At 41.5% G+C, this 143,422-nt stretch overlaps 1 protein-coding gene and 4 long non-coding RNA genes across 7 annotated transcripts; 3 read left to right on the forward strand and 2 right to left on the reverse strand.

Annotated features, from left to right (window-relative positions):
* Positions 1-264: 264 nt before the first annotated feature.
* Positions 265-119,878, reverse strand: rab3gap1 (RAB3 GTPase activating protein subunit 1). Of its 3 annotated transcripts, XM_031323992.2 has the most exons (25): positions 119,806-119,878; positions 119,632-119,687; positions 112,442-112,520; positions 112,203-112,335; positions 111,637-111,715; positions 108,555-108,674; positions 103,023-103,188; positions 88,814-88,913; positions 83,394-83,475; positions 82,656-82,724; positions 79,401-79,474; positions 75,655-75,747; positions 74,855-75,027; positions 74,104-74,211; positions 72,878-73,050; positions 72,421-72,475; positions 60,515-60,883; positions 58,774-58,911; positions 49,830-50,057; positions 47,630-47,726; positions 44,165-44,268; positions 41,359-41,474; positions 24,086-24,188; positions 17,149-17,172; positions 265-838 (listed from the first exon to the last, which is right to left on the reverse strand). In XM_031323992.2, the coding sequence occupies exons 1-25, from the start codon at positions 119,866-119,868 to the stop codon at positions 605-607; spliced, it is 3,036 nt and encodes a 1,011-aa protein (XP_031179852.1). In that variant the 5' UTR covers positions 119,869-119,878; the 3' UTR covers positions 265-604. The 3 variants fall into 3 exon arrangements, with proteins under 3 accessions (XP_031179852.1, XP_031179853.1, XP_031179854.1); XM_031323993.2 differs by lacking the exon at positions 17,149-17,172; XM_031323994.2 differs by lacking the exons at positions 111,637-111,715; positions 112,203-112,335; positions 112,442-112,520.
* LOC118494998 lies at positions 37,952-51,036 on the forward strand. The gene is made up of 3 exons (XR_004897288.1): positions 37,952-37,965; positions 45,448-45,557; positions 51,024-51,036. It is a non-coding gene; the product is annotated as an uncharacterized LOC118494998 (long non-coding RNA).
* Positions 43,111-43,451, forward strand: LOC116067540. The gene is made up of 2 exons (XR_004109245.1): positions 43,111-43,153; positions 43,312-43,451. It is a non-coding gene; the product is annotated as an uncharacterized LOC116067540 (long non-coding RNA).
* On the reverse strand, positions 53,138-58,245 carry LOC116067545. The gene is made up of 2 exons (XR_004109250.2): positions 58,180-58,245; positions 53,138-53,464 (listed from the first exon to the last, which is right to left on the reverse strand). It is a non-coding gene; the product is annotated as an uncharacterized LOC116067545 (long non-coding RNA).
* Positions 56,905-75,217, forward strand: LOC116067538. The gene is made up of 3 exons (XR_004109243.2): positions 56,905-56,915; positions 59,866-59,874; positions 75,144-75,217. It is a non-coding gene; the product is annotated as an uncharacterized LOC116067538 (long non-coding RNA).
* Positions 119,879-143,422: the final 23,544 nt, after the last annotated feature.

Consider the following 143,422-nt stretch of genomic DNA (forward strand, 5'->3'; position numbering starts at 1 on the left):
TTATCACACCCCATCACTGATGCTGAGTGTGACCAGTGGTACAAAATGCCTGATGATGCACATGACCAAGCCAGAGTTACTGATTTAGACAATCAGAACAGTGTTTTCTTTTTAGAGGACTTTTAGGACAAACATTAACATGTTTTTAACATTAACATTAAAAAAAACATCAGTTGAATTACAAGAAGAAGAAGTATAAAATGGTGATATAATTACAGCTCCTAAATTCTACTTAACAGTAATTCCTGCTGCTGCACTGAGGTCCTCAATGAAATCACAATTTTATACTGCAAAGAACATAAACATTAATACAGATCAATGACAACATCTATTCTGTGATGCTCCTTCCATGCAGCACCGTAATGTAGTCTAACTAAGTCCCAGGGGATTTTTTTTTTTTTTTTTATCTTGTCGCACAAGAGACAAGACAAATATGTATATATTGTATACCATTTTATATACGTCTACCATCTCAGAACTTTCCAAAAACAACAACACTTCCAAAACATGTCATTCATTGCTATTCCAGTTCTGGCTATATAGTGTAAATCATCATTGGACAATGGAACATGGTTTTCAGATGAAAAATGTAAGGCGTTTGGACTTAGAAGAAGGAAGTGTCTGAAGAGAAGGCCCCTGCCAGCCTGAACTCCTCATTCATCAACACACAGAATAGCCGCTGTGGTAGAGCTTTGGAGTACGGTGCTGGCCGAGGGACACATGTACGCAACAGAATTTCACGCCCTGCCGGAGAAGGGAAGTCAGATATTTTATTGCTTCCTCCAGTCGGCTTCCTGTCAAGCCCGAAGTCTTCGTCCAGTGGTGCCAGATGGGCAGCCTGAGGGTGAAGAAAAGGTGAAATGTTACTAACCAGTATTTTGAAAAGGTAGGCAGAGAAGATACTAAAGATGTATGTAGTTTGAAAACTGTAGCCTGACACACTAGTTACAGGTTAAAAAAAATATGTAAGTTAGTTCAAATGTACATTTTCACAAATAACAAATTTAAAGGTTTCTTATTCAACAATAATTGCTGACTACCCTCACCTATTTGTGGCACTCAGCCCCAAGACCATTGCTGGTTACTGCAGTTTTAGAAAATGTGACCGAAAAGGTGAACTTAGTGCAATGTTTTTTTATTTAGACCTAATTTTGACTTTTTCCTAAACATTTAGAGCTCTAGTATTTACTAAAGCAGGACAGTGTATTTATTGAGTCCAGGGACGTCACTAGGATTGAAAGACAGTGGGGCTTAGCCCCCAGGCTATGCAAAACTTTCCCTTGCAAAATCTTACTATCAAACGTTACTCTAATGTTAGCTTTTAGATACATAAAGGCTATGACTTAAATGATATCTATCTGCTCGTGTAAATGTGTGGTAAAGTAATACCATATCCAATTCCTCTATTAGATAAGTTGTCAAAATAAGACTATTTAATAGGGATGAGCGAGTACAGCATTATCTGTATCTGTATCTGTTAACCATATGAATTATCTGTATCTGTACTCGGACTGGGCGGGGCCTAACCCGGAAGTGGGTGGGATTTAACCCGGACGTGGGCCAGGTTGTCTTGAAATGGGCGGGGCTTTAAACGGTATGTTATTTTAAGCATGCAAGTGAGTGAGTAACAGAGAGACAGAGAGAGAGAGAGAAAGAGAGAGAGGGGGGCGGGGGGACTGTGTTCTACGGATCAAATAGTCCGACGCTGTTTTTCAGATCTGTTTAGAGCCAGCTGACGGTTTAAAAAAGAAAAAAAATCTCCGACAGGCAGAGACGCAACGCGAGTCGCATTCTACCAAGCTCCACGTCTGAACAAACCCCACGTTTACCAGAACTCTACTGGTTAATAAGAAAGTACTACAAACCGAAGTAAAAAACAAACCTGAAGCTGGAAAAACCCTAAACGTTAACGGAAAAGACCCGCGAACCTGAGTGACTGAGGGAGAGACAGAGAGAGAGAGAGAGAGCTGTTCTGTGTGAGTGAGCGGGACACAGCAACACAATACATCTGTATGTGTGTAGGGGAGGGGCGCTGTGACGACTAGCCTATCACAGAACGCAGACAGAGTCAACTACCCAATGAAGATTTTTATTCAACCCGAGCACAGATATTGACTCGTATTACTCGTATAATACTCGTACTCGGCAAAAGTGCTTTATCCGTACCGGATACTCGTTTCAGCCGAGTATCCGGCTCAACTCTACTATTTAATTACACTAATTACTGTTACTGCATGGTAGATTGGTTGAATCAGTGTCATGTCAACATTCAAAATGTCATGTCCAGCACATATCAGTAAAACAGACAAACAGAGGTCAGTGTACAATGACAAATATAACACTCACAGAAAGAATAAAATAATAAATAGCCATTGTTGCATACTTTATCATGTAAGCTGTTGATGTGGATCCTATTTAAAGTAGCTACTGTCTGAATATAATAACCTGATGGCTGGAGGTATAAAAGTTTTGATGATTACTATATGTATGTATGTATGCTCATGTATAGCCTAGCCTACTTTAGGCAACATCTACATACTTTTTAAATGTATTACAGCAAATGAATGCAGAAAGTTAAGTTGGTCAGAATATAGCATATATAATAAATATGAAATACTTTAGTTTAGGCTATGCCTTAGTGCCTAGACCTGCCAACAAAAGCCTGTTAAGAAAACAAAACACCCCACACTTTTTAGCCCTGTAGACCAGTGACTCTCAAAGTTTTTGACATCACTAGACCACGGACCCCCACCCCACTTGATTAGATTTTGTCCTAAGGTTCCCATCTGATAGGATTTTGGCTTTTAGATGTTTTATTACAGAAATTATATGAAAGCCAAGACCAAAATCATCATACATTCTGTCATTGTGTTAATTATAGATGGAATTAAAGTGAAACCAAGTTATTTCACTTTTTGCTGGGGACCCACTGGAACCCCCTCCCGGACCCCACTTTGAAAACCATTGCTGTTGACCACTAACGTTACTGACCTCAATCTTCTGATCCCTCAGAATCAGCTGCCCTGCCAAACTCCTGCTTCTCTCTCTCTCCATAAATATCTTCAAGTATCCATCTTCTCAATGAATTGAAGGATATACTGGTACTACAGCATTAACAGGGACACTATGACATTTAGTTTTCAGTGACAACATTTTATGGGGACTGATGTTTTTAAGAGATAGAGATAGCAGGCACATTAATGGCAAAGAATAGAGAACTGTGGATAGCTAACTAGGTTAGTTATTTCTTGTATTTCACTCATTGTTTTCCATAGCCAACTAAAATATTCCTTTATCTTTACCTCAAGTAAACATAGCTAAAGTTAAGCAAGTAAAAGTAATTAACAATTACACTTACAATTTCACTCTGTGTGTTGTGTGTGCAGTAGCAAGTTCAGACCAACGATTTGCGACGAGATGAGATGAAACCTGCACACTACTTGCAACACACCGTTCTGAAAGCTGCCAGTTTAAACCAATCTTCATAGCTATCGACTCTTTGTACTTCTGTCTAACTTTCGACTTTCCGGCTTTTTTGTTGCTGGATATATCATTTGCTGTTTGTGTGGATAAGATTAGTGCTAGTAAGATGCTTGCTACAGTTGCATTTTGAGTGATAAAACACAATGTGGCCAAAACAATGTTTTATTTCTCTGATTTACTGCTTTGTTTTAATGCCGCCTGGCGCTCTCTCTTTTTAGTCACTCTCCACCTCACTCATTCCTATACCGTTAAGTGCATGCTCTGCTTTTTCCACTAGCTGACAGTTTGTAAACATATGAATAAAACAGACTGCAGTGCACGACAACACAAACAGATGAATGGTAAAGGAAGAGTGATTCAACGTAGTGAGTGATACAAAAAATACAGTATATATAAAAAAATATTAAATGTCATTATTTTTCTTATTATTATTTAGGGGGCTTAAGAACATTTTGGGGTAGCTTCAGCCCCCCTAAAATAGGCCTAACGACGTCCCTGATTGAGTCAAAATAAAATACAGTGTCTGTGTTGACTTGTAATGTGTTCAATATTTAGTATACTCGCTTTATGCAAATAAACTAAATATTACAAACCCGTGTCATTAAATGCAATACAATTCAATCGCACCACAAACTACATTGTTCAAAATGAACAAAGTTGAATCAACACCTCACAAACTGTTTCAGCGTGTCTTCAGTTAGGACTGCACGATATTTTTTTCATCATCTACATCGTGATGTGCGCATGTGCGATAGTCAATGTTAACATCGCAGGACGTGCGATGTTAACGCTACAACTTTTTTGCTGCTTGATAGAAAAGTAAACTTTCACTGTCTGCTTTTATATGATTGTTACCAGCCGACCCTTCCCGTTTAAGAAAGGTGGCCATGTGGGCAACGTGTGTATGTGATGTAACGTTAGTCTGACGGGGTTTGTTATGGGAAGTGAGGTTCTCCCGTATAGAATATTTGTGCTGCAGTGAGGTCACTTGAATGTAAAAAAGGTTGTGGGACCATAAAGACAAATAAATAAATAAAACGGAAATTGAATCTCACAGATATGTATTGATATCACACACACAGCAATAAAAGCTAAGCCAATCTGCTGTCTAAAAGAGTTCTCATGTCTTGGGAGTCAAACTGTGAAAAAATAGACATTATAACTAATATATAATAAAATATCTACATTTTTTCCAAAAAAGTCCAGACGGGGACTTCCGGTGGCGCTCGACAACTTAGAAAGCTTAGAAACAGAGCTCCGGTACCATTTAGTGGGGTACCTTTAAATCCCACTAATTCATGTGTTTTGCTCATCCAAATGGATACACATAGACATAAAAATGAATGGGGATAAAGGTAAGAAAGGCGGATATGGGTTACGGAATAATGCTGATCGACAAATTGAGAAAGAAGTTATGGCTAGCGAAATTTTAACAGGACAAGATGGCAGCCCCAGAGAAAGCGATACTTTGGATTCGATCCCTGAAGTTGTGGGTGAAGTTATGTCAGCGGGCATGGCAGCTTTTCACACCGAACTGAGAAAAGACCTCTCTGATTGCCACGCCGGTTTTCAGGAGCATATTAAAAAACAAATGGAGGATGCTTTAAAACCTCCGCTGTAGAGACTTCCGCTGACGGTAGAAAAGCATGGCGGCTTAAAAACTGTGCTCCCTTAAGCCAATACAATAAACTCCGCCGAAACTCAAAAATTAAACACAGAGAGACACAGGACTGTTGACAATGAGTGGAAGGTTAACTAAAGCAAAGAACAAAAAAATCCCGGATAGACAAGGTAAAGAAATAAATCGCGCTGAAAAGAGAAAAGACGAGCTAACAGAAGCTATGGCTACATCGCAAGCTAGCTTAGATAGCATTAGCAAACAAATCCAATCATGCAAAACAAACTGAAAATGGACTTGAAAACGTTTAAAGAGGACATCGCTACCCAAATGAAAAATGAGCTGACATAATTCAAGGAGGACATTAACCAGAAACTGGCAAAAATAAACACAGACGTAGGAGAGAGACTATCGGCGATCCTCGTCGAGATCCAGACGGAACAACCTGCGAGTATACAGATGTGTGTTCTGTAAGCGATTTAACCATAAACATTTTTTGTATAGTATACATTTATACATACACCCAAAAAATAATAATAAAAAAGAAGTCAGCTGCTCTCCCTGCAGACTGTTAAGGTCTGATTTGACAAGAAAATCAAGGTAAATAGTTGGCTAAATTAATTCAAATAAAAAGGTGCATTTGGAGCACACTGTCAGTACTCATATTTTCGGTAAGAAGATTATGTAGTTTGTCATGTAAGTCAGTTGAGTGCAATGAGGGGAAGCCTCATTCTATGCATCATTCAGCCCAACTGCAACATCAAGGCTCAAGAAAATACCGATGAATGCGTTAGCACTAGCCCCGCTGCTAGCCCCGAGAAACAGCCGGAGGGAGACACTACTACTGCCAGGGAAGAGTCCGGTACCTCTTTGACAACAATACTGGCAGCTATTAACACCATGAAGACTGAGGTCTCGTCCAAATTCGATGACATCATGTCCGCAATTGAAAATGTAAAGAGAGACATTACAGACTGCTCGGAAAGACTCACACAGGCGGAGATGAGAATCTCAATAACAGAAGACGATGTGACTGCGCTCCAAGAGAAGGTGAAAAATCTAGAGGGGAAAAATAAAGACTTGGAAGAGAAAGTGCTGGATCTGGAAACTCGTTCACGTCGCTCCAATGTACGGCTGATTAATCTACCTGAGGGCGCGGAAGGTGAAGACACCTGTGGATTCCTGGAGAGCTGGATACCGGAGGTGCTGGAGCTAGCGCCGCTCCGGGGGAAAATTACGGTGGAAAGAGCACACAGGCTTGGACCAAGAAGACATCATAAGACTGGCTCCGCACCCAGAACCCTCATAATGAAGTTTCTGAATTACAAAGACAAAGAAGCGGTGATGAGAGCGGTGCGGGCGAAAAGGCAGGTCCTCTACAAGAATCAACCGGTGAGGTTCTACCAAGACATGATGGCGGAGACGCATAAGAAGCTAAAAGAGTTTGAGGAGGTGAGGCGACAACTCCGTTCACTGGGGCTCCGGTACGGTACGATCCCTCCTGCCCGGCTTATTGTTACCTACAAGGAGTGCTCACACATCTTCAACAGCGCCGACGAAGCCCAACGGTTCGTTAAGAAGATCCAGTCGGATAAACATCCGGACGGAGGTATTGATGAACAGATAACACCGTCGGAAACGTAATCTAAAACCATTGATGGAACATTGTTCTGATATTTTGATACAGTGTGGACGGGAGTGGAGAGTACAGTGAAGTCTTTGTTGTAGTTTTTGATCGCTCTCCATCCCCGGTCTATGATAAGGAACAATTCTCTGGTTTAATGTGCTCTGTTTAATTAAGCAAATGTGGAAATGTTTTTCGTTGCTGGGTTGCTTTTAAAAAAAAAATCTTAATCGTAGTAGCAGAGTAGTTACGCTTATTTTGTTTTTGTTTTGATTTTTACATCAGCACAGCTATACTGATCCTCACGCTCTGTGGACCAGCTCTTTGCTTTCTGGAGGTCCAATATATGAAGGTGGGGAACACCCGACTGGGTAATATTTAGGCGGATTAATGATGGCCGAGGGGAATAATTTAGTTTTTTGCCCTTTTTGTTCTTTGTTTGGTCTGAAATTACTGAAAGTGTTGGGAAGATTCAAAACAGTTGGTCCATATGTCTGTTGATCTTAAGGTTAGAATAACATCCTGGAACTGCAGAGGGCTACAAAAAACAAAAAAGGTCAAGCAAGTTATGAACAGGATTAAAACATTGCAATCTAATACAGTATTCCTTCAAGAAACCCATCTAACACATGAGGATGAGCTTAAAGTGAAGAGGTGGTGGAAGGGTATAATTCTGTCAGCTCCCTTTACCTCTCAAGCAAGGGGTGTCATGACTTTGATCCATGACTCTATTCCACTACAAATTCATAACGTTATCAAAGATAAGGTAGGGCGATACTTGATTATTCAGGGGAGGATTCTCAGGGAACAATTAATTCTGATAAATGTATATGCTCCAAACGCAGACGAACCCAAATTTTTCCAAAACCTATTTCTTACTATTGCTTCTTTATCTGGTGCTGGTATTATGGCAGTTGATTTTAATTGCACCTTAGATCCACGGAAGGACAAAAGTTCGGGAGTGGACCAGTCACATCCGAGAAGCAGGCGTGTAATCCATTATTTCATGAAAGAAATGAGTCTAATTGATGTCTGGAGGGAAGATAATCCCACTGGGAAACAATATTCATGTTTTTCCGGTACACACCAGTCGTATTCTTGCATAGATTTCTTTCTGGTTTCAACACTACTAAAATGTAAAATAAAGGAGGTTTTCTATGACGCCATACTCCTGTCAGACCATGCCCCAAACTCCTTAGTCTATTTTGATCCCAATTTGTCTAGTGATAGTCCCAAATGGAGATTTAAAACAAAATGGTTGGCAGATACTGGCTTTGCTACTTTCTTAGATGAACAGATTAAATACTATTTTGAAACAAATACGATAGAAAATTCAGGGAGTATCAGATGGGAAGTGTTTAAGGCCTTTATTAGGGGACAAATAATTAACATATAACAATACAAGAAGACAAAGAAGAGAGAAAGATATAACTTTAGTTGAACTGTCTATGGCTATTGACAGTATCAAAGGAGGGAAAACCCCTGGGCCAGATGGGATACACACTGAGGTTTATAAAACGTTCAAGCATAGCCTGATGCCAGCATTATTAGAAATGTTTAAGGAATCTTTTCTCAATGGAATCCTTCCAACATCTTTAAGGGGAGCCAACAACAAAAACCAGGCAAACCGAACAACAAATGTGAAAACTTTAGGCCAATTAGTCTTCTAAATGTTGATTTAAAAATTTTGAGTAAAATAATAGCCAGAAGACAGGAGAAAATAATTTCGAATATTATTGACAAAGATCAAAATGGCTTTGTACAAGGTAGGCAAGGCTTCCATAATGTTAGGAGAATTCTAAATATATTATTTGAGGAAAGAGGAGCAGCAGATACAGCATTACTGTCACTAGACGCTGAATAAGCTTTCGACAGAGTGGAATGGCTTTATTTATTTGAAATCCTCACACGTTTTGGCTTTGGAGATAAATTTAATAAATGGATAAAACTACTTCTACTACTACACAGAACCATATGCTGAAATCATGACTAACCGTAATATATCCAAAACTATTAAGATACGAAGAGGATGTAGACAAGGGGATCCCCTATCCCCCCTGCTGTTCATTATGGCTATAGAACCACTGGCAATAGCAGTAAGAACACACCAAAATATAACAGGCATATCAATTGGACAACAAGACCATCGTCTGGCTCTATTTGCGGATGACGTAATAATATTTCTTAAAAAGATGGAAAAAAACATTCCTGAATTATTAGAACTTCATGATGTATTTGGAAAAATCTCAGGATATAAATTAAACAATCAATAATGTCAATAATGTTCTTAAATCAATTGGAAAGTAAAAGTCCTCCTAAAATAGCCACACAGTTTAAAATGGTGGATTGCTTTACGTATCTAGGCATTCAAATTGTCCCACAACTTAAATATATTGTAGCCAGTAATTATGAACCATTACTGCAAGAAATTTCAAAGCTACCGGAAAGGTGGACACCCATACCAATGTCACTAATAGGGAAAATAAACGTCCTCAAGATGAATATACTGCCCAAACTACTGTATCTGTTTCAAAATCTTCCACTTCCTCCTCCAAGTAACCTGTTCACTCAACTTAAAAGATTGTTTGTTAGATTTTTGTGGAATAACAGACGTCCCCGGACACAGCTGTCACTATTGTACTTACCTTATGACAGAGGGGGACTCAAATGTCCCAACCCTCTCTGGTGCTATTGGGCAGCTCAATTAAGAACACACTTGTTTTATTTCACAGAAAGAGATGCTCCTCCCTGGAAGGAAATGGAGGAACTCCAGCTAAGTTTGCCCCTCCCAGTATACCTGTACTCCGCAAGAACAAAAATCCTTAAAAAGAATACAAAAAACCCTATTGTGAAAAATATGATTATAGTTTGGCATCAAGTTAAAAAATATCTGAGAGAAATGCCCTCTCTCTCTGTCTTCAGCCTGATATGGGGAAATGACTCCTTCCCTCCAGGTAAAACAGACGGGGGATTTAAATCTTGGGCTACTAAGGGGTTGGGAAAAATAGGAGACCTTTACAACACTTAAAAAGTGCTGATGACATTTGGAGAAATGGTTGATAAATTTAACATACACCGTAATCATTTTTTTTAAATACCTACAGTTGAGAAATTTCATTAGAACACACCGAAATCAAACATTATGCATCCCCGAAATGTCTACCATAGAACAATTAATGAACGTGAATTGTTTAGGGAGGTTTAATATCCAAAATCTACAGATGCCTAGTAGATGGAAGTACAGTGCCTGACAAAAGTCTTGTCGCTTATCTAAGTTGTAGGAACAACAAATAATAACTTGACTTGTAGTTGATCAATTGGAATCAGAAATGGCTTATATGAAAGGCAAAGGCTTCTGGATTAAGCTTATTATACCAAAATAAAGTTTTGTATCATTCATTGAGTTTTATCATTGAATTAGGACAGAAAGGTCAGATTTGGCTTGGACAAAAGTCTTGTCGCATACAAAAATACCGTAATGTACGGTAGAAATTATACTTTATTGTGAATACACAAACATGCTACAATAACATCAGAGCATACTTAAAGTCATGGTGCCTTGGGAAAAAGAAAATGAGCTTGAAGGACTACATCCATACGTCTCGGCAATGACTCAAATAACATATTGATGAAGTCATCTGGAATAGCAAAGAAAGCAGTCTTGCAGGACTCCCAGAGTTCATCAAGATTCGTTGGTTTCATCTTCCAAGCCTCCTCCTTTATCTTAACCCAGACATGCTCAATAATGTTCATGTCTGGTGACTGGGCTGGCCAATCCTGGAGCACCTTGACCTTCTTCGCTTTCAGGAACTTTGATGTGGAGGCTGAAGTATGACAAGGAGCGCCATCCTGCTGAAGAATTTGCCCTCTCTTGTGGTTTGGAATGTAATGGGCAGCAATAATTTGTTGATACTTCAGGCTGTTGATGTTGCCATCCACTCTGCAGATCTCTCGCACACCCCCATACTGCATGTAACCCCAAACCATGATTTTTCCTCCACCAAACTTGACTGTTTTCTGGGTGAATCTTGGGTCCATGCGGGTTCCAACAGGTCTTCTGCAGTATTTGCAGCAATTGGGATGCAGTTCAATGGATGATTCATCAGAAAAATCAACCTTCTGCCACTTTTCCACTGTCCATCCTTTCACCAAGCTGTGGGCCTTTGCAAATGCAACACACTTTTTTAGTTGTCTTCTGTTTAATGCTGGTTTGTGAGCACTAATTCGGCCATGGAGACCACTGCGTGAGAGAATTCGACAAACTGTTATAGATACAGGGGTTTCTGGTGGCCAGCCCAGAAAAAGGGCTGGCCCTGGACTGTCGAAGCAACAAACGGTCCTCTCGAACAGTTGTCTTACCGGGTCTGCCTGACCTGGACTCGTCGTGAACTTCACCAGTTTCTTCAAATCTTTTTCTTATCCTTTCCACTTGACGTTTGGATACATTGAAGATGTCTGCCACCTCAGCAGCAGACTTGGTCTTCAGGCTCTTGATGATCAGCACTTTGGTCTGTGGTTGAATCTTTGGCATGTTGTGAGAGGTCAGGTTGCACTTCACATGAAGGTCTGGTGTGCTGGAGTTCTTTTTATACACACCCAGGAATGTGTTAATTACAGTATTTGTCACAGGTGAAACTCTAATCTGTGATTGGTTGAATCATATAAAGACACAACAAGACTTTTGTCCAAGCCATATCTGACCTTTCTGTCCTAATTCAATGATAAAACTCAATGAATGATACAAAACTTTATTTTGGTATAATAAGCATAATCCAGAAGCCTTTGCCTTTCATATAAGCCATTTCTGATTCCAATTGATCAACTACAAGTCAAGTTATTATTTGTTGTTCCTACAACTTAGATAAGCGACAAGACTTTTGTCAGGCACTGTACAGAAACATCCGCAGGACAGCTGGAGGCATGGAAAGAGGAAAAGTGGTAGGAGGCATGCTCTAAAGCACAATCGAGAACTACTAACACTCGCCTGAAATTACTACAATACAACTGGTTGATGCGAACATATATCACTCCAGAAAAACTTAACAGATATAACAGTGCTATACCTGATGTTTGTATTAAGTGTGAGAAGGAAAAAGGCACATGTTTTCATTGTATTTGGCAATGTACAGAAATACAAAAATTCTGGCAAGAAATAAAACTATGTATTCAAAATATTTTACAGATTCAAATACCCTTAGCCCACAGTTGTTTATATTGGGTCTATACCCAGATAATTTGAAGATTAAGAAATATCAACGAACATTTGTAGACTTAAGTGTGTTAATGGCAAAGAGAGTAGTAGCCCTCTCATGGAAAAACACCAGAAGTCCAAGTGTAAGCAGGTGGTTGTCTGAACTATCTACAACTCTCCCCTTGGAGAAAATTACATATACAATAAATCATCAACAACATAATTTTCACCAGATCTGGAACCCCTTAATTTGCTATGTATTGAGAACAGATTTGTCACATGTGATGGAAGAGCCTGGAGACATGTAAACAGTGGCACTTTACAGTACCTAAGATTACAGAAAGATATTTGTTTTATTCTTTTTTCTATATAATGCACCAGAATGGACTAATTCATTGACCTGATTCCCAACCAAGATTTGGAACCACTTGAGAGGGTTGGGGTGGGGGGGAGTAGACATGTTTGTTTAAGACATGTAATTGCATTTCTTTGTATCTCTCTGTTATGTTGTGAAAACAATAAAAAGAATATTGGTAAAAAAAAATTACACATCGAGCAAGTGTTACTTAAAGTTAACTTTGGAATCAACAATTTATATCGAGCTCGGAATTGCTTTACACACGTTTGTATAAAACTTGCCTCTCAACTTATACTTCCAATTCTTGACTATTGTGATGTTGTATATCAAAATGCATTTAACTCAGACCTTGTTCCACTTAACACAGTATATAATATACTTTGCAGATTTGTCCTTGGATGTCCTTATCTCACTCATCACTGTATGATGTATAGTGCACTTAATTGGCCATCTCTAAGTAGTAGAAAACACACTCACTGGCTTCAACTTATATTTAAATGTATTTATTTCAATTATCCTCCTTATTTAAAACAGTATCTTGTACCTCAAACTATGAAGTTTGGCACTCTACTCTTCTACTACTACTTCTACTACTTCTCTGTCCTGCGAGTTAAAAAAAACAATTGGCAAAAGAGCTTTTAAGTTTAAGGCTCCAGCAGATTGGAATAATTTATCTGTGGAAATAAGATAAATACTTGGTTTGTTTAAACATGCCCTGTCTACTCACTTTAAGATGAACTGCCATTGTTATTAAAGATGCAGGCAATCCTTATGCCTACTGTCTATACCTAATGTTCATAATTGACTGTAGTTGGAAATCCACTCACACTCTACTGTTACGATTAAAGCGTAACTCTCGCCAAAATGCAACCTAGGGTCTTTTTGTGAATGTACCCGAGTCAAACTTTCATTTAAAATCATATTTAGGACGGAATCGCCAATTTTAAGATTTACCGTATTTTCGGTCAAATGGCCTTTTGAATGGGAGTGCTAGGGGCACTTTTATGCTAGCCTCAAAATAGCTATTTTTAAAACACTAAGAAGGCTCGACACAACATGAAACTTTGCTCTAAGTATCACCAGGGGCTCTACACCTTAACGAAAGCATTGAGAACATTGTTTTTGTACCCAGAGTTTACTAAAAAGAAAGGTTTTGAACAACTCACCGTAGGTCTTGTTGTTTCCGGCCGCTACCACCTCGGCAGTCAAAGCGAGGTGATATCCGAATGTGAATGAACGAACTCCATATGAGGCTCCTTTTTCAACTACGAGGTCAATATTGTTTTTCAATAACGACAAAACAAGAAATAATCCGTGCATTTTATGGAACTAAGCTTTAGGAGCTTTCCATCTTTACTCTCCTCCCTGTTATGTTGCATTCGGAAATCGATTGTTTTTGACTGATAAAATGGCTGCGGACCTACGGTGAGTTGTTCAAAACCTTTTTTAGTAAACTCTGGGTACACAAACAATGTTGTCAACACTTTCGTTAAGGTGCAGAGCCCCTGGTGATACTTTGAGCAAAGTTTCAAGTTGTGTCGAGCGTTCTTAGTGTAAAATAGCTATTTTGAGGCTAGCATAAAAGTGCCCCTAGCACTCCCATTCAAAAGGCCATTTGACCGAAAAAAGAAAATTCGGTAAATCTTAAAAGTGGCGATTCCATCCTAAATATGCTTTTAAACTAGTTGAAAAGTTTAAATGCATATATATATATATATATATATATATATATATATATATATATATATATAGGTACATTTACAAAAAGACCCTAGGTTGCATTTTGGCGAGAGTTACGCTTTAATTCAATAAATTATTATTTTTTGTCTTAAATTCACCAGCCATTTCCATATTACACCAACATTTGCAGCATCCTGAGCCTTTTTGGTAAGGTTACTAGGAAAACTCAGCCCAGAGTAATTTTATTCTCCCCGAAACAAGTTTCATTTTTTTTTTTTAAAGAACTATACCAAAAAAAATCTCAACTTTTTTTTTGCAATTTTTACTGTCTCTTGCAACTTCACTGTAACAAAAATACAAAAGACATTGCAACTTTTATCAAATTTTTTTACAAAAGCTCCCGCAAAATCAGGCATTTTGGACTGCAACAATCTTAAAGGCAGTGAAATCCTGGAGGGACTGTTTATACATATGTTTATTTGGTTTATGGTTTGTTGTCTATTTTGTTACTATTTTGTTAGTCTCACTTTGCCAGACCTTCCTCTACAGCACTACGGAGGAGGGTCTGGCTAGTCCACACAGCTGCTAACTTCACGTTTCTCAGTATGGAGCTCCCAATAACCAGAGTTGGCTTCTCAGCGGGTGTGTCACTGAGTGGGTAGAAACTGTTAGAAACGCGAAGAGGTTGGTGCTTAGCCACGGGCTCTGGTATAGAGCGAACGGCGCCATATGCACTCCCTGGTTTAGAGCTACGCTTCCTTCGGCCAGTCACCCACTCGCCCGGCTGCTCGGAGGCTGCAAGGGGACTGCTAGCAGAAGCTTCAGTATGTTGGCCCTTATTATCACTAAAGGAGGCAGAGGAATAGCTAAACATACCGAGCACACCGAGCAAGAGAGAGCAGAAGGGGGAGAGGAATAAGCCATTGCTAATGGCTAAGCTAAAGTAGCTAACAGTGTGTAAACAACTGTAAGATTAGTGAGGCAGTCGCTGTAAGAGAAGTGAACTATGAGTGCTTGAGTAATACTAGTGTAGTTTAAATGTAATCCGTCAATTAGCCGCTAAATTAAACAAAAAACAGTTGAATAAGTTTTGCTGGAGCAGCAAACTAGTGTCCGTGACACGGAAGCACCGAAAATGAGACAATACGCTTACCGCAAATGTCAGCACGTACCCTTAGTTAAATCAACTGCTTGAACAAAGTGACACAGCAGGTTATTGTGTGATGTAGTAAATACATGTGAATAATCAGGAGGCAAACCCTAGCCAGGTAAAACAACTATTGGATATGTTTTGCTTTACTTTAAGACTGATATTCCTAAAATTATACTTAATAAAACCCTTGAATATTTCATTGAGTTCTGGTGATGGTTAATGCATTTAGATTCTTTTATGACACACCTATTTACTGAAGTTAAGTTACACAGATGCAGGTGGCATAAAACTGGTTGAAACTGGCTTTAGTTTGCTTCCCCATTAGGAGCTGTGGCCATATTTATGACTCTGATTACTATTTACCATTGACCTTAATTGTACATTTTATAGCATGCAGCTGCTGTTGGAGCTATAGGGAATCAAAGAGCAGCTTTCTTTAAGTGCGACACAAGAGCAACAAGACTACCACAGTTATATTTGTTTTGCTGTGCAAACCTCCATGTCACCAAGATGTTTTTAAAGCAGGTCACATTAGAGGAAAATGAGAGGAAATGAAGATAAAATACATTTGATAGCAAGAGGTTTACTTGTGCTTTAGAAATGTCTTTAGGTTTCATTTGTTCTAAGTGCTGTCATTTATGGAACTGATTGAAGCTTTGGAGGAGAAAGTGGCTGTGTGTGAGTCTGTGTTTGCAAAAAAACTGCAGGGGATGGACTCGCTGAGGATTTATAGGAATGAATGTGTGTTATGCAGTATAAATATTCACTATTTTCATGTTTGTGTGTTTAATAAACATTAGGGTCCTACACTCTGTGTCTGAACTTGTGTATTTCTGTGTGTGGGTTTGCTGTTGGAATGGTACTTAAAGCTCCATTGTGTAATTTTTTTAGTTGATTCTTAGCAAAAACCCTTGTTCTTTCACAAATATGTGCTCATTCATGTGTAATTACTTCCACCAACTAATCAAAGTATTCTCGTACGCGTAGAATCTGCCATTCAGAATCAGTCAGAATACATCCGAGCAACTCGCTGGAATGACGGCCGCCATGTAGCGCCTCCATCTTTAAAATACATTAGCCAAAGAGGGACATATATCCGCCTTTCGCACTTTTAAACTCAGTGGCACCATGATGAATGCCAGGGAGGGGGAGAAGACAACGGAGTCGCCAAGGAAGTTAAAAAGAGAATTAAAACGACAACGCGACAGGCAAAGCAACAAGACCAAAGTTAATATTGGAGTGGCTTTTCCAAGATGGAAAGAGCTCATAAGGAGCAATGATTTTAAAAAGGGACACCAAAGTTGCCTGCTTTCTTCTCAAAAGGTAATTCTGCCTATTTGTGTAAATTCAAAGTTTTATAGTTGCTTGACTAACTACAGCATGGTTGTGCATAACGCTAGAACGACATCTAGCATACTTTTCCTCGCGTCAATGATGAAAAAGGATTGTCTACCTTGTAACATAAACGTAATCATATGTGTTGTGATTTCCCTGGCAGACAACTCACGTAATGTAACACAGACTAGCTACAGCTAGAACAGCTGCGTTTAAACGATGAAGATACTAAGAGCTAATTTCGGTTTCATTGACATGATTGTTCATACTGCTCAGAGAAATATATTAAAAGCAAAAACCTCCGTTGCTTCTTTCCTACGCTGTAAACATTGCCTTAACTATTAATCTCGTACAATATACAGAATAACGATAGCACTGATACTTTACTAACATTAGCTTGCATATGTTTGGGAACCTGATAGCTGATTATAGCAATGAAATGGTACCAAAATAACGTAAAACTATTATTACACTGGAAGGAACACTCATGGATGAAGTTGTACTTCTTGGAATACCAATACGGCCACCGTAGGAGTTAAAATGTGCTCAGAATGGGGGGGGGGGCTAGAAAGTAATATTCAGTTGGTTATCATATACAATTTCACCACTAGATGGGAGAAATTCTTACACAATGTAGCTTTAAGGCCTATTTAGGGATAGAGGTATACTGGTATTTAGGAGGAAAAGTCTCATTGCTTGTGTTTACCTCGTCACTGGTGAAGTCAGCCAACTTGACGTAAGCAGCATGGGAAGAAACACAAAAACACAGTCGAATGAAGGAAATGTACAACAAAAAAGAAAAAGCACATATGTGTTTCTAGAGGGTCTGAGAACTGTTTGACTGCCCATTACCTCACAAGCATACATTAGGGATGTCACAATAGCAAAAATCTAGTAGACAGTACTGTATCACCAAAAGTACATGATACCAAAGTCAATACCACAGTGTGTGTAAAAAAAATATATATACTTAAACATTAATTCCTTTATTTAAAAATTTGAAAATTATAACAAAAAAACTACGGATAGCATGATACTAGAAATTTAGTCATCAATACCAATGCCAGTGAAATTTCATGATTCCAATTCAATACCAAGGTAAAAAACAAAAATAAAACAATGAATCCCATGTCCTTTATAAGGTGTATTTTAGGATAACACTTGGGGGTGTTGGGACAGTATCATGTCACTCTTTTTTCATTGTCAGGTTGTTTTTTTTTGTCTCAACTTACTCTTGTGGAGTGGATTGAATGGAAAGGGCAAGGAGAGTGTGATTTACATGTAATTAGGAGAAAACGTCAGTCTTCACAGACGGCTGCTCCAAAGCCTGGCATCACCACGCAGCCAGTGTACGGTAAAGTCTTCCATGAGTTCACCCCAAACTCCCAGACAGCAAGCCAGTTTAGTTTAGTGTTTGCCGTAGTTGTTTTTCACATAGAACCAAACTGGTTAAAGTTAACTTAACTGACATTATAGCAGGGTTTTTCCTGGCTCAGAATGGGCCTTTGGGGGGGACAGATAATAAGCGGCGGGTCTGTGGGTCCTCCCCCAAGAAATGTTTTGTGTCAAAGACTTAATTTCCTGCATTCTGATACATTTATAGGCACCAATTTATGGTGAAAATGTCTTTATTTATGTCATTCTATTGATTGTCAGCGATGTTGAATATACAGTAGTGTAACGGACCGCCCCTACTGTCAGACTCGGCATGCGTGTGAACAGCAGATTAATTGCAAAGTTTAACCATTATAGTGTGAAATACAATTTAACTAAACTGCCGCGGTTACGTGAACGGGGCTTAGCAGAGTCTCTCAGCAGCGGGACGACGACGCCTCTCTTTGCTGCAGTGGTCGAAACTGTGGTTTTCATCCGTAGCCTAATCCCGTAAGGCTCGCATCAGATGTTAAAATCAACTGGAGCACCGTGCTTCTCGCTGCACCGCCGGTCGCCAGAGCAGCATGCTCACAGGGAGAGTCCAGTACAGCCTGACCCTCGCAAACGGAGATCCCATTAGCGCTAGCTAAACAGCAGAGTGTTCAGGTTAGCGCCAGCCGCGTGCATAAAATATAGTGGCTGTGGATGAGAGGGAGGCTGGGTTCATGAAAGTCAGACATTTTGGCGCTGGTGATTTTCCATTGGTGCTGGCTTAAACCTCTTTCGGGGGGGGAGAAAACTTTCTCTTTGCCTATTATAGAGGTCCACTAAAACAAGCGCTAAAGTTTGCTAATGTCAATGGTTATCATAACTAGCGTTAGGCTGTCACAGGCAACGGTAGAGAGAATAAGACTAACATTCTGTTTGGGAGCTCTAGGTGAAGTTGTGAAAGCTGTTGCTGTAGATTAAGGAAAAGCCAGAGGCTGACTGCAGTCAAGCTGTCAGTGAGCACTGTGCACAGAGATGAGGCGCTCTGTTTTTCTGCGCTGGTCGCTGTTCTTCTCGGCAGACTAGAACGCCTGTAGGCGTTTACTGCCTCTATCAGGTCCGGGAGAATTGCATCTCCCTGTATCTAAGGTACAGTAGAAAAACGAGTACCGTCACGTTTTCAGAATTTTGGTACCAGGGTGACTTCTAGCTCACCCAGTAGAGTTTGCGCCCCATGTAGGCATAGTCCTTGGCAGCGGCCCGGGTTTGAATCCGACCCACGGCCCTTTGCTGCAGGTCAACTCCCTCTCTCTCCCCTTTTCTGTCTTCAAGCTATACTGTCAATTAAAGGCCATAAAAGCCCCCCAAAAAAATAATCTTTAGAATTTTGGTGCTGACTACGTACCGAAGCAACGATTCTCATGACATCCCTAATACACATACATATATTGTAATGCTAAGGAGCAGTACAGTTTCACAACAGATAGTAGATAAATAGCTGCATCACAATATCACAGCTCTTCTCAGAGAAGACTTCTTTCCCCTCTGTTTGTTGTGTTTGACTGTTTGTGGCAACCCAAATCTGCAGAAAATAAAGCAGGATTTGCTTCCAACATATTTGGTTTCTTTTTTTGCTATGCTAAATATGCCAAGAATGAGAAAAAAAATTGATAAGAGCTAGAATTAAAAAGAAGCGGGCCTAGGAAATTGAGTAGCATTTTGTTCCCAAAGCAAAAGCATTCCTAATTGTTTCAGTTTCAATAACACAACATCAATTGAAAACCAGTGTTCTACACATCTAATAAAAAATCGAGGAACCTCTGTATTTATATCCATCTTCAAACGATGCCACCTGCGACCATTCTGTGTCGTGCCAAAAAGTGATCATCCACCAACAACTGATTGATGTCTACCCTACATGCAGATGATAAAATGATTCGTACACAAACACGTCAGTTGAATGCCCAGGCTCTTGGGCTTTCCAGCACATTGTTTTGTTGCCAGCGTATGTTATGTCCTTAGTAATGACTATGTAGCAACAGGCTGTAACCTGACACCACAGTGGAGCCAGTTCAAGAGCTATCGAGCATGCATAGGTAACTAAGCAACAGTGGGCTCTTGAACTTTTGACCTGCTGCAGCTGGTTGCTCTGCTCTGCTGGCTCAGCTGTGGTGTCAGGTTACAGCCTGTTGCTACAGAGTCATTACTAAGGACATAACAACGGCAAATCGTTTTTTTGTGGAAAAAATACATTTTGGAATATTGGATTGTATGAGTTTGACAATCGACTAGTGTAGACTTCACCGGAAAACAGGAAATAAACAGAGGTATGGATTAACACAACTTTTATGCCTTTCTGTCACATCTACTGCAGATTCGCTGTGTTCCCTCGGAAGGAATCACTGCACATGGGTAGGCACTTGTAATGACATTTCAAACATGTTTAGAGGCTAAAAACACGTTTAAAACTTGCCCTGTTTAAGCCTGTTGGGTGCTAACTCTAGCAGGGGGATAACACGGTGTAGGCAACACCGATTATTTTCGTTTTTCTCGCTACTGACAACACTCCAAATTTACAAACAACAGAGCTACGTGTTGAAATCGACCGGAATTCTCCTTTAACTGCCATATTACATTGTTTTTATAGAATTTTTTTTCCGAAATGCAATAACAACCTCAAACTAAGGCATACATTAAACATACATAATCATTACCTTAAGGTGTGCAACTTAACTTTCAGAACTACAAGTTTCAACCTGAGACTGATCTGTATATAGGCCTATAGTATATATAAGTTATACCTAACCTATTTTCATTTATATATTTGATTACAATGTCACAATGTTATACTTATGCTAGTGGATCATTGATCAGCTGTTTCTCCGTGAAGAGAGAGAGTGAGAGAAAATGGTGCGCAACAATCAGCTGTTTTTCCGAAGTAGGGTGACCAGATGTCCCGAAAAATTCGGGACAGTCCCGAAAGCCAAGCAGTTGTCCCGAATCCCAAATCCTGCCCTGATTGTCCCGAAAATTAGAGCAAAGTCTCAAGAGCAGACTCTCGAGTAGATATAGTTTGACAGAACATTAGGCGTGAATTTTTATAACACGTATTGCTATTTTTCATTCATTCATGTTGAAATGGAGGCTGAGGCTGGTGTCCCGGGACCCGATGAACACGTAGTAAAAAGCAAAAACGTCTCTAAAGGTACTGGGAGGACTGGGTAGGGAAGTTTGGTATTTCACACGGGGGGAGTCAGACGTCAGGCTGAATGCTAGCAGCAAACTACAAATAACTATAACAGCACAACTGTAAAGACAAACACTGTTTGTTTTATGCGTTTCATAATAATACTTGAGTTCATGATTTTTTATTTGTATTTTCAGGTTTACATGACTGACACAATAAAAATAATAAATCATTTTGGTGCGGAGTTTTGAAATTCATTCATGCATAATTAAAAGAGAATTCCGGCCAATTTTTACATTAATCTTGATCGCTATAGCTATGCGAGTACTTTCGATAGAAAAAAACCCAACCTGGATTGGTCCTAGCAAACTGGAGTAGCTGCAGCTACATGTACAAGCTTCCACTGAGCTAAAACGGCAGTTGTCAGGGCAAGTTTTAGAGTGCCTTTGTGCCTCTTAACAGACACAAAATGCAATTAATATGTCTGTGCCACATGAACAGGGCCCTAACGTGACAACAAGATGCGTTTTCAACTCAGACATTGTTTAAATTAACCTACCCTGTCTTGATCCTGCCGGTGGTTAGCTTTGCCTGTTAGCTGTTAGCTTCTAGCTGTTAGCTGCCGTCCGTGATAAGTGTGTTCAGCCAGGCTTTTGTGAAAATCATCACGCAGCAGCAAGGTTATTATAGTTTTGCATTTTTCATTAGGTTTTATTTTTATTTTGTTTTGACTTTTTGTTTTCAAATTCCGTTTAGTTTTAATTCGTTTTTAAAGCGGGTTTGCTAGTTTAGTTTAGTTTTAATTTTTTGAAAATGCTTAGTCTTTTTTTTATATATATATATCGGAATATCAGATTTTTAAATCACCAAATATTTGTATTGATATCGGCCTTAAAAATCCTTTATCGGTCGGGCTCTAGTACAGACCAATAAGTGTTTTAAAAATAGATTATAAACTGTATACAGCCATTATAGCTACGAAATTAAACATACATAATAATACCATCCTAGATGAGGACCAGACAGGTTTTATAAGTAACAGGTAACCATACGACATAATAAGGAGAGCCCTTATTGATCACATCTCTAAAGGAACATCAAGCGCATTTGATTTTGTAGGATGGGATTTCTTATTTCAAGTTATGAAAAGATTTGATATCAGTGATACATTTATACAATGCATAAAATTGCTCTATTCCTCTCCAACATCAAGGATAAACGTTAATAGAAGCCTTTCAAATCAAATAGTGCTACGAGGATGTAAGCAAGGTTGCCCGTTAAGCCCACTTCTTTTCAATTTTTTATTCGCCACTTGCCCAGGCTATCAGAGAGGAGACTGCTCTGGAGGGTATAACCATGGGAGGCGTCGAAAACAAAAAATGACGACGTCCTTGTAAAAATTTGAAATCCAGAATCTGGTATTCCATTGTTTATGAACATTTTGCCTTTTTATATCTTGGAAAACTTCCTGAAGGTCTTAGTAAAAGAGACGCATACCTCTTGAAGATTTTCATGGATGCAAGCAAAAAAGCAATTGCCAAATGCTGGCTTCAGAGGAATCCTCCCACAATGAGACTCTTAATAAACATTATAAACTCTATCTGCAGTATGGAGAAATTGACTTTTATGCTGTGGCTTCAAAATGAGAGGAATACTGGAAAAAAATGGGATTGCTACAAACACAAAGACTCTTAATTCTACTCCACACCATTTCTGTATGTCAAGATGTACCTGTATGCATTGTGTACTGTACCTGTGCTTATCCTATTTTCATATTTGCACCTACTTATTGTCATGTCATAGCCCTCTTTTGTTCTTTAGTTCTATGGTCATATATAATAAAAAGTGCAAAAAAGAAAATGAATATAGCTCTATTGAACACATTAAACAGTGATATAAAATATATCCTCATATACTTCTACAGTTTCAACGTTTACAGTAATGAGAATGGTGAGCCAGCTTTCAATTCTGAAAAAAAGTTGCTGAAAAGTATCAACTTTTCTAAGGTAGTTATTACTACACGTATACATTTAGTAACCTCCCCTGCACAATGTTTTACCTTTTTTAAGGGAAGGGACAAAGAAAGAAAAGAGACAGTGGAAGAGAAGATTCCATGTTCTCCATTGAGATGTGCACCACAGTCCACAGAGGCTTTGCAACATCATTGCTGCATTTGCACATGCAATACTTTATGCAACATGCAGTACTAATACTGTATAGGCAATGTAAATTGATGTCATTGTATGTTTTGCTGGAGTATGGTCTGGCTGCATGAGTTAACAGTCTGGTAGAAAGGATGAAACTGCTCTGGGTTGTTTGTATTTCTTTAAACGACACTCTTGTAACGACACTGTATATCTGGTAAACCAGACTAGTGTGGAACTGACTGCAATCATTCTTTTATGAGCAAGATAACTTTTTTTTATTATGTTGTTCTAGACAGTTTATAAAATTGAAGTGACAGGGACAACCAAGCAGTATGCGTTTGGTAGCCAATACCTGATTTATTTAATAAGTGTCAGTGCTGATACAGATTCACTGTTTGGATGGTGCATCACTATAGCCAGCCTCAAGTAAATGGGAAATGAATTTGTACTTCAAGTTGGCTGCAAGACATTAGATGCTGTGTGATGCCAGAAAACCCGTCAACAAACAGACATGAAGCAGAGATGATGATCAGTTGAAACAACCTATTTGTGTCACTTGCTTCCAATTCTGCTTCTAATTCCGACCTCAAAATAAAACCTGCGTGTATGAAAAACATACGGGAAAATTTCAATACTGGATCTTGTCACATGTTAAGTAGTCTTGCATTGCCAGACCTATCTCCACAGCGCTATGTCAGCAGTGGGAGTATGGTCTGGCTACACTGCCTATCTATCTGGGATAGGGAAAAAAACAACACACTCTGGCTTGTTTGTATTAAGCGGGGAGGGACATTTGGCGCATCAGGCTTTATCCCAGCAATGTACATCCTTTGAGCCAGACTACATGCTAAGATAGAAGAGGTTACCATCACCATATAATGAGATAACTACCCGTGGTGAACTGTGTGACAGGGAGCAGGAGTGAGACAGAGAGTGAGGCTGCTTACCCTCTGAGCGTTGACAAAGAGCCTGTGGATGATGCTACCAGCCGGCCCCTGGCCGGCTCCAATCACCACAACCTCTGGTTCTTCCAGCAGGGAGCTCACAAACCTAGAGAAAGACATCAAATATTATCCAGTGGCATGGGACAGTTAATTGGTCACAGTAGAGCCCTGTTGCCAGTAGACCAATTCAGCTTCAAATGTCACTGTTAGTCCCTTTTTTATTAAGATATTTTTTTATTGATAATAAGCAGGTAAACTTTCAATAATAGTACAGGCTTAGACTTTTAAAAACATCACAAAACTTTATACCTCACAAATACAAAACAAACATGCCCACCCTCCCCCATCCCATGGCAACCCCCTTACCGACCCCTCCCTGATCTCTTGACCTCCCCAAAAAAAAAAAGGAAACAATACAAACATACAGATATAATACCTAACATGATAAAAATTAGTCAAATACATTTATGCTGCACTCTTTCTTTAACCAAGGTGTAAGCTTCATCCCATACATGTAGAGTTTTCTGACTAGCTCCATGTACCTGAGCCACAGATCTCTCCATCATAACTATGTCTAGAAAAGAGTTGGCCCACTGTTGCCACAACAATGTGTGAAGCGGTTGCCATCGCAAATCCAACATTTCTTTTGCTGCAGTGAGACCAGCCTCTGCTGTAGCTCTCGGTGACACATTGGGACACTCCCAAAACATATGTATAAATGACCCTGAGACATACATAAGTCACAATATCAGGAGATGGGATGATTTTCATAGCATGACGTTTTCTTCTTTATTTTTATATGTATTAATTGGTGATCAGGGTTTTTGGATGTATCCTGTAGATTCTCCCATACTGTGTCCCAGCAAATCTCTTTTATAGAGGATAAATCGCTACACCATACACCTTCTATTGATAAAGACATAAATATAAATATATTTATAAAGATCGGAAACCATCCCTCGTGTTTGTCCTTGTACAGAAAATAATTTATGCAGTGGGTGTGTTAGGAGTGGTACTCCCCAAGGTACACAATATGCCTTCATGGCAGATCTCAACTGCAAGTAAAAGAAAAATGATTTTTCCATACAAATTTAGATATGAGGGAATGCAATTTTTCCCAATACCCCTTTGGGGGTGCAAGGGGAACCATAGAGGAGTACAAGTTTATAAGAGGAAGTGCATCCATTTTTAGGGCCTGAGCGCCGACAGCGGCGAAGGCCCTATTGAAACTGAAGGAATTATTATTTTCTGCAAATTAATCAGCTTTTTGAGGGGCTTAACAAAAACTCACCAAAATTGGCGGTCGCATCAAGTCTGGTGAAAATGTACGTATTTTAAGGGTTTCGGGAACAGACGCACAAAAATGGCTCGCTAGCGCCCCCTACAAAATAAAAAAAATGTAGCCCCTGCAGTACATTTAACGTAGACTCACGAAACTTGGTACACATATGAAACATGTCAAGACGTACAAAAAACCTCATTGGAGCCATACCCTAAACCCAACAGGAAGTCCACCATTTTGAATTGAAAGTTCGAAATTAGTGCGATTCTGGCCATTTCCACGTCGTACTTTAACGAACTCCTCCTAGAGATTTCATCCGATGGACTTCAAATTTGGTATGGGCCATCTTAAGACCTTAAAGATAAAAAGTTATTAAAAGAAAAACTTTTCGTCCAACGTTGTAGTCGTGGCGTGGTGGCCATTTTGATTATTGATCGATGAACGAAGAAGTTGTTGTAAATGTAGTGTACATTGTCCAATTTGGCCGAAATTTCTCACAGTTGACAAAGGTCCAGGCCTGAGGACATTTATATGAAATGTTATGAGTTTTGGTCAGAGCGCCCCCCGCTGGCAACAGGAAATCAGCCTTATATGACAAACATCATCCGATTTACATGAAACTTATGTGTGGTCTACATGTGGTGGTCTATACCTTAACCACGCCCACTTACTCAGGCCACGCCCCCTTTCATAACATTTGAACCGGTAGAGTCTTGTGTGAGGTGTCATTGAACTCAGCAGATAGTTCCTTCTTCATTGGTGATGGTTTGGCACACCCCCTATACTTAAACCACGCCCCCTTTAATAACTGGTGACCCATTTAAGGTAGGATCTTGTGTGAGGTATCATTGAACTCAGCAGAGTTTCTTTTTGATTGGTGATGGTTTGGCCCGCCCCCTAACTGTAGCCACGCCCCTTTGTTTTATAACTTATGACCCGTTTGATGTAGACCCTTGTGTGAGGTATCATTGAACTCAGCAGAGTTCCTTATTCATTGGTGATGTTTGGCCCACCCCCTATGCTTAAGCCACGCCCCCTTTCACAGTTAATGAACTGTATGACGTAGAGTCTTGTGTGAGGTATCATTGAACTCAGCAGGGAGTTCCCTTTTCATTGGTGACGATTTGCAGTGTCTGAGTGCCGCGCAAATGCATGGTCGCAAGGAGCGGTGTCCGCCAGTAACGCTATGAGAGATGTAGAAGGGAATACATATGTCAACACCGTGGTACCTAAACTGGCTTACTATTGGGATGTTAGGGGGCAGGGGCGTGGGCGATAAGGCTGAATTTAAGTGCATTAATGATGATATAGTCCAAATGATCTTATATCCAGAAAAAGAGCTGAATAAATCAAAAGGTGGATAGTAAATATGGTATAGAGGACCCTGCGTCACCAACATATAGTAAGATACCATCGGCATATAATGATGTTCTGTATTCTGTATTGCAAAAAGTAATAGGAAGTACAAAGGGATGCTGTCTAATTTTCTGGGCCAGTGGTTCTAGAGAGAAGGCGAAAAGTAATGGGGACAGGGGACACCCCTGACGGGTGCCCCTTGATATAGGAAACTGGGAGGAGCAAATACTACCTGGGTAGCCATTGCTGAAGGATTGGCATACAAGACCTTGAATTGAGAACCTAGCCCAAAGGTGTCCAGAGCAGCCCAAAGATTGTTACTGTTACACCTAATGTTACTGTTATGCCTAGCAAATACATCAGAGCAACTAATTTGCACATATAGAGATTACACTGGGATTACATTTCACTGGAATTGTGCCTAGGACAGAGCACATAAATTGCACTTGCATTAGCTGACATCAGGTCTTTCATTTACAACTGTGCGGCTCAGCTGACCAATCATATTCACGCAGGTGTATTATAAAAAACAAAACTGTCCTAGTTCCCTCCCCAACACCCTCCTCCAGAGATCTAATGGTCATGTATGTATGGGGGGGATTAGTTTTCTCAGCACAATCCTCTCTTAAATAGCAGAGCCTCTCTGCCAAACTGTATGACCATTTGTTATAAATGGTCAGTTCCTTAATCCATCCTTAAGTCAACCGGGGCAGACTGTCGTCACACTGTGTGTGTGTATTTCAGGCCTGTGTGTAGTGTGATCTAACAAACAGTGTAAAATTGTAATTTCCCCATTGGGGATCAATAAAGAGTATAAGTTATAATTTTATTATTATTATTATTATTATTTTATTTTAATAAATTGTGCTTTTCCTCCCCCTGCACTCCAAACCAAAACAGTAAAAAAAGAACTGAAAAAAAATTGAAAAAAAGGACATGACACTGTCCCACCACTCCCCCGAACATTAACATTCTGAATCCATGCTGCTGCATTTATACAGATTTGGTACCAGTAAGTGTGTTGAAAAACAAGAAGAAACCAATAACCAGACAAATATGAAATAACTACACAGACTCCCCACCAGGGCTGGAAGGAGCCTCTGCAGCGCCCTTGAGCATTCATTCCGCCCCTGGGCCTGCAACAAGCCACCATCAAATTCATCTTCTGAGTGAGAGGGCGGTGGCAGACACGGGCATATGAGCCAACAACAAATAGTGAGACCCGAGCATACCAACCATGTCACCAGATTTGCCGACCCTCAACTGCATTACCACCCCTGTGATCACCAGACCTATGGGCATTCCCCAGGACCTGAACTAGGCCCACAGCTCACTACACCACCCCCAGTACTGCCACCTTACATTAATCAAACCAATGCACCCACCTTTCAAGGCTTTGGAGCTTCAGTGCAGCCTCCCTTGACCAGTTTCAATGTCACCTCAGCCACAGGACCAAGACACCAGACAAACAAACAAACAAAAAAAGATTATGGGCACTGCCCTCCCACCCTAAGCTAATATCCATCCAATGGTTTTGAACCTACCCCCACATGAACAGACCCAAGAGAAAGCATTTGAGGAACTGCAGAGTACAGTGAAGAACAAGGCTCCTTAGATCCACCAGCCGATTTCTATGAGTGCAGCCAAAGGCCAGGAGAGTCTGCTTGCTCTTATGCTATAACACTGGAGGGGGGGAATTGCGAGCTGTGGAAGAGAGTCAAAGAGGGTGCATGCCTTTTCCTGATCGCGACAGTTAACTCACCTGGCAGTTTTTAAGAGGGCTAAATGACAAGGTGTATGCAAGAATTGCACCAATGAAGACCAGGCTCTTAAGCTTTAGAGAGCTGCAAGTTGAGCTACGAAATCTATCAAGGGAAACAACATAATTCAAAGAAGACATATGCTCAGGTACATGTCACACCAGAGCCTAGTGCAAATGTGAAGGCAGAAATAACAATACATGATTCAGAGTTAACAGAGTTGACTGAGATGGTCAAGAGGTTAGCCCTTAAGAGGAACACATGGCAAAGTTGTCTCGCCTTGAATCAACGATCTCTGCTCCACCCCCTGCCCCCCCAATAAGATCCCAGCCTTCTTCAGGAAATATCGTTCAGGCTGCAAGTTGTCACATGCTACCGGTGTGGACAGCATAAACATATAACCCAGGTCTGCAGAGAAGCTTTTCCAAATCCCAACCTGAAAACTCAGCCAGTGACCCCTGCGGAGGGAAGCACGCCTCAATCCTCTCAACATTTAAACGTCTACAGCCCATGGTAACCGGGGAAACCATGGGCATGCAGCAAGGTCCCCTACTGCAGGATAAAAAGGCCAGCGATAGTGAGGACCCTTCCTTAGTGAGTCCCAGGAATGAGGGGAGGTGGAAGTCAACGGAATGAAGTGCAGGGCGCTAATTGACTCTGGCTCTCAAGTAACCAGTATTACCCATAGATACTGGCGTAACCCTCCCAACCTTCAACAGCAAAAGCTACAGCCCTCTAGAATACCCATAGACCCTCTCTGGGGCTGAAGGTCATAAGGTGCCCCACTATGGTGTCCTGTGCATCCAACTGAAAGCACTGGGAAAAGAGTTCCAGAATGTACCAGCTTTTGTTGTTCCTGATTCTGAATATCCCTCCAGAACCTACCTCCAAGTGTCCTTTGGTCAGCAGTTTCTCCACCGGATCAAAGAAAACCATCCAGAATGGTTTGCAGCTCTACAGGAGATTGAAGGCACTGAACAAAGTGAAACAAATTGTGTAACATTAAAGTTGGCCCACAGAGAAAGACTTACACGGTCCTGGTTGAAGGTCACCCCCTGCCTGCAATTCCCTTACAAACCTTTTGGTTGCCAAAGTTATTGCTGATGTTAAGAGAGGTTGTGCTCCTGTCCTGATTAACCTGTCCCAGTGTGCTGTTACCATCACGCCACATACACACCTGGCCAATGCTTTCCTTGTGGACAATGTTGTGGAGTTTTCTGACAAAAGCATTTCTGAGCTTTGATCAAGTGGTGACAGGCTGGAGTGTGGACCTTAGTGAAGCAGCAGCACCTTCAAGAGCTTGTGGAAAAAAATGCAGGCATGAATGCAAGAATGGTTCACAGTGGCAGGATGTCAGAAGGTTGCTGAACCAAGAAAGATGGATCACTAAGGCTATGCATTGACTATAGGAAGCTCAACTCCTGCAGCACAAGAGATGCTTTCCATTTGCCTAGAATAGAAGAGGCACTGGAGGCTCTGGGACAAGCAAAATACTTCTACACTCTCGACCTCACATCTGGTTACTGGCAAGTGGAAGTGACGGAGCACAACAGACACAAGACAGCAATCAGCACTCCCATGGGATTGTTTGAAGCCAACAGAATGCCATTTGGGCTGCAGAACGCTCTGTCCACTTTTCAGAGACTCATGACCTGCTGCTTTGGTGATCTCAACTTTACCGACCTCCTGATTTATCTGGATGACCTCATGGTTTTCTCAAAATCATTTGATGAGCATCTACAGCGACTGCAGATGGTGTCTGAGCAGCTTGAAATTAAAGCCCTCAAAAGGGCCAGCTTGTGAGAAAGGCGGTGCAGTATTTAGGTCACTTGATGTCTGCTGATGGAATTAGGACCCAGAGAAGATCAGCAGACCCACCAATCGTAAAGAAGTGCTGCAGCTCTTCGGATTTGCTGGGTACTACAGGCGGTACCTGCTGGGTTACTCCACCCTAGCTGCTCTCCTATATCGCCTCACCACTGGTAAACCCAGAAAGAAGAGAAAAAACTTGACTGCACATAAACGTGAGTTCCTCACCCTGTAGTGGTCAGTGACAGATACATTCTATGACCATCTTTGCGGGAACAAATGTCTGTCCAGAGACAACTCCCTCAAGTATGTGATGACTTCAGTGAGAGTTCAAGGTTAGACTCAAAGTTTGTTAAACCTTCCTGAAACGGGCCCCAGGGTGCTCCCATTTGGGCTCTCCCTATCTCTGAGGGTGTTCACCAAGTGCATGGCGGCAGCCCTTGCACCTCTGCAGACTCGGGGCATGAAGATCCTGCCATACCTGGACGACTGGCTTATCTGCGCACCATCCCATGCAAGGTAATCCAGGACACATCTTGCCTTCTCTCCCACATGGCTGAGCTGGGCCTAAAGATGAATCTGGAAAAAAGTTGCCTGAATCCCTCTCAGACCTCCACCTTTATTGGTGTAGCCTTGGGCACAACAACCACACACATTGATGTTCTGGAGCTGTGCTGAGCTGAGCGAGTGGTGCACCTAGCTCTCGAGCACTTCCTGCCATACCTGAGATGAATGCATGTGCTTGTACTTTTTCATATCAACCACCAGGGTGGCACAGAGTCTGCATGGCTGCTGCAGGTGTCCTTGGACCTCCTGACGTGGGCAGGCCCTTGTCTGACCAGCCTGCGGGCAGTGGGAGACCGGAACCAGGTGGCAGACTTCCTCTCTCGTTGTAAGCCTCCTCCAGGTGGTGCGTGTCATCTGGAACCTCTTACTTTAGTAATGACATGTTATTACATATGCAATAAGCAGCCGTCTTCTCTCCTTTATGGAGACAGACGCTGTGTGCACGGTGGGAGGGTCTGTGTGTGTCTGTGTATGTGAGCGAGACGCAAGTGACAGAGAGACGGAGGAGAGCAGGGAAAGGAAATGCAGCTGAACGTGTTTTAAATAGTGTTTAAAAAAAAAAAAAAAAAAGAATAATGAAACGCAATGCGCAGCGGCCGGTGTTGATAGTGCGGTGCACCGCCACACATTAGTCTATGTGTGGGAAACACTGGTGAAACAGCATAGAGTCATAGCACATACTCTTTAGTGGCAGCAACACATTAACTTATTCACCAAACATTTGTTAAAGGTCCCATGGCATGAACATTTCACTTAATGAGGTTTTTTAACATTAATATGAGTTCCCCCAGCCTGCCTATGGTCCCCCAGTGGCTAGAAATGGTGATAGGTGTAAACCGAGCCCTGGGTATCCTGCTCTTCCTTTGAGAAAATGAAAGCTCAGATGGGCCGATCTGGAATCTTGCTCGTTAAGAGGTCATAAGGAGCAAGGTTACCTCCACTTTCTCTGCTTTGCCCGCCCACAGAATTTGGCCCACCCTTGAGAGAGAGGCATCTTGGCTTTCAAACGAGCAAAGTGGCAGTTGGTCAAGGCCACACCCCCACTCTCCCACCTTGCCCCCCCCCCGCCCCTGAAGATAGGGCGCTTGGACATGAAAGAGCCATCCGCCATTTACTTCATAGAGACACAATAATATCAGCCAAGTGCGAAGACGTCGAGTCCACGGCAAGACAAAATAATATGCGAATATATGGGGTGAAAGAGGTCGAGGAAAGGAACGATATGATTAACTTTATAACTAACTTGATGCACACTTCATTTGAGCTACCTACGGAGCTGGATCTGTGCGTGGAGAGAGCGCACCGCTCACTGACTATGAAACCCGCGGATTCTGCCCCTCCAAGATCCATCATTGTCAGGTTTTCTGACTACGGAGTCAAAGAAAGTATTCTCCAACAAGCCTGGAAAAAACAAGGACTGACAGGTTTTAGTAAGTCAAATTTAAGACCTTTTTAAGACATTTTAAGACCATTAAGATTGAAATTTAAGACCTAAAAAAATGGGTACTGCTGCAGCAGAAATCACTGTGATCTAGCCATGTCTCGTTAAAAGTACACTTTCCCATTTTCCACACGTAGGCCTAGCTGAACTTTAACAAACTCTGAGGAGATGCAGACGTATTTCGCGGGCAGGTATTGCATTTATCACAGGATTTGTAGTTTTATCACCACGTACGACCAACACCAATATCCCCCAGAAAGAACTACAACACACGAACCAATGGTCTGAGGGCAGTGTTCTGCTGGTTTTGTTACAGAGCAAAGACTAGATGTTATTGAGGGCTAGAATAGGACTGTATTTAAACTTCACTGTAGCCGATTCTGGTTTCCAACTTCGCCCAAGTGTGTCTGTTAAAACATGGATGGAGACAACTTCTCTCTTTTGATGCTTTATTAAGTTCAAGCAACAGTACAAACATGGGCGTGGGTAGCTTTGGTATGCTTGTGTGTGTGTGTGTGGTTTTGCAAAGAAATAAATAACATTGTAAAGGCTACCATACACAATGCACATTATCTTAATGCAGCGTAACTACTTCAGCATGTAAATAATGCATCTAAAATACATTAAAATGTGAGCAAGGGCGTTCAACAATCGCTATTACATCGAAACAGCCACGTGCAATTTGAATTGATGAAAATGAAGAATACAAACAACGAAAATCACCAGTTAATTTAAATTTGCAAGAACTATAGACTAATACAATAACAGACTTAAATGAACCGACAACATAAGTTATACGACTTACAGTTCTCAAGGATGCACACACGTGATCTCAACAGGCTAGTTATCCTCCAGACAGTGTCTCCTTTTTTCTCTCTCTCTTTTGTGAAGCGCATGTCCGCGCTATTCTCCGACATGCACTCACAATCACTGCTGGTCGACGGCCTTTGCTCCGCTTTGTAGGCTATGACTCGATACTTTTTCTTTCTGTGGCCAGCATTTCTGGAAATGAACGAGGGTAAAACCTTTTTTAGACCTGACTAAATGAAATTTAAGACCTCGGGTGAAAATCTGTCAATTTTTAAGACGTTTTAAGGCCTTAAATTTAAAGTTCAGAATTTTAGACTTTTTAAGACCCCATGGGAACCCTGCAGGGACGGAAGGTTTATTTGAGCAGGACTAAACATTGGATGTACAGAAGAAACGCAAACAGGTACGGGAGGTAATAAAACAACTGAAAGTGAAAAATGTGAAAGCCCAATCACCATTCCCTGCCCAGCTCAAAATCCATTTGGAAGATTTTCACGACCCTCGCGGATGCAGCTCCCACTCTTAAAGAGATGGGACTTCATATAAAGGTGGACGATTGGGAGAAAAAAAACTCTAGTCAATAGAAACTGATGAGTTAGATGTTCGTTCAATCAGTTGGGTGTTTGGAAGTCAGTTCTTATTTCTTCCGTTGTATACGTTCTCTCTTTTCATTTGATGTTTGTTTCCATTATTCTAACAGACATGCAGTCATACTGTATGTCAGAACTCAGGTACTTTACAGATACATTATGTTGAAACTGAAGCAGGGGTCGAAAACAATACTGGAGCATTAAAAAGATTGAATCATCCTATTAAAAGGAAAAATATATATATAAAATCAGCTAAAAAAATTAGGATGTTCCATTGTTTTATTTCAGGAAACTCACTTATCAGAAGGAGAACACAAAAAACTAAGAAGGGAATGAATGGGTAAATCAAGTATATAGCTCTTCATTTGGTAAAAAAGGGGTGTAGCAATCTTAATCAATAAGACATTGGCTTTTTCTTCAGAAAAAGCTATCCAGGACAAACTGGGGAGGTTTGTTATGGTAGTAGGCACAATAGGGGAGGTAGAGGTGACAAATATGTCAAATATCATTGACAATAATGCCAAGGGTGTGATAGTAATTGGGGGAGATTTCAATGCTGTACAAGATGGTAAACTAGACAGAACACCAGCGTGGGGAGGACCCCAAACTAAGAAAACCAAAATACATAATGATATGATTTCACAGATAGGACTTGTTGATCCTTGGAGAGCTAAACACCCCCTCAGTTTTTCAGTTCAGAGGCCATCATATCGGTGATCCACAAAGAAGGTAAAGACCAAACATTCTGCGGAGGACACAGACCTATTAGCCTGCTATGTAACAACCAAAAGTTATTGACCAATATCCTGGCAAAAAGGATGCAAAAAATTATATCTAAACTGATTAACCCAGACCAGACAGGCTTTATCCCAGGCAGACAAGGAGCTAATAATATAAGGATAACTTTAAATGTTATAACATGTGCCAAGAAAAGTATGCAAAACTCTGTTATTCAGTTTCGATGCACAGAAAGCATTTGACACAGTGAATTGGCAATTTCTGTATAAAACACTGGCTTCTATGGGATTCCACCCAAGGTTTGTGGACTGGGTAAGGGTTATATACACAAATCCAAAGTCATGTGTTCGAGTGAACGGGTGCTGTTCTGATTTTTTCCACCTTGAGAGGGGGGTCAAACAGGGAGACTGTCTCAGTCCCTTGTTCTTTGCTAAAAATATTGAACCTCTAGCAGCTTTAATCAGGCAAAATGATAATATTAAGGGTATAAAAGATGATGGGCAGACCATGCACAAGATTTCGCTCTATGCGGACGAGATATTGACGTATATCAGTGACCCAGTTTCTTCTGTCCCTGCACTGATAAGGACTCTAAAAGAATATGGAGAACTCTCAGGTTATCAAATTAATCAATCAAAATCTGAGGCATTGATGTTGGTGGGGCAATGGCCTGCCCAACTAACTGGAAGATTTAAATTCCACTGCCCTAACTAAGGGTTTAGATACCTAGGAATTGTCATAACTGCTGACATGCTACATTTGTTCAAGGCCAACTATGGAAAATTGACAATAAAAAATGACAGAAGTGCACCTGGACACGATTCCATTAATGAATCAGGCTACCTGGAGAATAAATAAAAGTAGCAATCAATGGGTAAGAATCACTTTAAAAATATGGTCTATGGTGAGGAAGAAGCTAAGATTACCCATATCCAGTGTTGGGGAGTAACGGAATACATGCGTTACATATTCAGAATACAAATTATGAGTAACTGTATTCCGTTACAGTTACAATTTAAATAGTTGGTATTTAGAATACAGTTACATTGTTGAAATCAATGGATTATATGACGATACTTCTGTTTCATGAGTTTATTCACTCTCTGAATAAATTAAGGCAACTCCATGCATTTCCCAGAATTGTAATATGAAAAAGAAAAAATGAGCTATTTGCGTGATCACTGATAGAGGTAGAGATGGAGCGGGAACCAGCACAACAGAGCCAGGGCAGGAATGCGTTTCTATCTTGGAAATTCAAACAGCATTTCACATTAAAGAAAGAACAGGGAGACCGAAATCTAACTGTGCAGTGCAACCTCTGCTTGCCAGCAACCAACCTCCTTTCAGCGTCCAAATTACTCCACCTCCAACCTGAAGAAGCATCTTAAAGTAAGTTAAAAAATTTTTAATTAGCCAAGGGTAGTCGTCTGCTGTAGTTTTACTGGTCACCTTGCTATTTTATAGTTGACGTGCAACTTTACATTCTCCTATGTGCTGATTTCACTAGCCCCAGAGCCGTTGAAAGACTGACTAGCCCTGTTTGACATGCTAGCTAACGTTAGCTGAAATTAGCTAGTGGCACCTTAGACTGCGGTTAGATTTTTGTAGTATGCAGTTCGGGACTACAAATACAAAAATCTATCTGCTTGTTCAGGTACACATTCAGCCAGTTGGAACAGAAGAACACACCAGAATAGTCCTGTTTAGTAAGCTGTATGTGATAGCTGCATTCCTACACTTATAAAATGCAGTTCAATGTGGAAGTAATCCAAGTATTCAGAATACGTTACTCAGATTGAGTAACGTAACGGAATACGTTACAAATTACATTTTTGGGCATGAATTCTGTATTCTGTAACGGAATACGTTTTGAAAGTATCCTTCGCAACACTGCCCTATCAATATCTAGAGCAACAAAAATTGCACATAATACCGATTTTACTCCATCCAAATTAGGCGTGTGGTTCAAAAAGTGGGGAGAAAAAGGTTTAATCATGCTGGGTCAATTATTTGAAGGAGGAGACATGATGTCCTAACAGCTTCAACATAAAAATGACCTTCCAGCTCATAGCTTTTTTAAATACCTACAGCTTGGGAGACCACATGAACATATTAGACATTATTTACAAAAGCACGATGAATGGGACAAATGATGTACACCAACGTCCAATATAGAACATTTCTTTATGTTGACAATTAAAGGAACTATAAAAAAAAAAAAAAAAGACTATCACATATAAGACATTACAAGAGGACTCAGATAATAATAGTCTGGATATTAAAGAAAAATATGAATTGGAGATGAACACCATTATCTCAGATACAAACTGGGAATTATCATGCAGAGAGGGACATAAAATAACTAATAGTCGGGAATCACGTGACCGACGATCGCAATGGTTGCTCAGAACTGAGGCGCCGCACCCACCTTCGCATTTTCATTAAAAACCAGGTCTATTCTTTCTTATTCGACATCAACCATTTTATTTGTTACCACGGTGACTTATTGGAATGCCTGCAGGAGCAAAAGCCACTCTACGGCTCTATACCAGATTTGGTGATGATCGGCCTTTGGGGGCGCCATAATTGAGGTAGAAGCGCTATAGTCAACGTAGACCAGTTTTGGCCTTTTTACTCAATCAATGTTAATGGGATATTTGCAACGGCAACGTACCGCAGACCTTGCGGCTCACACCTCTTGATATTTCCTGATGTTTGCCTCCCCACCGTTATGCTTTGGGTCCCGCTTTCGCGCGCTGCCTGGGTCGTCCGTCTGATCACTACACATACTCTTCTAGTCGAGCACAGCTAAATGATTTGCTAAGAAGGAGAGCTGAATGCATAATGCACAGAGTGAGGCAACATTACTATTTTAATGGTTGTAAACCAAGCAAATTGCTGGCTCTGAAATTAAAACATGGTTCGCACGGACCGAGGTATCTTAACGAATCCTAAAGATATCAGCTCCACTTTTCAATCCTTTTATTCAAAGTTGCATGAGTCCTCCTGCAACCCAGATCCTAACCAAGTGCCAGGAGTTCCTAAAAGAGCTAAACCTGCCTCTTCTTGACCCAGAGGAGGCAGAAGAACTGGGTCAACCTATAATGTTAGAGGAACTTAAATCAGCATTAAAAACAGTTAAAATAGGGAAAACACCAGGGTTAGAGAAGGAATCCCATCAGAACTTCTTCTACAATACTTTGAAATATTAGGACCTATCATTTTACAAACTTTAACCTCGGCCATAGAGAGGGGCACTTTTCATCAACAAACCAACACTGCACTAATTTCTGTCATACCCAAAAAGGGCAAAAGATCTTACGGAGTGCTCAAACTACAGGCCCATCAGCCTCATTGGGACTGATATTAAGCTCTATTCCAAAGTCTTGGCACTCCGCCCAGAATGCTTCATTGAGAAAATAGTCCACCCCGACCAATCAGGTTTTATACCAAAGCGTCACGCTGCAGACAACGTACGTAGATTGTTTCATGTAATAGAAGAAGCCAAAAACCTTCCAACAACGGCAGCAGTTTTATCAGTGGATGTGGAAAAAGCTTTTGACCGCCTCGAGTGGAACTACTTGTGGCAAGTAATGGAGAGGCTTGGTTTGGGGACCAACTTCATTGACATGGTACGTACTTTATATGCGAATCCCACGGCCATGGTCTCAACCAATGGCTTGCATTCTCAGCCATTCCCCATTGAATGGGGCTCGCGACAGGATGCCCAGTCTCTCCCATGCTATTTGCCATCTCTCTTGAACTGTTAGCCCAAACCATAAGGCAAAATAAAATATGTAATGTCCAGATTAAAGCCAATAACAGCTCAATATCGTTATTTGTAGATGATATTTTGCTGTACATCTCTGACCTTGAGGGCTCTGTTCCAAAACTTCTTAAGATCTTCAACAAATTTGGCTCAATCTCCGGCTATAAAATTAATTGGAATAAATCTAATCTTCTTCTATTGAACAACAGGTGACATCAGCTATTAGTGGCACAATACCAACCCAACCTCCCCAACCTTAAAGTGTATCACAGAGCCTTTCAGCTACGGGCCCTCAGAGTGTGGATGGACCCCTCATCTGCAGTTCCATGGAGAGAAATAGAGCAAAACCTCACTGGAAGTCTAAGACTGCAAGACCTTACCTTTACAGGTGTGTGTCCAAAAAAGTGTATGCTAGCCTATGGCCCTATTATCACCAACACATTGCCCAACTTTAAACACGTCGAGGAGCAACTACGCTACACCAATAAGTGGCATTTGAACACCCCAATTTGGCACAACATACACTTAATGTCTTGTAACAAACCTTTTGTTTATAACCAATGGAGTGACAGAGGTATTTATACTCTAGACCAGCTATTCAATGATGAAGGTATGTTGAGTTTTGAGGACCTGAGAGCTAGTTTTAAAAGGTCCCCAGGACATCTTTCTACCTTTATCGTAGCTTAAGATCAGCCCTAAAATCCTATGGAGTGCCATGGGGAAACAGTCTTGAGGCGCACCCAGTCATTAAATGGTTTGTTGATTTTCCTGTGAGAGAATTGGTGTCCAGGATTTATGCTAAACTGATGCAAGTATCTATATAACTCCCAATAGTAAAGAAATGGGAGCGCGAGCTGAGCCCTGAGGGGAACGCAATTAATTGGGAGACAGTTTAGGACAACATTTTCCACTGTTCCAAGAACCCAAATCACCAGTATATCCATTTCAACATATGCCATAGGATATATTGGACTCCCCAGAAGAGATATGTCTCTAAAGTTATTCCCACTCCCTATTGCACGTTCTGTCAACCTGAACAAACTGGAACTTTCCTGCATATAGTCTGGGAGTGTGAACAGGTGCATGAGTTCTGGGATAAAACAACATCAATAATATCTGATGTGATAGGATGTTGAATTCCTACTGACCCGATTGTTTTGTTACTTAATGACGACTCTAAATTACACATGCTTGGGAGACAGAGGAAAATTTGGCTAGCCGGCTCAACTGCAACTAAGAAAATGATAGCTCAATGCTGGCTCCCCCCCCTATTCACTTTGTATAAAACAGTGGTTGGCGTATTTTCTAGACATAGTAATGCTTGAGCTCTCTACAGCAAGGATTAACAAAGCCAAATCATTGACTATCAACCTATGGAAAAACGCAGCAGCACAGATATCAGACCTAATGACCTCAGCGCCTCAAGAACTAGAGGAGAGTGATTAGGCAAGGTGTGATTTCTGTTTGTTTTGTTTTCCTCGAGACTGCAGTGGGTGGGGGGTGGGAGAGGGTTTGTGTTCCTGTTCAATTTGTGTTTCTTTGTTCTGTATGTTTGAAGTTAAAAAAGCAATACAAAATTTATAAAAAAACAAAACACCAATAGTTCCGTCTGGAAAGAATTCAAATGAAAAATCAAAATGAGATTCTTCAGGACTCTTCTTGTCATATCAAAATTTGGTGGTGCCTCGGATCAGTGCTGGAGGGGCTGTGGCCTGGTGGGAGACCACACGAACATATTTTGGGACTATCCAAAACTATCAGGATATTGGAAAAACATACACAATAAAACTAAAACATGTTTGGAAATAGAACTGCCATTAGAACCATCTTATTTTGTATTGTGATTACTACCAGAAGATGTAGAGGAAAATAGCCAGGCATCATTACTTAGAGTCCTAATTGCTAAAAAGATGATAAAAGTCTCCTGGCTGAGGTCGCAGCCCCCCACGGCAGCACAATGGAGGGAAAAAGTTAAGGAGGTTTACCAAATGGAAAGTAGAACATCAAGGTTACAACTAAAAACAGAAGTTTTTCTGACTAAATGGTGTCCGATTATTACATAATCTTTCAAATGATGTAACCCAGTGGTTCCCAACCTTTTTTCCTTGGCGCCCCCCCTACTTATGTCTAAGAAAAGCTGAGCCCCCCCCCTCCGAAACCAAAGTTGAGGTAACTGTCCCTTACTTTCTTTTTTAATACAGAGGAGTTATCAGCACTTTCACGTCTCTCCGCCATGTTTCGTTCATAAAATAGTGATGCCGTGGCGGCAGGAAAAACGAGGATGATAGCAGCTAGCAGCTAGCAGCTGACCTGATGACAGCAAGGGCCACAGGTTCAGAGGTCCCGGAGGTTTGGCCTACTAAGTAGCCTGCCTACAATTTTAAGCGAGAACAAAAATATATAGTTTTTATACAGACTTTTGTATACATTATATATTCTAGTGTATTATCATAATTTGTTTAACATGTGCAAATATTTTTTTTTTTACCTCAACCTCAAGCCAGATAAAGACTTGCGCCCCCCCTGTGATCTTTGCCGCCCCCCTTAGGGGTCCCCGGACCCCAGGTTGGGAACCACTGATGTAACCCATGTGTTAGTGAAACAATTCATGTGAATGCTTACTTAAAATTGCTTGCGTTTGTCTCTTCTTTGTGTTGCTGGAGAAATGTCGCTCATCCCTGTGAACTATGTGTGGATGTTAAGGTGATGCTGAAATCCATGGACTGACCCCCTAAGACATTTATGCCTGTATCGTGTCTCTGAACAGTTGACTGTACTGTCTGATTGCAAATTTTTTTCTTTTTAGATTGCTGAATTTAATTTAGCTTCGCAGAACTATTTGTTTTTACTGTACGTACTCCGTTAAGGGATGATGAAACCAGCTCCATCTGTGACACAAAACCTGTTGGTCTCAGCCACAATCTTCAACCCAGCCTTCTCTCCGCACCCCCTCACCCCTAACATCTAAAACGACACAACCCCGAGTCCCGCAGCAGTGCCGAAGGGTATCTCCAGGTGGCAGACATGCAGAGGGAGTGTACATGTACTATGTACTCCATCTGTGCGCTGCGCCACCAACACCCCTCAACCCCTCCAAGACAGTTGAAATAGTGGAAATGTGTCTCGGAAAGATATAATGAACTGTGTATCTTACTTCTCTAACTCTTCTGTGTCCTCTCCCTTCGCGCCCTCACAAATGGCAAACTTGGCCTTGAGTGAGCGAGCTCGGGTGATGACTGTCTCCATGGCCATCAACTGGTTTATGAAATCCTACAGGTAGAGAAAGGTTACACATACAATACATGCTGTCAGAACAGAAGCTGGAGGAACTTTACATTAATTATAAGTAGAGTGCAGTCCATACGTGTCAGGATTATTTTAGTTTTTGTCCACTCTGTACTTGATCATGTTGGATTTGAAGTTAAACAATCACTATTAAGTTAAAATGTTTTGGATGGTCCTTTTAATCTAACTATGAAGCAAGGAATCGGTGTGTGTGTGTGTGTGTGTGTATGTGTTTGTGTGTCTGTATCTCGAGAACCGTTCATCCTTTCTACTTCACACCGTTCATCCCATCTACTTCCCACTTGGCTAGTGTATCGTGTATCGTTGTGGACCCAATGATGTGCTTTGTTTGATTTGATGATCAATTTGGCCAGATTATGGCTTTATAACAACATACTTTATGTTTGGGCCTGTAACTTTTGAAGTCTCAATTCTTTTTCTGGGTTTTGTGGGTCAAGACGAACCTATCCAAGAAGCCTACAAATTTTCAGCAATCATTACCAAATTTGGTACAAAACATCTCTGGACCAAGCTAGAAAAAACTATTTATATATAAAGGACCACTTTCACAGTGGTGTTTGTCAGTACAGTTAATCCCATTGGGTGGCACAACATCACAAGCAGCATGCTACTCTAGAGGATCTTTGCTACTTCCAACGTGCTACTGACGTAAGCCTGGCTCTGAGCCTGGCCTGAAGTGAATTGTTGACGCTATGACATGCACTCAGCTGAAGTTCACGAGGGGGGAGAGGCTCGAAGCTGCTGGTCTGTGTGCTATAAAATTACATCGTATGGAAAAAAATGTAATTCGGATTTAACTACCTGGGCGGGTATCAATCTACCTGGCCAGGGAACCCAAGTATAACCTATGTATCGGAAACACTGCTAGATATATAAGTATAAAAGGATTTGTATAGAAATAAGTGTACATACTGTTTTATTTCATTTTGTTCTATTCTAACTTAAATATTTGTATTATGTTCTGTGTATGTAGTGTGAAGGAGATACAACTTAAATTTCATTATGCAACCAGTGTTGTAAAATGACAAATAAATGAGCCAACAGTACCATCATTGAGAAAAGCCTACACTTTATGCTTAACCGCTCTTAACTGACAATGGCCCTCATTTATGAAACGTGCGTACGACCTAAAACAGGCGTAGGATGGGCGTACACCGATTTCTACGCAAAGCAAGGCATTTATCAACTTGAACGTGAACGTATAAATCTCACATCTGGTCTGAACTCGTGTACGCAAGTTTTCGAGTCAGTGTGGACTTGCGGTGCAGCACATAATCAGTTTAACAGGAGAAGGAGAAGTCATCAGTTGATCACTTATCAGCAATGGCAGATCTGGCTCTTATAGAGGACCTCTATGCACCGGTAACAGTGCACACGTACGCGCACGGGCCACGGTGGAGCGCTCCATCGGATTGATTAAGGGCAGATGGCTCTGTCTTGCATCAGCGATATCACCCATACACGGCAGAAAAAGTCTGCAACATAGTTTTAGCCTGTGGGGTTCTGCACAACATTGAGCAGGAAAACAGGGTGCCATAAATGTAGAGATGGAGCCAGATGACCCGATACCCAGAGAACAGTGTCCAGCACAGCCCCCTGGGGCTATATGAAGGAGACAGGATATTATTCCTCGCTTTTAAAAGGTAGTGTTATGTTTGGCAATGATATTCAATACAGGAAACATGACGATGCACATTTTTATTTATTCTTCAGGTTTTCGTTTCTCTTTTAAAGTTTTAATGGCCACAAGTGAACGATTTATTTCTGCCATTGACCAAGTTATTTCGGCTTGTTTTTCCAGCCCCTCTGCTGTCAGAAGACAGGGTCAGGGTGGTGGTCCAGCACGGGGGGGGCGGAGGACACGCGCTCTCCCTCATAGCTGTTGCCTGGTTCTGACTCATGAAAAAAACACGAGAAAAATAAAAGACACTGCATAAACTCCACTACTGTGTGTTTATTTAAATATAGGTACACCATGTATGCCTAAGAGATTGCAATATAAGCCTGTATATTACTATTAGGACTATAGCATAAATGTCAAGGATGTCCTACATTAAATAAACTTCAGCTGGAGTCCGATTTACTACGGCAACACTGCTGAACGCATCAGTGATCTCTCTCTATTCCGCATTCTTTCTACAGCCTTTAATACCAGTTTTCAGGCTGCCAAATAGTACACTTTAGTGCAAATGAACCTGAGATATCAGGGTTTCAATCTCCACCTCTGAAAAGTGCCGCTTCTCAGCCGGATTACGTCTCGCCATGTCGTAAATTGTAGGGGCGAGGCCTCAAAAGTGAGTATATATTGGGGCGTGATATTTAAATTACGATAGTTTCCAGCCGCTGCATTTAACAATGTACGACCATCCTTACGCTCTGATTGGTGTGATACGAACGTTTCATGAATCACACGTGAAGCCTGTCGTAAGATGATTTCTGCGCTCATATCTGCGCTGGTTTCTACATTAGGTTGATAAATGAGGGCCAATATGTCTAATTGTATAGGACAATCAACTTTTGCCAGATACCAGTGCATAGAATTTACAATACACTACACACAATACAGTGCAATGGAACACAAAGTGAGAGATGCTTCATACAGTATGTCTTAAGAATGAGCAGCTTGAGGAGTTATTTTCCTCCCTGTCACTGACCTCTAACTTCTTGTAGTCATGGTTGAGGGGGTGCAGCAGCTTGCTAGCTTGACATGTAGATTGCTGTATGTTTTTTTTTACTGATGGAATGTCTTCTGCTGACTCTGTTAGCAAGAAGATCAAGACAAAAGAGAGAAGTAGAAAGAAAAAACAATGACAAGGTTGCAGGCAATTGATTAAGTAAAGAGAAGATGGAATGATCCCTCCATGTGTTATAGCCCATGGAAAAATATTGTTTCAACATAATATACTATATAATTCCCACACTTCTGGTGATCCACACACACAATTTCTTCCCTAAGTTTCCCACATTTTTAGCATTTAGTCATTCTTCGGGGAAGACAGCCTTTATTACATTTGATTAGATTTACTTCAGTGGCAGATTTCTTACAAAAAGCAAAAACTGTTTAATCACAAACATCAGGTCAAGCAGGATCCTGTCCTAGAGAGGAACTCCACACTAAATTATTATTTTTTGCAATGCACACATAATCACAGATTCTGGTAGCCAAATGATGGTACGGATGATGTTTCCAACAATATTGTGTGTAGAAACTGACATTTCGTCTTCTGCTCAAAATTAACTTGTAGGTGTCTGCTTCCAAAAAAGTTTGGTTCAGCGAAATTATGTGGCCCCTTCCACCGAAAGGCGACATGGTTTGCAGCTATGCATAGTACATCGGAAGGCAACCATTAAATTACATGCTTGGGATACACTTTGGAAAAGTATACTGGCCTTTTACTTGACTTTGACTTTTAATATACTAGTTAAAAACTTTTTTCAAATTGTAAAACTACCTTGCATTAACCTTTGATTAACATACATCTGATCATTTTTGTGTTGTTTTGTTTAGTCACAGCAGCCAATATAGCTGTGTAAAGTATTTGCCAGTTTGCCTGTTTGTAGTGTGTTGGGATCTCCACCAGGTGGCTATATAATAGTGTGAGTCTATAGGCCTATGAATAAGAATCACAAGTCAGTCTTGTTTTCTATAACCATTTTCAACCAAATATCAGTAATGTGTTTCTGAAAACATTTTATGCAAGAAATAGGATATGCACTTGTCTTCAGATAGACAATGATCAGTTTACACACGGTTGGGTTGTCTCTACGGCGTTTAATTGAGCATCATGCGGCGATGACCAGGGTTTCCTGCAGCACTTTGGAGTTAAAGGAATATGCCACCGTTTGTTGAAATAGGGTTATTCACCGTCTCCTCTATATTTATATAGGTGGGCAAACGCATTTTTGTCTCAGTGCATGCATTGTCTTAGTCCGGCAGCGCTGTCGCTAGCTTAGCTTAGCGTAGTACATGGAATCCTATGTTGCCGGTTAGCATGTCGTGAGTAAAAGTGACCCAACAACAACAAAAACAAAACCTAATTACTTCTTGTGTCCTGCGCAGGGCATGAAATTGCCACCCGCCCACCCGCCAAATGCGGGTAACTTTTGTGATTGGCAGTGAGAATTGAGTGATTCAGACAACTAACTATCGGTAAGCAGGGTACGCTGTTGCTTACGGGCCTGGTCCAATCAGGGGCCCGCATCACTGGAAGACATTGATTGACAGCCGGGGCCCCCTATCGCATTTTCAATACTCACACAATCCCAGCAGTCCCATGTGCAGCCACTGACCAAGCGGGAGTGAGAACGGGTAAAGTTCATTTCCTAGTTTCTGATATGAAGACGAGACGTGTGTGTGACTCGAACATCTCACATTTACCAACAAAACGTACAGCGAAAGACCGTGCAAAACATTTCAGACCGTCCTGCCAACATGTATACATTTTAACATAAATGTACGCTGTCACTGAAGCTGCTGCTGTTTCAATACTGTCGGCTCTCTGCAGCGGGCGGGGCTGCTCCGTTTCTCTCGCGACTGATGCGCACACACAATCACACACAAACACAATCACACGCAAACACACGCACAGACACACACACAATCACACAAGGTGGATGCAGATGATACCTACACGATGACATAAATTGAGGACAGCTACACTCGTTATTGTAAGTGTAATGATAAGTTAAAGTCCAATAAGTACTTTATTAAACCGTATGAATGTGTGTCCCAGGCCAGGATAGGAAATTAACTAACAATGTAAAGATTAACAAGCCACTGACAATGACAGATATGTTCATATTTGATTCATTCAATACATTCTTATTTTGTGTCTTAAATCCACCAGCCTTTTTCATATTTTACCAACATTTGCAGCATCCTGAGCCTTTTTGTTGAGGTTCCTAGGAAATCTCAGCCCAGAGTAATGAATTAATAGTAATAAGTATTATTCTCCCCAAAACAAGTTTCCTTTTTATTTATTTTTTTATTTTTAAGAACTATACAAAAAAAATTCTTGTGTTATGGTGCGCATTCACCAGTGTTTTGTTGTTGTTGTGGTGCGCGTAGGCTACTCCTGATTTTGTCAGTCATCTCATCTCTTATATGCAGTGGCGTAACGAGCCAACACCGGTCCCCTATGCAGGATTATCAAGGCGGGCCCCCCTACTACAGCACTTGATGACGGCGCAATGTCCACGAGTAGGCTACCATCAATAGGACAGGATAGGATCACAGAGACACAGCAATTCCTGTTTTTCACCTTTATGACACAAAAAAAGTGGCTGGTAGTCAAAAAAGTTAACTTCATGCACTGGTCCTGCGTATTCACAACAAGTACAAATAGCAATGCAGATTAAGACTAGACGATTTCCTAGGCAGATACTGACTATATTGGGTGGAAGTAGGCTACAGCCGAAGCACTGCTACTTGAGCACAGAGACATCACAGAGATATTCAGTCTTTGAGACACAGCTGTTTTTTTTTTTTTGTTTTTTTTAAATCATCGCAACACACGGTTAGTTAGCATAGTTAAACACTACACACAGTGAAATTACGTGTCCTGTTTTTATTTCACGCATACTATCTGCTTTGCGTGAGTGAAGCTATGGGATGAGCTCTGTTATCTCAGAGCTGTGTGTTTTGGAGAAAAGTTGTCAGGCGAAGTGGAAGAGAGCGTGTCACGGAGGATAATGGGAGCCATGCGAGTAACACTGTTAGAGCACATGTTTTTTAATAATAAAATAATTAATATTTAGTGTTTAATCAGTAGGCTAATTGTTAAATGTAGTACAGAGTCGGTAGTCTATCTACCCCCCTCCCCCCCATTTTTAATGAATTGTTTTCCTATGATTTATAATATGGCTATCAATGGAAAGTCACAGGGGTATATATATGATGCCTTTTGTTCTAGAGCTGTGACTCAGAGAAAGTGTGCCATTTTTGACACAAATGGCATCACTTATGTTTAAGGTTTAATTAGTCATCCATAAAAAGATGGAAATTACCAATGTTGCATTGAATAGTTTCAGATGTTTTCGTCTTGATAATACTGTGGGGGTTTGTCTATATGTTTGACTGTTTAATATAACAAATTTTTGACAAAACAATCTTGACTCACCTTCCTCATTTAACTTCAGAATAGCAGCATGGAGTACGCAGGGCAGGAGATGGCAGGTCAGATCTGCAGGTTTCTGTACTGCCAAATAGTGCAGAACCTAAAAGACAGTCAAAACCCAGGTTTAGTTTACCCTATTCATCCACCTTCGGTCGGCTTCTTGCTGCTCTCTCAGTTACATAAAGTTAGTTAACAGGAAACTGGTCAGGGGTAAAAAAAAAAAAAAAAAGGTGAGATGGATACGGCGGACCCGACCCGTTAGGGGGGTCCGGGGGCAGGCTCCCACGGAAGAATATTTTGTACATTTTAAAGTTAAATGCATCAATCTGGTGCACTTTGAGAGCAAAATTAAGAGGCTAGATCTATGTAGAATCTGTGCTCTTGTAAACAATGTGTTCTTGTAAGTGATTTAACCATAAACATTTTTTTGTATAGCATCCATTTGAGTCATGAAAAGAAATGAAACGAACGGGATTACCTGTGTTGAACTACTTTATTTTCTATTTATTACCGGTAGGCTAGAGGACAGGGTATTGATCAACTTGACAAATAAAAAATGACAATAATGTATTCTGTTCTAACTCTCCCTACATCAAAAGGACAAGCTTTGCACGCTAAATTTGGACATTTAATATTACAGAGACTTATTACATATAGAGCATCCAATCTGTACATTTAATATTCATTTTGTCAAACAAGGACATTAAAGTGCTCATATTATGCTTATTTTCAGGTTCATAATTGTATTTAGAGGTTGTACCAGAATAGGTTTACATGGTTTAATTTTCAAAAAACACCATATTTTTGTTGTACTGCACATTGCTGCAGCTCCTCTTTTCACCCTGTGTGTTGAGCTCTCTGTTTTAGCTACAGAGTGAGGTATCTCACTTCTGTTCCATCTTTGTTGGGAGTCGCACATGCGCAGTACCTAGGTAAGGACAACTAGCCATTAAGAAGCAGAGTATGAGGGCGTGCCACGCTAGCAGCTAGGCGAGCATTATAACGTGTGTTATAAAAGTGACGCACGTTTGTCACGGAAGTAAAGGCTGGACTACAGTAGAGCTGTTTGGAGCGGTTTGTGAACAGTGTTTTCTGTTGGAGATGGTAAGTCCCTTTGGGGTGGAGTTTGGGCTTTTTCACTTTGTAAACCTATAACATGCACAAAAACCATATATAACACAAAGGAAAGGGGAAAAGCCAAAAAGCATAATATGAGCACTTTAAACATTTATTCTTTGAAAAGTAGGCTACACAACAGGTGTCAAAGGATGAAAATCATATTCTGAAGGAAAGCAGAACGGTCTAATAACGTGAGAAGGAAATCCTTCTCACGTTATTAGATCATTCTGTGAGATAGCAAAGGCAAGATGATCTGCAGCTTAAGTCAAAAGCAGACATCATTTTTAAACTCAGTCTATTGATCCAAAGTGCAGCACATCAAATAAGTTACCTATTGAATTAAAATAGTTTCTTACAAATATACTTTACTTGGGCAAAAGATAAAAGGTAATCCATCTCATAGCACCAAAATGGCTCCATGGGAGGTATGCTTTGTGGAGGCTGGCTTACCCCCTTGGGTGGGGGTTTCTTTGTTGGTAGTCTCGTTTTGCCAGACCCTCCTCCAAAGCGCCTGAAGAAGGGTCTGGCTAGGCTACTCCGCATAGCATTCGTAATGGGAGGAAAACGTGCTCTGGTTAAATGGCATTTCTTTAAACCAATCAGAATTGTCATGGGCGGCGCTAAACGCAAAATAGTCGTGCGAGAGAAAACTCAGATTGGACAGATAGTCTGGCTATCTGTCTCATTTTACCCTGCAGAGATCTGAGGAGCAGTCAAAAATAGTCCTCATAAATCTACCGAATTTAAAATTCCAACACAAGAAAGCGGAAGGAAACGGAAAATACATGCATCCGGCGGAATTTCCTGCGGCACCGGAGCAATCCCAGAAGTGGAACGTCAAGGATATAGACTACTTGGTTGGTGTTTATTTGGGGTGGTGTAGGAAGCATTAGCACAGAACACACGAGAGATGTAAAAATATTTCCGGTTCATTATAAAACTGTGGCCAGGCCAGACCCCCCCCTACAATATTTTCTCATCGGATCTGCACAAATCAAGTAGGTGACCCATTTTGTTTTCAAAACTGCCGAAAGGTGAGGAGTTTGCATACCTGAGAGTGAGCCAGCTGTACAAAAAAAATTACCTTTTCAGCCTCCTTAGTGTCGTCAAAAAGTCTTCTCTGGCGGCGTGCAGGTGTAACCCTGGCTGTCTCCCAAGTCTCCACCCACATGTTGCCTGGGATCTTCATCCTGGCACTAAGCTCGCCTTTCACCACTGTGTTGCCCTTCTTATCGATCACCTCCTCTTCCACGTAATCTCTAGGTGAGTACCAGCGCACAAAGTCCTCCAGAACACAGCCTGGGTTTGCTGCCTGTGGAGAGACAGGTCATATCGACAGAGTCATGTCGTCATGTCATGGGATCAAGGACAATTTCTCAAGAGCTCTGTAATGAACCAAGATATATAAAATATAAAAGAAAATATATTCTGTAAATTATACTGAGGCTGGACTGACTTCGTTACTGGAATTATTTCACACAATAAAATGCCAGAGGCTAATGGTTGGAAAACATCTCACAATGACAATACAGCAGGTGTTACACCGTATTCTGGGACTTGACAGATTCTGTGAGCTGATAGGAATTTCAGCTACAGTACATTGCTACTGCAAACCGTTACAACTTTTTCCAGGACCTTAGAAAGAAAAGACAAATTAGAGACAGGTCTAACATTTGACAAAACTGAGCGTTCAAAATGAGGCTTCTTGAGGAGAGGTCTGACCACAGCATGTTTAAAGGCAGCTGGTACAGAGCCTAAACTAAGACAAGAATTAATAAAAGTGAGTAGACTTGACCCAAAAGTGTTAAAGATCTCCTTTCAAAATCTTAGAGGGAACAATGTCTAAGGGACAGTTGGTAGGTTTCATGTGTTGCACCATCTCAGTGAGCAATTGCAGAGAAACTGGCTCAAACTCCTCAAACACCGCAGAATGCGCAGGAGCAGCAGGTACAAACACAAGGCAAGGCAAGGCAAGGCAGTTTTATTTGTATAGCACATTTCAGCAACAGGGCAATTTAAAGTGCTTTACATAAAACATTAAAGAGCAGTTGAAAACAATAAAAAATATAAAAACAGATAAAATATGAGATTTTAGGACGCTATTGTGGGACAATGTATAAGCCGTTGCTCTATACACGTAATCCACCCGCAATCCTTGCCGTTCCCAGAACGGCCGGTCCCACTGGACTTACTTTTTATTTCTCATTATATGCTTTCATAGATTGTCATACAGTTCAAATTTTCAACAATGCAACTTCAATAACAATTAAATTTACAGTGCACTATAACAAGTGAACAATTATTTAAAGAAAGGTAGCATCAAAAAGAAAGGTCTTCAGCCTTGATATAAAAGAACAGAGTTGTGGCAGACCTGCAGTTTTCTTGGAGTTTGTTCCAGATATGTGGAGCATAAAAACGGAACGCTGCTTCCCCTGTTTAGTTCTGACTCTGGGGACAGAAAGCAGACGTGTCCCAGATGACCTGATAGGTCTGGGGGGTTCATAATGTAGCAGCAGATCAGAAATGTATTTTGGCCCCAAGCCATTTAGTGCTTTATAAACCAACAGAAGTATTTTGAAATCAATTATTTGACGGATAGGAAGCCAGTGCAAAGACTTCAGAACTGGAGTGATGTGATCCACTTTCTTGGTCTTAGTGAGGACTCGAGCAGCAGCGTTCTGAATCAGCTGCAGCTGTCTGATTGATTTTTTTTTAGGGAGACCTGTAAAGACACTGTTACAGTACTCAAACACACTAAAATTAACACTGGTGTTTTGCCTGACAGATGCCACTTTATCAATAAAATAACAATAAGAGAAAGTGCTCAATTTCACAACAGAGTTTATTGTGTTAAATAACACTCTAGGTTGATGGCAACTGTTAGATATGACAGAAGATAGATAGTGCGACTTCCGCACCTTCACAGCCTTCTGGTATTTTGCCAGACTGTCCCTTAATGAATCCAGCGACACTTGTAAATTATCCTTATTCCACCTTCGTTCTGCTTGTCTGCAACTTTGCCTGAGGGCCCTGGTGGTGTCATTAAGCCCACTTTAGGTTTGATGGATTTAGATCAAAGAGGGGCAATAGAGTCCAGGATTTCACTGCTTATTGAATGAAATGAAAAAAGAATATTATCTGCGTACAATAGTATTTGGGTATAGATATATGACCATAGGGTCAAATATTTTGATAGCTTGGATACATTTCTGACTTTGTATCCATTAAGCATCCCGTGCTGGATTAACTGGTCTTGAATCAACAGATCAACTTCTGGCATGGAAGAGTGTTAGATAGAACAGTCCCAAGGAATTTAGATATCCAAGCAATGTTGACATAATAACTGTTCTGCTTATTGTATTGTCACACTTAGTGTCCGATGCTCAAACTCTCCCAACAAAAACGCACAGGATACCTCTGCTTCATTTCATGTCTGTCAACATATCAATGTAACATACATAACAGCAACATGTCATCAGGACTTCAGATTCTGGTTATTCACTCAAAGCCACAAGCCGAAACATCTTGGTCTGACAATAAAGTGGTTCTTTATATTACAAGTTTCGCTGGAGTTTTGATCTCTTCCGGTTATTCACTCATTGACACTAATGCCTGCCACTGTCTCAAACCAAGAAGTAAATGAAAGCAAATCAGATAGAGTCTATCCTACCTCTGTTCTCTGAAAGCGATAACAGATATCCACCAGGCCTGGACAACTTTTTGTCTTTCAGAGGCTGTATTAGGTTTTAAAAATAGAGTAAAGATATGCCGTATTAATTTGTTATTTTTCGCCTATTCTAAAATGGGTTGCTGTTAGTGCTCATAGTAGCCATTTAACTGTAGTCAAACAATTTTTTAAAAATGGTATCACTGTATAAAACAACCTACTGTGATCTTTAGGATAATCACAGCCTCATGAATCTTTACAACCACAAACTAGAGCCCTGGAGCATTCAGGGGACGAATGGCTTTCTAGGTATATTGATAATAAGGGGGTTTCTGAGTAGTTTCCAGAAGAGAAGTGCTCCCTATCTAATCGTCAAAAAATGCAGTTTTTGCAGAAATCTCCAAATGTCAAGTTTTTATACCAAATCACAGTATGCGGTTTTCTATGGTCTTCCTCAACGTCTTGGTGTTTTAAAGATAATTTTTTTGGGATTTTAAGCCTTTATTTTTTATAGGACAGCTGAAGACCTGAAAGGGGAGAGAGAGGGGGAATGACATGCAGCAAAGACCCGCAAGTCGGAGCCGAACCCGCGGCCGCTGCGTCGAGGAGTAAACCTCTACTCATGGGTGCGTGCTCCACTAGGTGATCCACCCAGGCGCCCACGTCTTGGTGTTTTAATGTGGTATTTTAGAGGGATTTTTTTTCCATTTCATTTTTCTGATTGGGATTGTAGATAAGTTGCAGTTCTTGTTAGAGGGGTGTAAAAGAGGAAAATATGTTTGGAGGGCACAGTGTGGGCATTACTATAGCCACAAAAGCTGTAGAGTGACATACTGTACATGTTGCAGACACAGTTAATGCCACAGCCTCAGAGGTCAGACCATGGCCCAAATTAAAAAGAAATGGTCCGATATTAAAGTTGATGCAAACATCTAGCGCTACACAGAGAAAGTGTTTCTGCCACGGGACGCCGGAGCTGACCCCTCTTGGGTGGGACAGGTGTCGGTACGACACCGGCACGGCGTGGTTTCTCAGAGTGCTCCTTTGTAAAGCTGGGCCCAAAACAGCACAGAGATCCAACAGGACAGCTCAAGGCAGTCAGAAATGGCTCTGAGGCCACTCGTCCTCGTTTGCCAGCAAGTCGTCTTGCTGTCGGTCTCCATTTGCCACATAGCCATTGTGCGTCATTACGCATGGCATGCCTTTTTATACCTATCAATTCAGGGCTCCAGACTAACTTTTTTTTACTAGGAGCATTGTAGCCCCTAACTAAAATAATGTTAGGGGCACAGGCATAAAATTTAGGGGCGCACAACTTAAATCGACCTGCAACGCAATTTTTCACTTTTACTGATAAATGCTTTGGTAATAAATACAGAAACTACAATGTGGTGTTTTATTTTAGTTCACAGTCACATTTTAATTGAATGGTGCTTAACAAATGCACATTCAGAAATGTATACAAAGTATTATTATTGTCAGTGTACTGTATTATTGCCTCATACAGGCTCTCCCTCTCTCCTCTCTGTCTCTTTTTTTGTTTACACTGAAATAATCATATCTAAGGTGTTTAAACTTCCATGGAACGGGGAGTATCTAGGCTAACTAAGTATCTAACACCCAGTGTGGGAAATATTGAGTAATGAGGGAGCCAGAGAGAGAGGAGCTCACAACACTCACAAAAGCACTAATTGTTTTTACGAGGTAAATAGTTATATATTTAGCATCCTATGTGTATTTTTTTTCATAGAAGCGGTCTCTGCTCTCTGCTGTCACAATTCTACCTCTCTCACCTAGGCTAAGGCTAACTCCTTATCAGCTATTACTACGCAGCATTTTCTTCGCCAATGTACGTCTCAATGTCTTTAGTAAACAAATGGATGATCTTTGGCTGCGGATCACCACTCATAAATGTATTATGGATGGCAACATCATGATTTTCACAGAAACATGGTAAAAAGAGCACTGTGCAATAGCATGTGTGGACGATGAGTGTGACGCCGCAATTGGCAGTGGCGTTGCTTTTTCATTTATTAACATGTCACGGCATACTCTATGCTTGTGGCTAAGATTGTGTTTAACTAGTGTATTGTGTTTAAACTGCGAAGTGCCTGTACTGTCGGCAAACTTTGTGTTCCCCGCAGTTCTGGGGTAGCGACTGCAACATTCGCAGTTCATGGAGTTCATCTCCTTACAGTACCTCAACCAGCTGAATTCTCGCATTCTCGTCTTCCCGAAAATGGTGGGTTCGGGCCTTTTTCGCCACACAAACCTCTGACTCTGAATCATCATCCGACTGTGACACTATAGACTCTGCACTAGCACACTAGCCGCAGGTCGGAAGAACAAGTCAATAGTTTGCTTGCTCATTGTTCAGACGCACGTAGCAGGTTGTGATATCTGTCTCCTTCCCACAGACGTTTACACGCGCTCGATTATCTCTAGGACCCTCCCCCTCCACACATTAGCCATTCCCTATCCTTCTCACACTCATTGGTCTGCCACAGAATCCAAATTTACTGGTCGCACATGTGCGACTGGATGTAAAATTCAGTTGCACACTCTCAAATTTTGGTTGCAAAATGCGACCATTTGGCCCTGCAATTTGATTGTATCTAAAAAGCTAAAGGTGTTAGCCTGGGAAAACCCTGACGAACTTCTGGCAAATTTGAGATTTTCTCTGCAAGTCAGTCTGGCCAAGAGCCCATTCAAGCATCTTTCCAATTTTTCCAAATCGAGGCACCAATCACAACCGTTGACGCGGGCTTTACACCACGATGACGATAGCGCAGCGACGGCGAGCAGCTTTTTGTTTACATTCAACATGACGGCTACCGCTACCGAAGCGCAGCAACCCGTTGATGCCGCTGTAGCTGCTACGTCACCCAGATCGTTGGTCTGATTGGTTGAAGGACTATCCAACGTGCCCAGAGGCGTTTGAGCGGCGTCCGTTGGTGATGCCCCTTTGGAAATGGGCTGCGAATGAACCTTGCCCAGACCCACTCTCAGTTACAACTGAGAAGGGTCTGGTGTCAACCAGGCTATAAAGGTGTCGGAATTAACCTAATTGTAAATGACAAATAGTTCTGCGCAAGGAGCATGTAATTAGTAAAACTTTCTATTGTACCTTTAACAATGGTTAAAACATGCTTTAGACAATAAAACAAACATTTAAAACAAAAATAAAACAATCTAAAGCCATACAAATAAACACTGTATAAAACACTACGATACTGTATATGATGACCATATTAAAACGATGTGCTCCGCCAGACAGAGGCATCGAAAACAGCATCACTGTAAACACTATTTGTCCTGTTTACAGGGGTTAAAGTGAAAAAAAATCCTGAGCCTGAACTTTTTTTGGGGGGTGGGGTGGGAGTTAAACTGCACAGACGGACTTATCTTCAATGTCACCATTTATTTTCAAGTATTATGGCTGTATGTTAAAATTGTAACTGAAATACGTAAATAATGTATTTAAAAAAATAAAATAAAATAAATAAACAAATATTGACGATAACAAAAATACAGTAACAAGACCTTAAAGTGCTTAAACAACTGGTAAACTGAGACTGAGATGGACAGATTCACTTCTCTTCAGTGATTATGCTTTGCACCATTTATTTTAAAGTACTATGTCAACTAAAGTGTTTTCTTCTGAACAATAACAAGTGGTTAAAGTGCTTAAATAGCAAGTACTTAAAGTGCTAAAGAACTGAACTGGTAAACTGAAGATTAGAAGTGAAGTCAAGGCCATTATCACTTATTTTTTCCAGGTTGTAAGCAAAGTCCTGCAAACTCTTCCTTTTTAAGACATTTGGACCAAAGGGGGAGGAGCTGGTCCAGAGGAGGCTGTAGCTGGCCTGAAACCAACAGGCTAGTTAATGCTTTTTTGTCTTCTGCTAGTTTTCTACACAGCGTGACCAGTGGCTGCAAAATAGTGAATGACAAGTCATGTTCCGCAATAAATGTGCACAAACGTATTTTTAAGTCGTAGACACGGTCAGTCATAGACAACGGTGTGTCAGCTGTAACAGTTGCTCCCAGCAACGTCATGGTAAGTTTGAGTGCACAGTCGGCAGCTCTATGACCGGGGTCTAACGCATGACGAGCAAGCACTTTCTTACCGCTGCTGGCATATAGTAGCTTCCTCGAGCAAAACATGCAGAAACAAGCACCAGGCTCTCTCAGTTTCTGGCACCAACTGCCAAAAGGCTCGCCGTCTCTACCTACTTCTTCTATCCACGCCCAGTGCCATTTATTTTTGAGTCCTTAATCTATGGGTATTTTTGATAAAATGATTTGACTATTGAAACCTTGAAACAGCACATTGTAATTTCTGCATCTATTATCAAAGTATTTATTAGTAATGCAGCGGAAATTAGTAGAAATGTGAATATTTGGTTAGCATGTTGATTTACGGTGTGTGCCCCTAAATTTTCTGGTTGCGCCCCTAAAATTTTCAGTTGGGGGCCAGTGTGCTCCTAGTGAAAAAAGTTAGTCTGGAGCCCTGCTATGTTAAATTCCCATAGAGGCAGACAGATTTTTATTTTTAAAGGCCAGTTATTTCATGGATCCAGGATACTATGCATCCTGATAAAGTTCTCTTAGCCTTTGGAATTAAAATAGCCCCACATCATCACATACCCTTCACCATACCTAGAGATTGGCATGGGGTACTTTCCATAAAATCATCGCTCAATGCAAATCAAACCACCTATTAGGCTAACCGACATAAAACCATGCCAATCTCTAGGCAGTCCCACGGTCGCTCTCCGGTTCCTTGCGGCGCGGGAGGGTCTGCGCATCTTCCTCCTCTTGTAATTCCAGCAAGAAAACACCGGGCTCCACAGCTGCGGTGAAGGCGAACTCTCTCCCCCCGCGGGTCGTTCCCAGGGCAGCGCGGCAGATGAACGAGTCCGAGTTGAGTTCAGTGTGCAGTGCCAGCTCGTGTTGTATCTCTTCAGGCAGCCGAAGCCGCTGGATCTTGAGTGTGACGCAGTCAGACTGGTCCGGCTCACATACCATGCTTTCCTGCTTCTCAGGTTCTGCCCCGATGTGTTGCTGCGAGGCATTCATTCCAGCCAGCACTTCCTTCACTGTGCTGTAGATCACCGATTTAAGCACACTTAACTGCTTCTCCAAGACCCGGTCGATTAATTCCTCCATGTTAGAGAACGTGTTCACATTAGCCACCACTCCATTAGCCGTAGACATGCTAGCGAATTTCTCCAAACGATTAGACAGCCCAGACGACAACGAGACTCGCTCTTTCGTGCTTGCAGGCGTTTCACCGAGTCACAGTGACAACAGACAAAACAATTTGGCATCGAAGAAAAAGTAACAGACCTGGTTATTTAATGAAATACGGAGGCGAGTGTAGGAGCTCAGTTTCTCGCAAGCATAGTGGCCGCCGGTCACGTGCTTCTCCCAGAGTTATAGATATTTTGATGAAATTAGGTCTTGGATTTTACCGGACTTTGAGAATAGATGCACGGTCATCCACTGTGTTTGTCTTGATTAAATCATGTGCAAATGACACCGGGATGCTACAAAATAACCACACATACCTCTACACACATTTTAAATAAATAACACAGATAAAAGTAAAACTCACAATGTTAACACATAATCACCCTTAGCAAAAAAAAAAACATTTGCTTAAATTTTCATTGTAGATCATCACCGCTGAAAATCTGCAGATACTGTTCGGGTCTGCAGTATTCTGCTGTTTATTTATCTCATGCCTCTGCAACATCCAAACAACAATACGATTTCATGATGAAGCGTTTTTCCATTTGTTGAGTCATTGTAGTCATGCTTCTGTGTTTAAGACAACGGTTCTATGAGATATCCGCTAAGACTAAGTATGAGATGTCTCCTCCTATATCTGCTCGATCCTCCCTTAAATGCATATGCAATGAGGAGCAAAAACATATATACACTAATGACACGCAAACTGTGACTGACTTGCTGCGACTGTTTGATATGTTTGGGGCAGAATGTGTCACATCTGCTCCTGAAAAACACAAAAGCTGCAGTAAATCTGGCCCAGAGATTACATACTGACAACATTTGAGAGACCCTTTTTAGTTTTTTCTAAATTGTTGTAAGGACAACGTTATTACAACACATTTACATTACATTAATTTAGCAGACACTTCAAAGTGGCATAGATTTGTCCATTCCCATAAACACAAAGCAGGAGCAATTTTGTGTTCTTTGTCTTGCTTAAGGACACTAGAACTTGAGGATAGGAGGAGCCAAGGATTAAAGCTCCAAATTGATGTAAACAAGTATAGACTTGTAAATGTATAGATAAGTATGGATTAAATATGTGTATGTCAGCCTGGTTCACCTTAAAGGACTCCATGTCAGAGAGAAGACAGGCACTCTGCATCCGGGCACGGAGGTGGGTACCTTCAGCTGATGTGCCTAGTTTGGCCAGTACTTCAGACTGCTCCTCTAACAGATCCTCTGTCATGGGAGCAGGTTCCTAAAAATCAAACATACACACAGGAGCATCAATGTATTTCAATTCACAAAAAGCAATGCCTCATTTGCACAAGAGTTTTTCTTCATTTGTGGTTTGAGCACGAAACCCCAATACCTTTTCTAAATGTGGCCTCATGAAAAGTTTCTATGCCTCACATGCCTGAATAAATTTACTTAAATACATATATGTTCAAAGATGAATTATTTTTAAAGTTCTGAGTAGCACTTGACACAGTATGCAAATATTTATTATTTTACTAATGTATGTCTTTCGTTTGGAGATTTTCTCAAGAACAGGTTCACATTTTTTAAGTCTTGAAACAATACTGACATGTCCATTTGAACTTTGATAGAGGTTAGTTGACAGTATTAGTTGCTGTAATTGTTCCTCTTTTCCACAGTGGTTGCAAAGAGATCCCTCACTAAAGCAATTTAAGTGACAAAATCCACAATCCTCGTTCTGTGTAAAAATGCTTTCTTAAGTTCAACTGAGGCTAATGAGGGTCAAGCAGTCTGGAAGGTCAAGCAGTCTGGAATAAGCAAATCAAGTGGGTACCTTCCAGAGTTACAGACTTAGCACAAATTTATTACATAGCGTACACCGCTAGGTGTTGGGCAATAACGATGCTTCTCAGGGATGTTTTGGGAGCACAGTTAGTGTACATAATACAGCAAACAAACAAATATGCATAATTTTCTGATTTTAGACAAATAAAAAAATATATGTAGAAAAGAATAAAATAAAAAAGGGAACATTTATTGAAAATCAGGAAAAAAATTAATACATGAAAAATAAAAAAAATAAAAAATTCTACTAAAGGAAATTTGCTATGAAAAGAAAGACAGGCTAAATATATGTACTCCTATAAACACAAATAAAATGAACAGTAAACATTTAGCTTAAACAAAAAACTAGGGAGAGCAGATGTATGAATTAGATTATCATAAATTAAAGGTCAAATATGTATTACTGACAGCTAGCGTTTAAAATAGTTACTGTAGTCCAAATTTAAAATACTGGAGAGAGTTGTCTCCTCAGGCCCCTCCTCCCCAGACTCGAAGTTCACGGAGGTTGCCAGGTTGTGAACACAGCATCAATGTTGCTAGACACTAGTCTTACATAGCCAGACATTACTCCACAACACAGCGAAGTAAAGTTAGGCTAGATGCTGGCTTCGTGGACAGTCATGAAAGCCTCTGCTCAGGCGGCGCTCTGTACCCGACTGACAACCACCCCATCTCGGCTTAAACAACAACCACTAAAACATCATGACCTCGTCATCCTCTCTACACAACTGGAAAACAAACTTTCTCAGTTTAAAATTACGGCAACAGTCGCTAAAAACACCACTACCTCGCAGTCCTCCCTCCCCGACTGACAGACACTTTCTCAGCTTAAAATTACTGCAACAACCGATAAAACATCATGACCTCGCTGTCCTCTCTACACAACTGATCAATACATATATATATTTGGAATAAAGAACAGTAACATGACAAGACTGAAATAATTAGTGCTACTGTATGTATGTGTATTCATAAATAACTCATGAATATGTGTGTAAGTGAGTGAGTAAAAGAGACAGACCCAGAGAGATCCTTACCTGTGTGACAGGAACATAGAGAGGCTCTGTAGAGTTGAGTAGAGTCATGTTGTTATACGGATGCAGCCTACCCTCTGCTTTACTTTTACTGCCATGCTTTTCTACCTCAGGATGCGGAGTCTCTATCTCCCCCTGGTCACTCAGGCACTCAAAGAACTCATCCTCACTGTCGCTCCATGAGTCCCAGGATTTCCCCGGAGACACCTCTCTTGTTGACGTGGATGCCGTTATTGGTGACGCTGCAGACTGTGGTACAGGGCGGCCATTCTGGCAGCCACCAGACACCTTACGCTCTCTCTCTTTGCTTCCCTCCAGCACCTTGCGAGCTTCATCTCTGGCGCATTTCCTCTCGATGCAGCAGTTCAGCATCTGTGCAGGAAAATACGCCCTATTCAGACATGAAATACCTAACATTGCTGTCCTCATTTCTCTGTTAAAATGATGGCTTGTTGTTGTCTTCAGACTTTAATGTTACTTACAGCTATATTTAGACAGGACACAACAATTACAATAAGAACGAGTGGGAGTGATGCCACTGCTAAAACAAAAAACTATGAGTTGAAAAGTTTCCAGTTTTTGTCATTTGGCACAGAATGTCATTGTACACACAGTTTGCACAGTTGGCCCCTCATTAATTATTTAATTTTCTACACATTATCTAGAGATGTCACGAGAATCAGTACCAAATTGATGCCAAAAACGTGCTGGTACTTGTTTTTCTACAGTACCGCAGGTACTGGGGGATGCAGGGTTAGGGTCAAAGATACGTAACTGTGTTTATTATTGGGATGTAATAATATATACTGCACAATGTGGAATTTAAGTACAAAACACTGTCAGCTGTCCACTAAATATGACGTTTGACGTTCACCCATTTTCAGCATGTAAGGTATTGTCAGGGGATCAACCCGTGTTGACTGGCTTGGTTTAAAATGACAAAAGAAGGGTTGAACCCTGGTCATTAGTGCGAAAGAGGTACAAGCGGTTGTTTTTCACACAGAGCCTATAGCTAATGCTAGCTGACATTAGCGCTTGTTCTAGCCAGAAAACCTTTGCATAACTTCAGTTAAGTTAACTGCCCGGTTCTATAAAGCCTGGTTCTAAACAAACTTAACATAGTAGCTGTTTGGGAGTTCTAGGTGAATTCCTGGAAGGTATTACCATATGCTAGCTGTGTAATGATGCCAGGCTTCAGAGCAGAGGGCTGTGGGTCCAGAATACTGACAATTGTTTTTTAAATATTAGGTTATTTTAAAAAGTATTGCGATAAGAAGCACGTGACCAGCACCCGCTATGGTTGCAAGAGACTGAGCTCCTACACTCGCCTCCGTATTTCATTAAATAACCAGGTCTATTACTTTTTCTTCTACGCCAAATCGTTTTGTCTGTTGTCACGGTGACTCGGTGAAACGCCGGCAGGCACGAAAAAGCGGGTCTCGTTGTCGCCTGGGCTGTCTACTCGTTTGGAGAAATTTGCTAGCATGTCTGTGGCTAATGGACTGGTGGCTAATGTGAACACGTTCTCTAATATGGAGGAATTAATCGACCGGGTCTTGGAGAAGCAGCTAAGTGTGCTTAAATCAGTGATCTACAGCGCAGTGAAGGGACTGCTGGCCGAAATTAATGCCTCGCAGCAACACATTGAGGCAGAACCTGAGATGCAGGAAATCATGGTATGTGAGCTGGACCAATCTGACTGCATCACATTCACAATCCAGCGGCTTCGGATGCCTGAAGGGATACAACACGAGCTGCACGCTGAACGCAACTTGGACTCGTTCATCTGCCGCGCTGCCCTGGGAGCGACCCGTGGGAGGAGAGAGCTCGCCCTCGCTGCAGCCGCGGAGCTGGGTGTTTTCTGGCTGCAATTAGAAGAGGAGGACGCACTACATGCATGGACCGCCCCGCGCAGCATGGAACCGGAGGGCGGTGGTGGGACTTTGCATTCGATGCCGGGGCCGCGACTGGAGGAATAAGGTCCTGTGGACTAACGGTATTTGGGCCACTGTACCGAGTTTGACTGGAGGACGCTGTGTGTAAGTTTTGGAACCAACCGTTGAAGGGACATCTAACCAGACTGTAAGAAATGATGAATGCTGGCTACTCAGTCTACAATCAATATTTTTGAGGACACTCAATCGGACTGGAAAAAAGGGAACATGATGAATCCTGAGGATACGCTATGTAAGTTTCGTAACTGTAACGGTCTGTTCAGCTGATAGTCTGCTTATTGTCATATAGCTTGGTCCAGAAATAGTTTGAAGGTGTTTATAATATTGTTCATGTTTAACATAAGAATTCACTAGACCTGTTTCAATTAACCTGTGACTTAAGACAGGAGGTGCAGTTTTGAGCTGGAGCATCTTAGTAAATAGGGAGGGGGTCTGCGGTCTCAGAGGGTTAGGGGATTTATTTTACTTTTTATGTTTTTGCTACACCTTGCTCAGAGCTAACAGTTCACCCTTTGCTACAGATTTGTCAGCAAAATCCAGTAGGGTACTCAAGACACGTATGCGTGTAAATTTTGAAGATGGCTGAGCTTTCAATCCTTTCAGTCAATATCAGGGGGCTAAATGGGCCGATCAAACGAGCTAAATTCCTGGACTATTTAAGAAGGAAAAACATAGACGTGGCACTTACCAAGAGTCACATTTACGTAAAAGAGATGTAAAAATCGTCTACAAAATAAATACTTTAAGGTTGCTGCCTCATCTAGTGACAACACCAAAACCAAGGGCTCCATCGTGTTGCTGTCGCGGAAATCCGCACTTAGCGTAGACAAAAGCAGTAAAGACTCTTCAGGCAGGATATCTTATACATGTACCACGATAAGGAAAATAGCCTTTGTCTCGGTATATGCACTGGCTACATATGATGAAAGTTTCTTCCCACGCCTAACCAATGAATTGCTCTCTCCCAATGAATATTCACTAATTATAGGGGGAGACATGAATGCAGTACTAGATTTAAATCAGGATAGATCAGGGGTCACGAAAGCCCAAAAACGCATATCGGACATGTTTAAAGCAGTTGTGGAATCCCACCATCTTACAGATATATGGAGGATGCACAATCCTACTAGCAAGGATTACACCTTTTACACACATCACCTCACCCACTCCCGCATTGATTATATTTTGTGCTCCAGTGGGCTTAAGGCAATGTTCCACACGATAGCAATAGAACCAGCAGTTCTGTCGGATCACAATGCGCAGATAACCACATTCCATGGTGATATGTTAGGAGAAAGATCTAGAAGGCGGCAATTTAACAATTCCCTTCTCCAAAACACAGCTTTTGATACAGAGTTTAGAGCCAAGCTGGCGGAGTTTATATCAACCAATACTGACTCAGTTTCGGACCCGGCGTACATTTGGCAAGCCACTAAAGGATTTATTAGAGATTTCACATCTTCCTTTGTGGTCAATTTGAAGAAAAAGAGAGAGGCAAGGATTGCAGAGTTGGAAGAACGTTGTTAATCATTAGAGCAGTCTCTAAAGACGTGTTTTTCTAAATCTACACACACTCTTTTAGTCACAAATCGAGCAGAGCTAAATGATTTGCTAAGTAGGAGAGCTGAATTCATAATGCACAGAGTGAGGGAAAATTACTATTTTAATGGTAAATGACAAACCAAGCAAATTGCTTGCTCTGAAATTAAAACAAAGCGAATCCAGAGCTGCTATCAACAGCATCCGCACAAGCAGAGGTATCTCAACGAATCCTAAAGATATCACTGCCACTTTCTAATCCTTTTATTCAAAGTTGTATGAATCCTTCTGCAATCCGGATCCAACACAGTGCCAAAAGTTCCTGAAAGATCTAAACCTGCCTCTCCTTGACCCAGAGGAGGCAGAAGAACTGGGTCAACCTACAACGTTAGAGGAACTTAAATCAGCGTTAAAAACAGCTAAGAAAGGGAAAACACCGGGGTTGAATGGAATTCCATCAGAACTTCTTCTACAATACTTTGACATATTAGGACCTATCATTTTACAAATTTCAACCTTGGCCATAGAGAGGGGCACCTTTCATCAACACCAACCAACACTGCCCTAATTTCGGTCATACACAAAAAGGGCAAAGGTCCTACGGAGTGCTCAAACTACAGGCCCATCAGCGTCATTGGGACGGATATTAAGCTCTACTCCAAAGTCTTGGCACTACGACTAGAACGCTTTGAGAAGCTAGTCCACTCCGACGAATCAGGGTTTATACCAAAGCGTCACGCTGCAGACAATATACGCAGATTATTCCATGTAATAGAAGAAGCCAAAAACCTTCCAACAACGGCAGCAGTTTTATCATTGGACGCGGAAAAGGCTTTTGACTTCCTAGAGTGGAACTACTTGTGGCAAGTAATGGAGAGGCTTGGTTTGGGAGCCAAATTTATTGACATGGTACGTTCTTTATATGCGAGTCCCACGGCCATAGTCTCAACCAATGGCCTGCATTCACAGCTATTCCCCATCGCACGGGGCTCGCGACAGGGATGCCCGCTATCTCCCATGCTATTTGCGATCTCTCTTGAACCGTTAGCCCAAGTCATAAGGCAAAATAAATTATGTAATGTCCAGATTAAATGCAATAACAACTCAATATCGTTATTTGCAGATGATATTTTGCTGTACATCTCTGACCTTGAGGACTCTGTCCCAAAAATTCTTAAGATCTTTAACGAATTTGGCTTAATCTCCGGCTATAAAATCAATTGGAATACATCTAATCTTCTTCTGTTGAACAACGGACAGGTGACATCAGCTATTAGTGATACAATACCAACCCAAAGCAAAATTACATATTTGGGCATCACCATTCACTCATCGCTACAGCGAGTTGTCCAGGGCAACTATGAAACTATACTAAGTAGTGTTCAAAGAGATCTGGCCAATTGGTCTGTGTTAGGGAAATTTTGATTTACATACTTTCCCTCTTGTTATTATTAAACTGTTTGCATAGAATAATATTATACTTAATACTCTAAACAAGATAACATGGGAGCCATTGCTTGTCCTTGTCTAAGCACATTGTGTTCCTGAGGGCATACATGCCCTCCCAGACCAGATAGGGGAGACGTCATCGACTCTGACAAGATAACAATTGACATCTACTGTGTATCATGATTTATTACATTTATTATAAAAAGCAGCTGTAGAGAGCTTTTCATTAGGTCATTGTCTGTACTATTATGTAGTGCAGAAAATGCCTCCTTGTTATGTTCTCAAGTAAAATGAACTTTAATATATCTTCAGTGGTCTCTGTCTATTCTTGATAATATAACGATTCTAACAGTCTGCGCTGCCGACATCGCTACAGTCCAGGATTGCTGTTGTTAAAATGAACATGGTTCCTTGTGTGAATTTCTTAAGTACAATGATCCCCTTACCCCCACCAATAAATTTCTGGAAGAAACTTGATACCGCAATTCGGCAGTATATTTGGAATGATAAACAACCTAGGCTAAAATACTCTACCCTGCAACGTACCACAAACACGGGAGGCCTGGCCCTCCCCAACCTTAAAGTGTACCACAGAGCCTTTCACCTACGGGCCCTCGGAGTGTGGATGGACCCCTCATCTACAGTACCATGGCAAGAAATAGAGCAAAACCTCACTGGAAGTCTAAGACTGCAAGACCTTGCTTTTGCAAGTGTGTGCCCAAAAAAGCGTATGCTAGCCCATGGCCCTATTATCACCAACACACTGACCAACTTTAAACAGGTCGAGGAGCACCTACGATACACCAATAAGTGGCATTTGAATACCCCAATGTGGCACAATGCACATCTAATGTCTGGTAACAAACCCTTTACTTGTAACCAGTGGAGTGACAGAGGTATTTATACTTTAGACCAGCTATTCAATGATAATGTTATTATGTTAAGTTTTGAAGACCTGAGAGCTAGCTTTGAGGTCCCTAGGACATCCTTCTTCCTTTATCTTCACTTAAGATCAGCCCTAAAATGTTATGGAGTGCCATGGGGGAACAGTCTTGAGACACACCCAATCGTTAAATGGCTTGTTGATTCTCCTGTGAGAGGATTAGTGTCCAAGATTTATGCTAAACTGATGCAAGTATCCGTAGGAGAACTCCCAATAGTAAAGAAATGGGAGCGAGAGCTGAGCCCTGAGGGGAATGAAATTAATTGGGAGACAGTTTGGGACAACATTTCCCACTGTTCCAAGAACCCAAATCACCAGCAGATCCTCTTCAACATATGCCATAGGACATATTGGACTCCTCAGAAGAGATACGTCTCTAAAGTCATTCCTACTCCCTATTGCATGTTCTGTCAACCTGAACAAAACTGCAACTTTCCTACACATGGTTTGGGAGTGTGAACAGATGCATGAGTTTTGGAATAAAACAACATCAGTAATATCTGATGTGATAGGATGTCGAATTCCTACTGACCCGATTGTTTTGTTACTTAATGAAGACTCTAAATTACATCTGCTTGGGAGACAGAAGAAAATTTGGCTAGCCGGCTCAACCGCAACCAAGAAAATGATAGCTCAACGCTGGCCCCCCCCTCCCCCACTCGCTTTGTATAAAACAGTGGTTGGCGTACTTCCTAGACATAATTATGCTGGAGCTCTCTACAGCAAGGACTAACAAAGCCAAGTCATCGACTATAGACCTATGGAAAAACGCAGCTGCACAAGTATCAGTCCTAATGACCTCAACATCACAAGAATTAGAGGAGAGCGACTAGGCAAGGTGTGATTTTTGTTTTGTTTTGTTTTCTTGTATATTGGTTTGTTTTGTTTTCTCCGAGACCGCAGAGGTTGGGGGGTGGGAGAGGGTTTTGGTTCTTTTTTGATTGTAGTTGTTTGTTCTGTATGTTCTATGTTCAAAAATATCAAAATAAAAAAATTATCATAAAAAAATAAATGTATATTGCACATTTTTGTATAGTCATTTGTTCTTATGCTCGTTTAACTTTGTAAGTTCAAGTTAAAAAATATACAAGGAACAAGTCTATCAAAATAAACAAAAACAGTCCAATATTTTCTTTTCTGAATTAAAAGATGCAAGTGTGTTTCATCTAAAATCTCCGCTTCATGATATCAATGCAGGGTGACAAAATTCAATGCAGAGGGACTTCCGGTTGAGTGGGCATGGTGGCAGCACGCTAGTCAATCAGCTCCCCCATTCCTTTTTCTAAAGCCCCTGTTACATGGCCAGTTAACATTAACGTTACATAAATTAGTCGTAGGGTCATATAACACGCCTAGGATCCAGCAGAAAAAGCCGAAACAAGGTATTGACGTTAGACAGGATTCTGAGAGTGAGAAGCCTCAGGCGGAGGACAGCAATGCTAGCATTAGCATTAGCCAGTCGGCTAAGGAGAGGCTAGACAACAACGAAAGTATGGCAAACTCGGAAGTGATTCTACAAGAACTGAGGGATTTTCGCAGAGAGGATAGTAACACGCTGAAGGACATTAAGGAAGAAATAAACAGAACTAACAGTAGAAACGACAAGGCAGGAGCGAATAGCCGAGGCGGAGGGGAGAATACGGGGAGTGGAGGGTGCACTACTGGAGATGCTGAAGCGTCAGACTCACCTAGAAGTAAGGCTAACCGACTACGAAGGTCGATCCAGGACAGATAACATTAGGATTCACTGTATCAGCGAAGGGGCGCAAGGAAATTCAACATCTATGATATCCTTTGTGGAAATGCTGCTGAACGAAAACCTAGGCCTCCTGCCCTCCGCTGACCTGAATATTGAGAGGACGCGCCGCAGAGGTTGATAATTGTCAAGTTCGCCAACCACCGCACCAAGAGGACATCGTGAAGACAGCTTGGCAGAAACGTGGTTTTGAGTTCAAAGAGAGAAGAGTGAACATAGACCATGACTATGCCCCGGAGGTGCTGAAAAATCACAAGGAATATGCAGAGGCAAAACAAGTGCTGAGGGAAAAAGAAATAAGATTGCAGACGCCATTCCCTGCCAGATTGGGAATCTTTTTTCCTGACGAAACCCGACTGTACGGCTCGGCTTAGGAAGCGACCAAGGACATGGTAGCAAAGGGACTACCAGTCAAGGTTTTCAAGTCAGCGGAGACCTATGAGGAGAAAATCAAGCGTCTGACATGGCACACACCTTCCCGGGGGAAGGATGGTGAGACATCGGTGGTGCGAGCAGGATACAAGGACAAGTTGGACGCTATTAAAAAGATGATAAATGTCTTGGAGTCTGCGGTAGGAATAGAAAAGTGTCTTTGAACTCCACGTTCGATTATATCAATATGCTTGAGAAGGACTGGTTTCGAACAGGTTGGTGACTTTGTTGACTAATCATAACGAGCCGCTGTTTTATCATAACAATGGCACTTTCTCAAGTACAACTGAGACCATTTGTATATGTTTACATCTCTCCTGTCTACTGGACTCTGTCTCCTGGCCATGTACAGTGTATTAGGTATTTTAATATGGGGACCGCTCAGTTTTCTTTCGGAGAAATCGCAATCGCTTTTGGAGCTTTTTAAAGGGGTGATAGAATGCTTATATAGGGTATTTCACACTCACAAGGTCTCCTAATAGGGTATGTAACATTGATTGGGCTGAAAATTTCCCGGTTGCTATTTCATGGGCCCTTATGCATCCCTGTGTTTTGGCCCTATTTGGAATGAGAGCTTTTCTTCCAAATATGGTATGCTCATGAATATTTAGATGAGCTGCGCGCTGATTGGTTGAGGAACCACATACAGATACACTGGAGACGAGACAGCAGGTCTCATATTTCAGACACTGCAATGTTTCGTTACTAAATTCACTTCTGAGACTTTATGCGATAAATCAACTATATAAAGCTCAAATGTGGGCCGTTTTACTAAAATTGATGGCTAACTGCAAATTTGGTAAGACGTGTCGGACTTCAGGAGGTCCACACAGTCTGACGAGACAGCGGCAGCCCCGCTGCAATCCATACCCAGGAGAAAGTCACCGTTTCTGGGTTACTGGACAACCGGGGCTCGGCCGAGCTGGCCTGTTGCCGGCATAACTAAAGTATATTTACAGTTTGAATTTCGTCACGCCACTTATATAACAGCTACCCTAAGGTCTTACAAAGCTAACGCTTGTGTCCGATTTCAATTTAATGCATTTATGTGAATATGAGGGGTTTCATTAGCTGCTAGTGTCCCTTCAATCCTATGGGTAAAGATCGCGGCTAGCAGCAGGCCCTGGAGCTTCGTCAGGGCCTCGGCATTTGGTAGTCCAGTAACCCAGAAACGGTGACTTTGTGCTGGTATGGGGCTCCGTGGGCTTCCGGTCGCGACAGAGATCCATCTAGCTCACAGCGAGTGAGTAACTATGTACCTCTACATAGTTGATTTCTCGCATAAAAAAAGTAATTAAATAGCGGACCTCTGGAGATCTGCGTGACCTAGCTAGATTCAGAAAACTAAGCTGACCTCAGGTCAGTGGTGTAGCCTATGCAAATGTTGGGGCGTGACAAAGACTAGGAGTTGAGGCGTTGACGTCAACTTTTAGCTCTGTTGAGATTCGCCCGTTTTCAGCAGCAGTTTCAAATTGTGAGATTTGCAGAGGAAAGGGGTTTCAATGGAATTTTGAGGTTCTATGTATGTCCTATTTACCCACCAAACTGTCGTTTTTCAACTATGAGGTAAAATCGGTTTTGCATTCTATCACCCCTTTAACTCCGAAAGGCAGATAACCACAGGTTGCTGTTTATCTTATAATGGATAATTGTGTTTTGTTATTTAAACAAATGATTGAGGAAATAAACTTGTCCATGAGTCTACTGAGAGACTTCCAGCTGACAGCGTGAGCATAACTGGCGAGCGAGTGATCCCGGCTGCCACCAACTGGAGCTTCTCAAGTCCGACAACATTAGGGTTAGGTACCGTTCACATTTTTATCGGTACCGGTACCGATACAGGTACCTGAAATTCACACTGCACACCTTCTGATTATGAACGGCGAAATGATGTGTCGCTTTAAATTTTGCTGCCGCAAGGACTTGTGGGAAGGCGTTATCTCCTTTCCTTTCGTAATGGATGGTCCAGTGTATCCTATGCTAAAGGAGGTAACAAAGGAAGCATTGAAGCACCTTACCTTATCACTTAGACAATTCGAACGGCTCTTACCATGGCAGCCACTTAGCTACAGTACTTCTGGGTTATTTCACTCAGTTAGGAACCTTTCTAAACAAATTTGACTATTTGACTGCAACCCATGTCTCCTAGCATGTCTGTGTGTGAGTGTGCGCGTATGAAGCATCAGCACAGAACACACGAGATGTAAAAATATTTTCGGTTCATTATAAAACTGTGGCTAGACCAGACCCTCCCCCATGTTTTTGTTGTTGCATGGAGCATTGGGGCAAACCGTCAATAAAAAAATGAACTCTCTGTTAAGCAGATGATACCTTACACAAGTGTCTACATCATGAGTTATGAAAGGCGCATAGGGGCGGGGCAATAAATAAATTCCAATTCCAATAAAAAAGGAACTCTCTGCTGAGCGCAATGATACCTCACACAAGAGTCTATGTCAAACAGGTCATTAGTTATGTAAGGGGGTGTGGCTAAAGACTAGGGGGTGGGGCAAACCGTCACCAGAAACAGGAACTCTTTGCTGAGTTCAATGATACCTCAAACAAGAGTCTATCGATGTGTTCGATTCCGTTCCCTATCAAGGAAATAGTGCGCTATATAGTGTGTTTGCCATTTTGTAGTGGTGTTCGAATTCTCCGCGGTTAATTTCATTCCACTATAAAATACCCACAATGCACTGCTAATTTGAGTGTACATAAGATGTACCCTACATTTCACTCCCTTACACCACAATGCAAGGCGGCTGTGTTTTCCCGAAGGAAAAGAAGAAGCAGAAGTCACCGCGAAAAAACTGAAAATGGAGTGGAGTTTCATTTCTAAACAGTGGAAATGTAACAAGCAACATATACATGTATACAACCTTTTACTTTGTACCTGGGTGCTCAGTTTGTTTCAGGGACGTATTAGAAGTATTTTGTTTCGGTTTGTTTACATGATGCTAGTCGCGTCTGCCTCTGTCACACAAACAACGGGTGCATCTCCTGACGCAAGTCCCACAACGATGTGTTTTCAGTGAGTATCTGAAATCTCGTTTGGTCGTTCTCTATATAGTTCACTATTTAATAAACACTATATAGGGAATAGTGAGTGAGTGAATAAGGGACCGGTTTCGAACACAGCTTATGTCAAGCGGTTCATTAGTTATGAAAGGGGCGTGGTTTAAGTACAAACACTGAAGCTTTTAATAACATTTCATCGTTAAGATCTTGAGATGGCACAGGCAAATTTTGAAGTCGATCTGATGAAATCTCTAGGAGGAGTTTGTTAAAGTAAGCATCTTGAATTTCAGACGTACTTCCTGTTGCTAGCAGGTGGCGCTATGACTATGAGTCAATATTGGCAAGTAGATGTCCTCTAACTTGGACTCTAATGAATCATGAGAAATTTGGGGCAGATTGAAAAATGTACACTTAAGTTACAACAACAGGCCTGATGCATGTGCAAATTTTGGTGAGTTTTCAAGCATGTTAAGCCCCTCAAAAATGTGATTCATTGGGGAAAAAAAATAAATGGAGCAGTGGAGAAGTTTCAATAGGGCCTTCACCGACGCTCTTGGTGCCCGGGCTCTAATAAATATTGTCAATGGTAATTGTTGCATTAACATGGATAACTATTGTATAAATTCATTATATCGGACAGTCATTGAAAAAGTAAAACCTTGGCCTTAACTATGATTGTTTTTTTCTCTTAGTGTCACGTTTTCCCACTGGGAATGACCAACAATGGGTACTGATTTACTTGTCTTGTCTATTTTTAAATAATTAGATTTTTCCTTTTGGCTCAAACACACTGCATGCATTTTGTATAAATGGCTACCTGGAGCTTTTGATGCAAAAGACAACAGCGAAGATCAGGAGGTCCACCAGCTAGTCTGAAGATTAGGAAACATACAGAGAAGATGAGGTGGATAGGAGTGAACATGACTGTACTGTATTAATAGATTAAACAACTACATTAACTACTTCTTGAACTGGTTCAACTAGTGCAGCCTTGCAAAAATAGTAACATTGCCTCTTAAACACATTTACACTTGGATTTTGGTATTTTATCAGTGATTGAAATACTAGAAATAGGTAGTGATAAACTACATGCGAGTCGAGAAGATCAAGATGTGCTAACATCACAAAAATGACAGATTTCTTCTTGGACAATAGGACAAAGTACAAACTACTTTTTTTTTTTAGATGCAGATCTTAAACCATATGCATATAAATGCTATGCCTGTAGTCCTTCAAATAAGCCTAAGAGCAGGCCAAGTGTGTTTCGTACCCACCCATAGATGAGGTAGTGGTTTTCCCAGCGATAGCGCAACTCTAAGACAAACTCCTGCCAGAGGTGGGCAACAGCACGCAGCCCGCCATGGTTGTAGTTGACCAGACACGCACACAGTGCCAGCCGGTAGGTCAAACTGTCACTGGGTGCTGATTTCAGCTGGAGGAAAAGGTTCTGGACACAGGGGGATATAAAGCATGGGGAATGACACACACACACACACACACACACACACACACACACACACACACACACAATTAGAACAGGAATCAAATGTAGGGAAATACTTACTAAACAAACTTTTAACTCATACTGACTGACCACATATAATGCAACTAAGTGAATGCACAGTGGCATCCTGGCAGCTTTTTTTAAGAACAGAATTATGACTGAAATAGTGCACTGTATACAATAGCCATTGTGCCGAGAAACGCTTTTCCAAAGGTTTGCATTATATCTTGTAATTTTTTTGTGTAATTATATTTTCCATTGTTTGAAGATTATAATGGTTCTGCAATGGTTGCAGTTATTTTTAATGGTTCTGCAGTGTTTGAACGTGTTTGTTACATGTACAATTTCTTTTAAAACATGCATCATTGACTCTAAAAAAAACTGACTAGTGAACCTTACCCGCAATTTCCACCAACTGCGAAACTGCTCCGCCGTCTTCAATACCCACCAGGTCCAGATTTGTTGCGGAACGTCTGCGGCCTTGACTGACAGCTGAAGTCACGAGGACCCACGAGATCTCGCAAATTCATGTATGATTGCGCGATATAACAGGATGTGGTCAAACAACAGTTTGTTTCCATCCAGAGGAATAGAGGGGAAACAACTCTGTGCTGACATGCTGAAATATGATCCGCCGTGAGCACGGTGTATTTTATTTTGAAAATTAACCGGATGTTTTATTTTGTTTCTGTGCTCGACTTCCTGTCCCCCACAATCTGCCCTGTGCTGAATTGCTGCGGAGCTCTCCGGCATCCGGCAAAAATAGAAGCTCTGCGTTTCTGCTCCGGAGGGCTGCGGATCGCCGGAGCTGGAACGCAGCCGGTCCGCAGTCAGTGAAAATACACACATTGACTTTAATGGAAACCTATTGACTGCGCCGCCGTTCCGGAGTGGATCCGCAGCTGTTCCGCAGTTGGTGGAAATTGCGGGTTAGATGTCACCTGGTTAGCAAACTGAAATTGTCACAGTGTGTAAGTAGGGAAGGGGCAAACATACATCGTAAGAGTTTTTATTTTGTTCGGCTTTCCCACAGTTGTTTGACTGTGCAGCTTTACTCTTGCTATTCTCTGATGACTTTTCCACAGCAGCATCTGGGAAGAGATACTGAGACATGCAAGAAAATAACACAAACACTTTAACGCACAAAAGGCAATTCAATTATCCATTTACATAAAAACAATGCATCACTGGCCAAGTCAATTGCCTGCCATACATATTGAATATTGGTCTAACCCAGCCTTTTGGCTTAATTGGCATTTAGCATAGAGAAGGACATCTATATTGTCCCTGGGGAAATTAACTGACACACACACACACACACACACACACACACACACACACACACACACACACACACACACACACACACACACACACACACACACACACACACACACACACACACACACACACACACACACACACACACACACACACACACCTTTTTTAAGGCTGCTATGTCAGACACCATTTTAAAGTCATGTATTTAGAGCCAGATGGAAGTAATGTTAATCAGTGTCATTCACTATACATGTGAAAGCTCTGTTGTCGAGTGAACATGAAGTGAATCAGACATGGAGCGGAGTTTGGCTCAGGTTCACTCTTTATCCCCTTTGCGTGCAGAAGTCTCCACCACCACAGCACCAGTAACGGCAGTGACTACTGCCCACGCTGAATGGGGCTATGAATTGTCAAATGTTTTCTTTGATAATATCCATATAAAACAGTCAGCATGAATAACCATTACCAGAAGGATGGAACTGAGTACATCAGCGTTGAGCGGAGATTCATCAATGCGTCTGTGGCGTCGGATGTGCTTTCGGGCACTGTGCACCATATTGGAGACAGACAGTTTGGAGATCGGCACTGTTGCTGCTGGCTCTGTCAGCTTCGATAAAGCAGAGCTGATGTCACTATTTTCTGCAGGGAAAAAACAGCAGCTGTTACAATCACACTAAGCAGTTACCATCTAATATTTAATACTGTATAAAGTATGTATTTGTATATTGTATCTCAGAAGGAACAACACTTTTTAGTAGGGGTGGGACGAGACACCCAGCTCACGAGACGAGTCAATACACGAGATTGGGTTCAAGAGATCGAGACGTGTGTCTCGGCCAAGAGAGAGAGAGAGAGAGAGAGAGAGAAAGGGAGAGAGAGAGAGCGGCGGTACTCTCTAACGTTCTAACGCTGGGTTCTACAGGCAGCTTTTTTCTTCTGCTATCGCTCTGCAAAAGTAAACTCAGAGTCAACTTTGGAGAACAGGCGGGGGATCTTCTATCCTAATTTCGAGGCTTCTGCTCTGCACTTGTGTACTGACATCGCGAGACACTTTTTACTAGAAATCTCATCACGTTTTAATCTGGCGAGATCTCGTGGGATCTCTACTTTTTTGAATTGTGGAGATCAGCAAGGCTCTATGTAAACATTTCACACAGTGGATGAGGTAGTAGACTCCATGCTTTAGACTACGATTTACCTAGTGACATTACATTGAGAAACAATGCCATCCATTCCAGTGTTAAACAGTACAGCCAGTAACCTGACCTTTGACCTCCTCTTCAGCCAATCCTCTTCCCAGAATCTCTTCTGTAGACTCCTTCCTACAGCAGAGCCTAAAGAACTCTGTCAGAACGTCACCTGCATGGAAAGATAGGAATGGGTCAAATTGTTGTAAACATTTTAACACTACTTATACTGCCCCAGAAAATTACTCAATTAATTTTTTGTCTTGACAAAGTTATTGTTACCAGAGGACTTCCGTTCGAACTATGTAGTGGAAAGACGTGCAGTGGCTGCCTCCTGTATAATTTCCCTAATTCTTGCTTTGTGCGTCTACTACTTTGATCTTTTTTTTGTGTCACAGCTTACTTTTTTGAGTGAGTTTTTGTTTTATTTACGAAAATGGGTAAGTCAAGTCGATCGGCCGGGAAAAATCAAGCTCAGCAGACTCTCGGTTTCACTGCTGCAAGTGAAACTAGCAAAATGGCGACTGCTTCTTCTTCTTTTACATTGGAGATGGTCGTTATTGAGATTGAAAAATCCTGGAAAAGCATGGCTGCCGAATTGACGGCCTCTCTGAACGTGGCCCTCGCCACTATACAGACGGTGCTTGAAGCTATCACTACCACGGTGACCAAACATACTTATACTCTCTCGGTGATGGAAACGGCCCTTTCGACTCACTCGGATAACATAACTAGTCTGGAGCAATAATTGGTGGAACTACGGTCCAAGCTGACCTCCATGACGTACGACAACAGCAGGCTACAAGCCTCGGTGGAAGACCTGATCGAACGTTTTAAGCGTCAAAACTTGGAAATGTTTTGTCTTCCCGAGGAAATTGAAGGCAAAAATCTGAGGCTGGTTATGGCTCCTCAACTCCCCCTTCCAGCTGGACCAGGCCCACCGTAGCCTCGGGCCCAAGCCCCGCCAGGGATCCCGGCCTATTATAGTACGCTTTTTTTTTTCTACATTGAAAAAGAGAGACTGTTGCTGTGGGCAAAAGAGCACCGCAATATCAAGTATCGGGGTCACGGCATAAAGTTGTACAAGGATTTGTGCGATGATTTCAGCGCTATATGGCCAAGAGGCAGCTGCTTCAACAAGGTGAAGTCCCTGTTCTTTCGAAAAGGTGTACGGTTCGGGATGATCTACCCCGCCTGCCTTTGTATCACCCTTAAGGGCGTGGATCATCGCTTTGACACCCTGGAGCAGGCTAAACTGTTCCAAACGTCCCAAACGATCAACGGGAGACGCCAAAACCACCCTATCTCACCTGGAAAAAAACGGAACCTATGTGAGATTGCTGTTCATTGATTACAGTTCAGCGTTTAACACCATAGTTCCCTCCAGACTTGTCACAAAGCTCAAGGACCTGGAATTAAACACCTCACTGTGCATGTGGATCCTTGACTTCCTGAGAGGCAGACCCCAGGTGGTTTGGGTGGGCAGACCCCCCTATTCCACCCTCATCCTTAACACTGGAGCACTCCAGGGCTGTGTTTTAAGTCTCCTGCTGTCCTCCCTGTACACACACACACTTTTATGTAGCCTCTTTCGACTCTAACACCATCATCAAGTTTGCTGATGATAAAATAGGCGGTGCCCTACCCTAAAGGATATTTACACTAGGGGATGCAAGAAAAAGGCTAAGAGAATCATTACACATCTATTCCACCCAGGTAAAAGCCTTTCCCCATTGAGGTCGGGAAGATGCTCCGGATACACAAGTCCAGCACTGAGAGGTTCATGGGGAGCTTTTACCCACTAGGATCCTAAACGAGGACACTGCTTAAGAATGTCTGCCTAAGAAGAGTCTGTTAAGCACCAAAATCGGAGACTAGCAGACGTATCAGAATGGTAAGTGTAAGTAGCATCTTTTCTTCTTTATTTAAGTGAGGGTTGGTGAGTGGTGTGTAGGGGATTTGAACTCCTAACCTCAACCACAATGTACACTCGAGTTAGAAACAACTACCTGTTTTGAGCCGTTATATGGTAATTTGACACCTAGCCACACCCACAACGTTGGACGCAAGTGCAAAAGTTTTGCAATTTAGCTTTGGCAACGTCTTTAGATTGTACTGACACATTTTGAAGTCAATCGGGTTGAATGTATAGGAGCATATGTTAAAGAAGCCTGCAAATGGTCAAAATAATTTTATTTTACTTTATACATATGCATACCAAATCTCATAGCTCAAAAAGTCACAATATTCAAATTGAAGCATCATCAACTTCTTAAGGCTTTCCTAAACACTTTTGAAATGGATCTGGTCAACCAGCTAGGAAGAAGATATCAAAGCTTAAGGACTGCAACTTCCTGTTTTTAGGAAACATCAAAATCTCCGCCCTGCTCTGCCCACACAGTATGATGAAAAGGAAAAAACTTTACAATTATACTCCACCAAGGTCTTTTGGTTATACTGACAATTTTTTTTTTTTTTTAAGATTTTAAAGATTACTTTAAGATTAATATAGCTGACATTCTGTGAGATTTAGCGTATGGCTCCAAGAGGCTTCTTTGTAAGTTTAGACATGATACATATGCATACAAAATCTCAATCTAGGTGTAACACATCGCAGGGGCTAGTTCTTTGAAATTTAGTTGGGGGCAACTTTGGGCCAATTTACCATAATTAGGCCTGAGACCAATGTGATTCACTTTAGGCCTGGACTAACATCATGTATGAAAGATTTGGAGCAGATCGGACAATGTACATTTGAGTTACAACAACTTTCTGTTTCATGATGTAACATCGCTGTTCGCCGTGCCGCCATGGCAATGCCCTTCGACAAAAAAAAATCACAATCTTCAAATTGAAGCATCATCAAGGTCTTAAGGATTTCCTGAATACTTTTGAGATTAATCTGGTAAACCCATTAGGTAGAGGACATCAAAGTGTAATGACTTTAACTTCCGTTTGCCATTAGGGGGCGCTATGATTATATCTCAATATTGACATGTAGATGTCTTCAGGCCAGGACCCTTGTACAGCCTGAGCAGTTTGGACAATGTAAAGTCTAGTTACTAACCACATCCTTTTTCATGGCAAAACATGAAAAATCAACACCATGCCCCGCCCACAATGTTTGGCGTGCACTAAAAACCTTCACTATTTAGCTTCGCCAACGTCTTTAGATTATACTGACCAATTTTGAAGTCAATCGGGTTAAATCTGTAAGAGAAGTTTGTTAAAGTACAACCCCTGAAAATGGTCAAACATCCATAATTTGAAAATTTATTTCAATATAGCGCACCTCCTTTTGGGTTTAGGGGGTGGCTCCAAGAGGCTTTTTTGTATGTCTGGATAAGATTCATTGCCAAGCCCTAGTCTGAGACACATGTCAGATTGCAATTTTCACCAAGTCTGTTGGCATACCAATTTTCGTGCGTTTCTGAGTAGCCCAATCACCTCAAAAATGAGTTCAAATGCATATAATAATAATAATAATAATAATAATAATAAATAATAATAATAACAACAATAACAATAATATATAAAATAATAAAATAAAAAGAGAAAAAAAATCTGATTGGGTTAAGATCATTTCACTTTCCAGTAAACCTCCCTACTGTAGTTTGTGGAATATTCCATCGCTTGAAACAAGACAAGGTAAGATGACTGCATTGAATTTAATAAAACACTTTCTTTCAAAACTTTCTTGAAACAGGAAGATGTGTATTGGAAACAGGTGAAACAATTATCATATTGCCTTATTTTGTTTAATACTTTTTATAGATGCAGAAATTGTGTTTCAAAATGTCTACTGGACTAAGGGATTCATCTTACCGAGTAAACACTGAGGGTTTTCAGCTGTCCTGACTCGGACTGACCAGTGAGGAGCTTGGAGAGGGTCAAGGTCACTGCCAGGTCACACGAAGAGAAAAAAGAGAACATATTTGATTAAGTCAAAAAGCCTGTTGCTGGTCCAAAATTCTGTCCAGATTACGGCCAACAGTCTAAATCTAGGTTGTTCAAGATTTGTGCAGATGATATGCCTATAGCATCTTACCTGTATGTTAAATAAACCCCCTAGACAAAATAATACAGTTGAAATCACAAAAGTAATTTTCTTTTTTGTAGTTCAGAAATATGGTGCTAAAACAGTCTAATATGAATTTGCAACTAGTGAAACACAATACTAAAATAAATGCAGAGTGATTTGTATATGTAAAATGTGTCAGTGCCTCTAATTTGTAACTCATATTTTAACATTTGTAAATCAACTTAATTTTTCAATGGAAGTATATTCGTAATCCTTCTATTTGTGTGGATCCTTATAGAGACTGTTTTTACGCACCGTGTGTCATAAACAATTTCATCTTTTTTAATCAAGATGGCCACAGCGTGAGTGAATATCTAATCAGATCAGATCTAATCCACTTGTGGATCCAATTCAAGTTAGTCTGAGCATCATTCAAAACTCATTAACTACTTTGGGAGAACAAGTTAATTTGTTAGAGCAGCATGTTGGGGCTAATAAGGACAATGTGCAGGAGTTTGTCGGTTGGGTTCAACAGCTGGAGAAGGAAAACGAGTACCTGATAGACAAAACTGATGAAGAACCAAAGCCGACACTCTAATCTCCGCCTCGTTGGAGTTCAAGAGTCACCTGAAGGCAGTGATATTGTCGGGTTCATGTCCCGGCTGATCCCACAGCTTCTAGGGCAAGACAACTTCCCCACTCCGCCAGTTATTGAGACGGCCCACCGCTCTCCAACTGTCCGGCAAAGCGGCAGAGCTAGTCCCAGATCTATTATGATCAAACTTCTTAATTTCCAGGATAAGAAAAAAAATCCTTCGCCTTTTCAGGATGAAAAAGAAGCTAGAGTATAACGGGTCTAGGATCTCCATCTACTCAGACTTCAGTGCTGACCTTTTAAGGAGGCTGTGAAGCTTTGATCCTGTCAAACGCAAGCTTCGTGAACTCAATATAAAGTACTTTATCCGTTATCCGTGCACATTGTGTGTTATTATTGATAGCAAACAGCAGCGTTTCAGCTGCTATAAAGGAGCTGAAGCTACTTTCTTGTCCCCTTCGACTTGTACTGGATAATGATTATCGGTACCTGCTGAGGTGAGGTTGACGAATGGGGCTGCAGCTAATCGCAGCACGTAACACAATAGACTAACTTACAGTATGGGTTAGGCTGGCTCTATCTTTTCCTTTTTCGTTGTTAATTATTGAGGTGTTGTTGACACTCTTCTTATATTGTCGTTTTTATTAAATGCAACAGCAAAGAGGTTATAATAATAAGAGGTGACACTCCCTTTGGTCGCCAATACAACATCTGCGTGCAGTCGCCAAGCCGCCGCCATTTTGGACTGAACTCAAGTGTTTGCATTAATGATGAAAGATACGTAAAATTTGCCATTCCTATTCATGAGAAGGGATTAACCTATTTAAAACTGCTAGTAAACAACAACTATGGCGAAATCGAAATCGAAACGCCTTCCTTTCCCGTTTGTAGTCATAATAGTGACAGGTAGGCTTAATGAAAAGCTGAAATTTAAGCTGGACTGAACTGGCTTGGCAAAATTACTAACATGCTAGCTAATGCTAAACCTTTTTATATATAAACATAGGATTTTGCATAGACCTCTATTCCAGTAAAAGCCACGCTAATGTCTGATTGCCTCGAAGAGACTTTTTTCATGACATTCAGATTATTATTCATTTGAAAATACACCTGTCCAATCAGGCTTCATTTATTGTCATAATTGCACAACGTTGCAAATGCAGTTGTAGTAGTATCTGGGGAGATATGGCTAGCATCTTAATATTAAAAGTTTGACATCTAAACATTGTCCATCAACTCCCCTCATTCCACCAGAGTCCTGTGCTCTGTTGGTGTGGAATGCAGTCACCCCGTCAAGTGCAGCAGCCCGATCCAGAAGCCAGGTATCTGCCAAGTGGGCACCGCACAACAGTCTCCGATCTCCCCTCGCTGGATCACACAGCCTTGGATGGAGAGGGGGGTGCCGAGTTGCTTCATCAGGCTGTGCCCGGCAGGCATGGCTCCAAACCCAGCCACTAGACACTCGCTGTCGAGCCCTACATCTGGGCTTGGCTCCAGACGCGGGCTTCCTCCGGGCAGGGTAACTCCACCTCTTCCTCATTGATTCATAGCGCTTTTGAACCATTCTTTGACTGGCCCCTCACATGAAACCTCTTTGCCATGGAAGACCCTACCAGGAGCACCAGACTGTGACAACACAGCCCTCAGGTTCATAGGGATACACAAACCTTTCCACCACGATAAGGTGATGGTTCCCGGTGACTGTATTCAACTGTAAGGTGATTGTATTTCTATTTTTTGTCCTCTCTTTTTTTGTGTCACTCCTCTGTTGTTATGTAGTGATTGTACTTTATGTTGGGACCCCCTTGAAAACAAAATGATACATCTTAAGGGGTTTATCCTAATAAACAAAACAATTTGAACAATTTGTATCTCAAGTGACGACCCATCGCTCTCCAGTAGATAGCGGTAATGCAACACTTATGGATGCCAACCGCTGTTAAACTACATGAAAAAGATGAAGAGCCTTGTCAGAGACGGTTGGCCTAGTGCTGCAGCTGGCATGAATCATGCATGGATCTCACCCACACACAGCTTGATTGACAGCTATCGTTACAGGAAGCACGTAGGTCTTCCGACTGAAGAAGTGTTTTTCTGTCTTTATTAACAATTAATTATTAGTAACCGCATGAAACAATCAGCAAATAACGTAAAAATACAATTTGTATTATTATTCAGACAGAACACAAACAGTGTGTGTGTGTGTGTGTGTGTGTGTGTGTGTGTGTGTGTGTGTGTGTTTCAGCTAGTCTGTCAGTGTCTGTCAGCCAGAATGCTGTCTAAGTTGGTTAGCATTCTGGACGTCTCCCACCATGTAAGTACTTGTGTTTTGCATTATTTGCAGGTACTGCTGCTGTGACATACAAATCTCCCCTTGGGGAACATCCATCTATCTATCTATGAAAGCAGGGCATTGCAGTGGGATTTACAGATAGTCCAAATAAAGAATCCAGGACACTCTTACCTGTAGACATCATTATCTACAACTATGCCTTCCGTCAGGTGAGGCCAAGTGGTTGCAAGATGAAGCTCACTACATCGAAAAACAGAGAAAAAATAATTATTTTTGTTTGGCACAGAGATTCATTGTGTAATAATGTATCTTGGTTTTATTTAGACCAACTGTTTTCATTATGTTAATTCTATTCTAATCACAAAGACATCAATATGTAGATGTAAAAACTTAATCACATATTCTTATTTGTGATTAAGTTCTTACATCTACTGCACTCACTGTGGAGAATTGAAATGTAATCAAAGCCCAGAGAAAAACAGCAATTTCAGTTTTGTTTATAGGTTTTGGTTTTAATACTGTCATCTGTAGTGATGGGAATCAAGATACCAATATCACGATTTAGCAATTCTGCGATAATCAATACTATAAACACAAAATGCCTGTGAAAAGGTTAAGTGCAGGCATTTTTCTGTATTATCTGTATTAAGTCCAAACTGTTAGAAAACAGCCCACTTAACATTTTCAATTTTACCTCATTCATGTGTTGAGTGCCACCTCAAGAAGCCATGAAGTAGCGATGCTGGGAGCAGGGAAATCCATTCAGAGCACCTTATTTTATTAATCATAATATTGGTGTTTGCCGCCAGCGTATCGATTTTGTCTCGTACACAGAAGATAGACAATATATTGCTGTATCTATATTTTGTCTGACCCCTAGTAATCTTAGTTGTAATGTTACAATGTTACCTGATTGGCTCCTCACAGGCTCCAAATGGAAGCTTCCCAAACTCTACTCCTCCCACCTCACCTCCAAGGAGTGTGTCAAAGTCTACCAAAAAGCCAAAGAAAAGACACAATAGGAAAAAACAGCTGCAATGCACAGCAGCAAATATGTTCTCATCAAAAACTGTAATACTTATGTTGGACAAACACCAGTCAGGAAGGCCACCAAAGGGCCCTTTTACTGCAATTAGTGGAAAATGTGTGCAACATGTATGCAATATGCACAAAAATTAGACTTAAAACATTTGTTTTAAATATTTTTTGGATTCTAAAAAAAACATTCACATAAATATAAAACACCATAAACATGTTGGTTGTTTAAAGTTTAGGACAGTTCACTAAGAATAACCCTGAAGTGCCTGTGTCTTCCAGATATTACACATTCATTCATAAGTCCATGAACACTCAATTTGTTTGGTTGCTATGCCCAGTTTGACCAGTAAGCAAATGAAATCAAACTGCATATAAAGGAAGTGGAGATGAAGTAGTGTATGCAGTCTAAAAATGTTGTGACGTCCGACATAATGAAACACTGGACAGTATTAAATTGGACCCTGAACTATCTTAAAAGTAGAAAAATAATTTCTTCAGTTTCAATACGGCCTTCGCGCTGTTGTTGCTCGGGCCCTAACAAGTTTTACATTGGGTCTTATGCAGGAAGCAATATACCAAGAAATTTCCTCTTTCCCCTTTTTGTTCGTCCACGATTTGTTTCATTATTGATACTTCTTATAACCATTTAGATCTGGGATTCACCAATGTCTTCTTATTTTGGCTTTTTTCTTAGTTCATAGAATATTTTACGAGTGGCCGAGAGCACTCTTACCAAGATAAGAAAAAGTGTTTGTCTAATGCAAGGAAACAAGTTTAAACTCATCACTTGTTTATTACATTACATTCGTTACTTTACCTTATATACTTACAATTTATACAAACCGTTTACACCTGTGTATATATATTTTACTATTTTTCATTATGAATATACATTTACTACATACCATCTTACATTCAGTTTATTCATAATTTACAGTAATTGTACTATTATCAGTCCCTCCAGAAAAACGCGATTATGCGATCGCATAATTCAATGCATAATCAGCCAAAGTCTGCATATTTATGTGGGGGCCTCATTTTTTCAAATACGGTGCACTTTCGCCGCATAAATTGCGATTTCCACGCAAAATATGCGGGGCTTGCATGATTTCATAATCCCCGCATTTTCGTTGCAAAAAAGTCACATATCTCACATATAACGTTATGAAGTGACGTAATTACGTGACGTGAACATCATCGAAAAGCTGCAAACCGCATGTTGAAACCGCCGTTTTTGCAAGTTCCCGCAATTTTTGCAAGTTCCCGCAATTTCATCGCATAAAATTCCATAAATATCCCGCATATTCCATTGCATATTCCATCGCAATTTTTAAGAAAACATGCCGCATAATCAAGGATTTTTACCCGCAACAATCACAAAGAAACTCGAAGAACATATCTGGGGGCCAATTCATATTCCCACACAAAAACACATATGGTGGCAGTGACTCTAAATCTGTTTTAGTGCTGAAACATGGTTTCCAAATCAAATGGAGTTTATGTTAACACACTTTTCCAAAAACAAGAAGATATCCACATTTTTCTGGAAAGACTGTATTATGTCTTAGAAAAAACTTGAGTGATTTTCTTTTTTAATACATATTTAAAGGAGTGGTTCAAAATTTTGGACATAGGACCTCATTTCCAAGTTAGCCAGTGTGTTATTTATCAGTGGAGACCGTTTAACACGTTTCTTCCAGTCCTTCTAATTGCAGAGTTCGCTGGTGCTAGGCTAGGGCTTTGACTTTTGCCCAAAAATCATATTCGAAGTTCGTTTGTTTATGAATATTAATATTCGAATATATTCGAATATTTATTAATAATATTTTGACCATTAAATGCCTTCAGTAAGACTTATTTTGGTATCAAACTTCGTATATGTTCTGTCCACCAGAGGGCAGTGTATAAGTCAGTAGGCGTGCAATGATGTTGTTAGAAGAAAAACACACTGCCACCACTGTTTTTTTTTTTAAATTAAAAGTCAGACCCTGGATTAAACACAAACAATATGCTTTCAACAGGAAGGTCGGATATTTCACCGTAGCCTACGTAAGTGGTCTGATGTTCATACTTTTGCGCTGGTGTATGCGTCGAGCCGCGTGTGTATGGGTGTGTGTGTGTGTGTCTGGGGAGTGTGTGTTGTGAGAGAGTGACGGTGATTACCGGTAGCTTCAGAGCGAGTAGCGACTCTATAGTCTTAGTGAGAGAAACAAAGTGTCTCCCCTGTTCTTTCTGACCACGGTGGGAAATCTGTAGCAGGAAAAGTTAACCCTCTCCTTGATTTTACATTGTTTATGGAGAAAGAGAACCAGGAAATGAGTCGGGGGAAATGCGCTACCAAGCCACGGCCGAGTGACGTGCGTCGCCGCGACGTGTAGTTACATTTTGAAATGCGTGAAAAAGCCTCGGAATCTGAATTGAAAACAAGGTTTACAAGCAAACACATTTACAAAAAAATAATGCCCATAACAGGTTTGAAATTCGAATATTAAGGGCTGCCTAATATTCGTTTGAATATCAATATTTTTTTTAATATTCGAATTATATTCGAATATCGAAGTTCGGCGTCAAAGCCCTATGCTAGGCTAGCGCAAGTCAACGGTATATGCTAGCCTGCCACTAACTGTCTTACCCACTCCACAGTACACCCGAGGCAAATAAATTATAACACCAGACTATCGATGTCAGTGTTGAATAATTAGGGCCTGAGCGCCGACAGCGGCCAGGCCCTATTGAAACTGAAGGAATTATTAGGGCCCGAGCGCCGACAGCGGTGAAGGCCCTATTGAAACTTTTCGTCCAACGGTGTGGGCGTGGCGGCCATTTTGAGCATTTATTGATGAACAAAGAAGTTGTAACTTGAGGGTATATTGTCATATCTGCCCGAAATTTCTCATGTTTGACAAGGTCCAAGCCTGAGGATAACTACAGGCCAATATTGACTTTTGGTCATAGCGCCCCCCGCTGGCAACAGGAAATCAGCCTTATATGACAAACATCATCCGATTTACATGAAACTTATGTGTGGTCTACATGTGATACTGTATCCTATACATTAACCACGCCCACTTACTCAGGCCATGCCCCCTTTCATAACATTTGAACCGTTTAAGGTAGAGTCTTGTGTGAGGTATCATTAAACTCAACAGAGTTTCTTTTTGATTGGTGATGGTTTGACCCCCCCCCCTATGCTGTAGCCACGCCCCCTTTCATACCATTTTAACCATTTAAGGTAGACCATTGTGTGACGTATCATTGAACTTAGCAGAGAGTTCCTTATTCATTGGTGATGGTTTGACCCGCCCCCTATGCTGTAGCCACGCCCCCTTTCATACCATTTTAACCGTTTAAGGTAGACCATTGTGTGACATATCAATGAACTCAGCAGAGACTTCCTTTTTTATTGGTAAAGGTTTGCCCCGACCCCTATGCTTTGGCCACAACCCCTTTCACAACTAATGAACTGTATGACGTAGAATTTTGTGTGAGGTATCATTGAACTCAGCAGGGAGTTCCTATTCACTGGTGACGATTTGCAGTGTCTGAGTGCCGCGCAAATGCACAGTCGCAAGGAGTGGCGTCCGCCAGTAACTCCGACGCTCGCAGAGGCACGAGGGCCCGTCCAACGCTGATTGCAACTTTAATGTTAGAAATAAAACTACCCTTGCATCGCATTGCAATAGTTGTACTTTGTTCCCTGTAGTTGGTAGTAGGCTACGGCAGCGGCGGAGTGATATTACCTAGGCTACCGAGGAAGCCAGTTTCCATGACAATCACGCAAGTTTATTTACCTGCCGCTGCCACTCATTGCTACAGAAGCAGAGACACTAACACTAACATCAGTCTCAATCTATCAGTAGCAGCTAGGCTAAAGTTATGAAAGGGGCTAGCTTTATTAGCTAGAGTAGCCTCCATCCATCTTTGTCCGCTTATCCGGTCTTTGGTCGCGGGGGTAGCAGCTCCAGCAGGGGACCCCAAACTTCCCTTTCCCGAGCCACATTAGAGTTAGAGTAGCCTACCAAAAGTTATTACCTGTTCATCAGTAGCTGTTAGTGCATCTGGAAAGACGGATGGAACCGCATTCGTTGTCAATGACTTGTGGTCCTTTAGATTACGGGGTTTTTCAAAGTCCTCTGGTCTAAAATGATCACTAAACATTCACCACCTGAGTAGAGTCTCCGCCGGTTACTTGATGTCCAAGCCAGCAGCAAGAAGCCACAGTTGGTTCCTTTCTGGATCTCGCAATGGAAATTTGTGGAAACTTTGTGGTGCCCATCTATAGTGTTTATTTTTACAATTTGTAAATGCTCACTGAAACACCACATTGCCTAGTCCTTAGTTTCCAATCCAATGCTTCAATACCACTGTACTAGGCTACTACTAGGTGTCCCGACTGGAGTGCGCTTCTCTGTTTACTTTTCGGCGCAGTACTACTAACCGGAGGGAAGTACAATTCCGCCACTGCTGAGAAACTAGTCCCTCAAAATGTAATGCGATCATTAAGATGCAAGGATAGTTTTATTTCTAACATTATTCTATCAACACAGACATTTACATCGATAGTCTGGCGTTATAATTTATTTGCCTCTGGTGTACTGTGGAGTGGGTAAGACTGTTTTTAGTGGCAGGCTAGCATATACCGTTGACTTGCGCAAGCCTAGCACCAGCAAACTCTACAACTAGAAGGACTGGATGAAACGTGTTGAAAACATTCTCCACTGATAAATGACACACTGGCTAACTTGGAAATGAGGTCCTATGTCCAAAATTCTGAACCACCCCTTAAATAAGCATTGTTGGAGCGGCTTAGATTGGAACCAATGGCCGGGTAGACGCTTGGAGACTGATATATCTGATATATCTGTCCTTCTAGAGATATGTTGTCAGATATTTGTGCTTAGCTTGGAGGAGAAACATTGTGGCGGCTAAAATTGTTGAAAAACAGAAAAGAAGCACAGAAGCTAAGCAATGTCATGCTGTTCATGGGCGCAGCAAAACGTATTTTACCCCCCTCAAAAAAGGCCCACTTAAAAAATTCTAAGTTTAAGTGTACGCTATATTTAGAATATTTTCTCTGCTTGACCTTACCTCCAGGCGGGGAAATTAAGCTAGTTAGTTTGTGGTAATGTATGACTTTAGGTTAGTTCCGATTCACCTAAGTCTCACAATAACACAAACAATTTATCAGATCGAAGCAGCAGTAGACCAGCAACTCCTGTGTTTTGTGAGGTAAGGTACGAGATTATTGTGTAAAGTGTAACCACATTATCCTCTTTTTTGTATGTGCCTACCTGGAGGCTGCTGTGGCCACGAATACTGCTGCCAGTCCTGGAGAATGTAGGTAAAACGGATGGCAATGTTGATTGGAGGTAGAGGGGACAAAGTGCAACCCTGAGGAGAAAAAAAGACAAAAGGAAAAAGGCGGTTTAGCCTTTTCTGACTAAACTGTATTCAGAAACTTTGGAACCAAAGAAACTACATTCAGGAAGTAAAAGTCACTTTTGCGCATGTTTCCAATGCATCCAAATACTTAATTTTTATATATGGGAAAACGACGACATAAAATCATCTGGAGCTATCATATAGGAACTAAAACAAAGACTGGACAAACAGACACAAGCAGACTCATCATAATTCCTCTTAGAAACATTCATCTAAAATAAACTATGCTCCAAATAAGTATGTATGGAGACATCCAGACATGCTACCAGACCTACCACTTTGCACTTTCGTCCACTTTAGTGGACTTAACCTGGAAGTTTCTTAGCCCCTAGATAGAGCATCAGCTACAATGTTCTTGCCTAAAATGTGCTGGAGGTCAATGTTATACAACTGCAACATGGCTCCATCTGAACAATCAAGCACTGGCATGCTAGAACTTGTCCATAAAAGAATATGGAATGTGGTCTGAATAAATCACTGTCTTGACGTTACTGGTGTCATAAATCTCAAAATGCTTCACGGCCAATACCAATAATAAAGGCTCTTTCTTAATGGTTGAATATGCTTGTTGACTAGGGCTGTAATGGCTCATGTACTGGTACCATATCGTCAGGGTACAGGGGTCTGAGCCTCCACGATTCCCACTTGAGGACTGCATTGGGATTGGGATCCCGCCGGTCCCGACGAACCAAACACAGCAGAGTGGGCGATTTTTAACATTGCTGCATATGGGAGCAGGCTGTTCAAAAATACACAGCGGGTCACAGGATTTAGGAGCATTGCTCCTGATCAGTGCTGTAATCGTCTCTTCATAGGTTCGTCTAGCTAGGTTTTATAAGAAATCTCACTCTGCAGAATGTTAGGAGAAATTGTCAGAATCGTCTGGAGAGGATATTACAGATGATTAATGGAAGGCAGTGCTTGACTTAGTGCATACTTCTCCTTGAATATAGGCACATCGTGATCAAGTGATTTCTAAGAGCACAAGTGACCAAGGCGACATGAAAACATTCCCTTATGTGGACCCTTCATGTCCTCTCTGTAAAGTCAGAGTCATAGCCCCCGATCCTATATGTGCCCTACATTGATTTACCCCTAAAAATCGCTCCCTTCACCTCCTTGATTGCCAGACATCTCATCCTTCTCTCCTAAAAAAGTAAACCTAGTTTTTCGAACTCCTCCTAGACCGTGCGACCGATCTGCACGAAACTTGATACCTAGCATCTCCAGACCGACCTGACAAAAAGCTATCAAAAGAATATTTATCGGATAAAAATTGCGCGAATTACCCACGAACAAATTTGTATAGCTAGCTAAGAAAACACAAACTTTGCCATATCTCGGCCAAAATAAATGCTATCAACGCGAAACTTTAGATTCTTGTTTGCCATAACCCTTTGGGGCTCCCCAACAAATGTTATGAAAATTGGGTACTAGGGGGTGCTACAAGTACAAAAAGTTTATATCTCATGAACGGCTCCTCCAATTTTTACGAAATTTTGAGGTTACTATCTAGGGCCACTCCTGAGGGCAAGCCTACAGTGGGGTACTGATTCGTCAAATTGGCAGTGGCCTATGGGACCCAGGTTAGGATTCACCACTTACACTAATGTGAGCAACTTCAAATTTACAGTGTAGATGTACAATGGGTCATGGACCTCACATACCAAAAATGACACATACGGACCACTACGTGGCGCTATAATGACGTCAAATGTGTTTTTGCCTATAACTCCCACATTACACATCGCACATTAGAAAGCCTTAAGGTCGAGACACACCGACCAGACGGCCGGCTCTCGGCAGAAAAGGCAGTTGGACTGATCAGTCTCCCCGAGTTGGTCAAAAAAGTGCCTCGGAACACACCAAAGCGACAAGACGTAATACGTCTCCATAACAGCAGATGGCACTAATCTGTATTGTCGCCCAAAAATGAAAACCGGCAGCTGATTGGACGAATGCGCCACGTGGGTCTGGTTTCTCTGGAAATTCAAAGACAGACTGTCATGGCGGCTTGTTCAGAATACGATCTCATATTTTACTAAAATAGTTCACCGAAATGTGTTTCTGAAAACATTTTAAGCGAGAAATAGGCCATGCAGTTGCTGAATCTGTCTTCATTTCAGATCGACAAAGGTCAGTTGAAAAGATTTTCATCAGATTTTGAGAGACTCTAGTCATGCTCATTCCACGTCCCATTTCCGGGTTAGCACTCTACCAATCAGATGAGTCATTTGAGTCCGACTGCCGGCAGTGCCCGCTCCGCCGATTATACATGTCAAATCGGCCAAAATGAAGGCCGACGGCCCCTCCAACGGATGACGGCACGGAACACACTGAACAGACTCGAGTCACTAACCTCGCCAGACTGTCCGACGGCCGATTATTGGCTTTGTGTGCCTGGACCTTAACATGCACGTGTTCCTTGAATCGAGCTGAATCTGATGATATGCTGCCCTACAAAGGCAAAACGCCGTAACATCATGTTTTGTCAAAAATGAGTTAATGTCATTTTTGGGTTATTTGAGACCTCCTTTATCATGTGAATAAATATCGTGAGTCAATTTGATTGTTTTAATGAGAAAATAAAGGTCTATGACAACCGTAACATCCAAAACGATACGAAAAACCACAGCAGAACGCCGTAACAGCCGTTACGGCTCTTTGTCTTTGCAAGCTGAAGTTGAGTTACGGTGTTCTGACTTTGTTTAGCCAGGCATCAAGAGAGATGTTACTGTTCCGCTGTGATGTTACTGTACTCTGGCTTTGTCATACTGTCAAAGTTTGCCGCTTTTAATTGTCACCAAACCACGTAACATACAAACGACACATCTTTGAAATAAAGTGGCGATGGTTTAGATCTGTCAACGTCAGTGACAGCCCGGAGCTAGCTAAATTAAATCCGTAGCGCTAACGGTGATGCTGACACACCTCCTCACTTGGCGGAGCCTCACATCAGACGCCGAAAACCAATTATTAAATACACAGGCATCCTACCTTTCCATGCAATCCGATATAATCCATGGAAGATATAATCCATAGCAATGCACGTCATCTGCTGTATCCACAACAATCCATACGTGTTTGAACCATATTTCCTTCTTGAAGGTGTTCATGTCAGATCGTACACAAATCCATAATAGCAGCTAGTTATCACTAACGTCCGTACAAAGTAGGCTAACCTAAATGGTCGGTCAACTCTGTCTATGTTATCTCAGAGTTAAAAAGTAGTAATCCAAGTCGAGTTTGTTGACTGTGCATCGTGAGCAGTTTGGTGGCCCTTAACCCTTAACCAGGGGCGATTCTAGGACCAGACCTTTAGGGGGGCTCAGCCCCTAATGAGAATATGACACGGATACAGTGCCTTGCAAAAGTGTTAAACATAATATATTTATCGTTAAACAATAAATATACCTTTGTATTCAATTATAATTAAATTATCTTTATTGAGAAAATATTTATTGTATTTATTCATATGGTATACTGTACTGCAAAGTAACTTATCTGTCATACTGTTTAACTGTTAGTGTTGCCGCACTATCCTGATCATTATAGCACTAAATAGGAACAACCAAAGGTCTTCTATATAATTTAAAACAAATACCATGATGACTAGACCTTGGTTAGGTGTTCTTATAATGGATGGAAGTATGGTGAACAGCAAGCAAATATTGATTATATGTCAGTTACTGCCTTTTGCCTTTGCACGACTCCTTGTTTTTGGCACATGATACAAAGGCAGAGTACAGTAACTGCCAAACAAGGGTCAAAGGTCAATTTTGAGCTCAAGATTTTTTTGCATACAAACATTTCTTCATTATAGCAACCAGTTGTCAAATTTTGGGAGTCCTACCTATAATACTTTTGTCTGGACAAAACAGAAACTTTAAAGTCATTTTTCTCAGTTTCACACTCTAGCGAGTTAAGGTCTTTTGCCTTTGCAGGGCAGTATAGGCCACGACCATTAACATCAAACTCCTCCTGACCGTGCGACTGATCTGCACGAAACCGGGTACGTAGCATCTGCAGACGGACCTGACCAAGAGTTTTCAAAATAATTGCTACGTTAAACTATGCGCAATTCAAAACCAAAACTAATTTTCGTAGCTAGCCACAAAACAGACTTTAGCATATCTTCGCAAAATTAATAGGCAAACCTTGGTATTATTGTTCGACATCCCACTCCGAGGCTCTGTACCAAATTTGGTGAAGATCGGCCATTAGGGGGCACGATAATGAACGTAGACACATTTTGCCAAATAAGTCAATGAATTTAAATGGTTAATTTGCAATGGCAATATCTCTGCTGCAGTAAATGCTATCATCACAAAACTTGAGAATATTGTTTGACATGCCACTCTGCGGCTCTATACCAAATTTGGCAAAGATTGGCCATTAGGTGACGCTATAGTCAACGTAGACCTGTTTTGGCCCTTTTAACTCAATGTTAACTAGTGCAGTGCCTGTTGAAAATGTGCCTGTTTGGAACGGGCGATTACTTGGCCTGTGGTATTGCTGCTTGTAGAATTCATCAAAACCAAATTGTACCCCAAAATTACTTACAGAAGGACCCCAAACCACTTAATATGCTACTCCACTGTATAGCCTACTACTGACTTACAGTGTAGGCTACTTCTACATCAGAGGAAGACATTGTACTACTGTATTTACCTGACAGAGAACGCTGCAGATTCAGAATGCAATCACAAAATATCACAATGAAAATGTGGAGTAATCAGACATTAGCATCATGGACTCATGGCAGTGCGCTACCCACCTGGCCGATTATGAGAGCTAATCAGCACATATCTGCATTCATCAACCACCAGAACCGGACCGTGTGTGTGTGCAGAGAGAGAGAGAGAGAGAGAGAGAGAGAGAGAGAGAGAGAGAGAGAGAGAGAGAGAGAGAGAGAGAGAGAGAGAGAGAGAGAGAGAGAGAGAGAGAGAGAGAGAGAGCGAGTGTTGTCTCGTGTCAGATCGTTTTAGCAGAGGTGTTCATTTCGATACAGGTTTAGTGGCTTGACGGTTAACGGTGAAGTAGGGGATTTGATTCGCGGGGGTACTTAATTAACCCGACCCACGGTGAGTCTGATGAAAACTGATGTATCTGCCCGGTTCAACTCTGAGATCAGAGTTGAACCGGCGCACAGTGCTCTGAAGTAATAATCTCTGAGATTAGGCTACGTTATGTTCTACCAGCTCACAGCAATTTGATACAATAGCAGGAAAAGAGTCCCACCGCTGTTCTAAAGCGTTCTGCATGTGGCGTGTGATGTGCATGTTACCTTCATCCCCAAACACGGACACATATATACAGCTACGTCTCACTTTATAAGATAAATAGCCTGCTTCTAAGTGCCATCACACTCTGTCTGCACTTGTTGTCTGGTTGTGCTTTGCATGTGTGGGATTCTGAAACATCCTCAAATTCGGGAATTGCCGTTTGTTTATTCAAAGTCAAAGACAGTCCAAAGTAGTGCTACTTTGCAAATGTTTGTGGGTCTAAGGTGTATGTCACATTTTAGCTGCCAAAGCTCCGCTGCTCTCTATCTCTGGTCCTCAGGGTGAGAGGGTGAGTGGCCAGCGGCTAGAGAGGCAAAAGCCAATGTGTGCTTCTTTTACATATACACATATATATACACACATATATATACATATATATATATATATATACACATACATACATACATACATACATACATACATACATATATATATATATATATATATACACACATATACACATATATATATATATATATATATATATATATATATTATATATATATATATATATATATATATATATATACACACATATATATATATATATACACACACATATATATATATATACACACACATACACATATATATACTATATATATATATATATACATATATATATATATAATATATATATATATATATATATATATATATATATACATACATATATATATATATATATATATATATATATATATACATATACATACATATACATATATATATACACACACATATATATATATATATATATATATATATATATATATATATATATATATATTCAATGATATCTTTTGCATTTCTAATTCAAACAACATCAAACTTGGCACTTACTCGTGCCCGTAGCAAGACACCTGTCAAGTTTGAAATCCATCGGACTAACGGTTCGAGAGATATGCGTAACACACACACACACACACACACACAGACGTTCCTGCAATTTATAGATAGATGGGATATTTGCAATGGCAATGTACCACAGACCTTGCGGCTCACACCTCACACCAATATTTACTGACGTTTGCCTCCCTACCGTTACGCTTTGGGTCCCGCTTTCACGTGCTCCCCGGGTCGTCGGGGGCGACTCACGTCAGGGGCAACTGGCGCCGGGAGGCTTGGACCCCGTTATAACTGCTTGCAGTTCTTGTACTTTTTTTTTTTTTTACTTTAGCATTTTCACAAATAATACAATGGTAACAGCAGACAGCAACAGGGAAAGTAATCCTTATAAAAGTAAACAAGACAAATGAGGGTAAAAACAGAGAATTAAACAATGGAAATAAACAGACAAAGATGTTTGGGAAGAAAACAGACAATACATAAAACTGCCGATTTTATGCCGGTCAAATCATGGATATATTAAGAGAACTGGATACAGCGTTCGGCACGAAGCCCCGTTCATTCCAATGAGCGTGCTCATGTTTGTGTTGTCGTAGCAACCGGTAGCAACATGCGCGTTCATGAGCTTTTTTTTTTTTTTTTATACACTTTGGTTTTATATTTTTGACATACAGAACAGACAAATACAATTGAACAAGAACAAAATAAAAAATAAAAAAAAAAAATCACACCTTGCCTAGTCACTCTCCTAATTCTTGTGATGCTGAGGTCACTAGCACTGATACTTGTGCTGCTGCGCTTTTCCAGTCGATGATTTGGCTTTGTTAATCCTTGCTGTAGAGAGCTCAGGCATAACTATGTCTAGAAAATACACCAGCCACTGTTTTATACAAAGCGAGTGGGGGGAGAGCCAGCATTGAGCTATATTTTCTTGGTTGCGGTTGAGCCGGCTAGCCAAACTTCCAAGCTGGTGTAATTTAGAGACATCATTAAGTAACAAAACAATAAGGTCAGTAGGAATTCAACATCCTCTCACATCAGGTATTATTGAGGTTTTATTCCAGAACTCATGCACCTGTTCACACTCCCAGACCATGTGCAGGAAAGTTCCAGTTTGTTCAGGTTGACAGAACGTGCAATAGGGAGTAGGAATGACTTTAGAGATGCATCTCTTCTGAGGAGTCCAATATGTCCTATGGCATATGTTGAAGAGGATCTATTGGTGATTTGGGTTCTTGGAACAGTGGGAAATGTTGTCCCAAATTGTCTCCCAATTAATTTCATTCCCCTCAGGGCTCAGCTCTCGCTCCCATTTCCTTGCTATTGGGAGTTCTCCTATGGATACTTGCATCAGTTTAGCATAGATCTTGACGCTAATCCTCTCACAGGAAAATCAACAAACCATTTAATGACTGGGTGCGCCTCAAGACTGTTTCCCCATGGCACTCTTAGGGCTGATCTTAAGCTCAGATACAGGAAGAAGGATGTCCTGGGGACCTCAAAACTAGCTCTCAGGTCTTCAAAACTCAACATACCTTTCTCATTGAACAGGTGGTTTACAGTATGAATGCCTCTGTCACTCCACTGCTTAAAAGCATAGGGTGTATTGTGCCAAATTGGGATGTTCAAATGCCACTTATTGGTGTAGCGCAGTTGCTCCTCTACCTGTTTAAAGTTGGTCAATGTGCTGGTGATAAAAGGGCCATAGGCTAGCATACACTTTTTTGGACACACACCTGTAAAGGCAAGGTCTTGCAGTCTTAGACTTCCAGTGAGGTTTTGCTCTATTTCTCTCCATGGAACTGTAGATGAGGGGTCCATCCACACTCTGAGGGCCTGTAGCTGAAAGGCTCTGTGATACACTTTAAGGTTGGGGAGGGCCAGGCCTCCGGTGTTTGTGGTGCGATAGTATTTTAGCCTAGGTTGTTTATTATTCCAAATATACTGCAGAATTAAGGTATCGAGTTTCTTCCAGAAATTTATCAGTGGGGGTAAGGGGATCATTGTACTTAAGAAATTCAGACGAGGAACTATGTTCATTTTAACAACAGCAATCCTGGAGCGTAGTGATGCCGGACCAATTGGCCAGATCCCTTTGAACACTACTTAAAGGGATACTTCACCGATTTAGCATTAAGCTTTCTATCAGTAGAAACCCAGTAGTATTTTCGAATGACTGTACAAAGGGAAGGGACCTCGACAGCGGTGTGCAGAAGTTCGAGGCAAGCTAGGTGGAAAGCTAACGCTTGCCGGCCACCTGTTCCATCAATCCTACTTGCAAGTGTCCGCTCATTAGACAACAAACTGGAATACATTCAACTTCAACGAAACTCCCAACGCGAGTTCAGAGACTGCTGCGTTTTTGTTGTTGTGGAAACATGGCTGAATAACAGTGTACCGGACTATCCAGCTACCAGGCCGGCTGCTCTGTCGCCGGTTAAGACTAGTGGAGGTGGGCTGTGTTAACACGGACTTGTGCAGAAATGGGGTGATTTGTATCCAACTAACTGCTAACTGCTGGTGTAGTTTGTGACTGTTAAATACCAACCATTCTACATTCCACGCAAATTTACGGCTGTGTTTATACTCGGTGTTTACAGCCCACCAAGCGCTAATGCTAGAATGCGTTAGCTGAACTTTACAGAGCCTATAATGTGTGTGCACTAGCTAAATGTAGCCTTTTTCGTATGTTGTTTTTATATAATGTCATTTTTATATATTTTAAATGTGTAACACCACTTGAGCCACTGTGAAACGTTGTTTCGTGTATATGGTTGAAATGACAATAAAACACACTTGAGTTGAGTTGAATGCTGCCTCACTGTCTGTCTGTAAGCGGTAGGCGTAGCTTGGGAGTGGACTCCCAAAGCAGCGAAGTGCATTCTGGGATTTGGTGTCTTTCATACATATGAGCCAAAAACACATTTTCTGGCTTATCTCGGCCTAGAAGGCACCAATTTCTAAAATGTAAGTGACCCAATTTAAAGATATAGCCTATTCGTCTTTCCAACGGTGAAATATCCCTTTAATATAGTTTCATAGTTGTCCTGGACAACTCGCTGTAGGGATGCGTGTATGGTGTTGCCCAAATATGTAATTTTGCTTTGGGTTGGTATTGTAACACTAATGGTTGATGCCACATGCCTGTTGTTCAATAAAAGAAGGTTAGATTTATTCCAGTTAATTTTATAGCTGGAGACTGAGCCAAATTCGTTGAAGATCTTAAGAATCTTTGGAATAGAGTCCTCAAGATCAGAAATGTACAACAAAATATCGTCTGCAAATAATGATATTGAGCTGCTATTGGATTTAATCTGGACATTACAGATTTTATTCTGCTTTATGGTTTGGGCTAACAGTTCAAGAGATATTGCAAACAGCAAGGGGGAGAGCAGGCATCCCTGTCGCGAGCCCCGCTCAATGGGAAATGGCTAAGAGTGCAAGGACTATGGACGTGGGATTTGCATATAAAGTACGCACCATGTCAATGAATTTGGCCCCTAAACCAAGCCTCTCCATTACTTGCCACAAGTAGTTCCACTCTAGGCGGTCAAAAGCCTTTTCCGCGTCCACTGATAGAAGCTTCTTCTATTTAATGAAATAGTCTGGTTACATTGTCTGCAGCATGACGCTTGGGTATAAAACCTGATTGGCCGGGGTGGACTAGCTTCTCGATAAAACGCTCTAGGTGGAGAGCCAAGACCTGTTTTTAATGCTAATTTAAGTTCCTCTAACGTTATCGGTTGACCCAGTTCTTCTGCCTCCTCTGGGTCAAGAAGAGGCAGGTTTAGTTCTTTTAGGAACTTCTGGTACTGTGTCGGCTCTGGGTTGCAGGAGGACTCATACAACTTTAAGTTGAAGGATTGAAAAGCGGCGCTGATATCCTTAGGATTTGTTGAGATACCTCAATCTGTGCGGACACTGTTGACAGTAGCTCTGGATTTGTTTGAATTTCAGAGCAAGCAATTTTCTTGGTTTACAGCCGTTAAAATAGTAATTTTGCCTCACTCTCTGCATTATGAACTCAGCTCTCCTTCTTAGATCATTCAGCTCTGTTCGACTTGTGACTAGAAGAGTATGTGTAGATTTAGAAAAACAATTCTTAAGAGACTGCTCTAACGATTTACAGCGTTCTTCCAACTCCGCAATCCTTGCCTCGCTTTTCCTCTTCAAGTTGACTGCGAAGGAAGATGTGAAATCTCTAATAAATCCCTTAGTTGTCTGCCATGTATATGCAGGGTCAGAAACTGAGTCTGTATTAATTGATATAAATTCAGCCAGTTTGGTTCTAAATTCTGCATTAAAGCGGTGTTCTGGAGAACTGGTTATCAGCGCATTGTGATCAAACAGAATTGCTGGTTCTATTGTTATCGTGTGAAACATTGCCTTAAGCTCGCTGGAGCACAAAATATAATCAATGCGGGAGTGGGTGAGGTGACGTGTGGAAAAAAGGTGAATATTCATTGAGAGAGAGCAATTCATTGGTTAGGCGCGGGAAAAAACTCATCATACGTAGAGGGTGCATATACTGAAACAAAGGCTATTTTCCTACTCCTTATCGTGGTACATATATAAGATATCCTGCCTGATAAGTCTTTACTGCTTTTGTCTATGGTGAGTGTGCATTTCCACGACAGCAACACAATGGAGCTCTTGGTTTTGGTGTCGTCACTAGATGAGGCAGTGACCTTGAAGTATTTATTTTGTAGACAATTTACATCTCTTTTACGTAAATGGGACTCCTGTATAAGCGCCACGTCTATGTTTTTCCTTCTTAAATAGTCCAGGAATTTAGCTCGTTTGATCGGCCCGTTTAGCCCCCTAATGTTGACCGAAAGGATTGAAAGCTCAGCCATCTTCAAAATTTACAAGCATACATGTCTTGAGTACCCTACCGGAATTCGCTGACAAACCTGTAGCAAAGGGTGAACTGTTAGCTCTGAGCAAGGTGTGGCGAAAACATAAAAAAATAAATCTCCTAACCCTCTGAGACTGCAGACTCCCTCCCCTATCTGTAAGATGCGTGACTACATCAAACGCAGTTCGCGCAAAACTCCAGCTCAGAACTGCACCTCCTGTCTTAAGTCACAGATTAATTGAAACAGGTCTAGTGAATTCTTATGTTAAACATGAACAATGTTATAAACAGAACTAGGTCTCAACCAGCTATTAAGTTCTGAAATAGGCTATGTGAAAATCAATTTCTGGAATAAGCTATGTGAAAAACACACCAATCTAGTTGGAGCAACAAGCAGACTATGAGCTAACCGTCCGCATCTCTTTCAGTCTGGCTAAATGTTAACAAACATAGCCAGTATTTATCATGTATTTTCAGTCTGGTTGAGTGTCCCTTTAAAGCTTGGCTCCAAAACGTACATACCGTGTCCTCAGGATTTATCATGTTCTTTTCAGCCCTGTTAAATGTCCACAAAACATAAACTGTAGACTGAGTAGCCAGCATTCAAAATTTCTTACAGTCTGGTTAAATGTTCCTTCAAAGGTTGGTTCCAAAACCTACACACAGCGTCCTCCAGTCAAACTCGGTTCAGTAGCCCAGATACCGTTAGTCCACAGGTGCTGAGTCCTCCGGTCTCGGCCCAGGCACATAATGCGAAGTCCTACCCCTGCTAGCTAGCTAGCTCTCCGATTCTCCTCCATTAGTTGTATCTCCTCGTCTGTGTATTCAGGCCCGAATATGTAAAACCTTTAACTTTATGACACACACGTCATATATATATATATATATATATATATATATATATATATATATATATATATATATATTATGGCATGCCGTTCAGGAATTTATTATATATATATGTAAAGTTTGAATATATTGAATGAACCTTGAATAAATACTGTATATAATGAATGAACCTTGAATATATATATAATGAAAGTCTGAATATATTGAATGGACCTTAAATAAATATATATATATATATATATATATATATATATATATATATATATATATATATATATTGCATGGATGTCTGAATATATTGAATGAATGTCTGAATATATTGAATGAAAGTTGAAATGGAATCTGATGTCATTGTCTGCCACCATCTTGTGTTTTCATTGTGATTAATCCTAACTGAAGTGTGACACTATGAGCAAATCAGCAAGAAACCCACTGTCAGCAATTTTGAGCAATGAAGAGATTATTAAAACACTGGCGAATGCATGTACGGGCCAAAACACTGGTTACGGTAACCATATCCAGTACCGTTCTCCCAATGAAGAAGTTTATTCACTTTTTCATCACGTAAGACCGAATGAAAGGAACCTCTCTAGTCAGGCAGGTCCCTTTCATCAGGCTAACGTCAACACGCCTTTCATTCAATATATTCAGACTTCACATATATATAATAATTTCCTATATATATGTGAAGTTTGAAAATATATATATATATATATATATATGGTTCATTCAATATATTCAAACTTTACATATATATAATAAATTCCTATATATATATATATATATATATATATATATTCAAGGTTCATTCAATATATTCAAACTTTACATATATAATAAATTCCTAAACGGCTTGACACACACACACACACACACACACACACACACACACACACACACGCTGAAGTTGACAAAAAAAGAGGAATAAAAAAAACATCTTGGAAATTGATCTTAATGCCTTAATTAAAATATCTCATATCTCACAATTGGCATGGGGTACTTTCCATAAGAGCATCTCTCAATGCAAATCAAACCAGCTATTAGGCTAACTGAAATAAAACCATGCCAATCTCTAGGTATGGTGAAGGGTATGTGATGATGTGGGGCTATTTTAATTCCAAAGGCCAAGGGAACTTTATCAGGATGCATAGAATCCTGGATCCATGAAATAACTGGCCTTTAAAAATAAAAATCTGCCTTCCTCTATGGGAATTTAACATAGGGGTATGTATAAGTATGGCCCCTGTATTTTAAGGAAGAACATTTATTTATTTACAATACATTATTCATTCACAAAAAAAATTGGTGTCCTTAAAAGGTCGGATTTTTCCTCATTTTTTTAATTAAGGCATTAAGATCAATTTCCAAAAGATGATTTTTTTATTCCTCTTTTTAGTCAACTTGACCATGGGTATGAATACTTACGTGCAGCACTGTAATATGTATATGTATGTATGTATGTATGTATGTATGTATGTATATATATATATATATATATATATTTATTTATTAAGGGCTGTCAAACGATAAATTTTTTTTTTTTTTTTTAATCGCGTTTAATCGTCAAATTTCTATAGTTAATCACAATTAATCGCATGTTTTATCACATGAATAAAATTCTATTATTTTGCATTTCAGAACTGTTTTTAAGTACATATTAACAACGGAAAGCCATTTTAGTTACTTTATGAACTTGACTTTAAGATTTGTAATTGTTTATTATTTATTTACTGTAAACAAAAGAAAAATGTGTGAATCTGTCATTATTGCACAATTCCTAACCTAACTAAGATGTAACACTAACACTTTGCTTATACAGTACAAACAAAATGGTCCAAAAACCGGATGAAGGACATTTGTAACCTTTACGTTTTTCTAATAAGGAATGTAACAATTCTCCTGGACAGAAAAGGGGGTGGACAATGTCCCAAATGACAAAAACAGTCATACAAACAACACAGTCCTAAAACCGTATGCTGATATACATAGTCAATATAGTGTGCAGTAACTTCTAAATAATTTTGATTACTCACTGACGTCCAATGATCACCGGTCAATGAGACAGCGTTTGCAGCACTTTGCAGCAGTTCCAGTTGGGCTGCTTTCTCCGTGTCATACAGGCTGTGTATGTGTGAAACTACTGTCCCCCTCGACAACTTTTGAAAAGTAAACTTGTGGACATGTTTTGTGTTTATACTTCAGCATCATGACACTTACTATCTTAGACTTGAAGATGTCAAGCAGGCCAGAGAGGTGGTTATACTGGCTTGGCACCTTTCGGAGGTGGACCATCTCAAAGTCAGTGCGCACACCTGGGCCCTGGCACTCTCCAGCATACACCCGCCTCCACTTTTGCTGGATCTGCACAAACATGGGCACCTGGCTGAGTGCACAAGATAAAGAGGAGTAGGCATTACTATTAAGAATTCATTGTGTTCAATTTATTATTTTTCCTTCACTAGAAGAGGTTCTGAAGTGAAAAGTTGTGAAAGTTGTGGGGAAGTATAGAATGGTGGTACTGGAGTTTTAGTCAATCTCGCAACGTACATAACACATTCAAAATTCTTACATCAATTTCATAATGCATAATAATGCTGCAATATAATTGCTATAAGGCATTATAATGTGATTATAAGTTAATCTAAGTAGGCATTGGAAGCTTTAAGTAAAGTCAAAAACATATTTAAATCTATGTAAAAACACATTTTGTAAAATGTATTTATATGTTCAAAAGGTCATAAAAAAAATTAAAGAGTACTCCAATTTGAAACAACTTTGTGGTAAAGAACAACTGAATAATGGACATTTCACTAATGTAATGTAAAGACTGATTTTACTACCTGAAACCATTTCTAATTCCCCTGTGAAGTGAGCTTATCACTTACTGACATTATTTTTTTGCAAGGATCATAGTGTATTTCTCATGGCTGAAATACATTGTAGCCTACTATTTAAAATCCATTTGGTAACTGAGTGACAGAAAATGGTTAAAATAGCCTATATATTTATGTGTGTTGCCTTGTTTATCTGAACGGGTGGAGAGGCAACCGGTCAGGGAACTAAAGGATAATCCGTTAGTTTAAAATGAAAACGGATTATCCTTCAGTACCCCTAGTTGTGTGTGCTGCATCACGTTGCCTGCATGTTTACAGAGTTGGAAATGTGGCTTAACGTTAGCGCCGGAGTTGTTTATTGTAAATGGATTAAAGCAATAAGCTTTTGGTTAGTAAAGCAAATGCTACATTGTTCAGTATTATTGTATTATCATTTTCAAAGAGATACATGTTAAACTGTAATATTCTAATGTGGGGAATGTGATGTGATTACTTATGTAACGTTAACTTTAATGTATTTTGTCCTCTCACTAGAGAGTGAGCATATTGACAGGACCACATGTAACATGCATGCAATCCTCCGAAAACATGTAATGCTATTGTCATAATGGCTATTATTAGTTGTTTAATTTGTGTTATAAGGTACAATGATGTATGCTGATAATGATTCAGATATTTATATTTAAACTTAAAGTAATGGAACTAGAGTATAATGCAAGGCCTAAACATCATTGATGTATCATTGAGTATTATACTAATGTTATATGTGATGCTTATATTTCGCTATTATGCTTCAGTATAAAAATATTGTTGGACAACAAATAGACAAACAAATCCTTATGATTCCTGTTTACATAAAACAGGTCAGGTCCTATGGTTAGAGTGATAACCAGTTTTGAAGATCCATTCCTATCAATCCTCCCAGTGTGATTCTATCTGGAACAGAGAAGTGACTCATCTAATATTCCACCTGGTGGTAGGGTGGTGACAGTCACTAGGACTACTATACACATCTACAGGGTGCACTTATCACAAAAAAACTGTCCCAGGAACATTTAAAGAACTACAGACAGTGAAATGGACATTGAAAGTGATCACAAAACAGATTTGACGGACTATCGAAAAAACTAAAGACTCTAATTTAAAAAGCAGTTTTTTTTATTTTCATTATTATGTTATTCAAATGTCTGAGTTATTAACTGCAAATTTAAGCTACTAAATGTAACATTTTGCAATTAACATTGTCTGTGCACTTTAATTTATTGTCATAACACTATATGTTTGATAGCTCCTTAGGAACCTAGAGCAAAGGTGATTTTACCAAAATAGGGGTTAATTTAGTGTTTAGAGTGGGTAAAGTTTGGGGGAAACGTCACATTAGTGAAACGTAAATGTCCATCATTCAGTTGTGTTAAATTGTAGTACCTCAACTGTACCAGTAGAGTACTTATTGTCTGTTATGCTGTAATTTACAGCTACAGGTGAAGTAGAAATGGTTTCAGGTATTATCTATAATTTCAGTCAATTAAATCTTTGCATTACATTAGTGAAATGTCCATCATTCAGTTGTTCTTTACCAAAAAGTTGTTTCAAATTGGAGTACTATTTCTATTATGACCTGTTAAACAAATACATTTTAAAAGTTGTCTGTGTTCTTCTTACATAGATTTAAATATTTCTATTTCACTTTACTTAAAAGGTAACAATGACCACTTATAGTGAATAATAACCTGCTTGTAAGGTATTATATCTACCTTTAGAATTTCATTCGTTAAAATGTGCAATATGTAACATATTTACTGTATTAAATCCAGAAATGACCAGAATGTCATCAAATATTTAGGAAATATGACAAATTGAAATAATATGTTTTCTGACAACAATGCTAACGCCAGTATTTTCTAAATTTCCGTTCCATGACAGAATGTCTGTTTGTGTTTTGGCCTGTGGCTTATTATCAACTGCCCATTTTGACAGCCTGGTCGGGTTGCCAGATATACCTGTAAAAACGCAAACCCATGCTACAGCCATGGAAGCAGCAAACAAACAAACGAGATCAATGGAGATAGATTCTACCCGACCTATAAAAAAAAAAAACCTCTGTTGTTGTTTCTAAACAGTTGCATGACCAGAGGCGTAATGAAACCCAGGTAAATATTGGAGATGTATTTGAAAGACGGAGACAGCTTAGAGCCCATAAGGACACTAAGTTGGCTAATTTCCTCGTGAACAGGTAAGCATTAAGCTTCAGGCTAATTAAGTAATTAACCAAAAAAAGTATGTCTGTCTGTCGGGTAGCGAGGACAGAGAGGTAGTGGTGTTTTTAACGGTTGTTGCTGTAATTTTATGGCAAAAAAGTGTGTCTGTCAGTCGGGTATAGAAGGCGGCAAGGTCATGATGTTTTAGCGGTTGTTGCAGTAATTTTATGCTGAGAGACAGACAGAGCTCCGCGTGAGCACGGGCTTTTATGACTGTCAACAGAGCCAGCATCTAACATTAGCTACTCCGCCGCGCTGTGGAGTAATGTCTGGCTATGTGAGACTAGCGTCTAGCAACATTGTTGGATGGTGCCTTCTCAACCTGGCAACCCCCGTGAACTTCCGATACTGGAGAGGAGGGGCAAGAGGAGACGACTCTCTCCAGTATTTTGAATTTCGACTGCAGTAACTATTTCAAACATTAGCTGCCAATATTACATTATGCACCTTTAAAGCACCCAATGACCACTCAGAGTAACTTATAACCACATTATAATGCCTTACAGCAGTGATTATTATGCATTATAAATTGATTAATGTATTACAATTATAAGCATTATAATACACTATGAGCCTGGAAAGAAAATGGTAGTCAGGGAGTGACTAGCAATTATAGAGTATTAGACTTACTTGACCTTATGTCATAAAATGCTTTATGATGTGTTATTGTTTTAAAGCATAATGACTATTTACAAATGCTTATAACTATACTTATATATTGTTATAAGCAGATTATAAACTCATTATGAATGTGTTTATATAATGCATTATAGATACAAAGTTACCAGAAATTATAGAATGATACTTGACCTTATAACTTATTATAACAATGCTTTATGTGTTATTAAAGCATTATGATTATTCACAAGCTTGCTTATAACTATACGTATAGTGTTATAAGCAGATAACACATAACTGTGTTTATAATGCATTATAGAGACAGGCTTCATAGAAAGTGTTACCAAAAGTTTTGCAGCTGTAGAATCATTTTGTGCATGTGTAATTCAAATTTCTGGAGGAATATTTTCAACAGTTAACAGTGAGGTTTCACAATGTCTGAGCGACTAACACACATATTTTTCGAACCTGAAGTTACAAGCACAAGCCATGAGTTACAAGTACAAATTTTGACCCTTTTGTTTTAACGCATGAGCTGACTAGCCAATCAGCATGTTGCCCACTGACCACCCAATCAGAGGAGAAATCAAACTGTCCAATAGGGGGCAAAAGGTTGTGCTCTGTTTACTCCGTCCATCTGGAACATGCTGGAATCAACAGAGGAACCGAGCAGACTCTTTCGCCATTCGGTCTGTTGTGGCAACGCCGCCGAATATCCAGAAGTTAAAGCCCGAGCAAGAACAATCTTTGCTGAGTTTTGTTGGTGGCCATGATGTTGTGGCCCTCCTCCCCACAGGGTTCGGGAAAGGTTTTCCAGCTCGCTCTGTTAGCGGTGAAGGAGTTGGCTAAGGTTAACGCTAGCGGTGTTAATGCTAATAGCCTTGACGGTCTCCCCTCTTGTTGCACATGCGCATGACATACATCACGACCAAATGTTAGCAATTGGTTATGGCAGATCCAGAGTGGCTCTGGGCATATCCAATAGTTTTAAACTTCAACAAAGTACCCGCCTTCAAAGAAGTTTCAAGCTTTCAAGTTTTATTAGGCACAAAGTATCACAGCATGTTCCATAAAAAAAAAAAAAAAAAAAACAGGGTATCAGTAAGTATTTTTTACTCAAGTACTGCACTTGTCAAAATACCAAAAAAAATACTCATCAGATTGTCTCGCATGGAAATCAGCATTCCCTAAAAAAATAATGTGGGGAACTGCATGGATAAATCAATGTTTTGTGAAGTTCGGTCCAGTAAGGTCTTATGACTGGGCACTCCCAAATATATGCCAGTGGTTGGCCTCCTGCCAACGATGTTTGTACTCTCACTGTCTTCTGGTATCCCCTAAATCCTTAAATTCTGCCGCCTTGCTCGACCCTCCTGGTCTATCTCCTGGTTTCATTTATTATTGCTGTGCCTGGTCCAGTCGTATGTTTGATCTCTTCAGCTCTTTTCTGAACTTCTGTAGTTCATTGAAAATACATTGTAAGCTAACGTCGGGGTTAGTTCAAAGAGCTGCTTCGGCTGCCTTGCCTCGGAATCATTTCTAACATGTTCATCATTATCCCACCTAGTCTAGTAGTAACCCCCTTTGTCATTATTTTGAGGGTTATTTCACAAAACTGTCAGGGAGCTCGAGAATTAGGCTGTCATCCTTTCAGTTACGGAACCGGAAACCTCCGCAAAATTGGTATTGTAACTGAAATTTACCTAACCTAATCGAAAATGTAATCGAATCGTGAGCTTGTGAATTGGAATTGAATCGATTTGGGAAATCATTGGCAAAACCCAGCCGTCTAAAGTATATTACGCCACTGTACACCAAGTTATAGACTTACTATTGTAGCAAACGTTCAGATTTTAAGATTGAATCATGTTAACAAAACAAAATATTTATCACGTTGTGCAGCATCGTACAGTCCAAAAAGAGCATATGTAGTTGGTTAAGGAACCAATAAGCAGAACCAACATTTTTCTTTTATTTTGGAACTGGATTTTGGTTCCCGACCCTACTACCTACTGCCTTTAGTGATGAAGGTGACTTACCAGCCACTGTTGGCCAGAGAAATGGAGATGGAGCTGAGAAGCAGATTGCATTTGGACTCGCTGATGATTGCCTCGCAGTTGGTTCCAGGGTTGATGACCACAAACTCTCGTATACCATACCTGTTAGCAGAGACACAATTACAGCAAAACATTGCAACTAGTTTGAATCTCTTAAGCGTGGTATATGTCAATATTAGGGATGCACAGAATCCAGGACTCGGCCGAATATTGGGCTTTTTAACAGGGTTTCGGTTTCTGCCGAACCTTAAAATGTTTTCCCCGGAACCGAACCCAACGCTTGCACTACGCGCGCTACGCTGGTCGACGTAATGACGCCACCATTGATTACGGGAAGGTGTTTACATAGGTGGACCGTTAAATGCAGTAGGCTGTGAGAAAGAGAAAATGGAACTTGTGAGCAGAAAAAGTATTGTTGGCAGTACTTTCAGTCAAAAGAAGGTGATTCAAGTCGAGCTACATGTTCAATTTGCAATGCCGATTTGTCTCGTGGTGGCAAGGACTTTAAACAATACACAATATCACAGCTGTTAAAACATTTGCGTATGAAACATCCGAAAGAATACGAGTTGTGCGTGAAGGAATCTATAGACTACGGCCGGCTGCTGCTCGCTAACATTAGCTTTCTAATTTCACCCACCCAACATGCCTTCATCATACATATTGTCACTCATCTGGCGATAGCGATGTGCTTTCCTACAATGTGAAAAGTGTGAATTCAACATTAAGTTGTTACATTTAACCATTTTAGAGGCTGTGGACGTTGTTTACTTCATTAATGTGTTTACTGTGTTAATGGACTGAGGATGGAAGTAGGATTCGGTATTCGGTTTCGGATTCGGCAGAATCTTAACCAGTGGATTCGGTATTCGGCCAAACCCCAAATATCTGGATTCGGTGCATCCCTAGTCAATTGTCAGTCATAGCTGACATTAGCTTAATACAGTATTTCATGATACATTTGATGTACTAATCCCAAGCCATTGTTTTAATGTGCATATAGGGGAAAAATAACTTGATAATTACATTGAAATACCATACTATTTAACGTAATTCATTCAGTTTGAAAACAGTGTTCATGTTAGCCATTTTTTGATTGGAAGGGGGGTTATTTTGTTTTGCCCTAGGCAATCAGTAGTGAATGACATATCCATCCCACTAATTTCCTACTTAAAACGACACTGAAGCTGTAATAACACTGCTAGGAGCAGTTTGTACAATATTGTATGGGGCATCCTGGTGGTTGAATGGGTAAGCTATGTTCCAAGTTCCATTCTTGTCGTAAGTCATCTGCCTTTTTTCCTCTCGTGTTTTTCCTTTCTCTTTACAGTACTATCAAATAAAAAAATGGCAAAACAAACTTCAAAAATATATGCATCAATTAAATGTTGTTCTTTAAGCTGAATCCCCTTGTCCATACGTTCCGTTGATTTTCATGGCTATGTCTCTGTTGCGTTTTATTTGGCCTCGCCATAATTAATCTTGCCAACAAAGCTCTGATTGGTTGACTGCATTTCCAACAGCCATCAATGAGCAATGCCTTAATTAAAAATCCAATTAAAACTGACCATGACCCTAAGTAGCTTCTTTAAGTCAATTTCTACAGCTGAACAATTCAGACACATCCTGATGTGGAAGGAAAAACTGTGCTCTCACTGTCCTCACAGTCAATGCTTGACAAAAATATAGACAGGAAGCAGTGTATTGTGTCATTAATACAGTTAAAATAAGTGGGAAGCCAGGTAGCTAACGTGATTGAGTGTGAGTACTATTTATTAAGGCTCAGTCCTTACCACAGTGATTCCAACCTTTGGCCCTTTGCTGCATGTACCCCTCTCTTTCCCCCTTTTCCTGTGTTCAGCTTTCCAATCCAAAAAAGCCCCCCAAAACATGATCTTCAAAATCAGTAAGCCATGCCCTAAAATAAGGTTTAGGTAGGAGTCACATCTGATTACTGATATGCTGCATTTGAATGATTTTACAGCCACTAGGATTGAATGTAATTAAGAAGGGCTGTAACAGTATGTGTATTCGGCTCAAACTGTTTTGGTACAGGACTTTCAGTATGCCACGTCTAAATAAAAGCATATGGTTAAAGTGCTTGAGCTCCGCTACATGTGCCTTTATGTGCGCATTTTAGTCAGTCCACTGTGTAGGGTTGGGTACCGAACTCTGTACTTTTTTTGGGTACCGACCGAATAACGTGGGTACTACCGAGGACAGATTCCCGTTAAGTGAAACAGCGCCAAATTTCGGTACCTGAGAGCGCCTAAGTGCGGGCTTATCTGTCCTCTCTGCACGTTAAAGGAGAGCAGGGCTCCGACACACGGACGCACGCGAAAATGTTCTAAATAAATACAATATTGTTCTAAGTAAATAGGATAAATAGGTTTGGCATTATTATATTACAACTGAAATTATTTATTTGTTATTACAGAGGGAAAGTAGAAAAAAAAAAGGTACCATTGAGTACCGGAACTGAATTTAAGGTACAGGTACAGGTATCGGTACTGATAAACATGTGCATGTGCCTGGCCTGTATAAAAGAGCAAGCTGCTCAGAATTATCGACAGGTCAGAGTTAGAAGTGAAAAAGATTAGCTGTCAATTCTGTGCTTGGAAGCAAGCACATCTGGCTGTAGATAATTAAAAACAATTGATATCTTATAATCCTTTAATTTGTCTTTAACTTGTTTTAATTTTAAATTATTATGCGTTTGTTTTATGTCTGCAACCATGTTATTTGTGCCGCTGTCTGTCTTGGCCAGACACTCTTTCAATGAGTCTTTACTCTTTGTTAAATAAAAGGTTACATTTAATTAAAAAAAATTTAAAAAACAGTAGTTAACTAACATTTGTTATATTTGAGTGTCTTAACTGTTACAGTAAGAATTATGGCCAATAAATGAATTAATGTTTTTCAAAATACATTACAAATATATATTTTCTGCATTTTCTTGTTGTACCGAAAACATACCAAACTGTGAATTCTGTTACGGTCAAACCCCTATTTTCTGCGTAACCTGATTTTTCTTTGCATGAAACATATAAATGGCAGAACTCACCATCTGACAAGGCAGTGGGCTCGAGGAGGAAAGTCATTGTTCATACACAGAAGGTCCTGCATTGCCAAGGGAAAGGTATCTGGACACAAGAACAAGAGTTATGTCAAACACTTACTGTTAGAGGGATGACTTGTGTGCATTTTCTCACCTGTTAACTTTTGCCTATTATTGTTATTAAAAACAGTCAACATTCACTCTAAGTATGAGATAAATAAGAAAAGCAAGGAGGCTAACAGGGAATGTTGTGTGGGGAAAATAGTGAATTGTGTGCTGAAACCAAATAATGAAACTAAGGAGTTTTTAAAAAAGGAAGGAAAGTAAAAAACTGTAAAAGTTCTTTATTTCTCATTACACTCCATTAGAATGACTAACAAGCAGTAGTATTTATTGATGTAGCTAGGTATATTTTTGACTCGTCTGAAATCCTTTTACACCATAAGAAAAAGAACATGAGAATACACAACCATAAACATTAAGATAAAGTGCAACTGCTAAAACACTGCCAATAGCTTCTAATCATTAATCAGGTAAGCTACATATTATGGCACATTCAGACATAACTGTACCTTCCTCAAGCTTGTCCTTCCCATTGTCCTTCTCACATTCTTGTTTCAGGAAGTAATGAGTTATGTAGAACTTAAAGTCAGCAAAATTAATATCCTGAGACTTCTCCTCCCAGGTGCCACTAGTGTATTCACCCTGTGTTCAAATAATGAAGCATCATAACAGTTAAGAACGTACTGGCAGCATACTGCTCACTGGTGTTATTCAGCTAAATATTTGAGGCTTAATGACAGTAGAATACCTTCTCAGGGGCCAAATGTCTTGAAGAGTTCCCAATCAGCTTCCAGTCATTTAGCACTTCCTCGACTCTGGACACAAACCTTCAAGTAGACAAAATGAGTTTATCACACACATATATACACATATATACACATACATACACATACATACATACATACATACATACACACACACATACATACATACATATACATATACACACACACATACATACATACATACATACACACACGCTCAAACAAAATCTTAAGACCGGGGGAAACATTGCAAGTTTTCCGCATTTCGCGCTAGTGGATCATAACCGGGTTGTAAGCACTGCTTCAAAATGCCAAAAGAAGAAACAAGAGCAAGAGACAAAAAAATAGAGAGTAGGCAATTTATTGAAAACTGCATTTAAACTTAAACAGGCTGTTCATCAGTTGATCAAAAGTTTAAGACCAAAAGGCATAAAAAGGTAAAATCTGCACAAAAATATGGCTTTCGTGTCATTGTTCTTCAGGCAGTCACACTGTCATGATCTCCTGATGGCAAAGGCAAAAAGGCTTTCTCTCTTTGAACATGGCAGGATTGTTGAGCTGCACAAGCAAGGCCTCTCGCAAGAGCGCCATCGCTGCCAAGGTTGGACGCAGTAAGACAGTAATTTTACATTTCTTAAAAGATCCTGAGAGTTATGGGACAAAAAAGTCAAGTGGTAGACCCAAATAAATTTCACCTGCACTGGGCCGCAGGATCCGACGGGTTGTCCGTGAAGACACAGGTCGATCCTCGACCCAAATTAAGGCCCTTACTGGTGCTGACTGTAGCCCAATAACCATAAGACGTCATCTGCGAGAAAAGGGCTTCAAGAACAAAAAACGTCTTCAAAGGTCTCCTCCCACGCCACAAATTTGCCCGTTTGGAATTTGCAAGGGAGCACCAAACATGGGACATTGAAAGGTGGAAAAAAGTTTTATTCTCTGACGAGAAAAAATTTAACCTGGACGGTCCTGATGGCTTTCAATGTTACTGACATGAGAAGGAGATCCCACCGGAGATGTTTTCTACGTGGCACAGTGGAGGAGGCTCCATCATGATTTGGGGTGCTTTTTCCTTCAATGGGAAAATGGAGCTTCAGGTTGTCCATGGGCGTCAAACGGCGACTGGCTATGTGGACATATTGCAGTGGGCGTCCCTCTTGACTGAGGGCCCCCGTCTGTGCGGTAATGACTGGGTCTTTCAACAGGACAACGCTGCAATTCACACCACCCGCCTGACGAAGGACTTCTTCCAGGAGAATAGCGTTGCTTTTTTGGACCATCCTGCGTGTTGCCCTGATCTTAATCCCATTAAGAACATTTGGGGATGGATGGCAAGGGAAGTTTACAAAAACGGACGTCAGTTCCAGACCGTGGATGCCCTTCGTGAAGCCATCTTCACCACATGGAGCAACGTTTCCAGCAGCCTCCTGGGAACAGTTGCATCAAGCATGCCGAAACGAGTGTTTGAAGTGATCAACAAGACACTTTTAGTTCTGTTGTGGGTTTATTTTTGGGCTATGGTCTTAAACTTTTGATCAGCTGATGAACAGCCTGTTTAAGTTTAAATGCAGTTTTCAATTTATTGCTAAGGCCATATGGTCAAAATTAAATGATTTAATAATAATGTATAACAATAACTTATTTCACTAGTAAATTGCTGTTGAACGACAAAAACAACCACCAGGTGGGAAAAGGACATTTACAATAACTTCAAATGCACCACGAGGCTGTAGTTTACCAGTTTCATTGAACGCACCGTCTGTGTTGTTTGTCAGCATTTTTTTTTTTTTTAAGATTATTTTTTGGGGCTTTTCCCTTTATTTTTGAAAGTGGATAGACATGAAAGGGGGAGAGAGATGGGGGATGACACGCAGCAAAGGGCAGCAGGTCGGAGTCGAACCCTGCGCCGCTGCAGGACTCAGCCAACATGGGGTGAACGCTCTTACTGAGTGAGCTAGAGGTCGCCCCAGCTGTCAGCATTTTAACTGTGTTTAATTCAGCTACTAGCTAGCGGTAGGCTAACGTTAGCAGCTGTCGAGTATAGTGTTAACTAGCGTCACATGCAGCGGTGTTTGTGTTGCCGTCTGTTTCAGAGCATCAGAGAGAAGAGAGCAGACATATCAGTGGCACCAGATTTCGGTAGCCAGGGTTGGCAGGAAGAAGACTTTTACAAGTAAATGTTCCAATTAATGATCCAGGCAGCACATTCTCGTCTCCCTCCTTCATTTTACAGTCCAATGGTGGCTAGAACGGCTGGAATGGATTAATCTGCGTTTTTTTTTTTTAAACGCGTTATTTTTTCTCAGATTAATTAATCGAAATTAACGCGTTATTTTGACAGCCCTAATATATATATATATATATATATATATATATATATATATATAGTTTTATGTAATATATATGTATATGAAATGTCATGAAGTAGCAATTACTCACAATACAACAGTACAGTACTATACTACAGTACAATGACTCTGCAGGGCTGTCTACTTTACTGAACTCAAACGAACGGTCATCCACTCTCTCTCCCCTTTGAGAGTAAGCAAATGTAACAGTAACAGGATACCAATCACACAAAGTCATGACAACCAAATAAATACAAGTACAGCATTTTCTCCTCATGCAGAAAACACTATCTTTCTCATACTGCCCGTGGCTGCTGCACCGGTATTCACCCTCTGAGATGCTCTGTTGGAGTGCCTGTCTCTTTAAGCCCCCTCCCTAAAAAGCCCAGTCTGCTCTGATTGGCCAGTGTGTTTCCTGGAATCTCCGCTCCAGTTTGGTTTGACTAGTAGCAGCTGGAGCTACTGCAAGGGAGTATATAGCAGGCTATAGACTTTGTACTGTGAAAAATAATAAAGGCTTCTAAACCAAATACTACACAATCGGAAATGTCCCAGCAATAATGTGACCCGAAATTGGGGAGAAATGACCAACATTGGCCGCCAAGATGACATCTTATACAGCATGTAGCTACTGTAGTTAGCAGTGGACACTAATGGCGCTTTTCCATTACATGGTACCTGCTCGACTTGCCTCGACTCTACTCGCCATTTTTGGTTTTCCATTACGAAAAAAAGTACCCGGTACCTGCTAACAGGTACTTTTTTTAGTACCTCCTCAGTCAAGGTTCCAAGCGAGCTGTGGCGAGCCGAAAAGGTGACGTGAAAGCGACAGACAGACCTGAACAAACCCGCTATTTTTAAACAGTTTAGCCAGCTGTTTTTTTTTTTTGCTGCCTCCAGCTTCTTTAGAAACTAAATGTGTCTTCTGGCAACAACTCACCTTCCACGTTCTGTGTATGTGTCGCGTTAGGTCACAGTAGTTTACTACGGCGCTGCTTGTTTACAGTTCTGCGGAGGCTCCAGCAGAGCTTTCGCCGTATCCTACGTACACACACACACACGCTGGCTCGACGCACAAACCAGCTGACAAATGTATACATCAGGCCACATATTACATAGGCTACGGTGAAAGCTCTGCATGGAGCCTCCACAGAACTGTAAAACAAGCTCAAATGGCCTGATGTTATACTTGTGCGCTGGTGTGTGCGTCGAGCCGGCAAGACGACCAGCCACGCTGAGGTGGTACTAAAATCTGCAATGGAAAACGGACGCACAGCGTGTCGAGGCGAGTAGAGTCGAGTCGAGCAGGTACCATGTAATGGAAAAACGCAATAATATAGCAGCACTTTCTACAGTCAAAAATCACAGATATAGGCTTTTAAACCAAGTACTTTATAACTGAAAATGTTTCAGGAGTAATGTGACCTGGAATTGGGGAGAATTTAACAACATTGGCAGCCAAGAGGACATATTTAACTGCTGTTAGCATGTAGCTACATGCCACAATGTTAACACCGCCGTATGAAATTTTGGCAACGTTTAACATGAAAATACGACATTATAACATTGTAGTTATGATATAAAATACTAGGGGTGTTAAGATTCACCTATACAAATCAGTATCTGGTTGTATTATCACAGATACGGCTACACTGATACACAGACCCCTATGAGAAGCCGCCTAGGTCAGTTTGAATACTTTACTTGCACATACTGTACATATACTGTATACTTCACTTGCACATACATATATACTGGTAATAAACACTTGCACATACATATATACTGGTGCTAAACACTTGCATATACATATGAGTATGTATGTGTGTGTGTGTGTGTGTGTGTGTGTTTAAGTATGTGTACTGTATGTGCATTGGGTTGTACTTATTTATCCCAACTTTGTGACGTTAACTTGAAGTTTGTACAACAAGGTGTCAATAACATTAATGAAGAAGTTGAGACAGGTGGAGGAAAAATGCATTATGGCAGCCAATAATGCAGCTCAGGTAAAGACGTCTCAGGAGTTATGAGCAAGCAAAGAAACAGCTTTACCTGAGCTGCATTATTGACCGCCCTAATGGACTACTTCCTGAGTCCTATGTTTATGCATAAGTAATAAACACAAGTAAGTAAAGTAATTAATAAATAAGTCACTATGTCAGCAAATTTACCAATGGTCTTGGACAAAAAAAGTTTTTTTTCCTCGAACATGGTATGTCATTTTGTCGACGATCCCGTTGATGAAGAAGCTGTATTACTTCGCAGGAAGTTAAACACACGTCAGTTTTTTTTAACAAAATTGGTGATGCGGCGCATATTAGTACAGCCACTGTATACAGAGCCGTCAAAAAAGTGTGCCTCGCTCTGAAACGTTTTTTTTAAATGTTTTTGTAGTGTTCCCTGGACACAAACCAGCCATTAAAAAGAAATACATGACTTAAAATTATAATTCTGTTAATGACATGGTGCTGCAACCTCAGAATGGGATTAGTATCTTACTTCTTCGCCCGAAGGATTGCACCTTGATGAAATTACAGGTGTAATATAGGGCCCTATGATTTCCGCGATGCAGAAAACATGGACGGAATCGCGGAATCTACACATGAAAATGGAATTCTGTTATACACGCGGAATTGCACGGAATTTGCATATATTTTGTTGACATTAAATAAACGATTTTCTTTTACTTCCTTCTCATTTTTCAGTTTAAAACAAGCGTAGAAAGGTCTCAAAAACAAGCAGAGACAGATCTCTACCTAAACCGTGGCCAAATGGCACAGCCTGTTGCCTAGTAACCATACGTCATCACGTTCACGTTGAGTTTGTTGCAAGGGAAAAAATGACGAAGCAAGTGGCACATAAGACAACAGTGGCAAAAAAATTAAGAAACTCTGAATTAACTGCTAAATAACGGGCTGAACAACACCCCGACTACTATGAATCTGGACAACGACTGTTTTCTAAGTTTTGTCAACATACTGTTGACTGGACACGCAAAGACACATGTAACGACCATTTGAAATCAAAAGCACCCAGAAGGCCACATGCATGTTAAAACACATTGTATTCTTTTCAGCACTTTACTCCAACAACAATTTCATATTTTCATGTTGTGCTGTAAGGTTTGATCTCATCTTATGTACTTGTTTTTTTTCTTATCTTCTTGTCTTAACACTTTTGTTTGGAGACAGTTGTGGGAAATATTTGTTTAGAGTGATAAAAAAAAAATTCAAAAGAAACATAGTGAAAAGCAATTGACATGTTTGATGCAAGTACTGAAAGACCAGTGTGAGTAAATAGACATAAGTTTTATTTTGGTGAAATTGTCTTTGGTTAAAAGGTGTGTTTCTGTATACATTTTCCGTGACAAAAAGAATCCTGATAAACCATTAAGAGAGTAAATGTTCTGTTAATATTGTTGGTTTCAGGCATTTCATGCATTGTGAGTAGGTCTTCACAATACATTAATGGACTAAAACATGATTTGTTGGCATGGCACGTTTAGTCATTAACCAACAAGAATATATGTGTAGGTAAGTGTTAATATTAAGCTTTTTTTAGGGCTTCACAACACTGGATTATTTATTTGCCTACAAATTACACAATGTAAATTAATCACACTCAACCATTTTAGTGTGTGAGATAATTCGGATTGTCTTTGTTTCTCAAAGGCAGAGCAGCATACCCTGGGCTCGGTTTACACCTATCGCCATTTCTAGCCACTGGGGGACCTATATTCTCAGAAAGGCGAAGCATTTCTACTCTCTGCTCGGGGCTTCTCAGGTGCTGCAAGCATATCACTCCGCCCAAGTAACAGAAGTAGCACTGCTTCAACTTTCTGAGAATATAGTTCCCAGTTTATATACGGTTAGAAGATGGCTGTGTCTCATGTGACCTTGTTATTTGTACACGCTGTGACTATACAAATCACAACATGTAAATAGCAACATGTTGGCGTTATTTTGTCACTTATTCGGAGCAGTAGGCTAGTTGGAACCGATTACCTTCAGGATCCGTGGTAGGCTAAGCTACCGGTGGAGCCGTCGGAGAGAGTTACAACACGCACAGAGATGAGACGGGTATGTATGGCCTTATCTAACTCTGGGGGTTACGGTGAATAAGCTAAAGTCCCAATAAGTCAGCGTGTTCCTTTAATACCTCCATGGTTCAAACTTGCTGTATGTAAGTATTCCAACCGATTTGTTTGTGGTTGTTGCCATGGTGAATCGTAGTATCATGGCTCCATTCATGCTGCCTTTTTATAGTGGTGGTGCACAGGCTTAACTCTGAGTCAACCTACTCTGAGTTGATTGAACCAACTCAAATCAGCTGTTCTGGAACCAAAAACTCAGAGATTCCCATCTCAGGGTAAATCAACTCAGAGTTCAGGATTAGACTCAGCATTTGTTAAACCTCCTTCCTGAAACGGGCCCCTGAAGTTACCTCGGTAACCCCAAATCTTGCTACGTAGTACGGGCCTCAGCTCGACGCGATCTTGCAATGATTATATTTTTTTTACATTTCTTTTTTCGTAGATGGCTGTGATGTAGTGCTTACCATTATATTCGCCATAGTAGCTATGAGATGCGATCTAAAAATCACCAGTAATATGTTTATGAATGTGATTGTGTGACGAATCTGGTGACAGAGGCCACACCTGCTGCTGTTGTTAGGTAAACACAACATACGGAAACCAGTTTAAAATCCAGCAGGAACACATCCCCGTACTAGCTGCTGTACTGATTACTCGTAATAATAAGTATAACTTATTGTGTATTTTAGCCTAAACTAGTAATTTTGATCAACAGAATGACAAAAAATCTTACCGTTCCCAGTCCGACGCGGTGGTGAAATCGGTGATCTCAAACACCTCTGACTCGGGCTGAAAGAGAAAGAAACAGGTTAAGATTAAACATATATTCGGTTCTGCTGTTATGAGATGCGCGTTTAGACAACAACGCTGACATCCTGCACCGAATTACTTAGCTAAATTGACTCACATCACTGTCGGCAGCCATGTCGATGTTTTGTTGTTGTTCTTCTTCTTCGTCCACTTCCTGCATAATTTTTCCGGCAGCTTAGCAAGCCCCCAGGAACAGCGCCATGTATTAAAGCAATCATGGGCTTAGCGGCCAACTGTGGAATTGCAACCCTCTGGCCGAGATAGACTTTTCCCATAGAGTTTGCATAGCGAAAGAAACGTCTATATTTCAGCGGATAAGCTGTGTGTGTGTGTGTGTGTGTGTGTGTGTGTGTGTGTGTGTGTGTGTGTGTGTGTGTGTGTGTGTGTGTGTGTGTGTGTGTGTGTGTGTGTGTGTGCTGGCTGAAAACCCAGTTTGAGGACTTGCCACTTTTGCAAAGCTGAGTAAGCTTTATATTTGCTTTATGAAATTGTTAATGAAATGTTGTATTGTTCTGTTAACTGAAGTAGAAGAAGAAGAAGCTGGCTTGTATTACTGTTTTTATGTGGAAAATAAACCTCAGTTTTTTATGTGCTAGTGGAAAATAAAACCCAGTTTGTGGCCTTATTATATAGTATTTTTTTTTTTAAATAAAAACGTTGAATGTTAATTTATTGTGATTTATAGTGATAATATAAATAGAATGTCAATGATATTGACATATTCGCTGGCTTTTATTTTGAAGGCTGACTGCACTGAATAACAGTCCGATGAATTGTATTAATGCCAAGTGTGACGCCTGTGCAGTTTGCCCATATAGACGCATTATGCCCGTGATGACGGTACTTACGTCTAGCGGATCCGATCTAGCATCTACCCACGTGACACAGATACAGGAAACTACTCTGAGTTGGGGTGTCTCGGTTCCAGCCATAGACTGTATATAAGAATGGACCAACAGATCCCGTTGCTCTGGACGGAGACCAGTGAAGGCCGTTAGAAGCACTTTTCCGGTGAGCGCTGAGCGTTACTGCGCAGCCTCCAACTGAGAGAAACGACGTAAATGTGACGTGAGCAACGTGTCTGAAAGTTGGAAGTCTTCTGGTAGCTGTGCCAAGAGAAATCTCAATCATTCCCAATCTAGCAGAGACGGAGAGTGTAGGTATATGTAAGGAGATAACATGGACACAGGCTAATTATTGCTAACTAAAATGCTAGTTAACATTAGTAATTAAACTTAAACAGCTAATGTAAGTCTAAACTGCCTGCGAGCTTCTCCTGTACTATACGGTAATTCCTCTACTATGCGACAGTAAGTCGCGTGGTTATGACACAATCGTTAGCCTATTTTTTACAAAAACGTCTGCTACGGAGCCATAACGTGAGGTACAAGGTAATGGAGCCTTTTATACATTGTCGTGTTTCTTTAGAAATAAACAATGGACAAATAAAGTCTTTAAACACTTCAGATGTAAAGTTATTCGCTGTCAAAGTGACGCCAAAATGAATGGCAGTCAATGGAATGCTAACGGGGGGTGATCGCTTTGTAGCATCAAAATGGCGCCATAGGAGATTCGAGCTCTGAAGCGAAGCTTACCCCCTTGGTTCCAGCAGCAGTGACAGCAAAAACTGTCCTGAGGAGTGTCCCGGGACAGTGTCTGGGAGTCACAGGACAGTGTACAGGACAGTGTCTGACTGTCCCAGGACAGTCATGGGAGTCACAGGACAGTATCTGACTGTTCCGGGACACTCCTCAGGACACTACTAACAGGACAGGACAGTTTTTGCTGCCACTGCTTCTCTGGTATCACTGCCCTCTACGTTCTTCTTCTTCTTCTTCTTCTTCTTTTTCTTTTTCTTTTTGTAGGATTCCAGCAGTGTTGACGCTGCTAAGCGTATTACTGTAGCCTGACAAGCCAGACCCACATCAAGATGTTGGGTCTGGGAACTCACCATTGGCAGGGCTCAATCCGAGGGGCAAGATAAACGGTTGTCTTTCAAATTCCCTCTGCATGCAGTAGAATAGCGCTACAGCCAACCAGAGCAACGCTAGATGATAGATTAAACTTTTGCCGTATCCAGTCGGCAAAACTCCGAACACATCTTCCTTTTTTAAGAATGACTTCAGTGCCGTTCTTTGTTCTTTTCTCAAAGAAAAGCTTAACTCCAAGTCATCCAGAGTGGCAGCCAAAGCCGAAAGACCACTGTTCGCCAGCAGCAGCAGCAGCCATCTTCTTTGTTTTCAAGTAGCAGTGAATTCACGTGGAACCGTCGCAACTCTGCCGTCATTATGTTAAGCCCGCCCACCGACTCTATACACGATGTGATTGGCCTGACTAGAGTTTGGTTTTTCCAGCTCGCAAGCCAACGGAGAATTGCTAGACTGACCCTGGCTGCAAATTACATTTGCTGCCGCTAGGGTGTGTCTAAATTTCTAGGCTAGTATTACTGCCCTCCACAGGTCAACGTTTGAACTAGATTCTTACATACATTCCTGCATCATGCAGGAATTGAAGAACAGCCTTGGATATCAGTTGGTGTTTCTCACTGTGACCAAATAAAGATAAAACAGAAAAAGCCTCAACACCAAGCCCTGTCAGTCTAACAAACAATACTTTTCTTTCTGCACTATACTTTTAACATTCTAGAAAAACATGCTTCACTGTCTCAAGACATCCACATTCACACAATCCAGAAACATGTTTTCCCACAATGCACAAATTATAATTTAACTCACAGTGACCCATCCTCAAACTACACAGTTTAACTGATTCTTTACGGGACAGAGATGTACAGAAGCATATTTTCCTAACTTCAGGTTGTATAGAAAAGCAGTGGGTACCCCTGACTTCTTTTTCCCACCCTCTCTGCCATTCTTTTGTTACACCCTCTTTAATTTTTTCTCTCAGTTCCTGCTCATTCCCCCTCACCCCAGCATGCCAGGGAACCCAGCAAAAAGTGATGTTACAAGCAAACCCAATTCTAAAAAACACACTCAAGAGATAATCATTTAGAATGTCTGGCTGTCTGTAGCAAAATCTACTGGAGAGTAGATTTTATTACTCTTAAAGTTTCTAGAGCAGCTGCAGAATCAAAACAGATGATGACTTCTCTGAGAACCTCAATCCAGCAGTGAGAACAGAGCTTCTATTAGAAATGCGTCGGCCAACCCAAACTGCTCCACACACACCCCAAACCCGGCTCTCCCACTAACTGGATCTCTAGATCCATCTGTAAAAACAATCAAAGTGCTCTTACCAATTGACTTAAGATATTCCATTATTCTTGGAGTCATCTCCCGCTTATGTTTTTCCTGAAGAAAAGCAAGCTCTATATTCAATTCAGGCAGGACCCAATAGGGCATAGGTAGCCATCTTGTATGCTCTACAATACCTCCCTGTTCCATTTCCAGCTTCCTAGCCCACTGATTTATATTGACAAAACATGTATTATATTACCTTCAGCAAACTCTTTTAGCAGACAACTAGCTGGGAAGGTATGATTACACCCACTAAGTTTTACCCAGTACTGTAACCCTAACTTAATGCGCCTTAAGGGCATTTCTCCCATTTCAATAAGCAAAGCAGGAATTGGGAATGTCCTGAAAGCACCACAATAGAGCCTCAGTGCCTTAGCCTGCAGGATATCTATCTTCTTAAGCACTGACTGAGCAGCAGAACCATAAATAAAACACCAATAATCGTGGCCGGGTTGGTTGAGTGTGTAGAGCAGGCGCACATATACTTGGAGGTTTATGCCTCGACGCAATGTCCAGGGTTCGAATCCGACCTGTGACGATTTCCTGCATGTCTTCCCCTTCTCTCTCTCCCCTCTCTCACCTAGCTGTCCTGTCAAATAAAGGCGGAAAAGCCCAAAAAATAATTAAAAAAAAACAAAACACACCAATAATCAATTACAGCTCTTATCATATGGCGTTATATATGTGTCACATTCCTGAGCGAATAATTGTATGTTTTGAGCACAGAGAACTATATTTCGCTGCGCTCCGGTCATGTCTCCCTCGCTCTCAACCTCTTCTCTCTACGCGCTTAATTCTAAACACGCTCGCTCAGATTTCCACAGCGTTACAAGTGTGCCACAAAACCAACCAATCGCAGAATCAAAAGGTCAATTCTGATTGGCTGTTCGTCTCCAATTAGATCGCAAGTAGCAGGAAAGACATCTACAGGGAAACAGTCTTTAACGCAACACCTGCCGTGATGCCCCAGCAAGGGGTATCTCTGCTGTAGCCAGTGGGTACTTGGAGAGATTGTGGAGCAGCTTAACTAATTAAAATAATAATTGAATTATGATTGATTTAAAACAATATATCAGCTAAAACAGCTCAACACATATGTTTAAACATATAGCGAAGTAATCAATGGTAGAAATAAACAGCTAAAAGTGGCCTACTGACTTAACTAACAGTTGAAATGATTAGCTAAAAGTAATGGATGAATTTTGAAACATTAACCACACTTCAAGTAAAAGGCCTAGCTAGCTAGTAGAATTTCTGACCAAACCAACCTAAATGTTTACAGTTCAATTGCATGAAAATGTAAGAATATTCACTTTAATATGATAAATAGTGTGAACACATTAGGAATTGATAGGGCGGGGTATGTGAGTATATATGACAGGGTTGTGGGGAGAAACTCAGACCAGAAGGGTTGGAAAGCACTGATCTACAGTATTTTATATTATTGACCGACCGGTATATTACAGACATGCCTTAATAGTTGTGTTAATCACAATACTTTGTTTGAATTACATATCTCCGTGTGTGACTAACGTCATCCTTCCCAAGCAATCTAACATTAGCCCAGCATGGATAAAGTCTATGCATCCAACATTTTCATCTGAACAAAACTAAAATGTCACAATCCAGCCACTTGTAAGAAGTTTGTAATATTGGTTACATAGTTATCGTGTTTTATTAACATTAATTCTGTTTGCCAAGGCTATATTTTATTGGCTTGCAAAGTAGCTATCCGTTGCTAACGCTAACATTAGCTAGCTAATTTATGTCAAAAAGCAGTAGCTAACTAATGTTACTGCCAAGATATGGTTTCATTGTAAGACAGTGTAAACACATGACAACACTTGACGAGTCTTACAACACCTCTCTGGTCTCTAGTGAAATCATATCTTGGCAGTAGTTAGCTAACGTTTCTGCTTTTCGAGATAAATTAGCGTTAGCAACGGATAGCTCCTTTGCAAGCTAATATAGCAACATAATTCAGGTTAATAAAATACGATAATGTAACCAAAGTATTAAAAACTACTTAGCTACATGTGGCTATAGTGTGACAGGTCTACTGCTGTTCAGTCTCGCATTGCGAGACCTAGTTAACTTAGCTAGTTACAGTGCTGCGAGTGTTACGGGCAGCTCTCTCTCTGTCCTGTCTGGGATGTCCTTTCCCTGTGTGTCTGTTTGTGTTTGTGTTTTGTCTGTGTTTGTTTCTGTGTGGAGTGCTGGAGGCGTGGTCTGAGATCTAGGTCAAGGGGCGTGGCCGCTTCAACCCTGCTCAGCCGATCTTCGCAGCTGCAGCTCATCATCCAGAATCACCAGCAATATTTAACCCGGGCTGATCTTCCTGTCGGCGCCAGTTCGTTACCTACAACCCATGTGGTAACTTGGCTCTAAGCCCTGAAGTATTCTAGTTTTGCCTTTGATTCCCTGCTGAAACTTACCCTGTGTCTCTCTCTAGTTTTCGCTCAGCCCTGCTGCAATCTCCACGGCGTCTGCATGCTCCCAGTCTCACCTGCCAGCCTCCGTCTTCACTTCAGGAACCCACCAGTGATCTCGCCTCAGCCTGTCTCCTCTCGTGTCCTGAAACTGCCTGGACCCCTCCACGTCGGCTCGCCTCCACCTTGGACCAGTCGGGAGCTTCCCGGCTTTGAAACCATCGTCTGTGTTTCTCTGAGTACCCGTAGCTCTATTAAACCTTTTAAAACTGCTCTACTGTGTCTGTGTAATCTCTGCGTTCTGGGCCGAAGCAAACACCTAACAGAACGAACTGGCCATGGACCCTGCAGAGATTTCACATGCAACAGACGAAGACGGCATTTTTCGTGCCATTAAAAACCAAGGAGCTTTGCTAGGGCAGCACGACCAATTCATTCACAAATTACTCGAGACTAATCAGCAATTGTGCAATCAAGTGACTCAGCTATCAACTCAAATTGCCACTCTGTCTCTTCCCAGTGCACCCAGTTTTTCACCTCTCCCCACTCCTTCCTCTCAGTCTGCTTCCTCAGCCATGGACTCCGCTTCATTCACCCGGGAACCCCCAGTGACACCACCGGAGCCATTTTCTGGGGAACTGAACAAATGCAGAGGATTCCTGTTCCAATGCGGACTCATCTTTCAGCAGAAGCCGTTGTCGTTTGCCTCGGAATCATCCAAGGTACATTACGCACTGGGGTTACTAAGGGGAAAGGCTCTAGTTTGGGCAGAAGCTATGTGTTCGAATCAACATCTCACCAGTCTAACTTTTTCTGATTTTTCCGCACGGTTAACCACCGTTTTTGACCATCCAGATTATGTTGGCAATGCTTCCAAAAGACTGTTGGCGCTCAGCCAGGGTACTGAGAGTGTGGCGGAGTACTCCATAGATTTTTTGACATTAGCAGCCGATTCTAAGTGGAACGAGGAAGCACTGCAGGGAGTGTTTGTGTACGGTTTGAACCCTGTAATTAAAGATGAGCTTGCTCTTCGCGATGAACCCAGTAACCTGCACAGTCTCGTTTCTCTAGCCATTAAAATCAACAACAGGCTCCGGGAGAGGAAACGGGAGAAGAACGGACCCACACATGTTCCGGCTCGGACATCCAAGGCATCAAGGTCCTGTTCCTCAACTCCCCGTCGAGAGCTCTCGGCTGCACCTGTCCCCGCCACGAGGGATGTGGAGGAACCCATGCAATTGGGTCGGGCTCGGTTACCCCCAGCTGAACGCTGGCGCCGCCGACAGGCAGGTGAGTGCCTGTACTGTGGAAATTCCTCCCACTTCCTTGCTAGTTGTCCAGTACGCCCAAAAGAAGAGGCTCGTTAGTGAGAGTGGGAACACTAGCGAGCCCTGTCCCGGAAATTGATCCCACATCTCCTCGCTTATCTCTCCCTGCAACCCTCCAATTTGGTTCACTCTCATTACCGCTATCAGCCCTTATTGATTCAGGGGCAGAGGACAATTTCATTGATTCGAACCTGGTTAAACAAGCTAACATTCCCCTCGTATCGCTTCCAGCTCCCATCAATGTGGCTACTATTGACCGCCAATTACTAGCTAAGGTAACTCAGCAAACAGTCCCAGTCACCCTCGTCCTTTCCGGTAACCATAGTTAGGAGATAGTCTTCAAGGTTGTGGCAGCATCATTCTCTCTTCTCATTCTCGGTTTTCCCTGGCTCAGTTTACACAATCCTCAAATTGACTGGCAACACAAGACAATAAACAGCTGGAGTAGTTTCTGTCATTCCATGTGTCTCGGTTCAGCTATTCCTCCCAAAATTGAAACCCCCACTGCTCCTGTAAAACCGCCTGACGTGTCCGGGGTGCCCAAAGAATATCTGGACTTAGCTGAAGTTTTTAGTAAGGAAAGAGCCTTGTCATTGCCTCCCCACAGACCCTATGATTGTGCTATTGAGTTGTTTCCAGGAGCCCCCTTGCCTTCAACCCGACTCTACAACCTGTCCAGGCCCGAAAGAGAGGCGATGGAGAAGTATATCGGAGATTCACTGGCTGCAGGTATCATTCGCCCCTCCACGTCTCCTGTGGGGGCGGGTTTCTTCTTTGTGGACAAAAAGGACAAAACATTACGCCCCTGTATTGATTTCCGCGGATTGAACAACATCACTGTGAAGAATAAATACCCATTGCCACTCATAAACTCTGCTTTTGAACCCCTTCAGGGAGCCACGGTCTTTTCGAAACTGGACCTCCGCAATGCTTACCACCTCGTCAGGATCCGGCAAGGGGATGAGTGGAAAACGGCTTTTAATACACCGCTCGGACACTTCGAATACCTGGTAATGCCCTTTGGATTAACTAATGCACCAGCAGTATTCCAGTCGATGGTGAATGATGTTTTGAGAGACATGTTGAATCGGTTTGTGTTTGTCTACCTGGATGACATTTTGATTTTTTCCAAGTCCCTTAAGGAACATATCTCTCATGTCCGACAGTCCTTAAACGCCTCCTGGAGAACAACCTTTTTGTAAAAGCAGAAAAATGTGAATTCCATCGTGAGTCAGTGCCATTCTTGGGGTTCATTATTGCAAGGGGACAGGTATCCGCAGATCCTGAAAAAATAAAAGCAGTAACTGAATGGCCCATACCTCTGACTCGCAAACAATTACAACGTTTCCTGGGTTTCGCAAATTTTTACAGGAGGTTTATCCAAGGTTTTAGCCGAGTTGTAGCGCCCCTCACCAAACTCACTTCCCCTAAAGTCCCATTCGTGTGGTCCCCTGAAGCAGACCAAGCCATGAGTACCCCGAAGAAGCTGTTTTCCACCTCCCCAGTGCTCATTCACCCAGACACATCTCTGCCTTTTATTGTTGAAGTGGATGCGTCGGATTCAGGTGTTGGAGCTGTCCTCTCACAGCGCTCCCCCTCGGACCAAAAGCTCCATCCGTGCGCCTTTTTCTCTAAGAAGTTGTCTCCGGCGGAGAGACACTATGATGTGGGGAACCGTGAGCTGCTGGCCGTGAAATTGGCTTTAGAGGAATGGAGACATTGGCTGGACGGAGCTGAGCAGCCATTTGTGGTGTGGACCAACCACAAAAACCTGGCGTTTATCCAGTCAGCCAAGAGACTTAACTCCCGCCAAGCCAGATGGTCCATCTTCTTCAGTAGGTTTAACTTTACCCTTACTTACCGTCCTGGCTCACGCAATGTAAAACCTGATGCTCTGTCCCGCCAGTTTTCTGTCTCTGAAGAGTCCGGTGAGCCTGACCCCATCCTGCCGTCTACCTGCGTTTTGGCCACGGTCCGCTGGGAGATCGAATCCCGCATCAAGTCAGCCCAGGAATCTGACCCTGGACCAGCAGATGATCCACCTGGCCGGCTATATGTCCCTGAGTCGGCGCGTCCTGAAGTGCTGCAGTGGGTCCATTCGTCCCGTTTCGCCTGCCATCCAGGAACGCAACGCACGCTAACGTTGCTCAGAAGGCATTTTTGGTGGCCGTCGGCTGAAGCGGATGTCCGGGCTTATGTGGCAGCATGCTCCAATTGCGCCCGAGGAAAAGTCTCCCACCAGTCTCCCTCGGGGTTACTGCAGCCCCTGCCGGTCCCAAGTCGTCCCTGGTCCCACATCGCCCTGGACTTTGTCACCGGTCTCCCAGTATCCGAAGGTAATGATACAATACTCACCATTGTGGACAGATTCTCTAAATCTGTTCACTATGTAGCATTACCGAAATTACCGACTGCCAGTGAGATAGCGGACCTCTTGGTCTTGCATGTATTCCGTCCCCATGGAATACCTGTAGACATTGTTTCTGACAGAGGCCCACAGTTCATTTCACAAGTCTGGAAAGACTTTTGTTCTGCTCTCGGTGCTTCTGTAAGTCTCTCCTCAGGATTCCATCCTCAATCGAACGGCCAGACTGAGAGAGCCAACCAGGATCTGGAGGCATCTCTTCGATGCGTGGCGGCTCAGCATCCGTTCTCATGGGCGAAACACCTGCCCTGGATCGAGTACGCCCACAATTCCTTGACCACCTCTGCCACCGGCCTATCCCCCTTCGAGGCGTCGCTGGGATATCAACCTCCGCTGTTTCCCGATCAGGAAAAAGATCTGGCTGTCCCCTCTGTTCAGGAGAACTTACGGCGCTGTCATCAGGTTTGGCGCGACGCCTGGGAGGCGTTGCTTAGGACCGCGGAGCGGAGTAAGAACTCGGCCGATCGGCACAGGATCCCAGCCCTTATCTTCCAAGAACATCCCTCTGCGGGTCGAGTCACGCAAGTTGGCGCCACGGTTTCTGGGCCCATTGCCGCGGACTATGAGATGTCATCCCACCTTCCACGTGTCACAACTGAAACCGGTCTCGTCCAGTCCCCTGTGCCCACCTGCTGATCCTCCCCCTCCTGTTCGCATGATCGACGACCATCCAGCCTACACCGTCCAGAGGCTGTTGGACGTTCGTCGGCGGGGTCGGGGCCTCTAGTATTTGGTCGACTGGGAGGGGTATGGACCAGAGGAGCGTTCCTGGATCCCCAGGAGTTTCATTTTGGACCCGCAATTGGTGAAGGACTTCCATCGCGCTCTCCCAGACAAAGTGAGGCCTAGAGGGACGCCAGGAGGCGTCCGTTGAGGGGGGGTCCTGTTACGGGCAGCTCTCTCTGTCCTGTCTGGGATGTCCTTTCCCTGTGTGTCTGTTTGTGTTTGTGTTTTGTCTGTGTTTGTTTCTGTGTGGAGTGCTGGAGGCGTGGTCTGAGATCTAGGTCTCAGACCACTAACCCTGCTCAGCCGATCTTCGCAGCTTCGTTAACTACAACCCATGTGGTAACTTGGCTCTAAGCCCTGAAGTATTCTAGTTTTGCCTTTGATTCCCTGCTGAAACTTACCCTGTGTCTCTCTAGTTTTCGCTCAGCCCTGCTGCAATCTCCACAGCGTCTGCATGCTCCCAGTCTCACCTGCCAGCCTCCGTCTTCACTTCAGGAACCCACCAGTGATCTCGCCTCAGCCTGTCTCCTCTCGTGTCCTGAAACTGCCTGGACCCCTCCACGTCGGCTCGCCTCCACCTCGGACCAGTCAGGAGCTTCCTGGCTTTGAAACCATCGTCTGTGTTTCTCTGAGTACCCGTAGCTCTATTAAACCTTTTAAAACTGCTCTACTGTGTCTGTGTGTAATCTCTGCGTTCTGGGCCGAAGCAAACACCTAACAGCGAGGCCTGTTCAGAGGACATGTCGGCTGCAGTGTGTGAGCTAGCTAGATTGCTTGTGAAGGATGAGTCAAACTAACGTTAAACACACAAGGAGATATAAGTCAAACAAAACAACGGCATTATAGTACACACAAATATTAAGACATTTCTGTGATATAAGTCAATAATACAAAATACTGACCAAAATGTGTTTTAATCCAGTAACATTAGTCGAACAGCTCCACTGTAACCAGTATTTGCTGTACCAACAGCTGTTAACTGAAAAAGACTGTTCCTCCTAGATTTTTGTTTCCTGCTACTTGCGATCTAATTGAAGACGAACAGCCAATCAGAATTGACCTTTTGATTCTGCGATTGGTTGGTTTTGTGGCACACTTGTAACGCTGTGAAAATCTGAGCGAGCGTGTCTAGAGTTGAGCGCGTAGAGAGAAGAGGTTGAGAGAGAGGGAGACATGACCGGAGCGCAGCAGCGTCTACCTGCGAGCAGAGAAAGACATGCAAATACATTTATTGTGCACGAATTAGGTTTTTGTTTACTCAAACTGAATTATTTTTGCGAGTGCACATTTCTGTTCAAAATGCAATGTAATGCGCTTGCAAAATATAGTTCTCTGTGCTCAAAACATACAATTATTTGCTCAGGAATGTGACACATATATAACGCCATATTATCATTGCCTGCTATATTAATTGCATGGACCCCCTCTCTGCCCCCCAATCACATCCAGCCAGACTTCTCATAATATTTAACACTTTATCACATTTTGACAACATTTTTCTGACATGAACAACCCAGTCAATCGCTCATCAAACCAAACACACGACACTGTTTTATATTTTACTTTTTCTAGAGGGGACCCATACATTTGCAATCCTAAATTGGGTAACTTTCTTCTGTAACCAAAAATAATGAATTTAGACTTTGCAGTTGAGACTTTAAAGCCCCTTTTTCTGCCCCAATCTTCTACAGAAACTAAAGCCTTTTGCATAAACTCTGCATTTCTACCTCGTTTCCAAATAGCTCCATCATTTGGTAATAGAGATTGCCCAAACCCTTTTCCAATGTTACTAAATATATAATTTCATTCTCTTCATTATCATTTTATTAAATAAGACTGGACTTATGACACTTTCTTGTGGAGTACAATTTTCCATTTTGACAGTTTTTGAGTTATGTCTACCCACTTGTACTTGTATTGTTCTATTCATAAAGATATATTTAATCCAATTAAACATTCTGCCTCTTATTTCCAGCTCCTACATTTTAATCATTAGTCCCTCCTTCCATAAACAATCATAACCTATCTCAATATCCCAAAATACACTTACCACTATTTCTTTATTAATAAATGCCTTCTTAATGTCTTAATCTAAAACTGCTATTGACTGCATTGTTGATCTTCCATTTCTAAAACCATTTTGAAAGTCAGCAACTAGTCCTTTAAACTACTTTCTAAAAAGTAAACTTATCTATTTTTTAGGGCCGGGACTTTAACGTGTTAATTAAGATTAATTAATTACGGGACTTTAACGCGTTAATTAATTACGCAAAAAATAAATAACATAATTTTAACCACACTTATTTTTGCACCACGGAACGTTTTTCAATGAATGAGTTTCGACGGACCGATTATACTGGGTTAGGGTTAGGGTTAGAGTACCAACTAGCGTTCTTGACTTCCGACAACAACAAACCACAGTGAACATGAACGAAGAAGCTGACGAGACCGCTTTGCTTGGCCCCGTGGATGGGAAATTTTGTTTTAAAAAACAAAAGGATGGAAGCGTCGACAAGAGCATGGTTGTGTGCAAGCTATGCAACAAGGAATTTGCATATCACCGCAGCACTCATAGGAGTTAGCGTGGACGTTAGCCCGACCGATGCAATTAAAATGCGATTAATTTCGATTAATTAATTACAAAGCCTCTAATTAATTAGATTAATTTTTTTAATCGAGTCCCGGCCCTACTATTTTTTAACATTTCTTTCATGATTTTACAAAACACTGATGTTGCAATAGGTCGATATGAGCTGGGATCAGATGCATCTTTGCCTGGTTTCAAAATAGGGATTATAACTGCATGTTTCCATTCTACTGGCAAACAACCCTCTGCCCACACAGCATTAAACAGAGCAAGAACTTTCTCCAGAACAAAATCATCCAGATTATTGGCATCCCTCAGTTCTTTTATGGTATAAAACAAATTAATTGGATTTTCAATACAAGAATTCCTATTCAGCTTCCACTGATTAACTGACATTAAGTTATTACTCTTTACATTGCTCTTGATTCCTAAATTATCGGAACTATGCACTGTTTGAAAAACCTCAACAAAGTTGTCAAAGTATACCTGTGAACCATCAAGGGAAACAAATTACTGTCAATTATAAAAAACAAATGGGAAAACAAATTGGCATGCAACATATCTCCAGCGGGCTGGGTACAAATGTGCATAAATATCTATAAAACAACTAACTCAAACTGTTGGAAAGAGTATTTGTGGAAGATTATAACTAGGTATTTTAAAACACCCCACATTCAAAGTATGTACAAAGCAAACTCTATCTCAAGTTGTTGGAGAGGAGATGGCAAACCACAGTCTTATCTTTTGGTTATGCAGGGTTATAAGTAGTTTCCGGGAAAATTCTGTTAAAAACATTTCTATAAATAAAGACCCACTAATTGCCAATGATTAAGCAAATTACAAGGAACTGGATGGAAGATGACAACTTGATTAACTCAAAATAAAGGGATCTTGTAAATGAAATACATGGAATGGAAAAAATAACTATGAGAATCAGAAACCAAGTTCATGTCTTTGAAGAAAGATGGAAAAAATGGGTGAGGTACACAACGTACAGTTCTAATCATCTCTCTGTTAGTAGTGACAATTAAGAGAACAAGGGGTTATCAGTGGTATTGGTATCTTTCCCTTGCTGATAGAATGGGTGTGTAAATACATATGTATGCATGTTTTACCACAGACTCACATGTATATGTATATACCTATGTGTAAGCGTAACTACATGTGAGTGTGGGTATACAGTATATCCCTAAAACTGGGTAGCTGTTGTAAAAGTGTCCTTTGACTTGAACATAGCATGCTACCATATGCATATTTTACAAACTGATACCTAGGTAATCAGCTATTGATATTTATTTTATTTTAAGTACTGTTTATTTACTTATTTATTTATTTAATTAATGATTTTATGTCATTAAAATATATAAAATGTATGTCATTTATTGTTTCTGTATAATTTGTAAATTCCATCAATGCTTTGTTGCTAATTTAAACTTAGCACAAAAAGTAAGGAAATTTGTGTTTGGTAGATTATTTCTCTGTGGTAACAATCCTTTTTGGCAATAAATCTTATACCATTGGAAAGCCTGTTTAGTTCCCTTTCAAATGGTGCCCCATTTGTAAGGAACATGCATTTGTGGGATGAGCAGCAGCGCTGAGTATGTAGGTTGCACCCATAAAAAATTTGCCAAAGCTTCTCTGCCAATGCCAAACAGCTTATTCTGCCATTGACTCGTTTGAGTGTTTGGTGGATTGGATGATTGAAGTTTGAAGAAACAAGACATATTGACAATTTAACAATTTATTAATTTCACTAACAGGAGCCTCAGTAGCGTGTGGAAGAACCATTCACAGCCACAACAGCCTGACACCTCCTCCCCATGCTGGTCACCATCCTGGTCACACACTGCTGTGGGATGGCATCCCATTCTTCAAACAGCATTTGTCACAAGTCAGCCAACGTGGTTGTGTTGGTCACTTTGGCACGAATAGCACGCCCAAGCTGATCCCACAAGTGTTCAATGCGGTTGAGGTCAGGACTGCTGGCAGGCCATTCCATCCTCTCCACACCCACATTCTGGAGGTAGTCTCTGATAAACCCCGCCTTGTGGGGGCGAGCGTTGTCATCTTGGAGGATAGAGTTTGGTCCCAGACTGTGGAGATATGGGATTGCCACTGGTTGCAGAATCTCATCTCTATATCTCTCTGCATTGAGATTGCCTCCAATGATGACAAGCCTCGTTTTTCCAGTGAGGAAGATGCCACCCCACACCATCACACTGCCTCCACCAAAAGGTGTTACTCTATCGGTGCAGCAATCAGCATAGCGTTCTCCGCGTCTTCCCCACACTCTGAACTTATGATCCAACTGCCGTAGGCAGAATCATCCAATCCACCAAACGATGGAAAGATTTGGCAAATTTTTCATGGGCGCAACCCACATACTAAGCGCTGCTGCTCATCCCACAAATGCATGTTCCTTACAAATGGGGCACCATTTGAAAAGGAACTAAACAGGCTTTCCAACGGTATAAGATTTATTGCTAAAAAGCATTGTTACCACAGAGAAATAATCTACCAAACACAAATTTCCTTACTTTTTGAAGTAAGAGACAGGTTCCAGCCGCATTCTCAGGTTGTCTGGTGGCTAACTGGACTATGGTTGGTCTCGTAGAGGCACGGAGCCTTCTGCTGGTGGCTGACTTTGAAGCATAGCAAAGAAGTGCGCTGTGACCAGTGGTTTACCACCAGCTGGTCTCCACAGATGTTCCCCGGGCAGGTTGGGGTGCTGTCCACAAAGGCCGCGGGGTCAGGCCGGGCTGCTAACTCAGCAGCAGACATCGTGTTGTGAGGGGGACCGCACCTGATGGGAGTGGAGGCTCCACCCTTGGGTGTCCCTTCAGATAGGGACAAGAGGACAGACAGTGTCTACTCTTCTTCTCCCTAGGAATGTCAGTCCGTCCATGGGTTGGGACGCTCTGGCATGCAAGTAAAGTAAGGTGCCCTGATGACTCACCTGGTTGAGCATGCACCCTGTGTACTCAGTCCCTGCCCCAGCGGCCCAGGTTCGATTCTTGCGGCCCTATGCTTCCACCTATGGCCTCAGGGTCTGCTTTACGCCTCTCCTCCTTCCACCTGTCCTTCTTCCGCTTTCCTCCAGCCTCTTGTGTAAGTTCACCAGGTGGTTTCCTACTCTGCGACAGCAGCGTGGCTTCCTGTTGTTTCTGCTGACGCCAGCTGGAGATGGAAAAGTCGGTTGCAACCCTAGGAAGGAATTTTGGCAGTGGTCTAGGCAGTGTATGTTTGTGCTTCCACACTGCATGAGCATGACTGCTCCCTGTTTTCCTGGCTTCCTAAGGCTGGCGGTCATAAGTCCAGTCCTTTAGTCTCTCTTTGGCTTTGACCGTGGTCCTTGGAGCACTTCTGCATCCTTCCTGATCTGAAGTGGCTCTCCCTTCACACTGGGTTACTCTGGCATACCTTTGCCTGAAGAGTAGGCCAGCTCCATGACCTGCCTGTTCAAAAATAGCAGTTAAGGAAATACGTTCTTGCAGGATGAGGCCAGTTTATCCTTTACCCCGATTCAACATTCATGAGAGCGGTTTCATTAGGGTTCCACTCACTCTCCTCTCCTGAAGAGGCTTGGATGGTAGAATGGCCCCAGTTCACATTTTAGGGGCCCTAGCGGAATACATCAAGCGCATATGGGCTGGGGGTGCCACATTGATGGATTACTAAGCTTTGGTGGCTATGTGTTCATTTCACCGGTTTGTTGTCTCCCTGGTCAGCTGAGCGCTTTGCAGGCTGACCGGAGTGGCCTTTTTGTTTAGGTGTCAGCCTTGAACAAAGAAAAGGTGCGGGCCTCTGTGTGTTCTTTGGGTTGGTCTTGCATCTTGCAGCCTACTCCCAGCAGCCCCTTTGCCTCTCAGGCTTAGCCTTTGTGACTTGCAGGGCCTTGACCTGGTTAATGGTTCATAGTGTTCTTTTAGAACAGTTCATTATAACTTGTTTTTCCACTATCTGGGCTTGGGCAGCACTGTCTCCTCACGGGGTGTCTTAACGAGTTCCCCGTACATATGGAATATGTAACCGTGGAGAGATACGATAGAGAACGCTCGGTTACGTTGTAACCCTGGTTCTCTGAGTGAAGAAACTATCTCTCCAGCTGTAGGCCGCTCGGAGACGGTTCCAATCAAACTATCAGGGATTCCATAGGTCTATCCCACCAATAAGAGCGTGGGAGTTTCTCTGCTCAAAGAACTATGTAATAATGTAATTTAAAAGAGAAATTGTAATTTTGGTGATATACTTTTTATAACATTATTATATTCTTTTCGAAAAATATTCACACCCTTATCCTGAACAATGTCCTATAGAGGTTGCCTCTATCAATAAGAACATCTAAAACAAAGATTGCACCCTTATCAATCCATTCTTTTATTTAAATGGACTTGTTTCTGGACAATACATGCTGGTTGTTCCATATTATGCAGTGTGGAGAAAATATACGATGGTAAGCAATCATCCAAGCTTCAAGAGCTTCTTTATGAAACTTGGCAAACTTGAGAGACACTTTATTATACTTATTATTACAAGATAACTGTCATGATGTTATCATAGCAGCCCGTTCTTCTCCTTGTTCTGTGTGTTTTGTTTGTTTCCCTTCATGTTTCTCCCTCCTGTGCTGATGACTGTGAGCTGTGGGCGCGGCTTAGCTGGCAGGTGGCGCCAGGTGAAGCTCATTCCCTAATCATCCTCCTGCAGTACTTAAGGCCGGCTCTGTGATCCACTTGTCGCCAGATTGTACAGTCTACTAGCGTGGTATAGTTGCACGCCTGGCTCCCTGTGTTTATCTGTGTTCCTGGTGATTTAGCTTGTGTAGCTAAAATGTTTTCTGTGTTCTCTCTTGTTGCAGCCTGCCTTGCTTGCTTGCGCTCACGCTTCCTGTGTATCCTGCCTGCCTGCCTGCTTGCTCCTCCCGCCTGCTCCTCTCTCATTGTAAGGATTGGATTCAAGCCTCAATTGTTTGTTGGACTCTGGAAGAGGCCATACCACATGGTCATCGCCACCAATTCACTGGGCACGCTCTGGAAAGCGCACTGCACCCACCACTCACCACTGGATCCCCTCGACACAACCTGCCAACACAATTATTGTATATATATTCACGCATTAAATCACTTAATCTTATTTCTTGTGTTTGTCATCTGCTTTTGGGTCCAACCCCAACCTCCAGTGCCGTTCCGTAACAGAACGATCTGGCCAAAAAGAATGGACCCAGCAGATTCTGACTCAAACCCTCAAGGTTTTTCGCTCCACCATGCGGTGGCCTCTCAAGGCATCCTGCTCGGCCAACACTCTCAGTTGCTACAAGGAATCATGGAATCCCTTCAACAGCTCTCAACCAACATGCCTTGTGTGGAAAACCATCCCCCTCAGCTCCCTGCTCAGTCTCCACCAGATCCCTCACCTCCCCAAGCTGTACTCATGAGTAATTTTCAGCCCCGTGAAGCTTTTGTGCCCGCTCCTGAACGCCATAGTGGAAGGTTAGGTGAATGCAAATCTTTCCTGTTTCAATGTTCACTGGTGTTCGGTCAGCAGCCCCTAACCTATTCTCTTGATGCTACTGTAAGGTTTAGAAGTGGAGTTAATTAATATTTGAAAGGTGTAAGGCTCAGAATTTAATAGAATTTATATTTGAGTTAATTTACTAGAAATGTATTTACAATGTTTAGTCAGTTAGTCATGTACATATTTATGTTACACAATTATTGGTTACATGTTTACATATTTAACACAGTCAGGATATTCTGTTGAATCTGCCTCTCTGATTCCCTCACGTTTACCTCAGTCTAAGTTCTCGCTTCTGATTGGTTAGTTCAGTCACGTGGAAGGTCCGAACAAGGAAGTGTTGTTGTTGTGAGTGGTGTTCAGTAAAGTACCGCTTGAGAAAGTCATCCGTCTCCATCCTGCTGTTTGTTCTCATAAAGAGTGATCCACCACCACATACCGAACCATCACGTTACACTACTAAGATAGCTTATGTACTCGGGTTACTTTCTGGGAGAGCGAGAGACTGGGGGGTAGCTTTTTGGAACAGCCCATTGACAACTAATGCCACATATCAACAATTTGTGACTGAAATAACCGCAGTTTTTGATCACCCTGTTACTGGCAGTGATACCAGTAACCGCCTGTTAAGCCTACGTCAGGGAACCCTCAGTGCAGCTGACTATTCTGTTGAGTTTAGAACATTAGCGGCAGAATTGGGATGGGATGATAGGGCTTTACAAAGCATTTTCTTTAAGGGTCTCAATGAGACTGTCAAGGACAGTTTAGTGGGTCGGGCTGAGTCAAGTAATCTACCAGACCTAATCTCCCTAGTCATCCGTATTGACAACCGGTTAAGAGAGAGACGTAGCGAGAGAGCGGCCAGTTCACCCATCTTTGCCAACCCACCTGTACCAGCCAGTCCAGCTTCTCAGGTTGCTTCCAGTTCATCTTCTGCCAGTGTTAACTCTGCTTCCGTGTTACCCAAAGAGGAACCCATGCAGCTGGGACGTAATCGGCTTACCCCTGTTGAGAGGAACCGGCGGTTTAAAGAAAAACATGCATATACTGTGGGGAGAATAATCACCAACTGGTCTCCTGTCCCTCCTGTCCGAACTGTTTAAACGCTCAAGCTCACCAGCCAAGGACGGGGTTCTGGTGAGTCGATCTGTAGTTTCCGATATTCCCCGTAGACACATTAACATAAAGGCTGTATTATGTGTTAATGGTAAAGAGATTCCTCTCAAGCTCTAGTTGATTCAGGTTCTGATGCTAACATTGTTGATTCAGAGTTAGTCAACCATCACCAGATTCCCCTAGCCTCACTTGAGACACCCCTAGTGGTCAGAGCACTCAATGGGGAGGTTTTAGCTTGAGCCTCCCATGAAACATTTCCTCTGCCCTTGTTAGCTAGCAACCATCACAAGCAGCTCAGCTTCCGCGTTTTGCCCTCAGCTAATGCCCCCATTGTTTTGGGTCTCCCCTGGTTACAGCTCCACAATCCCATTATTGACTGGTCTGCCGGTAAAATTACCAGCTGGAGCTCTTTTTGTCAATCCACCTGTCTCAAGTCAGCTCAAACTACATGCATTAACACACTCAGATCTCAACCACCAGAACCTACCGACTTGTCTACTGTTCCCCCTATCTATCATGACCTGGCAGAGGTGTTCAGTAAAGAAAAGGCCTTATCTTTACCACCTCATCAACCTTATGACTGCTCCATCGACCTGCTGCCCGGGGCTCCACTTCCCACCAGTAGGTTGTACAATCTCTCTGCGCCTGAACGCGAAGCAATGGAGCAGTACGTTGGTGAGTCCCTCAAGTCTGGCATTATTCGTTCCTCCCCATCTCCTGTGGGTGCTGGATTTTTCTTTGTATCAAAGAAAGATAAGACTCTCAGGCCTTGTATTGATTTTCGTGGCTTAAATAACATAATTGTAAAGAACAAATATCCCCTGTCTCTGCTTAGTTCTGCTTTTGAGCCTCTGGTGGGAGCCACTGTTTTCACCAAGCTGGACCTACGTAATGCCTACCACCTGGTCAGAATCAAGGAGGGGGACGAATGGAAGACGGCCTTCAACACTCCTCTCGGCCACTTCAAATATCGGGTCATGCCATTCGGACTCACCAACCGTCCCGCTGTGTTCCAGGCGCTGGTCAATGATGTCCTCTGTGATCTGCTCAACCGGTTAGTCTTTGTTTACCTTGACGACATACTCATCTTCTCCAAAAACATGGAGGACCATGTCCAGCATGTTCGACAAGTTTTGATGAGACTACTGGAGAACAAACTGTACGTCAAGGCTGAGAAATGAGAGTTCCACTTTTCTTTTGTTTCCTTCCTGGGATATATTGTGGAGAGTGGGCAAGTGAAGACGGACCCGAGCAAGGAAACGGTTCTTAGGTTTTGCTAACTTTTACCGCCGTTTTATTCGGAACTACAGTTCTGTTGTTGCTCCCATGACAAAACTAACCTCTCCCTCTGTTCCCTTTGTGTGGTCCGCAGCAGCTGCCAAGGCTTTCACGGAGCTCAAGGACCGTTTCTTCTCTGCTCCTATCCTCGTTCAGCCCAATTCCTCCAGCCAGTTCGTAGTAGAGGTGGACGCATCGAACGTTGGGGTTGCAGCTGTTCTCTCCCAACGTTCAGCAGGTGATAACAAGCTACACCCCTGTGCATTCTTCTCTAAGAAACTAACGCCTGCTGAGAGGAACTATGACGTTGGGAATCGGGAGTTGCTGGCTATTAAACAAGCTTTGGAGGAGTGGAGACACTGGCTGGTGGGGGCCGTTGTTCCGTTCCTGGTTTGGCCGACCATAAAAACCTTGCATATATTAAGACGGCTAAGCACCTGAACTCCCGCCAGGCCCGATGGGCCTTGTTCTTTGGTCGATTCAACTTATCCCTCACCTACCGTCCCGGCAGTAAGAATGTCAAGCCCAATGCCCTCTGGAGACAGTTCTGTTCAATTGTGGAAGAAACCATTACTACCGACACCATCATCCCTTCTACCTGCTTGGTAGACCTGGGAGGTGGAATCTAGGGTAAGACAAGCACTTCGTACCAACTCTGTATGTTTGTTCCCAATTCTGTCCGCTCCCAGGGTCCTCCATTGGGGACACGCCTCCAAGTTTTCCTGCCATCCTGGAGTGGCTCGCACTCTCTCTCTCTCTCATCCGGAAACACTTCTGGTGGCCCACCATGGCGGTGGACGTACGGGAGTTCGTCGGGGCCTGTACCATCTGCGCCAGGGGTAAGGCGTCTCATCGGCCACCGACTGGTCTTCTCCGTCCCCTTCCACTACCTGGTCGACCCTGGTCACATATTGCTCTGGACTTTGTCACGGGACTACCGCTCTCAAGAGGTAACGACAATTTTGACCATTGTTGATCGTTTTTCTAAGGCAGTCCACTTTGTGGCTCTACCTAAACTTCCATCAGCTGCTGAGACGGCCGACCTCATGGTGAAGCACGTCTTCAGAATCCACGGTATTCCTCTGGACATCGTTTCCAACCGTGGTCCCCAGTTCATGTCTCAAGTGTGGAAAGCATTTTGCCATGCCCTGGGCGCCAAGGTTAGTCTCTCCTCTGGTTATCACCCTTAGTCCAATGGTCATACGGAGAGGGCTAACCAGGACCTTGAGTCGGCTCTGCGGTGCATATGCACCCGCAATCCTTCTGCCTGGAGTTCACAACTCACATGGATTGAATACGCTCACAATTCCCTTACCTGCTCGGCTACTGGTCTGTCTCCATTTGAAGCTTCTCTGGGCTACTCTCCTCCTCTCTTTCCTGTTCAGGAGTCGGAGATTGCAGTTCCCTCCGTCCAACATCACTACCGCAGGATGCGGAGGATATGGAGGGAGACTCGGCAGGCTCTTTTCCGGACACAACCAGCGGGTGGCCGACCGCCATCGCATTCCTGCTCCTGTTTACAGACCCGGTCAGCAGGTATGGCTCAGTTCTAAGGACATTCACCTCAGTGGTACCTCTACAAAGTTGGCCCCCTCGCTTCATTGTCCCATTTGAGGTTGAGAAGGTTTTAACCCCTGTGCTGTTCGCCTCAAGCTTCCTCCAGCCCTCAGGATTCATCCCACCTTCCACGTTTCCCAGCTGAAACCTATTTCCACCAGTGCTCTGAGCCCTCCTACCGTCGCCCCGCCGCCCACCCGGGTCATTGATGGACATCCTGCCTATACGGTTCGGTGGATTATGGATGTGCGATGCAGGGGTAGGGGCTCTCATCCTCGATCCCTCTCCCCCTCAGTGACTTTTACCGGGTCCATCCTGGGAAGCCCGGTGGTCCACCTGGAGGCGGTCGTTGGGGGGGGGGGTACTGTAATGATGTCATCATTGTAGCCCGTTCTTCTCCTTGTTTTGTTTGTTTCCCCTCATGTTTCTCCCCTGTGCTGATGACTGAGCTCTGGGCGCGGCTTAGCTGGCAGGTGGCGCCAGATGAAGCTCATTCCCTAATCATCCTCCTGCAGTACTTAAGGCCGGCTCTGTGATCCACTCATCGCCAGATCGTACAGTCTACTAGCGTGGTATAGTTGCACTCCTGGCTCCCTGTGTTTGTGGTGATTTAGCTTGTGTAGCTAAAACGTTTTCTGTGTTCTCTCTTGTTGTAGCCTGCCTTGCTTGCTCGTGCTCACGCTTCCTGTGTATCCTGCCTGCCTGCCTGCCTGCATGCTTGCTCCTCTCGCCTGCTCCTCTCTCATTGTAAGGATTGGATTCAAGCCTCAATTGTTTGTTGGCCTCTGGAAGAGGCCATACCACATGGTCATCGCCACCAATTCACTTGGCACGCTCTGGAGAGCGCACTGCACCCACCACTCACCACTGGATCCCCTTGATACAACCCCCCTTTGCCACCAGCACAATTATTGTACATATATATATTCACGCATTAAATCACTTAATCTTATTTCTTGTGTTTGTCATCTGCTTTTGGGTCCAACACCCAGTAACGTTCCATAACAATAACAGCCACCAAATTGATCAAACAATAAATTAAGGCTATAAAACTATTGACAATTATTTTAGACAACTACTGCTTAATACAATTAAGGGATGCACTGATATGAACATTTTGGCCAATACCGATAACCAATATTAACGTTGCTGTTATGGCCGACAACCAATATTTACAGATGTTGATATGATCTATATAAAACAAGTTTCTATAGTTTTTTGTACATACTGAAAAACACGAGCAAACAATGTGAATTTGGAAAATGAATGTCTTTGTTTATTTAAAACAAAATATCCTGTTTAGGTTTTATGACTAATAAGGGTTTTCCCTGGGTTGGCGAGGGAGAGATAACTAAAGCAAAACTTGAAGGACTAGCTTGTCAATAAAATGAGAACTAAAATGTAATTAATCATATGTTCATGTGTTGTAACTGTAGAGCATTCATCATAAATAATGGTTACAGATGAGTGGCCTGGATTTTTGAAAGAAAAAATAATCGT

Source organism: Sander lucioperca, chromosome 5 (assembly GCF_008315115.2).
Source record: "Sander lucioperca isolate FBNREF2018 chromosome 5, SLUC_FBN_1.2, whole genome shotgun sequence".
Lineage (NCBI taxonomy): Eukaryota > Metazoa > Chordata > Actinopteri > Perciformes > Percidae > Sander > Sander lucioperca.

Bases quoted from the DNA above. Each gene is read 5' to 3' on its own strand.
- rab3gap1 (XM_031323992.2), bottom strand. From the start codon at position 119,868: ATGCAGGAAGTGGACGAAGAAGAAGAACAACAACAAAACATCGACATG. The intron at 79,475-82,655 runs GTAAGAGTGTCC...GTGACCTGGCAG, and splicing joins GTAGATAATGATGTCTACAG to TGACCTTGACCCTCTCCAAG. The intron at 72,476-72,877 runs GTGGGTACGAAA...CCTAATCTTCAG, and splicing joins AACCACTACCTCATCTATGG to ACTAGCTGGTGGACCTCCTG.